We start from the raw sequence: 144,179 nt of genomic DNA, 5'->3' as shown, positions 1-144,179 counted from the left end.
GAAAGAGTCGACCGTTTAGTTTACAACTAAAGTACCATAAAAAGTAGTGCACTTCGTTTTTGGTCCGTTATTTTGAAAGAGTCGACCGTTTAGTTTACAACTAAAGTACCATAAAAAGTAGTGCACTTCGTTTTTGGTCCGTTTTTTTGAAAGAGTCGAGCGTTTAGTTTACAACTGAAGTACCATAAAAAGTAGTGCATTTCATTCACCACATTTGTACCATCACCATGTAAATTCTCTCCGTCATTTTGCACGACGACGTTTAGCTAGTTCTTATTCCTCTTTGCAAAATGGACTGAACTTTGGAACTTTATATAAGTTGAATTTTATACTTATATTTTCAATCAGAATTGTATAACCTTGTTTCTCTTGTCACTATGTGGGGAAGATCAGTCATCTAATAAACATTTAAAAGTCGTTTCAGTTTAAAAAAAATCGTAATATCCTTGCGAACAACACAAAACATTTTTATCGATTCATATTATGATTTAACAATAAAAAAAGGGGTGAGGGGGAGAAGCTTTACGGTTCTGGGTTAGGTTTTTTCGGGGTTGAAATGAAAAAGAGTGCACCCAAACAGGGAACGGGCTCCGCTAACCAGTGGACTAACACAATATTTTGTGGTAGCTTTCTTTTTTGTAAATTTACAGAAAGAAGTTGCTACTGTCAATTCATTTAGGAAAAATGTTTGAATCCTTATTTAAAAAAATCCTTTACTGTAGTGTATTAATTCACTGGTCGGTGTACCCTAGCCCGTCGTTTAGGAGGTCAAGGGGTCGGGGGTCAATTGCTCCCCTTGCTTTAGGAAATTAACGTACAGTGAAACTTCGATTAGTTGAAGTTACAGGGAAAGCGAAAGCAATTCGAGTTATCGTAAATTCGGCTCATCGAAAACGAAAACAAAACTATAGAATAAAATAAAATACTACCACTGATACTCATTAAATTTGTTAAAGGAGAAAAAAACTGATAGAATAAGGTGTCAAGAAGATTATATATCTACTTAACATAATTAACATGTAATATTATTACTGTGTTAATTCAATAGTTTTTATAGGTTGGAAAATTGTTGTTACTTACCGGGGAAAAACAATTGCAAACGAGGAGGTCAAGTAAAACCTAACTCCGAGAGAAAACCTAACTCTCCCCATAGAAAAATTCAGACTATGGATCCTGTGAAAACGCGCATTTCATCTGCTGCTCGGTATTTTCACTTACGCATGATAAAATATCTTCATCATTTGGCTACTCTGTGACTTAAATTCCGTCATCAACTGCCAAAAATTCCATAAAATCTGTGTTTAATTGAATGTTTATTTTCTTCTGTAAAAAAGTTCTAATCAATTTGTGAATTTATGTCAGAGATTTATTAGATTCACTTCGTCTAGATGCTTTTTGATGCTTTTCTTCTTATTCATACTATTTGGTGGATAAGAAAACTTTGACTGTGAACTTACGTTAGCATGGAAAATCTAAGGACAGTAGTAAAATAAAATTCGTCTTATCGAATATTTCGGCTCAAAGAAATTCGGCTTATCGAAAATAAATGACATTAATTCTCTATTTAGTTAGAGGGGATAAAGATTCACTTCGGCTTATCGAAGTTCGACTTACCGATGTTTTCCTGTATTTACCCGCAAGTAGGAGTGATTTTTGCTGTTTTTTGAAATAATTTTCATTGAGTATGTACCATTTGCCCTCTGAAAAAATTCGAAATGACGGGTTTGATAGCAGAAAAATAATAGTTTAATTTTAAGTAAATCAATTCATACCTTTATTTTTACTAAAATTTAACGTCATTTTCCCATTATTGGCAATTTTAATGTGATTCAATAGTTTACTCTAAATATCTCCAACAGTGGCCAAATTAAAACCAGATTTAAAAAGAAATTAAATTAATTTGAATTCTGACATTTTGAATTCAAATTATGTATTTCGCAATGACGAGTTGCGACAGGCCCCTACTCATTGGAGTTATTGTTTCTAGAAACGGCTCCTGTCCCCCCAAGTTTGCCCCTGCTCCTAGGCGGTTAGTGTATATAGTTGTGTGTGTGCGTAGGCGCGTGTGCATGCATGTGTAGGCTTGTGTGTGTGCGTAGACCTGTGTGTATGCACGTAGTCGTGTGTGTATATTTGAGTGTGTATGTGTGTGAGCATGTGTGTGTACAGGACATGGACGCTTCCGACCAGGAAAAGCGGATTCCGACACGCCTGCAGAGGCCAGTAGGCGGTGGTGCTGCAGAGGGCCCTGGTCCAAGCTGAAAAAGGAACCACAACACCAAGGACGGTGAAGTGAGAACAATAAGCAATCGTGATTGCTCAAAAAAAAAAAAAAAAAATCGCCAAATTTGTCTCCAAGTTGGTGACAAAACTTGGCGGCCAAAAGACTGGCGATATATCGCCAAGTGTACGCCAAATTGTAACACCACTTGAGTTCATTGAAGTTAACAATGATTTCCCCCCAAAAAGGGGCAAAAGACCCCCTTAGAAACACCCGAATGCAACCAAAAGGGGAGGTGCACAACTAGACCTCACGTACATCTGCTGGAGAGAGTCTACGTACCAAATTTCAACTTTCTAGGACATACCGTTCTTGAGTTATGCGACATACATACGCACATCCGCACATAGGTACATACAGACGTCACGAGAAAACTCGTTGTAACTAACTCGGGAATCTTCAAAATGGATATTTCGCGTGTCTATACGTTCTTAGACACTTATCCACGTGTGGTCGAATCGAAAAAAAAAACTTAACATTCATTCGGGGGTGAGCAAAATGGAAATTAAGGTCGATTTTTGAGTGAATTTTTCTTCGCGAATACAATACTTCCTTTTTCGTAAAAGGAAGTAAAAAATAGTTGGGTATACATGCTATATGTGATGCTAAAAGAATAATAGTCATTTGAAGAAGTTTTGCAATAATTCCTGAGTTAGGCTCTTTCTGGAAGAGTAACGGAGGAACCCTATTATTAATAATATTAAAAAGAAAGCGGTAGTGTGAGTTGTCAAAGCTTTTATGTCAAAAGCTGTTGTATAGTTCGAATATTACTAAATATTACTGTCATTTTCATGCATTTCCGACTCATCGTATATTTCATGAATAATTACAGACACTTTTATGATGGTAATTACTTAACCTGAAGCAACTGATAACGAAAAAAGTGTGTTTAGTATTCAGTAACTCAAAATTACCACACACCATATCATCAAAAGTGTCTTGGAAGTTTATTTTTCTTATGCATTTTTTAGAAGAACATTTCACGCACGTAATTAAAATGTAAAGACAACGTGTTTGAGCAAGCTTAAAATATTTTGATAAGTACTAATACTCAGACAGGTTGTGCTTAAAGAAAGTGGAAAAATAAAATCTTAGTTAAACTTTAAAGCAGCAGTATGTTTTAATTAGTTTATCTAGTTTAACAAAAAAAAAAAAAAATATTCAAATTGAAAGAAAACTTTTGCGAATGATCATAAATGAAAAAGAAAGATCAATGTTTGAGTCATTAATTATACTGTTTATTTTTCACTTTTAATTAAGGAATGTGAAATATATCAGAACTATTTTAAACTTTCAAAGAACATAAAAATATTTGCACAGTTTTCGCGTAATTTTATGCAATTCTCGATGTTTGGTAAACATTAGAAATCTAATGCGAAATAGCAAGTTGATTATCGATCGTATATTTATTCCTTTATTTTTAAGCCCAAGCTATTTCCTTTTTTCTTAAAATTTCTGCATTAATTATTTTGATTGAATTTTTTAAACTTTAACTATGAAAGTCTATTGATTACACAATAATACGCTTCACGAAAAATAATCCTTTTAATGCGTTTATACTTTTTTATGTAACTTGCTAAAAAAATAATGGAAAGAAATGTTATAGCCCAGGGTTAAAAGTTCTTGTCTTAATATAAGGGTCATTCTCCAGAAAATGTAACTTTTGAGCGCAAATATTTTTCAATTTCGAAACCTTTTGTTTTCTTTTTTTTATTCTTATATGAAAGTGTTACCTATTAGAAGGAACCATAAACAATGGCCAAGTTAAGTTAAAATTATTTTACTCATAAATAAGAAATGCCTTGTTCATGGGAAAAAAAAAACCTTTAATGTTTAAAAATTGAGATTAATTTAATATTAAAGCAGTCATTTTGCTAATTGTCCAAACAATGAGCTATTTTAATGATTAGTAGGAATCTAATATTAGACTCTCTTAATTAAAGTACGGAAGTACGGCTTAATTCTTAATTATCCTTTTTGTTCAAGTGTGTGTTAAAAATAGTATTTAGTAAATTTGAGAATATACTGGAAATTTATAATTTTGATAGAATGCTTAAGATTGTGGTGTTCCCCTCCATCATTTATTTTCACCTCACAAATAATGACATTCATAAGGTCTGTCACGGAGTTGAGATTCACGGAGGTGAGGAATTTTCCATTAATATACATAGGTCTATATATATATATATATATATATATATATATATATATATATATATATATATATATATATATATATATATATATATATATATATATATATAGACCTATGTATATTAATGGAAAATATATATATATATATATATATATATATAATGGATGCATTTTTCAAAGAAATAATTTTTTTCTCCATTGCTACAATCTGCACACGATAAGCATATGAAAACATGTTCACTTCTTTTTTTACATTAATTTACATCCCTGAAATTCAAGTTCACGGAGGTGAGAAGTCAGAATAACCATACTAAGTTTTTGAAGCAAAATCTATCTTTTTTGCTTTTCGACAAAAATCTCACAACTTCAACTATGGTTGAAAATAAACGAGGGGGCTCCCTTGTATCATGGAAAATGAAATTTGATGTCATTACTGCCACGTGTTGATGAGGAATGGCATTTTGTGGTTAAGGTAACGGAGGTGAGAATTTATTGTGTGACATGACTTCTTATCCTAGTAAAATGAACTAAAACACATTGTTAAAAAATTAAATATACTTAAACAATTAGTATTTGAGACACTTGCGAAAGGAATACTAAATAAATTAGTATACACTTTTAATTAAACGAGTTATTAAGCAACATAAAGTCACACCAAGTGTATGACTAGCCACGGAGGTGAGAATTCACATGTTGTGAACCAAAAATATACTGAAATAAAAATTATTATTTAAAAATTGTTGGTAAGTTTAAATAAATACATTTTTTTGATGAAATTAAAAAGCGTTGTTGAATGAATTGTTCCTTAAAATTTTTACTGTAAAAGGCGTGTGTCAGAAAAGTTACGCTTTTTAAAGAATGACACATATGTCAAAAACTGTTAAAAAAAAAAACCTTTTAACTATATTTACATATTTTTAAAAACTCAGTTGAATAGCTTTGCATCTATTCAACATTTAAGGTTTTTCTGCAAGTACTTAGATCTCAGCTTTTTTCTATTTTAATGTTTCTTCTTTCTAAGTTGGAGTTTCATCTAACTTAAAATTAAGTAAATTTATTTATTCATTATAGGCAACAGAACTTAAGCAAACAGAATTACAAATATTAAACAAATTATAAATAACAAATGATGATAAAAAGGAAAAATGCAAACAGCTATTAAGTAGGAATAGATAAAGAGTGAATCCAGAGCTCATCAGCCGTGGAGGATTCATTGATTATGATCAAAAGACCAAAATTTTAACTATGAACTAGAAGAGAATGCTTAAGTTCCAGTACATGTAATAAAGAGTAACAATGGGCAAACGCACCACTTGCTACGCTAAAAACAATAAACTAGAGCTCAAACCTAAAACTAAAAGCAGGGGGTTTCGCCTCGACTAATTAGGAAAACAAATTCCGATAATTAGCCTTCCACGGGACAGTACCTGCCTATAATAAAATTGTCTTACCTTGAAATCCACGTAACCAAAACCAAGTCCATTGTTCAACCTGATAATAAACATTCCATTTGTCAACAAAACATTAAAAACAAAAAATTATATCCAGAAATCAGTCCATAGACATACCGAGTCGCCTCTTTCGCACGTGTAAAAAAAATTCATCCACCCCTGTGATTCATAAAAAATGGTTTGTCACGGTTGTATCATACATTTACACAGTTAAACAGTTTCAAAAGAAGCGAAATGTTCATCGAAGGCTATACTTAAGCAAATGTTTTCAACTAGATTTTTAGAGAAGTTATTATTAAAAAGTAAGTTTTTGAGTACTGAAATTTCTTGCTTAAATGCAGAAATGGTATTGCAAATTCTTTTAATTCTGATAGCTTGCGAAACAATAATGCCAATAAAAACCTTTTTACTTAAGCAGGAGGAAAAATCTTGTAAGCTGTTAACTGTGAAATTGAATTCGCGTCTTTTATCATAGATTGTAGTGGAGCAATTTGAGTCAATTTGTATGTTGATATCCAGGAAATTAAAGCTATTTTGATTAGAACTGGTCTTTTTGAGCGTTAATGAACTATGATAAATAGTTTTGCTAAGTTCAGAAAAATTAGGAAATTTTATAACCAAAAGGTCATCAATGTATCTGCAACAGAGAGATGTAGAGGAAAGATTGTCAATTAAATATTTTCTCTCATAATATAAAAGAAAAAGGTTGGCTAATGTAGAGCTAAAATTAGCTCCCATTGCTATGCCATTAAATAGTAGAAAACATGAATTACCATTTTTGAAAAAAATATTGAAAACACAAAATTTAAAAAGACCAAGAAAAAACAATTCATTAAAATCAAGGGAATCCTTGACTGAATTAAAAAGTTCTGAAACAGAGGAAAAAAGTTCAATGAGTGGGATATTGGTATACTTATTTATGGCTTTACTTATTTATATTTACTTGGCTTTTTAGTTTTGCTGCGTTGCGCATCTATGGGCTCTTGGTGTGGTCTTTTCAATATTTTTCACTTTTATTATATATATATATATATATATATATATATATATATATATATATATATATATATATATATATATATATATATATATATATAATGTTTTCCTTTTGCAAAGCAGTTTATATTAAAACTTCTTTTTCCAGGTTAAAATAAGAATTGAATTCAGAACTAAACGAGCCAACTTTCAAGTATATCAACATCAATTACCAAGCATTAGTCAGCTCCGATTCAGGCTCGATTAAGGTTCCTAATTATTAATAAAAACTATGGGCTTTATCAGTGTAATTAGCTTAATGAAAACAATTCGTTTTTCCCGGAAATAGAAAATTTTACTTAAGACCAAAACGAAATCAAATTTATTCTTTGAAACAAGTTAGGTATTATGTTCCAGCGAATTTTAAGTGTTTAGGTTTTTTTAACAGGAATATTTTAAAATCAAGCACATTGTACAGTTGAGTTGGTTCTCTGATTCATGACGTTCTATTTAACGACTTTCTATATTTAATGACGACTTTTAATGGTCCCCGATGCTCCACAATAGTTTTAGAAGCATTCTATTTAAGGACGCATTCTAATATCTTTTTTGATCCCTTGAAAGACTTTAAATAGAGAATCAACATTATAAGCATACAAACAATCGATAACACTCGAGTGTTACAATATCAAGTAAAACAATCGATAGATATGAGTTACTCTTAAAATTTTACTTCATAAAAATTCTACAACTTAAATAGATAAAAGAAAAATGAAATCAAATGAGGTAAAAATAGCATTTTTACAATCTGTACAAAGGAAGGATAAGTTTCGTACGTGGCATGTCCAGGGTTTAAAACTAGGATACAAAATAAAGGCTTTAGCCTTTTTTTCTCTTAGTGGCAAAAATGGTCTCTTTAGGCGTAATTCAAAAATAATTTAACAGATGCAATTCGGCGCTGAGAAATAAGTTCTTGCCCTTATCGTAACTTAGTGGGGGTTTCTATTAGCTAGTTCAGCTAAATGCCAATTTCTTAAAATGTGTCCCGTTTTGAAAAGGTTGTGCCCGATGAAACGCCGGGAAAAGAATTTCGGGATAGATAGGCTTCACTGTTCCAAGCTTGGAAGGGGGGGGGCGGCAGAAAATAGATTAGAACGAATAGGGGAGCAGCAAATCGATTTTAAAAAGTCCAAATTATCTCAATAAAAGTAATGCTCTACATAATGTATAAAGCTAATGAAAAATGACCACTGGGTTTAAAATTACTATCGTCAAATCATTTTTTTAATGCATATTCGTCAAAAATGACGTCATGGTGCTGTGGACCAATACAAATGGTGATCATGTTTCGTATACGATCAATCCCTGTAACGTCAGTCCAGTTGTGAGAGCTTTGTGCCGCTAAAAAGCGAATGCACTATCATTCACAATAGGGTCTCCACAAGCGTGCACAATTGTCATCACTGCCCAAATTTGTTCTGGATTCATCGCTTAAGACGATTTGGATCCATTGGTTTGAAAACCAGTCTCGTCGAACTCGACACTACTCCAAGTAGAGGTAACAGTATAAGTGCTCTAACAGTGCACTTAACTTTCAGCGGCACTCCCCACCCAGAGCTGGAGTGATGGGATGGAGTGTTATGGTATGCGAAACATAGCCACCACTAATATTAGTCCACAGCGCTATGACAGCCTAGTGTTAAGTTTGTGCCATGCTTCATTATCAATAATGGTGGTGCTCCCTGTTGCCATTTTTCAACAGGACAATGGTCGGTCACACACAGGAAGGGTGTTAGAGGACTTCCTCTTCCACATTAACGTCTTCTCTGGCTTACGTGATGCCCTGATTTGTAACAGGTCGAGCATATCTGGGATCACTTGGGGCGGTAAGTTGGACAGCATATGAGTTTGATCGAATTAGTGGTACGTTTACTTTACAGTAATGGTGGTGCGAGATGACGTAAGACATCGTAAGACACAGTTATGCCTCCATGATCTCTTTTATTGCCTCAGATATTTAAGCTACAGGTGGCTAAAACCTCCATTCATTTGGGTTTTTTTCAGTAACAAATTATCATTTGCTTTCATTTTGTAACCACATTCTTATGTTGCTCTCACCACGTATGCAAAATTTCGTTTCTTTCTGACAACTCTTTCTTGATGTATATCACTGTTGAAGAGTAGAGTAATGCGGCGATTTTACAAATTAAATGTAAAGACATTTATTATATGCTTTTTAAAAATTAATTTGTCCCTGATAGTAAATTTGATTTGTGTGTCATATTTCCTTTTTGAATTTAGAAGATTTTGTATGTTTTCTAGAAAAAAAAGGGAGGATAAAGGTTAGTACAGCTGTTTTTTTTAAGGAAAAATATTGACACACATATTTTTAAATTCTGAAACTTCATCTCTCCTTATTTCTTTCTACATAGAGCAAATTTTAAGAGAAGGAAAAGATTACTTTCTTCAGCTTCACAACAAATGTTCGGCAAGAAGCACCTGCTACCAATAAATTTAAAATTCTTTTTCCAAGAGTGAATTTCTGCTTCCTCAATATTTTATGGACCGTTCAAAGCAAGTTACAGGCGCATGATTTTTTCCCAGCACATTTTTCTTGAACTCCCTTGAGTTGAAATTGTTACTTTTCCCGGAAAAGCAACTCGCTTATTTTTAGTTTGCTGTTCTTTTTTATGGCAGAACATTTTGGTTGTTTTTATGGTTTCGAAAACTTTAAAATGATTCTGATAGACATGTGATGGTGTAAACGTTGTTAAGATTGCTGTTTAAGATATTTATTTTTCAGGATAATAATGAAGCATTTTTCGAGTAAAATATAATTCGTTCCATCTTTCGTTGTTGGGAAAATAATAAATAAAACCAAACTATCTTCTCAAATATTATTCATTAAATTTTTCTTTCTAAAATCGTATGTAGAAGGTCAAATGTATTGAATGTGTACATAAAAAAAAAATAACTATTTTTCATTGGAATATTTTTTTGCTTTCTAAAGGGGCAGATGTAAAATAAAATGTACTGAATATTAGTAGTAGAAAAAACTTAACTATTACTGATTTAAATATTTTTCAGCTTTCTAAAATATATTGAATATCCTCCTCCCCCCCCCCCAAAAAAAGGAGGGTGAAAAACAACATGATTTTCATTTTCACCAGAGAATATCCTTACTCGGAAAATTGATTTAGTATTTAAAAACGGTAAACTAACTTTCAAACAAAATCTACTTCGTTCAAACACTAACAGCCGCACTTACCAGTCTAAAAGTCAGAAAAAAATATTCATGTTTTTTAAAGCAATAAATTTTTCTCGCTCTTAACTTGGTAGTAAAAAATCCTGCGTGGTAGTCGCTGCTTGAGAAATGAGGAAATAAAAGCAAAGATTTAACTCCGACTGCCTTACCTCAAACTCTGTTCGATTTCATGATTTCGACTCTGATTCAGCAACCCTGGTAGACTTGCGGACTCGGAGGGAAAATGACTTCAGCTCTGACTCTTTGAACTCTTCGGCTCCTTTTCCGCATAACCAGTTTGACTCCGACTTCTCCGTCCTGAATGAAAATAGTCATTATAATTCTGTCATTTGCAGAGTTAAGTAGCGTGAATTTTCCAGGTGTTTCCCGAAGTAATTTACAAACAAGGGGAAACCAAGTTAAAGGTTCTCACACAAAAAAAAAAAAAAAAAAAGAAAACACCTCTTTTTGAGATGTTGTACATTCAAAATTACAACATGAAATAAAATTACTATGTGAAATGAAGTGGTTGAATGACATTTTCCCTCTCAATCTCGCCGCAGGGAAAAAGAAAAAAAAAAGCATAATTATCTTTTGTTTTGCAAACAATTTTCAAAGATAAGAGGCATCAACTGAAGTTTCAAATGTTTTTTGCATAATTTTTTTCTTTGACATTTTAATTTAGAATAAAAACTCTTTATATTTTCTGTGTCAAATATCAAACAATTAAAGTAACATCTGTCAATACATATACAGGGTGTTCCGTTTTAACCTGCAAGACCTTTATTTTCGCAACCGTTAGTCCTAGATGTATACTTCCAATTGCGAAAATGTTCAAAATCAGATGCAGAGTTAAGATATTGAAAGTTTGAAGTAAGATAAAAATGAGTCAAAAATATAAAATTTAACTTTTTATACGGGCCCTAGATCACCTAACTAATATTTAGAGAAATAACCTCAATTGAAAACTATTACTGACACAAAAAACTTGACATTTGTGCGACCAAAACTCGAGATATTCCAGTATTCCAGTTCAAAGTTTAAAGGGACTATACAGAAGATGCGATTGGAACCTATCGCCTTTATAGAAGAAGCACAGATTATCAAAATAAGAAAAACAAGGTATTTATATTTTTCATTGCCATTCAAAATTAAATGCAAATGTTAGGCCGTGATACGCAAAAACACATTACAAAACCTCGAACAATTTGAAAAAACCACTCTATTCACACATATAATTTTAAACACTTGTTAACTGATATATTTTCCCCCCAAAAATGTTACTGACGGTGAGTGAAAAGTGGTGTAAGTCACAAAACGCCGCGTTTCATATCTCGGTGAATATTGGTCGTATTAATTTCAAACTTTTTGTGTCGGAATTATTTTTCAATGGAAATTATTTCCCCAAACATGTTAGGGGACTTGATAACCGTATAAAAAGTTAAATTTTGTATTTTTTGAGAAATTTTTACTTTTATTTCAAATTTTCAGTATCTTAACTCTTATCTGATTTTGAAAATTTTTGCAATTGGAGGTATACATCTGGGACAAACGTTTGAGAAACGTAAGGTCTTGCAGGTTAAAACGGAACACCCTGTACATACGGGAAATAATCTCCATTTAAAAATATTACTTACACAAAAAACTTGACACTTATGTTACCAAAACTCAAGGAGATATTCGAACTCAAAGTTTTAAGGGATCATATAAAAAATAAGAATGGAACTTATTGTCCTTTCAGAGGAATGTCAGGCTGTCGAAGTAAAAAAAAAACTAAGTATTTATATTTTTCATTGTTATTCCAAAATAAATGCAAATGGTATGTCATGATACGCAAAAACACACTACAAAACCTCGAACAATTTGTTGAATCACACCATACGCACACATATAATTTTAAACCCTTGTTAACCGCTATGTTTTTCCCCAAAAGTTGTTATGGATGGCGAGTGTAAAGTGGTGTAAGTCACAAAACGCTGCGTTTCATAGCTCGGTGATTATTGGTCGTACTAATGTCAAACTTTTTCTGTTGGAAAGATTTTTCAATGGAGAAAATTTCCCTAAGTAAGGGGACCTGGGGCCCGGATAAAAAGTTATATTTTGTATTTTTTGATTCAATTTTATTTTGGCTTCAAACTTTCAACTCTGCATCTGATTTTGAACATTTTTGTAATTGGAAATATGCATCCAGGAATAACGGTTGCGAAAATAAAGGTCTTGCAGGTTAAAACGGAACACCCTGCATATTGAAAAAAAAAGTCTCCAAAAAAACATTTGCTTCATTCATTATTTGTGTTGAGAAACTTATGCTTTATTAGTGTTGTTCAATCAAGTATTAATTTTAATCCTCTAATTAAATACACATTTTATAAATTTGACATATTACTATGTAATATTACATACAGCTGAATATTTTAGAAATTTAGCTCTTTAAGAAACAAGTTAAATTCACTTTTTATGTTTCCATAGAGCTTTAAAAGCTTTCGAAATAGGATACCACTAATTCTTCTTCCTTTTACTTAAGTCATCAATTTATTGAGTGATAACATAATGTTTCCGGAACAAAAAAAAATGCCACCTTCTTCATAAACTTTATTAAAAATATTATCTCATGTATGTCAATGTTTCAGAGCGCTTTACTTAGAGGATAATACTATTACTTTCACCGTCATCAATCATAAGCAGGTGTCTTTTGAAAATTAAAAAAAGGTTCTTTTATTTGTCTATCAGTTTTTACAAGATCTATTCCGGTGCATTGTCTTTTGAAGAACAATGAAAAATGCTCCAGGCTTCAGAAAAAGAGGAGATAATCTTTTATTTCAGAAGTTAAATAATTTACGAAGACGGTGTTGATTGAAGTGTCATGATTTTTTTCTTCTATAGATATTTAAATATGTTTTGGTAAAATATTTGTCACTGTAGTTTGATCACAATGTAATTGCTTTTTAATGATACAAAATAATACATAGATTGTTGAAAGTGTTGATAAAATTTCAAATAAATGATAGATGATATATTTGCACTTAAGTGCTTGTTTGTATCCAATAAAACTACGTGAAATTTACTTTAGCGTTCAAAATGCAATAACTACGGAAAATAAAGTGAAACCAAGCATATTTAAAAAACAAATACAGACTCCCCTCGTATAACACGGTACTACAACATCACGGTTTCGATAATACACGGTGCCAAATTTGCGATTATTATAACACGTTTTCGATATTACGCAGTACAAAACGTGAATTTAATACTCTACACGGTTTTGATATAATACGAATTTTAGAAGATGGAAAAATTATTTTGTTTCTGATGCATTGTAAGAAAATAACAAAAGGATTAAACATAAGGTAAATTTAGCAAACGATTAATATAAAATGTAGTCGAAACAAAATATAAAGTAAAATAAATAGAATTATTATATTTATGTTATTTTATATTTTGTTTTGCTGTTGTTGCTCAGACGAACTATAGAAAAGCTTAAATTTTTTTCACTGATAGAATGAGTTTCGTTCATAGTAAAGAAAGTTTTTCTTGATGTGCAAAATAGTTTTAGTTGCAGGCATGTAAAATAATTAAGTTGTATCGTTTATAAAAACACTTAATTTTAGATCGGTGGGCCGTTGTATATTCTGGTCGCTTGTTTTCGTTTGTAGGTTCTATTGAGCCAACATTCCAGCTGTTACAAAATTATAACATGGTTTCGATACAACACGGTACACATTCCCTGATTCACATTGTTTCAAAGTCTTATACAACACGGCTTCGATATAATACGAAACAAGGTTTCGATGAAATACAGTGTACATTGGCATGATTAATAATATGTACATGATTAATTAGGTTAAAAAATAAGTAAAAAACTATTTCTAAAATTGTCTCGTATAACACGGTTTCGATACTACACGGATCGAATTAACTGAGTTTACGAGGGATACCTGTAAATAAATAAATGCATGAGCAAAGAAATACATGAATAAAAAAATAAATAAATTATTAGAAGAACAGTACACTTTAGCCCTGAGTATTAGAATAAAGTAGCGAAAGGTCCGCCATCTTGGGGCTAAACCCGGCTTACTTCCTATGCCTGCTATGGTGAAGCAGCGTGTTTTGCTACTTGATTGTGGTTTCTTATTAACTCGATGCTAATGCACAACCAAGAAGCACCAGAATCAAGAAGCAAAATACTCTACTTCACCACAACAGACATAGGAAGAAAGCAGTGTTTAGCCCCAAGATGGTGGACGCGTCGCTACTTAAGCTACGATCTAGGGCTTTACAATGGGCAAGATTGATCAGGCTCGTAAAACTGGGACTGGCAGCATTCACAATGTAACTTATGGCCATCGATGGGAAACCGAGGGAAGCTTTTTGTTTTCAATTGGTAAGTGAGTCTGAGTTAGACGCAAGGCAATGTAAAATAGTTTCACTCTGATAACTATAACTAAGATATAGAAGAAGGAATAAACAATCCCGTTTCTTCAAATAGGAGTGAAGAAAGCAGGTTTGCTTTGCAAACAATGCTTATTGGTGCTGTGCCAACGTAAGAATTTCTGCTTTTTCTTCGGAAGCAAAAACATGCCCATCCAACGTAGGACTTCTTTTTAGCAGATTCATAATTTAAACAATTTATTTGTGAGAACGGTGGTTTCAGAAAAAAGAAAAGAAAAAAGACTAGAAACGTTGGATGTTTATTCAAGCGATTTTACTCTTTTGTTTCTAATTCATTTTAAGCAATTTTACCAATTAGAGAACATTTTAATATAGTATTATAAAATCAAAATTTTATCAAGTGTTAATTATACTACTGTGTACAAAATGTTGTTTAGGATGTTAGAAGTTTTTAATAGTAGGATTAAATCTCGAAGCTCAAATATGTGTGCATTGATAAATAGACTGTTTGTAATCTCGAAAATCGTGTATTTTAGTAAATCGTTCTGTATAATAAACAATGTTTTTTAAAATTTTAAATGCCTATTTCTGCCTTTAAAGATTTAGAGCAACAAAAGACGTTGGGAAACGAATGACATTGTTGCAATACCAGTTGGTCCACAGTTTCTGAGTAAGTACATACTTTTACAAATGTATCTTCAAAGAACGTCAGAAAACAAGGCGGAACGAGTTAGTTAAAAAACCCTTTTCTTTTCTTAACCCATTAAGAAATTATGACTACAAAGATATAACTTCGAACTAATGAAATAGTTTACTGAAAACAATGTAACAAAACATTTTCTTCTTCAATTTGAGAAAAAACAAGCAATAACCACAAAATGTATTTTTATTTCTTCTTCTCAAGAAAGGGAAGTAATTCGACTCGGCAAACAAACAACAGTAAACAAAGACCAGAAAACTCAATACCATTCCTTCCATTATGATCACTTCAGCTTGACGAAAGTCTTTTATTTATGATCATTTATGGTATGAAATCGGTTTTCTTCAAAGCGATTATCGTTTTTCTGAAGTATTTTCATCGTAATCATTTACCGATGCATGTGTTTGTGGAACACAAATTGTCAGAAAAATCGAAACCCGAGTTTCTACTTTCAAAACAGTCACGAATGCTGTCAGATTTTCAGAGGTAAAATGCATCTTTTGGAAGAGGATATCTGTTTTTCGTATGTCACAATAGTATATCTTCAAAAGAAACTCATTAAGTGGTTCATAGGAATGAAAGATTCAAGAAGCTATAAAAAAATTAAGAGTATGTCTTGGACAAAGTTATTTGTTACTTACAATGCGAACCAATGAAATGACATATCTATAAAAAATACACGATTGACAAGATTTTACATATAATCCGAACAATCATGTAACTTTCAATACATTATTATGCTTCATTTCTATTACAGAAATAAAATGTGGAAATGTAAACATTTTCTAGAAAGTATTTTTAGAAATAATAGTTAAGATGCAAATGTTTTCTGAGTGTTTGACAACGTAATTTCAAAATATAATGTGCCTTATTTTTTACATTAATAAACATTGAACGCATTGTGAAGCCCAGATACGATTTTCTATGGTTTGGGTAATAGTCTCAGGCAGTGGGTTTATGAATGCGAAATGTTTGCATATAAGTCTTTTTCATATGTTTGCTGATAACGTATGTTCCTTTGTTGGTCTTTACTAAATCACTTGTACATTTTTGTTTTGTATTGCCATCCTAGTTTCATTCGTAATAAAAGCTCTGGCGAGGTTCCAATTCTCAAAGTTCAAGATGTCATTAGTTAATTCAAATGTAATCCTTGGTACTTCTATATTTTTTTTGAAACAGTTTTGCTAAAGTAAGATCACACTCAGAGATAAGATCTCCTCTGCTTTTAAGTTCTTAATAGCTTAAATGATCTCTTTTGTAGTTAGTACTTAGATTAAGTTAATCTCCATAATTTTATTAGGCTTCATTCATACGAAGCAACTGAGTTGAATCAACTTTTGAACGAACGTTTATGAGGAAGTGTAACCAGGTAGAAAAAAGAAAAAGTCGCCTGTCATCCTTCAAACGACAGTAAACTGTGCCTAGTGTGCCTGGGCACATATGTTGCTACACTGTAAAAAAAATTCGGAAACGTTTCTGAGTATATCGTGCAGCTGTGGTTCATGAAAGTTTCAAAAACGTTTCTGAGTATTTCGGAATCCTCTTTCTGTAATGTCCAGAAACGTGTCTGAGTATTTCGGAATCCTCTTTCTGTAATTTTCAGAAACGTTTCTGAGTATTTTGGAATCCTCTTTCTGTAATGTTCAGAAACGTGTCTGAGTATTTCGGAATCCTCTTTCTGTAATTTTCAGAAACGTTTCTGAGCATTTCGGAAACCTCTTTCCGTAATTTCCAGAAATGTTTCTGAGCATTCTGTACTGCTGTGGTTCATGAAAGTTTCGAAAACGTTTCCGAGTATTTCGGAATTCTCCAAACAATTTTCAAAAACGTTTCCGAGAATTTCGGAATCCTTTTTCCGTGATTTTTTCTAAAATATAATTCTTTATTATAGTATTGCATACCATATCAGTTTCAATTCTTTCATATCTAAGAGCAATAATACAAACAATTTTAGAATCATTCGTGGATTTTTTTTTTTTTTGAATTTCTAATGACAAATCGCATGGTTAACAGCATAACATATGCACAGTTATAAATTTTTGAAAAATTTTGAAATAATCTAGTAGTTTCATTCCTAATCACAAAATCGTCGGGGAATTGGAGGGGGGGGGTACCTTCTGAAAAGTGGGGATTGTTTGTTAAACAATCTTAAGCTTCATTTTTTCTCTCAATATTTTCAAGACAAAACTATCAACATATTGTATTTTTAATGCAGAACTTAAAAACATATCTTGTATCAAACTTGATAGCTTTTATCTTCGGATAAAATTTGACAGGACTTACCTACCCTTCGCGTTCCGGAATTTGTTCACCTCAAGTCAATTTCTCTGACGAACAAAGTGTACCGAAAAGTACCAACAGAGAAATTGATGAATTTAAATATGACACCAAGTCCCCCTGCTGGAACCATTCGGGTTGATTCTTCTGTTCTTGCCCTTTTCCAGCTGATCACACACTGTAAAAACGATTCAGAAACGTTCCTGGGAAATAATAGGCAGCTGATGTGCCCACTTTCTGCCAGTAACGTATCTCGCAAAAACCAGGAAAGTTTTCCGCTAAAATTCAGTAACCTTCCTGAAAAATTCAGAAATCTTTCCGTTTAAAGCCTTTGTGTCTCTGGAAGTTCAAACTTATATCTGGTAGGGATAATATTACAGCTTGGCACCTTCCTGATTTATCAAGACAGTGCCAAAAGCAGTACTGCAAGCATGGCCATAGCTAAGCTAGAATTGCAAGTAAGTATCAAGCATCTCACTTGCTTGCAATTCTGACAAAGTTACGAAGTCCATACTTATTCGCTCCCTTTGGGAGTGTAATCAGCATGGACGAGCCGTAAACTACCTGAAGCCGATACACCTTATAAATACTCTCAATTAATCTTTAAACTGGGAGCTAGAAGTATTTTTTACTACAGAGAGAAGTCTGCATTCGTGCAACTTGTAGCAATTCAGGAAACTTTTTGTCCTTGATACGTGATATTTCCAGGAAGTGGATAAAAACCAGTAAAATCCCGAAAGGTTACGCGGAAATAGTCAGTAATGTTTCTGAATTTTTTTACAGCGCAAACATAAATAGTTACTCAAAATAGGTTACTGATTTTATTTTTACAGTGTGCGCAAAATGCAATATATATTTTATTTATTAAAACATTGAACTCTATTACATGATTATTCCATTTCATATATACGAGAATCCCCCTCCCACTATAAGAGTGTTGGTGCACCCATAAAATGCTATAAAGCACCACCCCTTAAAAAAGCAACCACCTGAAAATGTCAATGGCACAGTCTGCGTGGTGAACGCCCCTCGTCTTCTCCCCATATGTACATTGTATATTAATAACATAGGTACATTGCAACTAAAATGAATCGTACTAATGAAGCTCTGCTGAGATAAATAATATTTCATGTATAATATAAATTATAAATCAAAGTATCATATACATTATAAATCAAAGTATCATATAAATTATAAGTCAAATACTTTAATATGGTGTAAAAATACAAAATTATTTATTTTATTAAGTCTTTTTTTTTTTTTTTTTTTGCTTTTGGTAAAATTGAGGCTCGTAAAACGAAAAAAAGGAAGACACTTTTAAATACATATATAAATCTATTTGTTAAAGAAATTAATACACATTTAACTAATTTAAAGCGTTTCGCTAATGCAAATATTTAAAGAGATATCGTTACTTAGATAATACTGAAGCACTATGTTCCTAATTACAAGAGATGGTTTTTTTTTACTTCATACAATCTAACTACACTGTTTACAAGAGAATGAAAACATGCAACCTTAAAGACGAACTATCAAACCTGACAATTTGCATATTATAACATTTAATTTATAATGCTTGATACATAAATGTTTAGCCAAATATTAACTGATATTGACACATAAAAACAAAGTACACAATAACACTTATTTAAAGTTTTTTTATAATCTTCAATTCATAAATTTTACAGAATAAAACTAGACACACTTGCACTTTAAATATGTGTTCTATGTAATGAAAAATATTTTCAAATTGCAATAGTTCACAACGAAAAAATGACACTGAGGAAAATAGTTTTTTTTAACGAGATTTATATGAACTAAATCACTTTAAAGTAATAGAGTTGCAAAGCGACTTACCTATTCGTCGGTGGTGATCTTTTGCAGGCTTTGGTCACCAAAAAGTGATTTTTATGACAGAATAAAATTCTGCCTACAAAAATTACCCATTTGGTAGAAAGAAGAAAAGTATCCAAGAAAAAAGTAAATTACCTACACAAGTTATGCGACGCAACGAATTTACATGGCATCCTCTCGGCAGTTATTTGGTTTTTAATTTCAGTTTGTATTCCTTCCGCGAGCATGCGTCGAGAAGTTGCACTTCGTACTTAAAAATAAGTGACATACAGTGGCTCCCAAAAGTCTTCGTACACCTACGACTTTCAACGAAATGGGCCCCAATTCATTGGTTAGAATTAAGATTTCGGAATAGGTATTTAATTGTAAGATCTATGATCAATTTTTAACAAAACTACATGAAAAGTTTTTAAAAAATATTAAAACTTATTTTTTTTTAAATCAAAATCCAAAAAGTACCGGAAATTTTATCTCACAAAAGTCTTCGTACACTTTATAAAATGTCTATATATTATTGAATAATCTAACTTTTGATCAAGTTATTAATTAGTAGAATATCATACAGTATTCATAACACCTTTTAAACGTCTGGGAATAAATTTCATTCCTTTTCTTTCTTTTTTTTGCGTAATTTCTGAGTAAGTGTTCAACCACACTTCGAGTCTTTGTTTCTAGCTCTATTTTCGTTTTAAAGCCCTATTTTTGTAATCTAGCATCCAGATATCTCTAAATACGTTACATTAAGTTAAAATCTGGAGATTGAGGGGGTATTTTCTAAATTTTAGGACAATTTTCGAGGCACTAGACGCAAACGTTGAAAATCGTGTGCTTCTTATCGTTATTTTGATAAAAAACAAAGTTGTTTCCAATAACCAAATTTTTGGCTAAGAGTTCAAAATTGGTTTTTAAAATATTTAAAGGAACAGCATGATTCATTATTTCATCAAAAAATTCCAAACTACCAAGTCCTGATGCTGATATGCACCCTCACACTAGAACACTTCCACCGTCCTTATTAACTGATTCAAATAGGTTCTTAAGATTAAGTTCCTAATTTTTTCTTCTACTTACAGTTACACAACAATTTAACCAAAAATGTTGAATTAGTTTTTATCCGTAAGTAAGACGTGATTCTGAAACGTTTTCAGCTTATTTATCATTGATTTTGCGACGAAAAGCGTAAGCTTACTGTTTTTCGCACGACCAAGAAAATTTCTGGGGGAAAAAGGTCATTTAATTCAGCTAATCAGAGAACTTGGCAAACAATTTTAGGTGAAAATTAAATGTGAAATGTTTGATTTAACTCTTCAGAAACTTTTACAGCACTCAAATGTGTATTTTTCATAATTTTTTTTTCTTTAAATCTCCGATCACGTTTTGTCAACATTGCCGGTTGACTTTTTCTTACCTTGTTTTCGGTCCGATTCCTTTCTTTAAAGCTATTTATTAAGCACTTTCCCATACAAACAAATAGAGGCATTTCAAACCAATTTACCACTACTGTGGGAAAAAAATTCCAATTTTGAATGGTGTTTGCGGTTTTTTACTAATACCAGCCATTTTACAGTAATAAGCACAATATTAAGTAATAAATAAACAAAAAATTGAAGCCAAATGACTTATAAGGGTCAACACAATGCAAAAAAATTAATAAAACGGCATATGATAATTTTAATCATGAATTTATTCGAACATATTTGAGTGTACGATGACTTTTGTGGCGTGTTATTTCTCTGTCTCTTCGTTTTCTGACCCATTTCAAAAAGAAGATCCTTCAATATTTTGAAAAAAAAACCAATGGGTTGTGTTGAGACTGACATAGGAATGACGTGAAAAAATATTGGACTTCATATTTAAATTCAGGTTTCGAGTTATTTTGGTTTTACTAAAAAATTTCAAAGTGTACGAACACTTTTGGGAGCCACTGTAGCTTCAAATTCAATCTCATGACGATACATTAGCAAGAAAATATAAGACTTTAAAATTATCTTCAGTGAATTCATGCGAGGAACAAAACTTCTACTAATCCCCTTGATGAGTGTAACTTCGCACATGAGTCAGCACTTGTTTTCATTGCGTGCTTTCACGAGTTTCACTTTGGATTTGGTGCTGGACTATAAAATTACCGTATGAGCTGCGCAGGCGTCGACTCTTACTTTCTTGTTAAACGGGAAAGGTATTTGATAAGAGCAGAGAACTGCTGAGGGCGTACGGGACATTATCAAACATTCGTTCTAGACATGAGTAAACTAGTAGAGGGTCAACTCGGTTCAGTTTTCGCAGCGTTGTGGAATAGCTGCATGAATATGTTCGGCATCTCTTTATAGTAAATACAACTAAGGTTTCAAAGAAATTCTGGAAGGAAGTCTGTGGCGGGCCTGCGTCCTGGAGACCCCATAGCACCTACAGCCTTGAAATTTTGTATAAACCTGCTTCGATCCCCGGGGGTGTGCAACTGAGGTTTTATTTTTTAAAATTCGAATTATTTTTTTTTTGTGATTAATTTTTTTAAGCTGAAATTTCGCGTAAATTGCCTATTGTTGCCTATTAAAGGGGTGAAAAATTACTTGCACATATTAATATTATCTATCGTTGTAAAGGGTAGAATTTTCCGCGTTCTACGCAGTTTGTTTCAATGATCTAACTTAAATACGGCGGGAGTTATTTGCGATTTTAGCTGACACGTTTTTAAGCTTAGCTAAAATTTAGGCACTACTTTCTTCATTAAATCTATCAGTAAAAAGCGAAGGAATTATCCCACAGTTTTCTTTTTGACACCACTGAAAGAGCGGTTGTTTTTACTCCAGATCTAACTCGACCTATGGTCAAAAACTTTAGCTTCTATCTCCAAAGGAAAAAAAGTTACAAGCAGTTTTAATCAAGTTCGAAAAATCTTATTTCCATTCAAATTATTGATGTTTTATTTGGCGTTACCGTAGTTACTTTTCGATTTGTTTTTTTCTTCTTTCTTATTCACAAATTTTAAGGGTTTCGATTTTAACTGAAAATCTTAAGGTCAACTCAATTCAAGTCCCGAGCTAAAGAGCAAAATATATTACTAGAGACCACGAATATGAAAGCGACTTTTCAAACGTACACAACGGCAGTTTTGCGATGCTCAGGAGCCTCTTAGCCCTTATCGCTCTGCATGTTGGTACAAAGTAGTTTGAAACCCAGGGAATGGCTGCTTTTTGTTCCAAAGAGAGCTCATAATGTGCTTTTAATCTGTTTTTTCCAATTGACGATTAAAATCTTTTCGAATCAAATAAGATTGCGAAGCAATCTTCGGGAGTTGGTGAGCGTTAACGAGCAGGGGGCAGAGCCCCCTAGTATTAGAAAAAGAAGTTGATTCAACAAAGTAGCTTCGTGTGATGACAACAATAAACGCCAGTAAACTACTCAACAGGCAATTTTTTTCGAAAAGTTGATTCCACTGACTGCCGTGTGTGTAGGAGGGTTTAACTTAGAACAAAATGATACATATCATCAAGCTGTGAAATTCTTCAATATAGTCTCTAGTGTAGTATACAACCAGTTTCCAACAATGTGGAAGTCGTAGGACACGCATATTAGCATCTGTCCTATCGATAGCTCGCATGGCGAGGTCTAACTTCTGCAATAATATCTGTAACAGCTCGGAAACGAATGCCACAAAGTTAAATTCCTTCATCTTAAAAATTATAAGTCAAAGTCAGAAGGACTTATGTCTGAGGAGTATGGTGGATGGTACAGCACTTTCTACGCTAAAACTGGAGCGACGTTGCCAATGGATGTCAGCCACATGTTGGCGTTATTCGTTAAAATCTTTTCCAAACCTTGCCATTGTTCTCCAAGTCAATGCAGGTATCAACAAGTTCGTTGATCATCCCTGCCATCATTCTTAAGCATCTTACTAATCAGCAATTCTAACCATAATTGTTTTTGCAACGTGTTTTGATACATAAGAATAAGCAGAATGAACTGAATGGACTATTTGATCCAAATGCAAGATGTGACAGTGCTATGAATATAATTCTGTAATTTAAATTTATTGTCTCTAATAATCGTGTCAACTGGAAGACCAAATTGTATTCAGTGATGTTTCAGTGTTCTGCGTGATTGAAAATTAATTGGAAGCTATTAAGGAAAATTCTCCACAAGAAGGCTTTGGATCACAGTGAGCTAATACAGACAGATTATTTACTGAACTTCAATTCGTATATGAAAATGGCTGCAGAAAAATTAAACCCTGACATCCACTTAAATTTTGAAAAAAAAAAGAGCATTTAATCTTGACAGATAATAGTAATTTATATATATTTAGATTATATTTCACGAAACATTTTGGAAGATAAGGTTTTGTTTCTTTACCAGAAGAATAAGAAGTAAAAGAACAATTCATTAAGAATTTATAACGAATTTTGCTTTTTGTTCCTAACCATGGAAGAATTCATAATTGTTATAAAAATAAATGCCAACTCAAATTGTAAACAACTCGTTTTTTTAAAAAACGTTTCCTTTCAATTGTTGCAATGTCTTACTTCTGATTCTCTTGTCAAATTATTTTTCTCCTACATGGTTAAAAAAGGTTGTCTGGGGCCAAACTTGTTTTTCATTCCATGAGAAAATAACGTATTTTTTAGAAAAAAAATATTTCTTAATTTGAAATGAAGTTTCCCATCAGAGTTTTCTTCTGAGGTTTTTTATATTTCCGGTTTTTCCCAGAAGCATTATTAGGACGTAGTTGGGTTAACAGAAAATAAAGTTTGAAAGAAATCAATGAAACTTGTTTCAGACAGGAAACGCTTCCTTTTAATTTTTTACTTTCTGACACCTAATGAAAATATTTAAAAGAAATAAATATTATTAAAGTTATAAAAAGTTCCCTTATATCTTTTGATGGATATTGGAAAAAATTAATGCGATACGTTTTTGCGTTTTAAAATGAAGTAGCAGTAACAATGATAAGAACAATAATCTAAGAAAGAAATTAAAAAAATTAGTGTGAAATTAAATATTTTGAAAAGAGAGTTACAGAAAGGTCTAGTAGTAAAATTAATGAATGCAGGCTGATTATTATATATTTTTTATTAGTTCTACTACGTTTATTGTATACATCTATTTCTTATCATGATTAATCGTTATGATAAAGAAGTTTGAGAAAAATTCCATATTAGATTTATAGTGTTCCTGTTATAGGGCATAAAAGTTTTTTGTTTTCAGATTTTTATCTTTTAATTCATCTCTCTTTTCAGAATTTTCCACCTTTTTCCTAGAAAACTTTTTTAAGTTTATTTTTTATTTATTACTGCAAAGAGAGTTACGTTGTTCAAGATGTCTAAGTTTCTAAATTGTTCTATGTATGTTAATTGTTTAAAAAAAAATGTCACATCGAAATCTACTTTGTATGATAATTATATCAGCACAGAATAACTTTTAAGTATTAATCTTCTTTATTTTTTTTGAAAGCATATATGCTACCTTTCAACTACTTAGTGAGGCAGTACTTTTTTGCAAGTCTTTCATTGTCGATCATGTAATACTTTTTCTTTTGTTACTTTCAAAATTTATTCTGTCCTCAAAGTGCTACCATTCTTGGTATACAGTCAAGCTCGCCTATTGGAATATCGGTTAAAAGGATATCCCGCTTAATGTAATACACTTTCAATGCACCAAACCTATGACGCATATTATTTTGATCCCGGTTAATGTAATACCCCGCTTATCAGAATAATTTTTCATGGAAAATAGGCAATTCCCTTAAGCGGTCTCGACTGTATCATAAAAATAAACTCATAAGTACGAGAGATCACTGTGTTTAGATGGTATGTTTTTGGAATAGGAAAAGGGAAATGAAGCAAAGGGATGTAAGTGACAAAATTAAAAATTTGGATTTAAACAGTTCAATTGTAGGTGTACCTACCTCTCCTATGTCTTGGGGCAAGGCAGAGTGCTATTAGCTTTGGTAGGTGCTGTTATAAAGCATAATGGGGTTATTTCCTTTAGTCAAAAGTACTACTTTCAGTCACTGAAATTGATAAAATGTGTAAAAAAAATAACATGAACCCAGATAATACTTTCATTTTCCCAACAGTTATTTTTTAATTAATTTTTTAAAATGTCCGATTTTGAAAACAAGGCGTGGTTTTTATGACGTCACAAATGATGCAATTTGGCGCATCTTTCTACCACTTTTCCACGTTATAATAATCAAGAAGCGAATTAAATATTGCGCTCTACGCTTGCTATCAACCATATCATTGCCAATACACGTGACTAAAGATGCAAATTAAACATTTTGTCTGTGGATTGCAACACTGAATGGCATTTCATCATTTGTGATGTCACACGACAGAAGCGTAAACAATGAAAGTGCGCCGATTTAAGAAATTTTTTAAAAATATTAAACTTAAATAAATTATTTAAAAAATGGTCAGATCTTATGTTTTTAAGCTTGCTCTTTAGAAAAAAATACTCCTAAAATTTCGCAAACGACCCCATTTAGAAAAAATTCATTGAAAGCCTATTTAGGACGTTATCTTTAAACATGTTTTACTAAAAACTTGAAAATGTCCACTTACATCCATTTGCTTCTTACTGCTTCAAATAGCAGAAATTATTTCTTTTATTTATTTTAAACAATAATTTTTGTTATGTGTGCCGAAACTCTTTTACAGACACATTTTGTGCGATTAGGAAGGAACATCAAGGGTAATACTAATTAACAGAACTCGAAATTACATTTAAATAACTGAATGTGTTCATAGATGATCCAGTTTTTCAACTTTATTTGTCATTTCACATTTCTTTTTTTTTTTATCTTTAAAATTAATTTATGTTTTGTGTATTCACACAAAAACATTCTTTTTCTCTCTTAAAGATACATTTTGTACGATAAGGACGACACCAACAGTGATACTAATAAAAAGTAAAAATGAAACTCCGTTTAAAGGACTGAGTAACCACTGACGAGCTAGGTTTTCAACCTCATTCATCATTTAAAACTTATTATATTTCTTTTTAAAATTAATTTGTGTTATGTATTCAAAAACTCTTCATTTCTCGCTGATGCATTTGTACGATTAGTACCGATAACCAACACTAATAATAGTTAACGAACCATAAAATTCCGTTTAAAAAACTAAATGATTACTCATGATCTAGTTTTTCAACCTCATTTATCATTTTACATTTCTTTTTTTTTTTTTAAATCTTTGAAATAAATTTGTGTTTTAGGTTCAAAGATTCTTATTTTTTCTCCTTTAAACATACGTTTTGTACGATTAAGACAACACCAAGAGTGACACCAATGATAAAAAAAATCCATTAACTGAATGACCATTGATGATCTAGATTTACAACCTCATTTATCATTCTATATTTCTTTTGTTTGTTTTTAAAATTAATTTGTGTTATTTATTAAAAGATTCCTTATTTCTCTCTGATGCATTTTGTACGTTTAAGACACATAACCAACAGTAATACTAGGGTCTGGTGGGGTAAAGGGGTCATAAAATACAGGTTTTACAAATTAGGTAAATAATAAATACAGGAATTTCTTTTAAAACTTCAAATTTTTTTGTCTTTATTTTGCACTACATTGATAAAGAAAATGCTGCAATGAATTTTCGGAAGAAAAAAAACAGATTTAAATAGCATAATGGCATTTCCTTTTTCGTGTGCGTTAATGACCTGGGTTGGGGTAAAGTGATCACAGTTCAAACAATTGATCTAAAACCATCATAAATAACCGTAATAGTTCTTTTGTAGAAATTAACTTTATTAAAATGCATTTTTGATGATTAGCTATGGACCAAAGTTGGTTCACCAAGAATTTTAATCATATTTCACTCCTGGATTTCATCAGAATCATCAGCAAAGGTGTGGTAATTTGCAATGTTTCTTTTCTTTCGGGATATATTAAAGATAGCTTCTAAATAATGTCTAAACTACCTAAATTTTATAATAAGAAAATATTACACTCAAATAGAGTCCCGAAAATATATTAATTCATTAAGAAAGAAAAGGAAAAAGAAATCAAGCTTTATCTATTTATTTATTCAATGTATACGCAATACTTGTAGTTCTAAGTTTCTCCTTTTTACTGACATTCAACAGCTGATTTTTATTTGGAGGGGTGAAGGGAGGGGGGGGGGTATAAATTATTCTACTAGAATAATTTAAAAGATGTGTTGCAGAAAAAATTCCACGATTTTTTAAAAAATATAGGATTACAATCTTGCTTTAATTCAATCGATATGCTTTATCAAATTTAAATTCAGTTGTATTTAATTCAGTTTACCTTAAGAACAGTAAATTGTTAATAAACTCAATATTTAATTGATATTTGCCTTATAAGTGAAGCTTAAATGATTTTAGATGAAGGATATATGTTAAGCTTAACCAATGACCACTTTACCCCATCTTACTTAAGTTGATCCAAAATATAAAATAAATCCAGCTTAGTTGTTTATGTAAACGTGTTTCAGAGACATCCGGGAAACTGCTTGCACAATCAATCTCCTAAAAATTTTAATAAACAAAATTTTACGAAGAAGTTAAAAGAGGTGTTCAGATTTTGAAATGTTTTATGTGCACATAATACGAAACTTTTCACGAAATAAAATACTTCCAGTTTCAAAATTTTGAGTTCAGAATATCGTTCGTAATTGTTAAACTCTAAAAGAAAAAAAACCCTCATTCTTTCATTTCTTTTGAAAATGTAATTCTTTATTTGATTTATGACAACTGGTATGGTTCCTTCGGTTAATTAATAAAGGTTTCGGTAAATTAATGTATGTTACTAAGTAATATGGATAAAACTTCGGTAAAATACTTTTATTTGGTGACTAGTGGTACCCGCATGGTTAGAAAAAGTAAGATGTCTTTTGGTTCGCCTGTATATTTACAAATAATTGGCTTGTACCCATGTTACGGTTCCACGTTATGATAATTTCGTATCTCGCCAGTTGGCTTGTTCCCATGTTACGGTTCCACGCTATGATAATTTCGTAATTTACTCGTCCATCTTATGATAATTTTGTTCTTAAAATTGGAATAGAAAAAAAAAACCACATCGAATTTTTGAAAAATCGCTTCGAGGTGCACACCCCCATGCTACAAACTAACTTGGTACCAAACTTCATGAAAATCGGCCGAACGGTCTAGGGGCTATGCGCGTCACAGAGATCCTGACAGACAGAGAGAGATCCGGACAGACAGAGAGAGATCCGGACAGACAGATCCTGACAGATAGAGAGACTTTCAGCTTTATTATTAGTAAAGATAAAGATTAAAACATTATGTACAAACAATTCTCAGTGCACCAGCACACTAGCACCGTTTCTTCTGGTAACGATCCTGCCAAAACAAAATATGCGAGTCTTTAACTACTACGAGGGGGCCGCCGGCACATCACTTTTAGAGTTTAGATGCCACAACCACTTTACCCCATTGACCACTTTCTCTCCCCAGACCCTAATTAACGTAACGTAAACTCCGTTTAAATAACTTTATGACCACAGATGATCTAGTTTTTCAGCCTCATTTATCATTTTATATATATATTAGTGTGGTTCAAAACAATTTTTTTTTCAGCTTGCTGTTTTGTCTCGTTGTAGGGCTATAGTATATATAACAAACAGGCCCGTCGTTTAAAATTTTTACAGGGAGTCAAATGGTTCTACACTAGGGTGGTTCAAAAAAGCCTTTTTTCATCTAGAGTCCAGGACACCCCCTATTTTTTTTTTAAGACTTACTAATAGTATTATGATGTAAAAGTTTTAGCTTCTTACTTAAATTTTAAGAAGGTGCTCAGTGACTCCTTAATTTAATATTAGCCGTAGCATAGAAAATGCCACAAATTTAGAAACATTTATTTTCCCCAGCTGTTTTTTTGTAAATAGTTATTTTATTGCCATGTATATGCATATTACTAGTGTATATTAATAATATGTAGTATTGTTTTTTCAGTTCGATGTATTTTTCAACCCCCGTCCCCATACATATGAGGTTTGGGGGAGGAGGTTGAGCGCCCTCTTTCAGTTGAAATAATAAGCTAAAATTCCTCCAGTATATTACTATCCACAAGTCTAAAAACATTAAGGGGTGTCCTGTTATCTAGGAGAAACTTTTTTTACAGATAATTTTGAACCACCTTAATGAATATACATACATCTTTATTTTTAAAATTAATTGGATAAAAACTCTTTTTCTTTCCTTTAAAGATACATTTTTTACGATTAGGACACAACACCAACAGTAACACTAATTAACAAAACATAAAATTCCGTCCAAATAATGATGATCTAGTTTTTCTTCCTCATTTATCATTTTGTACCAATTAGCTTTCTAAAGATCTACGCGTTCCATTAGGGACTTTTTCCCGCAATTACTTTAGCTCCTCAAATGCGTCATTCAAACGAGAGCCTTTATCTTCAATTTTACTAAAGCTTTACAAAGTCCATTAAAGTATTATCTTCTCGATTCTTTTCATAATGTCGAGAGAATGCAGCAACGTGATCTAAAAGAAAGGATTTTGATTAGTTTCCATCACACGAAAAAGAAATCCACTCAATAAATTAATCTTAAACGACTTAATAAAAGAAGAGAGTAATCGCTCAATAAATTTCCTGTCATATTTGCGATAAATTAACTTGAATCGATAAAAATTGCTTTGTGCTGATAAATTCCCTTTTTAATATGTTTTTAATATGAATTCAAGATGATGGAATTTAATTTCTTTACAACTTTTGAAAATAATGCTAACATTATGGTTTTTCTTCTGTTACTTTTAAGAAATAATTGTTGTTGCTAGAAGAATATTTTGGAGTGAAAAAAAATATAAAAGCAAACCCTGCTGAAATTAATTACATTATTAATAAAAGGGAGCAAAAATATAAAAATTGAAGGAAAAAATAATTGGTTTTGCAAGTAAAAGTTGACGAAACTTTGAATCTAATACCAAAATGTTTTGTCATTTAACAAACAAAAGCGAACTTCGCGGTCAAATTGCGTAAAATTACGAACAAACAAAGGAGTATCCACCACAATTCAACAGAGTTGTAAAAAGTACTCTAGTTATTAATGCTTTGATAAATTATTTATGTATAATTGCAACATCATTTGTTGGTTATGCATTTTCATTGCTATTTTGCTGTTACGCTTTAACGTAACGCAACAGTTGTAACAGAGAAACTAAACTAAGCTCAGTGGCACCTAAGCCCATCGGAGCCAAGGCCTACTGTGCCAATTTTAGTGACCAAAGGTTCTGGGGTAAAAGACAGATGTTCCGGTTAGGTGGTCAGTCGAACGTGGAACCCGCAGGGTTTAGTTCCCAAGCACGCGTGTACTCGTTTTATGGACCCTCTGGCGGGATTAAAGATTGATTTGACCGTGCTCAGCCCGAGAATCAAACCCAAGCCTGCAAAGAAATAAAACAAGGAACATCAGAAATTTTGCAAAGCTACATTGTGAAACTTTGTAACTTGTTTAACTTAAAATTTTACCCCTTTTCGTTTTACGATAAACCGCGTAATCTGCCGTACCATATAAAACGAAGTAGAACAGAGTGCCATACCTCCTGAACAGGAGATGCACAAACACCCATATTTCGGAAGGAGAGATTGCGCTGTAATTTATTTGAAGAAGACCCCTCAAGAAGGGACTACTAGTGCTAATAATGTTCGTCTAGAGAAGCAGCTTTATGAGAAACCGTTTGAATCACACTTGTCACACTCTACTATTAATATATATTGCCATTCTACAAAATGTAGAGAAAAGGGTATGAACATTCGCGCACTTAGCTTGGGTAAACAATTCAAAGTATTGAACTACTTTATACGCAATCTCTCCGCTCGCGACATCTCTATTTGCTTTACCTCATTTCAATCTTCTACTGTCCAAAAGTGTCATTTGTATAATTTACCTATGTAATGCAAACAATTTGCAAAAATAAGGTAATAATTGCAAATCTTTATTTTATTGCGTTTTATTTTCATTCTGGTTCTCTTTATGGGTTATTTGCATCATAAACAATATATTTTCTTTATAACATTTTTCAGTTAGACAACAAATTTTAGTATAAAGTGATAGCATTTTTGATTTTATCATTGTCTGATGATATGCAACTTTGAATTTCTACATAAATTTTTCCTTCAAAATTCCTACTAATTTCTATATGCATGAACTTTTTTTATTCATAGCGAATATATTTCTGTATCTAGATAAGTTGTATTCGTGTTTTTTTTTTGTTTCGGACCTATTGAAGTGACGTAAAGTGACATGATCGTAGTATTAAGCTTACTTAGCTCTTTGTGTACCACAAAGCCACGCTTAATGGTTTTTGAGTTTTTTTGAAAAACTGATGCAATATACGTCGCAATCTTTTACTGTTTTTATTGGGTTTTTTTTTCTATTGGAAGAAACAAGAAAGGAGATTGCAAAGAAGGGGTTTCGGAAGAGGCGATTTCGGAATCTTCCTAAAAATGTCTGAATCAGCTCACCTGGAAGTTTTTCTGTTAAACTGAAGTGAAGGATTTCCAAGATTGATAAGCGATAACCAGCACTAGACAGAATATAATCCCTCCAATCCGGCCGAAAGCAGACAAAGGTGAATTCTAGCGGTAACGGAAGGACAGTTTTTACAAAAAAATTCATGCATTTCCATCTGTGAGCTTATCAAAATACATATTTCTCAAAAACTGATGCCTTTGCGACAAAAATGTCCTTCCATTACCGTTTTTAAAATTTGATTAAAAAAAAGTCACTAATAAAAAATACTTGTCTTCAGCTTTTTTAGCAACTTACCTTGATGTGTATGAAAGTCTATGAATCAGTTTTTGAAAAATATGTATTTTGACAAGCTCACAGACAGAAATGCATAATTTTTTTTTTTGTAAAAACTGTCCTTCCGTTACCGCTGGAATGCACCCAACAATTTTCCTTCAAGGGAAAAAAGGGTTGCAAATTGAAAAAACTAAACTGGGGTTACAAAAGAAAGAAATCGGTTTATGCCTTCCACTCGCACATAGTCTCTCAAATCTGCACAAAAGTTAGGGGAAAAAACAATACAATAATTTTTAAATAATTTTTTCCATTTTTAATTTATCTTTGTCCGATTGAAAAAGATTAAATTCTTGTGAATAGAACCACAAAAAAAAAATGTTAATGCGTTATTCAAAACCATCAACATCTTTTAGTCTCGCATGTGCTTTAAAATTCAACGACTTCTTTTTTATTTTTACGATAATTTTTATTGTATTAACTTGGGAGCGTATCAGTTCCAATAAAATCTTACTTGAACCGATAGGGATTTAGAAGAAATATTGTTCAAATTAGTAAATGTTTTTCTTTGCAAAACAGGTCAAAACTATCATTTTCTCATACTATCGTAACTTACTAAAGTCAAAGACCACGAAGTTTCACCCAATCACCACTACTACTGTCGCACTATGACCATTGTTCTGTTACTCCGCCTGGTGCTTGATGAGTACTCACTCGCTTTTCTAGGCATAATTGTGATGTCTGCACCTAAGAAAATAATCACTATTCAACTGTTTGATTACCTCTTTTGTGTACATCTAAATATTTTTCATTAAGCAATCATCACTTTAGTAATTAGGTGTTATCTGCAAGAGAGATACAGCATGGTGCTTAAAGTTGATAATAAAAAAAGTTACAATTTTAACAATTTCCAGTAATTTAGCTAACAAAATAATTGGTTTATATCTGAAGGCTGCGTTTTCATGTAATGCAATCGTGTATCTTATAAATGCGTTAAAAATTATAAATGGGTCAAATCTAGATTTTTATCAAGGTAGTTTTATCGTTAAATGTTTCCGTTGCAAAAAATGTTGCTGCAGGTTTTCGAAATTAATTTAGTTCAACTCCTGGTAATAGGAAGTAAATCATCATAAACATAAGCTCTTCAATTTTCGAAAACAATCTGGGTTTTGTAGGGAGCATAAACCGTTGAGAAGAGATAAAATGGAGGGAGTGAAGACCTTCATTCATGAAACCAAGACCTGAAGTCACGTGATAGATTTTAAACCAAAGCATTGGCAGAAACCAGGTTTCCTTCGCTTGTTTCACGAAAATGTACCAACCATTCGCCGTTGTTAAGTCACGTGACTTGTTTGTTTTTGGTTCAGCGTTTGCTATGCCAATGGGCTTGCCTCTTCCATTTCAATTCCTGCTGTAAGGTGGACACATGATCAAGTCTTCTCTGCTGCTCAGTCTGGCTTGAAAACCCATGTAACAGTCAAAAATTATAATTTAAATGTGTACTTATGGTTAACACGTTTGATTGCTCAGAAACATGCCACAAACATTCTAAATTTAGAAGACGCTATTAAGAACTTAGTACGCTTTTTTACCCAAGGAAAAACTAATGAAAAACGCATATAGCAAATTCTAATGATTAACAGGCTTATATCTAAATATTGAAACTATTACTAAACATTTCAATTCAACTCTCTGATAAATTTAAAAAGTAGAAATCCAAAATTATATCCTTCAAAAATTTCCACTCTTTCATTCTTTGAGGGTTGAGCATTAGTTCTTACTGATTGAATACAATATTCATTTATTCAAAGCGTATAGCTTACATTCATGTTGTATTCATAGGAAAGAATAAAACTGCTTAGCTTAACCAACATTTTAAATGCAGTTTCTTTGAGCGATAAACCCAACAGTTGATTGAATATTGCATCGCTAAAAATAAATGATGTTTCGTAAAATATTTGAAAATGTATTTAAATACGTTTTAAATTCCAATATTTTTTTGCATTCAAAATGCCAATTCGTGTATTCAAGTTTAATAAGCAACATCCACCTGCCTCTATCATCCATTGAACAACAGAAGGAACAAGAACCGCATTGAAAGGGAAATTGAAATTTAACATCGTGCAACGAAAATGCAGCCACGTGTTAAGTTATTGTTCAGTTGCTATTTGGTTCTCTCTTTTCTATTTCATATTATTTCTAAACAAAGAATAAATGGGATTGGAATAGTTTCCTTTGAGCCGAAAACTTCGTAAACAATATAGAGTTTCAGAGTTCTGAAATACAAGATAGAAATTTGTGATTTCTGTTATCATTATTTTTGATAGATACGTCTTTTAGCTGAAATGAATAAAAAGCAATTTAGAAAACTTACAGGGAAAATAAAAAGTATTTTGCTTAACTATCTTTAACTAAATTCAAAGAATTTGTAGTAAGATTTTATATAAATTGATAATTTCAATCACTTATAGATGGGAACAAAGGATTAGAAAAATAATGTAAAACAAAAAGAACCATCTTGCTTTCTAGAGAAGTCGGAAACCATTAACCCTCATAAATAGTAAAGCATCGCAATGAAGAGCTATAACAAATGAATGGAAGTACAATTGAAAATGGAGTTGATTATTTTATGTGATATATTAGTTTAAATGCATTAAAAGAAAACAAAAAGTGTCTTAAAATAATTATTTCTATTTTATCGAATTATTCCATACACCGAACTTTTCTGGTGGACTTCGTTATTTTGCTAATTAGAAGGTTGGCTGTGTGTATTATATTTATCTGTACCAGTGAAGTAAAGGGCACTAAATCACAAGCAGATGAACTGGCAGATGAGTTTTAAGCTTTTTTTTTGTGCTGATATGTATTACTGGATTGTTATTTTAGGGTTTATAACCATTTTTTAAATCAAAATCGTTGTAGTTTCTGCCTTTTAATAGAGTAGAAAAAGTTGAGTACAATGAAATTTAAATCTCTATTCTGAAACCAAAATTTGCCCTTTACCTCAACAATACAAAATTATCAAAATTTATAAGTAAAGTTTGATAGGTTTTAACAAGCAATACAGTAAAACATATTCACTGAGGAACAAAAATTGCTTTAGAACATAGTATCGCGAACAACGTTTATAGCTGAAAATTTTCAAAAAAAAAAAAAAAAATCTTAGGAAGGGTGTGACGGTGATAAAAGAAAAAGTAACTGATGATTTATTTCACACCGTGGTTACAGTAGAGATTATGTGTACAAGATAATGTACAATACGGTGACTAGGAAATGAAATGCAACCAGAATTTATTATAATAAAATTCCGTCAAATCTTTCTAGTATGCATTTAGTGTATGCCTTTCAAATTTTATAATAATTGTATGATAATTTCTTTTGTTTGTATGTACTATAAAGAGATATAATTTTAATTAGTGTTATTAGTGAACATCCGCGTGAGAGTTTTGCCACATTAAAGTTTTATTCAAGTGGTTCTTGATGTAAAATTTATTTTGTCTTTACTTGCTATACACATCCAAAAAAATTCAAAGGGTTGGCTACACAAAAAGAAAGAATTAGACTTCGTAATCTTCATTTTAATTTGATTAAAAAAATCAAAAGTCATTAACTTAATTCTTTCCAAAAAAAAGAACATAATTCCTCCGAAGATAAGTGGTTTACCAATTAAACTTTGGAAAAGAAAAAAAAGAAAACTTTCGTGATTATTGTACACCAGCGGAGTTCTAAGCGTCAGAATAAAAGGGAAAAAAAAACCTAATTTGAGTACAAAATCCAAAAAATCGCAATTTCTACCTGCCTCTTTTTATTCTTTCTGCCCGTAAGCTATAAAACATTATTTAATCTTTCTTGGAAGTTTACTTGATCTTTTCTTTGTTGAAAATATTTTCTTTAAAAACTGAGAAAGTTTTGGATTATTTCCTATTCAAAGCTCTTCAGATTTTGTAATAAAAATAAACCCTCGGGATTTTGCTTTAAATTAAAAACTATAACAATAAAGTCAATTTCAGTACCATAAGCCATTTCACTGGTGGATGTGAGTTAAAATTACACGTTTTGTGAAGCATGTGTAAAAGTGAATAATGTATTCTTTTACATGCAAGTGTGATTAGTTAGATAAGTTTGATTTTTATAAATTTAACGGATCTTTACTCCTTCAATTTCACTGAAGGAATTGTTTTAAAAAATGTAGGCGGCGTTAATTTTAGTTTTCAGTAATTGTGTTACACAACACATCCTTTTCAAAGATTAACACTTGGTGTTTCTTGAAAAATATACAATCCTCTTATTTATAATAGCCAATGATCGAGTAACGCTCCTGACGTCATCAACAATGAAACTCGTGCCACAGCATGATACTTTGATAATATGTGTTGGTAATGTTTAAAATGCAGGGAGAGGTTTTATTGTAACAAGGCTGAATTGGATCTGATCCCTTAACTGTTTTACTCGTAAGACTCATTTCAGGAGAATGAAGAAACGAAAAAGTTTTCAACAATGAACGTATCTACTGGAGCTTAGGGCCCATCCACTGCAGTTTGGGTTAAAATTTTAACGAACAATCTATCACCAAACAAGCAATTGCTACTTTAAAATGTAGAAGCAATTTTCACCCGTCATGTCTTGAAGGGCGATTTTCTAGTTTGTTTATAAAAACGTTTTCCTTAGGGGTCCGGTTTCCATTTTTTGTTCTTACTTCATATAAAGATTAAATGAATCTCAGCAGTTTGCTCCAAACTGTTTTTTGGGCGTAAAATGCGTCGTAAACTTTGGAACATTGCATTTGTAATAAATGCTACAACACATTCAATAGTCTGAACATTTTCAGGCTATTACTGTCTCAATTAAATTGCATTTAATAGTCTAACAACACCTAACCTAACAACACTTTCTTAAACCCAACAATATCTATCTTTTTCTACTATCGCAATGTAACCTATGAAGGTTCTTGCACCCCCACCCCCCCATTAAACTTAATAAAACCCACCAACTTCACTTTTACTCAGACTTTTGGTTGGTTATCGGAAATATTATTCGAAACGTTCATTTCGACATCCACACGGAATTCTAGCTAAAATTGCTGATGACAATAATATTTCAAGTAACCGCAGTTAACTTTAATAAAACACCATTTTAAAATACTCTAAATTATTTTTGCTACTCGTAATATAAAACACAGATAAACCTAACAACAAATTTTTAAAATCTTACATGCTTTAAGTTTCAATACTAAAGCACTTTTAATGAGTGTTCCGCATTAGAAGTTGGTTACAAAACATATTTATTTTACGTGGGTACTGAGTTTGCTGTGTAAAGTTTGTCAAGCATTTAGTTTAACATTTTAACACATTACTATTGCGTTTTTTAACATTCAATTTTATTTACCATAAACAGTAAGCGAAATATTTCTGAAATAGTAATATCTACCCTTTTGGGTTAATGAAGGATCAATATTAATATTGTTGCATACATCAAGGGAAAAATTTGAATTAATAAGTCAGATATACTATTTATCTTAACTATTTTAATAAAGCAGCTTGTTAATGCACTACCAAAATGTAACTGAATAAGAACATTTTCAAATTTCTGCGCGATCTTTTAATTGAGTTTTATCCTCTTTTATTAAAGTATAAAATAAAGTATTTAAAAAAAATCATATTTTTTTTCTGAATTATTCTTATTTGTTTACGATGAAATTGTGATAACACTTGCGAGGAATGGAAAGTGAATTTTTTCTCCTTTGAAGAATTTCTGATAAATTTGATATTTTTATTAGGCAATTTAATATGTCTCTCTATGGAATATGTTTCGGCGGAAAAATGCAAATTGAGAGAAATATGGAATTTTATTTGCAATGTAGGGAACTTTTTTTAATTTCAAAGATAGTACTGAAAACACTTTCATTTCCTAAAACAAATTAGAGACTGCTACTTTTGAAAACATTTTCGCATAAAAATATTTATGTATTAAATTATACTTCGTTTAAAACTATGTATAAATCAAGCAGATTTATGTTTAAAAGTTTCAAAATGCTCGATGTTTATGATTTTACAAGAAAAGTCGATGTTTTACTGAAAGGTATTTGAATTAATGAAAAAGTTAAACTGCAGCCTATTAGTACATTAACTCCATTTTTAAAGTCGAAGTGGGCTAGTATAGAAAAAGATTTGAAAGCATGAATTAATTAAGTAGTGATAACTCTGCTCTTATTTTATTTAAGCAAAAATATCTGATTAGTTGGAATGCTTTTCATAAACTTGTTAAAAATATTGTTAAAAATACATTTATTTATCTCGTTTTTTGCTTTTCCCACCATCTTAACATCGTACCAAAATGTAAACATATAATCAGTGTATATTTCGTACTATTTTAAACTAAGAATATTTAATTCATTGTACTGCATATAGAATAAGTCTAAATTTACGGAAATTAAGTAAAATACATATTCCACGCTCCCCATCTTAATAATAAGGAAACTGAAAAATGCAACTATAAAACTTCTAATTGAAAATTCAGTATGTAAAAAATAAGGGACGAAGGGAATATGATTTTACTTTAAAATGTACATATCAAAGTACATAAAAATAATTCCAGTCAACCATGGAGAGCTGACGGCATTGAAAATTACAGATGCGCATAGATTCGCTTTCGTTGTTTTATTGATGTTGCAATTAATTAGCAAAAAGCCTAATTTGTATACTGTAACTCATTATTTAAAATTTTCAAAGTGTAGTAAAGCGCCCTGAATATGACTCCCAAAAACAATTCTTAAAGCTCAAATTGAAGAATAAAATCGATATTTAAAGTCAGTTTTCCAAAACAATTTAGGATGAGAAACTAACCAAAAAATTTTTTCGTCCTTCTCTAGAAAGAAAAATTCATTCTTCTTTATTTTAGAAAATTGGCAATGCTTCAAATATTTGTTTTATTTAAAAATGTCAGTTTTGAAAACTGTCTTTTAAGTATTTGTTTTAGCTTTAGGGAAATTTACTTTACTGTCATGTAGTAAAACAGAAAAATTGCATAATCTTTAAAATGAAATCTGTTCCTCGAAGATAGTAACTGAAGTCACATTATTAATGCGTAGCATCCGCAAATATTTCATTTTTTTTCTTCATATTTTTGCTATCTATTGTCTTTTAAGCTTTATTGTTCAAGCTTGCTTATTTGGTTTCTACTGAAAATAAAGAACGATAAAAGCATCACATTCCAACATTTCCCTATGGTTTGCATGGAATACAAAACGCGTTTGCTCAAATATCTCAAAAACTCATTTCTGCCGATACTGCGCTTTACCTTCCTATGGCAGATAGGGACTTTTCAGGAGACCGTGAAAACGTTTACCTGGTACATACAAAGACTGGAACTCGCGCTCTTATAACTCTGGTAAATAATTACAATGAATTTTTAAAAAATGGAATTGCTTTGTTATGGCTCGATGCGGAATAGGAGTCTACATAAAATGCAGTAATCATCTTAAAACCGCGAATTTTGCACTCAAGTTAGCCTGGCTTTGATGTGTTCTACTTTTAGTTTTCAAATAATTATGCTTCTCGAATATTTATTATTTTCTTTTTCAAATGCAAATTTGAACTACAATTTTAAAGCATTTCAATTTGCACGTTTATTGACACATAAATCAAATAGATATTTTTTAAAGACGAAAATTTTCGAGCTTCGCATTTTCTAATGTACATTATACTCCCATCAATCACTTGAAGAAAAATGTTAAAAAACGTGTCAGGGAGGCATGATTGATAATTATTAGGAAGTGATATCGGCCCTTTTCTTTAGATTAGTTCAACTTGTAATGTGCTTCATATATCAATTGATAAACTTAGCGTTATTTAGTACTTACTTTGCGTAATGTAATTTACCACCACCTTTTGGAAAATCGTAAATTTATTGTGCTTATTGATGCATTTGCTTTACACATTTTAAATGATTATTGACACCGTTTACTGGTGTCTCTGACTAATGTTTGATATTCCCAGCTCCTTAACAAAATCTCTTGAATGGACGTATTTTTCTGTAGACGTTATACCTCCTCTATGCTGATTTATGTAGCTATCATTTTAGCTTTCAGATTGCTTTCCAAATGCCTTCCACTGGTTTATAAGTTTATTTTATTGGAATATTAGTAAACTTATAAAGTTCTCCATTAAAAAGAGCATTTGTCTACGTTTTCACGAACGCTAGCATTCAAAATAATATCAAAATATAAAATTTCAATTCAGTTAAGTAAGCAGTTGGAAATCCTTACCTTCTTTAAGCTATAAATCGTGTTGGTTCTTTTCTACGTCAATAGGTGGGTTAATACTTGCTGAAAACTTAGACAAACATAGTAATAAGAGGCCTGGAAAAAGGACTAGAGAAAACTTCTATAACTAAACTATATTACTATTTTACATTTATGTACAATTAAGAATATTAGAAAATTTCGCCAAAACATAATCTAGGAGATTCCACCGCACAGCTCACGTTTCGAAGCATAACTTGAATCTGATAAAAGCTTGGATGGAAAAGCTCTAAGTGGTCGAACTGAAGTGGATCTACGAGGGAAAAGGGGTAGAGAAGATCTAGTGTCTGCCACATAAGTAGCTTTTTTTTTCTTTATAAAGAAAGCTTTCCAGCGAAAACCAAAAAAAAAGAAAAAAAAAACCTGCAAACTCATAAAATATAGCGTGTAGGACATTCTTTATAAAATAGTTTCCTTTATTGCTGATGTATTTTAGAGTTGGTGTGAAATAAATGTAATTTATGCGGTTAGCCGCAAACGGTCAACCGCTTGATTTCACACCTTTTTAAACTATTCCCTGACTTCAAGATTGTAAGATCTCTTTCCCCAACTTAGCACGTTCGGACACTAATGAACAGGCGTCTGTGCGGGTCTTAGCACGTCGCTGCTTTAACTCCTAAATTTGAGCGTTTATGGCAAGAAATAACGTAGTAGGAAGAAACTCGCCAACTCCGCAAATAATTAAATTTTATTACTGAATATTAAAGAGTTGTGATGCGTGACGAAAATAATCGAGAGAAGTAATGCAGTAGGGTAGACTGGGGCACGTTCACGCAGTGCCCTTTTTTCAAAACGAATTATAACTGGAGAGGCAACAGTCATAACATATTGATGCTGCTCCCTAACAAAAATCTTCACAAGTTTCTGAGCATCAGTCGACCTTCAATCTAGAATGCAGAAAGAATAATCTGTTGTTTACTAAGTCAAGTAGATTTTGGGTTGAACGTTTTGAAGTTTATTGTGAATAAATAATACTTAGTTAAGAAAGAACAAATATATAAAAATTCGCAGAATTTTATCCTTTTTTGAGAATTATATTCGTTATAAACTAAAATGTTATTAAATTTTTTGCATGTTAAAAATAAATCCAAACTTGCCAACGGGGCACGTTTACGCATTTTCATCGGGGCACATTTACGCACGTTCTTACTGTATCTTACTACTCTGTCTTACTTCCAAACGGGACCAGGACGCTTTGTTCACCCTGTGCTGTTTCAAACCTTTAATATTTTCAGACTATTTAGTTTTGAAAATCGCAATTTAATTTTTAATTGAGTTACAAATTCGTATCTTATAGCTTACAATCCTTCAGTACTGTCTTCATGCCCGTTCAGCTTTTAATTTATACACTATTAAGTCTGTAATAAATTTGTTTTACTTTAGCGACGGTAAGACATTATGTTCAAAACATTAGCAGAACCACGTTAGATGTCATAATCAATATGCGTAAACGTGCCCCGTGTTCGGGGCAAATTTACGCAATCGACTTGGACTCAAAAAAAAATTTTTTTTTTTAACTGTTAAAAACACAAACTGAGCAACAACTGAATATACCATTTCTGACTTCATTATAACTGCTTCATAAAACTGCTATGTCTAAAATTTCTTAAGTTAAAATATAAAATTTAGAAAATTCATTGAAGAAAATCTGCGTAAACGTGAAACGGTCTACTCTACGCAGATAATCCGTTTTTTACTTCTTAACTGAAAAAGCATGAGAAATATCATCGGAATAAAAATAAATGATAGTTTTTCTTAAGAAGTAAGATTTATTTACCAACTTTTGCCAAGAAAACATAAATGAAAACTTCAATGATATTCCCCTATTTCTACCCAGTGGCGTGCAAAGAAATTTTGGGACGCGTCGCAAATGACTTTTACGGGCCCCCTCCATATTGTTTACCCCCACTGCCCAACATGTATTTCACCCTTCATTTTAAAATCTCAGGTCCTTTTCAGGCTCGGGCCCGGGTCAACAGGTGTTCCTTCTTCCCCCCCTGTGCACACCCCTGCTTCTACCATTAGCCCAAAAACTTTATTAGAATCGAAAAAAACAAACAACAGCTCAAAATCGTATCCGTAGAAATAACCACACACAAGAAAAACATTGAACATTCTCAGGTAGAAGACTGACTTTTGCATGTTCTGCTATCTTTTGCCATTTATCAGATCGGCAAATAAATATTCTTTCGCCTTCCGCTCGATACTGGTGTATTAAGAAACTTAAAGTTTATCAAAACAAAAAAGAATTCCCGATATACTCAATCGCTCATTAAAACGAAGAATAATTAGAGAGGCCTTTCAGATCATTCTACCTTATATTATCTTTCGAAAACAGCAGGAAAGTTTTAGATCGCTTAAATGTACCTGGATCCCTTAATTAATTCTCAAGCAAACTTGAATAATTAAAGCGACTCTTAGAACTGTTCTTCAGATAGCAGGGTGATCAATTTTGATTCTGTAGCATTTGTCAGAATTCCTCCAATATGCAGTGCTGTTGGTTAATCCTTTCGATTAATGCATAGTTTTTTGTTAAATGCAATGAGAGTTGCATTGAGAGAGTTTTTAATAATTGTAATTAGTTCTGAAACGATTTCAATTGTTGATTTGTACAAGTATTATGGAAAGAATATATTGGACGGCATTACTGTTTTCATATGAGTTGAAGGCAGTCGTTTTCTGATTTTATATAAATAAGATATCTAGAAGTGAAAATATGGGAGGGAGTCCCTTATTTTGTAAAAAATCTACAGGAAGAATGCCGGAAGACATTAGCTATGAATATGTATGACATCTTGTAACATTTTAGTCAGTAACTTTTATTTTTAGCGTACAACTTGATTCTTGTTTCCTTGTACGAAGTGACCCAAAACAGCTTGGAAGTAACATATGGAAATTATTAATGATTACTAAAACACCCAAAATCACGGAAAGTTAAATCTTGAAAATGTTAGGAACACAACTAGAAGAAGAAAGTTCCTTTTTTGAATTTATTTCACGCAATAATGAACTATGTAAGCATTATTTCACTAAATAATCTTCCTACTGTAATTATGTCGGTTCGACAAGAGTTAAGCCGTGATCTTGCTATTCAAAAATGAATGCAAATGTTATGCCATGATACGCGAAAGCACACTACAAAAACTTGTAATACATGAAAAATCAAACTCTATACACTCTAGGGTGAAGCGAAAAAAAAGAGGAAATTTTCTTTTGCAAGTTGCTATAGCGCAGAAAATTGATGAAAACTAATAAAACAAACAAAAAAAAAATATTGAAATCGGATAATATCGTTCCAATTGCCCAACGAGCCTGAAAATTCGGAAAAATGGAAAATTTTATGTTTTTTTACGGATTTTTAAAAATTAAGTTTTCAATGTTTTTTTCTATGCTCTAAGAATAAAAAGTTGCAATTGGTAAAGCCTTGAGAAATCAAAAAGCAATATTGAAGTTGAATATTATCTCCTAATTCAGAAACAAGCCTGAAAAATTGAAAAAAGTTAATAATTTTATCTTTTCATTATGGTTTTAAAAAAAAATGTAAAAAGTACTATACTACACATAAACATTAACTTTTTTTTTCTCGATTTCGAAGGTATTTTCTAACTGCTGTAGAATTCCTATTCTTGCAACAGTGAGCCATTTCCAGAAAATAGAAGATTATAAAATTTTTAGCGACATTTCTACAATCCAGTAAGCGAAGTCTTACAGTTTTAAGTGTGACTTGTTGAATCTAATTAATCAGATTTTTTTGGAAAACTCGGGCATGATTGATTTGGATTTCAATGCTGCTCTATATAGCCATCTCTTGATTTAAATCCGCAAACTTTAAGCGAAGTCACGTGTCGCCAAACTTCGGAGCAGCCAAAGACATAATGGGTAGCAATGTTCCATATCTAAATGAACAACGAAAATCACTAGACGGCTTAGACATCATAGGTTATAATGGTACTAAAATTTATACCAGGTGGAAAAGGGGTGCGATTGGTCTATTCGAAATTTTGTCGAATGACCATTACTATTTGTTTACTCCATTACATCGAGTTGCCTTATCGTCAATTTTTCAGCATTTTAATTCTTAAACAACCGGTCCAAGTTTATTTTCTGGACAAATAGGATAACGTCTCAGAGGTTGTGGAAAACTGCCGGAAATAGATTTTCAAGTAATTGACTGTACAACTATAAAATTAAACAGTAGGTACTTATGTTGTAGGTACAGTAGGTACTTTGAGTAAAGATCAAAAGTATCTTTTGGATATATCCCAAGCAATAAAGAGTTGCAACTGTCCAAATGATTTGTCAAATCCCCACTTTTACATTACAGATGGCTCACTTGTGCAAATAGAGTCCTCAAACTTTACGTAAATCCAACGACCCCATCAGATGCGTTAAAAAACTTTGTTACTTCTATTCTGAAATGTTATATGCCATTCTGGTTTGAAATAAAGAACAGAAAAAACTTCATGAACGGTCCCATTGATGTTTACAAAACAATTTAAACCTATGAACCTGAAACAAGTTGTTTACCTTGACATTGAAAGAAACTCTTTTACTGCGCATCCCGAAAACGTGTTGATGGCCATTGATGAAAGGAGGCACATGTGAGAACTAGAGTTTTTAAAATGTTTTAAAAGCCAGAAAGCCTGTTTCTAAAGGCAAAAACATCAGAAACTTTGTCATTCCATCGCTAAGTATCGAAACCACCGATTACACAGAGATTATTGCTTGGAGCACGAGTTATCTTCTCCACTTTTTCTTTGAAAAGTACTAACGAAGACTGTAAATATTTTATTAAAACAGGTACTGCACCATACTTGGATGTAAAATTATTCTCCTGCCATTACGCTAGCCGTCGAAAGATGCATAAAGCTAGTGACGGAGGCTTCGCTTAAAGTTTGCGAATTTAAATCAAGGAGGCTATAAAAGAGCAATATTGAAATAGAGATCAATTCATGCCCAAGTTTGCAAGAAAATCTGATAATAAATTAGGTTCAACAAGTAACACTTACAACAATAAGACTTGTGTACTGGATGGTGGAAACATTCTATGATCTTCTATTATCTGAAAATGGCTAATTACTGTGAAGAATGGAACTTCTGCATGGTTAGAAGATTTCTTCAAAACTGAGAAATAAATGAATGTCTATGTGTAATATGGTGCTTTTTAAAAGGGTTTCAATATATTAGTGGAAAAAACCCCGGAGGGTGTTAGACTTTTTTTTTAACACAAAAATAAAAAAGCTGAAATTCTCAATTTTTTTCTATTTTTTTTAGGAATGTTCCTGAATTAGACGGAATTATTCGATTTCAATATTTTTTAAAATTTCTCAATGCTTCACTAATTGCAATTTTTCTGACTTAGAGCATTAAAAAAACATAGACACAAAATTTTTAAAAATCGGTCAAAAACATAAAATTTTCTTTTTTTCCGTACTTTTAGGCTCGTTGTGCGACTGGGAGATTTTATCTGATTTCAACTTTTTGTTTTTGTTTTTTAAGTCTTCGCCAATCGCAACTTTTCCGCGCTATAGCAACTCAAAAAAAAAAAAAAAAAAAAAAAAACTTTTTTTTTCTCCACCTTAATACACAATACACGCATATAATTTTAAACCCTTGTTAGTCGCTCGATTTACCGCCAAAAGGTGTTATTGACGGCGATTGTAAAGTGATGTGAGTCACAAAACGCTGCGTTTCATATCTCTGTGAATACGTATTGGTCGTACAATGTGAATCAAGAATCAAATGCACGGATATTGAGAAATAAGAATATAACTATAACACGACTACAGGTTGGGTTATTAATGTGGCAAGCATGGGGAAAAGCAGCCATGCTACATCAGATCTTTAAACTTGTGGAATATTCCCACTCAATCCTAATGCTATTCCAGATCATTCCTTTGTTATATCTGATTTAATTGAAGTAGCTACTCCGGATATTCCTCTTGAAAGTGCTTCCACTGCAGCTCTGTCTCCACAATAACCATCAACTTCCAGACAAACACCCATTAGTAAAGAAACCTCAACAAAGATTCTTGAGAAGTCTTATCCAATACCAAAACTACATAGCTCGACAGTGAAGCGAGAACAAGTCGCTCGTTTTTTTAACTTCTCCAGAAAACAACTGTTAGAAGACTTCTAACGTCCATTAAAGAAACAGCTAAAAAACGCAAATTTGCTAGTGCAGACTTATTCTTCATCTTCTTTCTTAGCACCCCTCCCAATCCAAGATGATAACAATATGTGCGCGGAATGTTGGGAAAATTATTATTAAAAAAAAAAATCATATACCAAAAATGGCTGCATGAGTCATATACAATGTACACTCCACGTTGTAATAATTGTGGTTGGGAAATGTTCAGCAAAAATATTTAAAAAAAAAAGGAACAATAACATATATGGCATCTCTCCCATATGTATGGTATCTCCCCCACACATTATGAGAGAGATGGCATGCTGTCAACTTTCAATTTATATATTTTTTAAAGACCTAAAGCTAGTTAATAGTAATTTTAATCTTTACTAATAATAAAGCTGTAAGTCTGGATCTCTGTCTGTCAGGATGTCTGGATCTTTGTGACGCACATAGCGCTTAGATCTTTCGACCGATTTTCATGAAATTTGGCACAAAATCAGTTTGTAGCATGGGGGTGTGCACATCGAAACGATTTTTCGAAAATTCGATTTTGTTCTTTTTCTATTTCAATTTTAAGAACATTTTCCAGAGCAAAATTATCATAAGATGGACGAGTAAATTACCAAGTTATTATAACGTGGAACCGTAACATGGGCAAGCTAATTGGCGTGAAATTCATCATACATTATTTGTAAATATATAGGCGCCCCAAAAGACCTTTTAATTTTCTACAACGGGCAAAGCCGTGTGGGTGTCACTAGTATTTAATAATAGGGTAACTTTAAAATAAAACATAAAGGGCTGATTTATATTGCATTTAAATTTTTTTACCTTATTTCTACAAAAAGTAAGGCATATCCCCCTTTTATCCTAATACACGTTTCTATGTACATATATACACACATCAAAAATAGCCTTTGTGTTATTAATCATAATATCAATCTTTTTTCACGATATAATTTCTTTCTCAAGGGAAAAAAAAAACGTTAGTATCATTACACCTGCCGACCAGCAGACCAAAGCACAAAAAAAAAACCTTTTCTATGGCGAAAAAATGTTTTCGCAAATAGGATTTGCCTAATGAAAAGGCGAAGAAAAAACCCCAAAATCGTAATGGCGTACTTCCAGGCGTCAATAAGAGGATATTCCATTTTCCCTCTAGTGCAGCAAAGGAGATCCTTCTCCCATTGGTTACATCAGTATCCCTTTGCAACAAAAAAGTTAATCAAAAGAAGATGACGGAGTAAATAACATTTTCAGCAGTCGGTTGCCCTGACGTAATTGAAGATGCGAGGAGTTTTATTGCAGATGAGAAGAAAAAGACACTTGGGGATGGATGGATAAAAATGTCATTTGGTTAATTCCCTTGCATTAAAAAACTCGGCGTTTTCGTAGCAGTATAAAGAAAGAATCTCAGTGTAATGATGTATTTACTTTTCTACGATAATATAACAAAGATTTTGCATTAGTTTTTTGAACATTAACTATTTCTTTCATGTTCGTTCCATTGTACAATTTTTGGTTAAAGTTTTTAACTAATATAAAAATTTCATTTTTCAACATTTTCTCTATAATATTTTCTTATATAATTTAACTGAGCAACTTTTTTCCCTCTGCATAAAATGTCTATGGTATTTATTTTAGTATATTATCTAACTTCAGTGGCATTTATTATTATTTCTATATTTTTTACTTTTTTAATTAAGTTTGTCGAATTTTTCTATCTGGATAAAACTCAGTACCCATTACATTGCAGTCATTTTTTGGCATTATTTCAGTTTTCGACTTGTATATTTGTTTGGTTTTTATGATATAATTCTAAGTTAATAAAAGTATTTCAATTTAATTTTAAAGCTACATATTTCACGTGATGACCAGAAAAAAAAAAGAAATAATTTGTTGTAGAGTATAAAACGTAAAACTAGTTCAAGTTTCTTTGAATAAAAGTCTTCTTATAAGTAATAGTTTAATAAATCGTTACACCTAGTTTTAGCTACTCATAACATCCTCCGGGGGTTTAAAGCATTTTAGATTGGAGTCTCGATTTACAAGAGAGATGCATTTCAAGACCATTAGAGTAAGCCGAAATTCCTCGTCGTGGATAATTGTATGTAAACAAATTTTTTTAAACTTAAAATCAACATACCAAATTATTTTAGATATTTGTAATTACCCCTCAAACTGCTTCAAACCATTTCTTAACAACATCTTACCATTTTTCCCATAAAGAACTGAATTTTTTTACTGTATTTTAAAAAAGCTGTATTATTCAACATAAAATACTGTTGCGATGCATAATATGAATGATCAGGGTGAGAGAGACATAAAATGTAACAGTATGGTGTGTACAGATTGTAGTAATAATAAAATACTGCCCTATAATATTCTAGTTATCTGCCCTATATTAGTTCTTTAACCCAGATACATTAATTATACTTATTACTTGAAAAATGAAGATAATGACGATAAATGCTGCGAGATCAGACTGTTGTCAGCCTTCTCGTAACAGCACATGTTCATCAGACAATTCGTCAGAAGGATGAGTGATAAGTAGATGTTCTACCCTCTGCCGAAAATTTTCGTGCTGTGAGTCTGGAATTTGCCTTAGCTTTAAAATTTGCTACTCATGAAAAACTCGCGTTATGGCCATTTCGCGTAAGTCAAGTCGTGCTGTAGCACGAGTCAACTGGAATAATAATAATAATAATAATAATAATAATAATAATAATAATAATAATAAATCCAGGACAAATGCAGCAAGAACAACATTAAAAGTTCACAGAAGCAGTTTAAGTTTTATTCACATGTATTACATTTGTTCTATGAGTAAACCCTTAGTTTCACAAAATTCATGAGTACTTTTTCTATTTTCTGCTGCACTGCATGGTGCTGCTAATTGTATTGACAGTGTGTGTTATTCATTTTCGCAGTTCTTTAGAATCTCGTGGCGATGGGCGCACGAAAAGTTGATGTTGTACAATTTGATCACGGATTGTATAGAATTGTCAAACGTGCAGTTAATCTATCTGAATGAGAGGGAAAAGTAAAAAGGTGACGCTCGTGCTCCGTCAACTTCAAAGTGACTCTGCTTAATTTAAAGGCTAACATACATCTGTGAAAGCTGACATCCCAGAAAACTAATAGATGTGCCCATTTCCGCCTGTAAACAGTATGTTTCCCTTTCCGTCTAATCGGTGGTCAAAGTAACATACCCAAGAAGAAAAGGTAGGTATACAAAAACACGGCTTGTCAATAACAGTGATAATAGTACCATGTTGTGTGAAGTGTGTCAAAGATTAGAATGTGATGTATGATCTGTGACCAAGAATTCACACATAAAACAAATGTAAGTAAAAAAAATGGTTTATTTCTGTGTTCTTTTATATGTTCTTTCTTGCCGTATTTGTCTAAGTTTGTTTTAAGGTAACACATTGAAACCCGGCAGGGAATTATGGATAACCATAGATTTCCAACATACTAGAAAAAAAAAAGAAAGAATGAAAAATCCTGTCCCTGAGGTCACACATACTCTCTTCTCAGTCGCAGCTGATTTGTGATGCTTCCAAAGAAATACGAGACTGGCTAAGCTGGGAATATTTCGCACTCACACACACACACACACAAAGTTTACAGTAAGATACTATAAAAGACATTTATTGCCTAGACAATGGAAAAGTGGAAAAGAGGGATTGAGTTTCAGTAGCAAATACTGGCTCTTGATCCCTTTGTTTGTCTCATTCCACTGAAACAGAATGGACAAGGAAATTAATTATTTTGTCAACCTTTTTAGGAAATTTTCCGTTTCGTTTTTATGACACTACAACCATTTATTGTTTAAGTGAAGGAAAGGGAAGATGAAGTTTTTTCTTTTAACTTATTGCTCCAGATCACCCCGTTTGACGCATTAAGCTTGTCAATTTTCATTACCCTCATGCCTTATTGTATAACAGTTAGTTAACCTTAGGGAAACAAGGGATTGATTTTTGTTGACAGAAAATGGTAGGCGGCTGTTTCTTTTATTTTATTGTAGTTCTGAGAAGGGGAACTTTTCCCTGCACGTTCGTTGAACCGGCTATGTTTTGGGGGTATTATGGTTGAACAGACTATGTTAGTTTTGCAAATTACTACCGCAAGGACCTCTTGCCAGACGCTCATTTAGTGAGTAAGTAAACGAAGATTTTATTTGAAAAAGAGTAGTTGCTAATCCAATAAGTATCACATTGTACTGCGGTGCCCTTTCTGTGTAGTTAGGACGTCGAGATTTGTTTTGGTACATTGTCTTTGCGATTCTTTTACCTAGATTTCTTTTAGCACTATTTAATTGACTAAATAGGAATTAGCATTTGTATTATCACTGAAGATCCGTTACGCGTTATCAGTGGTGCCTAACCTACGGCCTACCTACCACAAGCGGCCTGTGACGTTGATCCATGTGGTCCGCTGTTTTGTTCATTGTTACAAATCGAAAACCGTTCTAGAAACTTCAAAAAAAAAAAAAAAAAAAAAAAAAAAAAATTCAACCTTTATTTGGCTTTAGGAATGATTATTGTTAATTTGGAGTCAAATAGTCAGAAATCGGTGCCTAAAATACAGAAGGAAACTTCATATTGCTAAAATAAGCATGTAGTAATAATAACGATCCTTGGTTTGTAGTTTTCTTAACTTTTCTTATTTCTGTATATTATCTATGCAAATAACTCAAATATATTTAAGTTTTATACATGTTCGGGCCAGTGAGATTCAATTTCACATGCGGTGTGGATCACGGATAAAGAAACGTGCCGATTAATATTGTTGCCGAAAAATTCAAATCCACTTTGTGTTAGCGAATAAAACTGTGCCTCAAATGCCATTATGGGAAAATTGGTGCGGGAACATTGTGTGAACATATTGTGTAAATAAATGAAAATATAGTTCATTAAATTAAACTCTATGAAATTAAAACTAAAATCAAAGTTTCACACTAAAACTGAAGCCAAAATTTCAAATTAAGAAAATTCAAGGTGATAATGTCTTCCTGAACAATAGGTGTAAATGCACGTAGAGGGTTTTGGAGGTACAACGGCGATGTAGGGTAGAGCAACCTGTAAATGAACACCCCTCAGTAAATGGACTGCACGTAATCTCTTGAAAAAAAAATTTAAAAATACAGTCGAGTCTGCTTATTAAAATATCGTTTGAAATAATATCCCACTTAATATCATAGATTTTCAATGTACCAAAGCAATGTAATGAGTTATTTTGATCCCGGTTAATGGAATACCCCGCTTTTTAAAATATTTTTTCGTGGAAAAATGGCTATTTCATTTAGCGGGTTCGACTGTACTGGAATAATGAAATAAAATTCGCCTCAATTTTAACAAGGAAGAATTCCTATAAGTTCTTGGGTTGAATTTTAGATGATACGCCATTTTGATGGTCTTGGGAACTGTTTTCACTATGCCAAACAATGGATGTTCAAGTTCATGAATTTACAAGTATCAACTTCAATTATGTTAAAGTGCAAGGTATTCAAGTTAAAGATTCAATTATTCAATCACTAATTTCTACGTACAGCACTAACACTTGTTCAACACTTTCTGAGCTGAAGGCAAAATTTATTAGAATTGAATAAACGGCGTGCGGTTACGGTTATACAAAATGACACAAGTGCTGAGTTAATTTGCATAAATAGTTTTAACAATGAATGTTTTGAATGTGTCGACTTCAAATTCCTTCAAGTTGCTTTTAAAGCTCGAAATTAGGAAAGAGTGGTGCAAATTTGGTAAAGTTTTTCAGAAACAATGGGTGGGAGAGCAATTGCCAACATGGATGGACATATTTGCCGTGATAGAAGATTTTGACTTTTTAGATTAACTTCAAACTCTTAAAACGAGGGTATAAACAAGGTAAGAAACATAGTAGACGTGTCTTGGTTTCGAATTTTTACGCTTTCATTTCTTTAACCTCCATTGCAGATTAGTTTTTTTCTTCATTGTGCATTGAAAAAAAATGAATCCTCCAAAATTTAGCCGCTAACCATGTATGTACACAAAAAATGTGTGAAAACTTTAGCGCTTAGAATTAATTTACAACTTGAGTATTAAACAATAATTTAAAAGCAACATGTACGCTAGTAATCCGTATAAATAATCTTTTCGCCAAATTCTATCGCCAATTACATTTTTTCATGATAATAAAAAAATTTAACTGTTAATAACCGTAAGAAACTACGGAATTCATGCAGAAATATTGTAAGATGGTTACTTTTTTTGCACAAAAGTATTAATATTTTTCTTGCAATTCCTTCTGTTAAACACTAGGTTTTCACAGGTAAAACAAATCAGTATAGTCTTACAAAAACTGGTAAGTTCTGAAAGATTCATATTGATTTATGCAAATTTTGAATATCGATCACAAACTACTTTATTTTTCCAATTCTATCAAAAGAATAATTTGTTTAAAACATAGGTCTCTGAGAAAACAAATTGTACGAGTCACTGACTGGGAAAGTTTGCATAAATAACGCTGCAGAGATTCATGAACTAAGTATTCCTTTTTCAATTTTCCTTCTTAATACTAAGAAGAGATAAGCAATTGATTTCCTTCTCCTTTCCTCTCTTGATTAAAAACTCAACATCTTGTTGCTCTGGAAGATGGATTTCTTGCTCTCTTCACTTTTGAATTATGTATTGACTGGAGAGGGTGAATATTTAATTTTCAAAAATATAGTAAGGAAATATCTTATGCATTGAGGACAATTATTTTGATCTGCTATAGGTGAAGTTTTTTGATTTTAGATTAGAGATAACAAATTAAAAATGATGGTAAAAATAATAACTTGTAGCAACTTTTCCAATAATTTTTTAAACTATGGTTTAATAGAAGTACGGCTGAGAGGTTCTTTCTTTTGAAAGTTTTCGAACTACTGTCGCTACTGAAGTATAGTTACAGTTACATGGTTTAAATGGGACAGAAGTTGAAATATATTCAAACAAATCAATCAGCCATTCTTAGCTTGAAAAAATATGGAAAACGATGAAAAAATTGTTACAAGTTTTTATTTTTTTTAACTTCTGTTAAAGAGCTAAATGAATGCACCTAGCAGCAAAAGAGTTGAAGAGAGAAATGGAAATTTGGATAAAGCTCACAGTGAACATGATATAAACACTAATCTGTTCACAACAAAAGACATTAGTGGTAACATAGATAAATGCGTGAGTTAAATGTTACAATATTAAAGTATCTATGTTTTCTGAATTTTTTTTTTCGTTAAAAATCTCCCTAATGTTGCTACAAACCGTTCTCGTTGTTTCAGTGTTATCTCCTTTTCAGATACAAAGTACTGCCACAGTTTAAATCCTTGAACTCTCTGATGTCCAATACTTTTCGTCAAAATTTTTTAATTTCAGATCCTTTAAGAAACTAAATTCGTACATTTTTCTCTTTTGGTGATCAATAACAATGTCTAGAACTATATGAAAATGAATTTTACTAAATAAAATCCTGAAGATGAAACTACATTAAATCCTTTTTAAAGAAATAATTATGTCCTCCTCCATAAGAACAGAAAGCAATCAGTGTATGGTTTATATAACAACCAAAACTTTCTTCACTTGTATCGAACGCATTTACTAAACGCCTTTTATTCCTATTCTTTAAACCTCAGATTGAATCCTTTACGAATAAAATTTCTCGTTTCGACTACTAAATTAGTTTCTACTACTAATTTCCACTGTCTTGTTCTTCTGATAATCAAATTTGAATATTCCATTTTAAGTATACAGTAAAACCTGTGAAGTTGATCACCCTTGTAAGTTGACCACCTGTCTAAGTTGACCGCTTTTTTCAGGCACGGAATTAGCCCTTAGCATATAAATCAACCTTTGTAAGTTGACCATCTGTCTAAGTTGACCACTAAAGTAGTGCACCGCAAGTGGTCAACTTACACAGGTTTCACTGTATTAGAATTTTGTTTCTTTTCATTCACTTCTAGAAGTATAATAAAGTAGAACCCCGCTAATTTAAGTTAAATAGGTCCGGTGCCTGTTCGGACTACAAAAAAGTCATATTTGAAGAACTTCTGATTAAATATAAAAAAATATGCATGTGTGTTACAGAAATGTCAATTATAAATAGTCAATACTACTACCTCTTGATTTATTTGATTGATTACATTGGGACTAGAGATGAAAACAGTCGGAAAAAAAACGGAAAATTTCCAGAAAAAACCCGTTTTTTTCCGAAGGAATAAATTTTCACTTCGGAAAAATTGAAAAAAAAAAAAAAAAAAAGAATTTTTTCAACTTTTCATGGTTTTAGTTGAAATTTTCAGAAAAAAGTGATTAGAAATTTCTCACGCTTAAATTCTGATGCAATTTCCTCCCCCCTCCCGTTTTATGTTAAAATATTGTCTAACGTTAATGCAAGTTGCTGTATGACAATATAATTTGCTTATAGATCAAAAAATGTTTAATAATACTTTTTACAACCCAATAACCTTAGTGAAGAATTTATTTTCCTTCTTCATAAAACAAACAAGCATAACTTTAATCAAAAAACTATGTTTCTGCTGACTGCAAACCAATTGTACAGGGTGCGACAAAAAAAAAAAAATCGGGGCAAGCGATTTTTCAAGAAACTTTATTAAAAATAAATAAACTAACAAAAAAAAATAATAATATGAGAAGATCTTTAGGAATCATTAAATTTAATTGGTTTCAAACTAGCACTCTTTTGCAGTAATACAGAGAGCAACTGCTTATTGAAATTTTCATTCAAGGGCAGCAAGTCCTTTTATCAATCCTATTCCCTATAAAGCAATTGGTTTAGAGAGTTCAATTTTATGTGTAGTTTAGGGTAGACCTTTGATTCTAAAATAAGCCATACAGTGTAATAAATAGGATTGAGGTCGAGCGAGTAGAGCGTTCACTCAAAAGATGATATCTTGTCAAAAACATGCGCTTTGCACCACTCTTGACTTTTTGGCCATATGAATCGGGGTGGAGTTAAAGGAAAATGTCCAGTCTACAATGCTGAAGTGCTCTTAGGCCCACAGAAGAACAATAACCTCTAAAATGTCCTTCTGGTTCACTTTTTGATTCATTTTACGGCCCTCATCCACAAAAAACTAGACATTTTTTGTCGCTTGTCCTGATTCCATCTCAGACCAAGCCTGACTTCAGATTTTGGCGATATCTAACACTTTCTAAGGTGATTGGAGTGTCGTCTACCAAGGGCGCCCATATGCAAAATTTTAAGGGGAGGGGGGGGGGGGGACTCTGATATTTTCTCCATGGAAACCGACTTTAGTACAGATTAAAGCTAATAAAATTTAACATTTTTGGTAACTAATTCATTAATGGCTGGAGAAAAAATGTTTACATTTTTACAAAGATTACAAAGAAAAAGTATTAAAAGGAAGGAAGTTCTCATTTCCAAAGGGGGGGGGGGCTTGAGCCCCCACTTCCCCCTATATGAGAGCCTATGGTGTTTACAGACCAAATGCTATGGTTCTGGGGGATATGAACCGGTTGAACGTTAAATCAGTGTAAGGTATCTCTTCCAGTGTGGACTTGCGGGCCCGTCTCAAACGTTTCTAGCATCTTTAGAGTCATACGAATGCCTGAATTTTTGGACCTTGCAAAACTTCTGTTTGAGCTGTTTTTTCCCTTAGTCGCACTTATCGGTCACAAATTCTCACAAACGACTGCTCTCGTGGAAACCCGAGGATTTCATTGAACTCACTTTTGGATGACCTGACGATTAACTGAAATGTTCACTGTTCGTTTTTGTACACTTTCCGGACATCGACTATCCTTTCCAAGCCACTTAAAACGGCATGCCGTTTCAAATACTGTTTGTCGAGGCACAACAAGCAAACGAACTGTCGTTCTACTTGGTTAAACAACTTAAAATAGCTGGTATTTCGCTAAAAATTGTAAGAAAACCGAAAAGCAATACATAAACTAGGTAATATATTGTAAATTATTTTCTAATAAAGTGAGAAACAAAAATAAATTAGGCACTCATTCAAATGAAATGACCTTTCTTCCATTCGATGATACAATTTTTGTCCGATATTTTTTGCTGCACCCTGTATACTGCCGTGCTAAGCAAAAAAGGGGACTTTGCAGTTGGGCTCAAGCTGAGATATTGTATTTTAAAGTGTGACTTTTCCATATATTTGATTCAGATGTCTTTTTTTTTAAAGAATTTTTCAAAACCATAGCTCTTGGTTAAATGACCCTAAAACATTTTATTTATTAAGTAAAATACGAAACAGAGAACAACTTGGTTATAATAACTCAAATTTGTTTGGTATGACTACTTTTACTACTGTGCTTAGCCCGGCCGTGTGAACAAACTGAAACTCCAGTTTAATTTTGGTTCAGCTTAAGAAAAACCAATTTAGTTTTGATTTAGATTTAGACTGGATTGGAAAAAATTAAAACTCAATAGCTTTCATTTTCAGACAGCAACATTGTATTATTTTTCTTCCAAAAAAAAAAAAAAAAAATCAATCATGTTTGAAAGTTGAAAATTTCAGAAGTTTCAAAGGCAATCTAAAATAGAAAATGTAATTGTTACGATTAGACACACATTACCCAATATTATTGGTTGAGTGACGACTTGACATATTTCTGGGTTTGAACCATGAAAGCCCTCTACTCAGTTATAAAACAAAAAATTTTTTTTTTCTAATTAATTTTAGTTTTATGTGTATTTCTGTCAAGCAGAAAAAGAAGATGTGTGGATAGCATATATTTTTTAATGCTTAACCCGTTATATGTTACAAGAAACACAGAGTTATTAAGAAACCCAAATTTTATTCATAAAAAAAATCAAATTTTCCACTTTTTCCAATTTTTTCCGAAAAAAACCAGTAAAAAACCGGTTTTTTTTCCACCACTTCAAAATTTCCGGAAATTTTACATCTCTAATTTGGGACACAATTTGTAAAATAATTTCTGTTGAATTTTGTTTTTGAGCTGTTTAATAGTTAATTAGGCATGCTGGTTCCAAAACAGTAGCTAGTTTTCTTCTACCACGTCAAGTGTTTTTCTCTACACTTTATGAGAATGATAACTACTCTTCGCGGAATTGAGCATGGGTCATAGGAAGAAGTATTGGACTAGCAACTGAATGGCGACTATTTATCGATAGCTGGAGGCGGAACTTGAAGTGTGTTCTTATTCACAATGAAAATTTACTTGGTTCAGTCCCTATAGACCACTCAGTTCGTTTGAGTGAAGAATATGAAGACATAAGGAGAGTCATTGATTTTTCGCAATATCAAATGCACCAATGGATCATTTGCGTTGACCTTAAAAGGGTCTGCTCTCTTCTTAGCCGGGCAACGCAGAACATAATAAGTGTCTCTGCTTTTTGTGTATGTTGAACAGCAGAGGTCGTGAGAAACATTGGGTGCAATCGAACAGGCCTCACCTGAAACCTACTGATCCAAACATTCTACGTCAGCCAATTGTAGACAGAAAGCATTATATTTCCACCTCTGCATATAAAATTGGGTCTCATAAAGCAATTAGTTAAAGCTTTGCCAATTGAAGAAGACTGTTTCAAATATCTCATTTCGGCATTTCTCAGCCTGTCATTTGAAAAGATAAAGGCCGGTGTTTTTGATGGTCCACAGATTAATAAAGCTTTTATTTTTTTTTTTGTCTTTGTAAGTCGACTACAGTAACATTTTATTTTTATTTATTTTTTTTCATATTCATTTTTTTAAATTAACATTAAAAAAAGAAAAATGAAGTGTACAGAGTTTTGGTTTTTAGTATACAAATTTATTTCTCGTGCTATTTATTTTTTGAATAAAGATGTTTGAAAATTGCTTCACTGTCAAGAATTTTCAAGCAATCGAAATTTTATCTTAAACTAAATGGCAGACGACAACGTATGAACGCACAAAATTAGCAGATTACTACCAAGTAATCTGCTGATTTTGTAATTGCTACTCAAATGATCTGCTAATTAGCTGATTACTGCTGAGTAATCTGCTAATTTCGTGCGTTGAAACGTTGCCGTTTGCTATTTACTCCTCTGCACAAAGGTATTTATTTATTTCTTACTCTTAAAATAATTGGACTCTAAAAATAAGTTTATAAATATGCTAATTTTTAAAGTGCTTTCTGATAATGGTTATTTGGAAGAGCGGCTTTAATCATTGAAACATTTCCTAAAGCTTAAACCTTTTTTTGGAATTATTCAGCGTTGCGTAAAAATATTTAAATTCATTAAAAAAACTTTAAAAACTATGCTCAGAATAAATAATTTTTAGTGTGGGATTAAAAGTCATTAAGAGGCAGACAGACGCAGAGATATGCATATAGATAAAATGAGACCGACCCTGGTCAACACACACTAATCCTTTGAAAGTGTACGTTCATATCCTTTTCAAAAATAGTTAATGAATCTCTTTGTTCTAAGCCTGACTTTTCGTTTTACTGATTTTTTTACGAAAGATTAAGTTAACTCTAAAAGCTTCAATTCCACATTTTGCTTTATTAATATACAATTTGCTCTTTTAACCGAAAGAAAAAAGTTAATTAAATAATTTGAACACAGAAACAAAAGTTAACTACAACTTTATGTTGTAGAATAAGTAACAAAAGTAACTACAACTTTATGTTTTTTTTTTCAAGTAAATTGTTCAAAAACGTGAAAAATTCTCATTATAGTTAATCTTAATAAGATTCTTTATAAGTTTCATCTTATAGCATTTAAAAATAATATTAAAAATACAATACTTAAAGTTTTAATGCTAAACTCAAAGATTTTTTAACAGTGAAAAGTAAAAATCGATAATATTAAATGTGAATAAATTTAGTTGCAAACGAAAAAAAAAAAGACTTAAAAAATTCTTTGACACTCCTTAAAGTAAACAAAAATCTTTTAAATTTAATAATAAAATCAAAATTGTAAGAATTTGAGTGGCTACAATTAAAAAGGTATAATTCCTGATAAAGTGAAGCAAAACATGAACCTGAAGCTGAATGAACCTTAGCATTTTCTTTAGAGAAATGTTTTTGGGAAATTAGATCTTACAAAAAAGTAGAATGCGTTCAAAATTTCACAAAAGGAAAAAAAGAAAAAAGTAAAATGCATTATAATAATTAAAAAAAAAATATTAAAAGACTAATTTCTAAAAGTTTTTCCTTGTAGTACTTGATCCATAAAAGTAACCTTCAACTGTTACAGAAGGCCATTTACAACGATAATTAATGACAGAAGCCACATGTGTCAGTAACAAAACATATGTCAGCTTCTAACATCACAATTTATCTTCATTACACGCTGTAGAAGGGGCAGTTTTAAAAGATGAAAGCAGAAACTTTCTCATTAATGTTTGGTTTTCCACCAAGCACTGATGCCATGAGCGAAATGGTTACCCAATAAATGCTGGAATTCTGATACAAATTGATCATAGCTCAATGCTACTTTCAAAAAAAAAAAAAAAAAAAGATAATATGATAGTAAAACAAATAAGTAATGAAACTTCAAAGCAAAAATTTGTGAATAATTAATGGAAAGACAAATAAATATTGGATAACATACAGTCAAGACAGATAAATAATGGATAGCATTATAATAAGACAAATAAATAATGAAAGTTCCAAACAAAATAAGTAAATAAATAATGGCAAGGCAAATACATTACTGATAACATAATGTCATGACAAATGGATAATACACTGCTCAAAACAATTAAAGGATATTGAGGTTTTGGGTTGATTTTGAACCTGGAGAGCTTTTTGGATGATTGATACATTATCGACAGGCGTTAGTAAACCATTTGAGACAAAAATTATATTTGTAAGGCGAGAAAAAATACTTTTATTCAACTTTTGAGTACAAAAGGGGAAAAAACGCACTTTGTGCGTATGAGAAAGTGATAAAAAATTGGGGTTTTCTTAAAAGAAAATCGTTTCTAATAGGGGGTATGGTAACCCCGGATGGTTAGGAATGTGAAACACCTCTGAGGTAAGGAATTAATGAAGCTATTAACGAGGGGCTGGTGTATTCTTCTCCACTCCTCCTGAAGCGCTCTTTCTGGTTCTTGGAGAGTTTGGGGAGGTGGTAGGCGTCCAAAAACTCGTTGCCTAGAATGTCCCAAACATGCTCTATTAGGTTCATATCTGGATAACAGGCTGGCCATTCCATTCGTATGATTCCTTCCGCCAAAAGAAAATCATTCATCCAGTAAGAACGATGTGGTCTGCAATTTTCGTCCATTAACATGAATTCACCTCCAATTGCTGCAAGGTAAGGGACTACAATAGGTGTGAGGATCTTATCCCTACTTTGACGACCGGTCAGAGTTCCATTCGGAATGACATGCAGCTCGGTGCGCCCATCAATGGAGATGCTAGTATGCACCATCACACCACCACCACCAAATCTGACACTTTCGGGCGTTAACGCTGGATTGTTTCTAGTGCCAAGCTCCCTCTAGATGAAAATACGTCATTAAATGGATAAAGACAAGAACGGGACTCGTCAGAGAAAAAAAATATTGCTCCATTCATTTCTTCTCCAATTCACATGCTCTTTTACCCATTCCCTGTATCGCGATGTTGTCTCGCAGCTAATCTGACACAGATCATTGGTCAACGAGCATACAGACTTACAGCGTGAAGGCGATTTCGGACAGATTGTGTCAAAATTGTGGTGCCAGTACCCGAGCGAAGGTGTCGTTGTAGTGGGGTGGCATTCATACTTCGGTGCCTCGGAGCCGTTAAAGCTAAATAACGGTCTTCGTTGAGCGTTGTTGACCGTCTGCGACCTTGCCCTGATCTTCGGCCAGCATTTCCAGTCTCTAAAAACCGTTTCCATCTCGTAGAAATCACTTTGTAAAACTCCAATAGCTTCTGCTGCCTTGGCTTGTGTTTGGCTTCCCTCAACCACTTTAGAAGCTTCTGATTCCGCTAAATGAGTTCGTTGAGGCACCGCATTTATCGAAACAATGCGTTTACGGAATGTCGATCATTATTTTTTGCTTTGTCTTACAATAAGTTAAGAGTGAAATCTCATTCGCCGCCACTGAAACGTCGTCTTCGACGTTAAACTCAAAATTTGCATACTGCGACGCTTGAAATTAAGAAGAACTTGCATTTGTAAATTCCTTCTTCGATTCTATGCAAAAAAGAAAAAATATTTGCTAATACCTTTTTTGTACAAAAACTTACAATATCCTTTAATTGTTTTGAGCAGTGTATAATAATAAAACAAATAAGTGATGGAATTTCAGAGAAAAAATATTAATTTAGCTAAATACTATTTTCAGACGAAAAAAAAAAAAAGACAAATCACTAAACGCATATGAAGATTTGTAAATTAAGAGTTAAACATTTACAAATTATGCTATTTGAAAAATTTTCTTAAAAATATTTTAAGTATAGTTGATGTATAAAATGTTGATTGAAATTTTTATGCAGTATTTTGGTTAAGTGACTTGAACGGCTTAATAAATGAGTAAATTAAGAAACTTCATTGCAACATTTCAGTCAATTCTTTCATTTTTTTGCAGGAATTATTCTTTATAATATGTGACTGAATGTATGTTTTTGATAGCAATTTTTTGTACACCCAACTTTTACGAATACAAAATAATTCTTCATTTTTTTCTTGAATTAGATGACTGATAAGCATCTGTTATAACGCAGCGTATTTTTTTTTAGGAACGGAATACTTATTGCTTCAGTGCGACAGTCAAGCGACACGCAACGAGATTTTGGATTTCAATAAACGTAAAACTAGAAGAAAGAATTTTAAGGAAATTGTTAGTTATTATTATATGATTTCAACAAAAGAACTGAATATCAGATTTGTTCAATGATTCAAAAGTGATACCTATGACATTGAAAGTATTATGAATATAGATCCTAGATTATCTACCGGCATTCCTTCACAGAGAGATTCTTATTTTTACAGTATCTAAATAATGACAAGAACCTCCATGGCTCTGTGGTAGAAGCTTCGTCTTCTAAACCGGAGGTTGCAGGTTTAATTCTCCCGGTACCCTTGGTGTTATTTTCTTCTCTCCTGTTGTAAATCATTCCTGTGCACGTCCGGAAGCAAGGCGCATTGTACCGAGTCAATGTATGAGAAGCCTTAGCCTTTTGTATTAAAAAATAATAATGGCTACAAGCGTATACTTATAGCTCGATTACGACACCCACATCTGCAGTTGCACTCTTAGTCGAGAGCGTAAGTCTAGAATAGCCATTAACAAGCTGGAAACAAATTCCCTCGAGTTGAAGTACCTTTCACCTGGTAACTTTAGCTGATTTACACACCATTGAGAGCCAATGAGCATGGTGCGATTCATCTCGTACAAAGAAGGCTACCAGTTGAAAGTAATCTCAACTTCAATGATAAGACAACTGCCTCCAGATTGCCTTTCCCGAGGGACTCCCATTTGGTCATCTTTGCGTAAGGTTTCACCAGAATTTTCTGTATGCTTACAGAGAATTTGCTTGAAAGATTACACACATTAGCAAAAATTAAGCTTTCATGTGACTTTCTTAAACGATTTATCAAGTTCATGCTTTTTAACAACCAATATACAACAATTATTTTAAGATACAGTATTTATTTATTTTAATATACAAACAAGACATTTTTATTGCACTAAGAGAGGAAATTACCTGGTAGTGTCCGAACGCAGATCTCAAAGACTCGCAATGCAAGAGCTTTTACCGCTCGGCTACCTAGGTCGGTTTACGTTCCGCTAATAAGAATTTCGCTAATAATAATCTCTACGCATGCGCTTTGAATTCTACTGAAACCATAGTGTATGGTTCCTCCAATAATTTGAGTTTTTAAGACAATGATGCTACAAACATCAGCGTTACACCCATTAATACTAGTAAACTTATACATTTTCTTTACAGTGCAGTAGAACTGCAATATTTGGATGTCGTTTAAAGAAACTATCGCTAAAATAATACCGTATAATTTCAACCTAGGGTCTTTCTTTGTCACAAACTGAGAAAAAGAACTCTCTCTGCTATCCTTCAATAAGCGCAATTTTTAATTAATTTCGACAGTATCCGTTAGAAAGCTGTCCCAAACACTCAGAAATATATACCATGCAGTTCGATAGTTCTCCACAAGGAACAGCACTAGTTGTTTTGTGTTACTTCTGCTAACATGCACCGTCATAATCTCTCAAACTTTTTCATGGAGAAATACTTCTACACCTTATAAGATTTTGTTAAGTATTTAATTACGAACATTACTTAATACTTTATGTGTAAGTATAGTTTGTACTTCTTACTTCCGTTAAGGTTTTCATTTGAAAATTTCAGGATAACAACCAGTTCCTAACCTATAAGTTACGACGCTTTGGCCCAGGACGAATATTTGAAAAAATCCTTTAGAGGAGTTTGAAGAGGAAAAGAAAAGCTAAAAGTAAAATAAAAAGAAAACCACACACGAGAAAAACTTGGAACTCTCATGAACTTATAAAGAGAGTATTTACAGCTTTAATTCATCAGGCCATAGTGACATCGTTTTTACTTTGGAAGATCAAGAGGAACGGAAGTTGTAGGAGAACCAGAAGAAGTCGACTCTGTTGCATCTAATTCTTACAGATCTTAGAGGGTTTTGCTGTTGTAGAGTGGAGTGGTCTCAGATTTTCAGGGATAGCTGTTGATGTGAGAGAAGAAGGAGCTGTTGTTGAGTGCTTAGAGTGCACCAGCAAGTTTTGGAAGTGGCTGACAATTAAAGCATCTGTGTTGTTCAACTTCATTAAAATTATTTAACATCCAAAACTAATGAAATTATGACTGTTCTCTGTCATCAATTTGTGAGACAATGACTGAACCTACACTTACACTTGTATTTAAAAAGAAAATTATCTTTCCTTAAACAAATATTTGTGACTCAAATTTCAATTAAAATGTGTTTTTTGTTCTATTAAACAGATTTTCATATGAATATGATTTCGTCTATTGTCTTTCTTTGGCTCAGAATAGTTTTATGATGATTTTAAACAGGGAAAACCACCTTGGGCCAAAGTAAACCAAACGAAAGGGTGACTTAAACCCAGATTAAAAAAAGAAAAAATTAAACGGGTGTTGACACTTTGAAAAAAAAAAGAAGAAATGATTAGATTAGAAATAGGAATAGCAACAAATTATGGATAAAATATAAAAAAAAAGTTCCAAAATTTGAGACAAAGTAGCCTGTATTCACGATACTCTGATTTAAGGACCCACTGCAAATTTCTACCCACATCTTTTTTCGAAACAAAATACAATTTTTACACAATTTTATGATTAGTACACAATATAATTCTGCCTTCTGCGCGTAGCCTATCAAAACGTTGATGGAAGTAGGGCAAACTCATGCCGACATTTTAGAGTTTAGGTGCATTTTTTTCAGTGTTCGTTGTATGTCTCAAAAACTACTTACTTGCGAGTAAAATCTTTTACTGTGACATTAATGAGTATAAAATTACCTGTAAAAAGTATCTTTTCTCATTTTTATTGCAGCTGCAAGAGGCGCGGAGGTATAAACTTCAAAGTTGGTGAATTTTTGAATAACTGACTGCTTCCTTCCCCGTTTATTTTTAGGAATTAATTTTTTGCCTTCAAATTTATTTTCCTTTTAGCTTGGATTCTGGTTCAAACTTTACATAGGTAAAAAAGGCGCAAGTTCCTTGTGGTCATATTTCGATAGGCAGCAACGTGGAAAAGTATTTTTCTGATCATATTCATGTATAAAAATTGCGTTTTGTTTAAAAAATCGGATGGAAGTGGAAACTTGCAGTGGGATCTTGTGCGTTTTATATAAAATAACCTACATCTAATTTATAAATTTGTCCTCCATCCTTTCATTTTACTTTTAATTGAAAAAAAAACCGTCAGGGATTTTTTTAATGAGCCGAAGGTTGCAAAAAGTATTAAAAAAGTAGGAAATAAAGCCTCATTTCCATAATCACAATTTGCTCAATTGTTTCCCCTTTAAATTCAATACGATGTTTTCCTCTGCAAATGCTTTGGAAAGAACGAAAAACTTATCTCCTTTCAGTAAGCATTCGAAAAGAAAATTTCTAAAGCTCTTCACAAGCTTTAAAGCAAAAAATATTTATCGCCTCATACTCCAAACGATCTGACAATTTCTATCACAATGCATTTTTAAGAGAATATTACTCTCTGCGAACACATTTATTAAGAAGGAATAAGAGATACAAAATAACTATTAGGAAATATGTGGTACATTTTGAAAGCAAGACTCAAGCATACATTTTTGTGATGAATCTTTTGAAACATGAGTAACGATAAAATATCTCTTTGACTTTGCGAAATAAAAATATTTATTAAAAAGATTTTTGAATTAACTGAATTCTTAAATGTAGTACTTTTACTGCCTTCTTTTCGTCCCACCATATTTGCTTGCTGTGCAAATTAATTAAGATTATTTCATTAGGCTGCTCTTATTTGATACTTACTCCCAGGAAAATGTGGCATATAAGAGCAAAAAAACAAACAAACAATAACTATAAATTTGAATGTGAATACACATTTTTAATTCTGATACGTAATGAATAAGTTATAAGAGGTTTAACAAGTTTCTTTGAAGAAAACTACTCTTTAAAATAAAAATTTATTATTTTGATCCTTTAGCTTTGGTCCGCAAGTATTGAAGTTTAATGATTCTATCTGTATTTCTTGGATATAAGTCCAGCGTGTTAAGACTTTTAGCTGTTCTCAACCTTCCACACTCTGTAGAACCCTTTGAGCTTACCGTTTTGTTTTTGTTTTTCCCTTGATCTAAGAGAAGAAGAAATGTGATATCAAAGCTTTATTCTAATTAAATTTGCAAAATTATTTTATCATATCTTTACATCTTTATTTTATCACAGCACAAACATTTTAATAAGGTAATGAATGATAAGGTAGCTAATGGAGATTTCTCGTTCGTTCTATGAAATGAGATTTTCTATGAACAATAAACAAAAGCAGCAAATAAAGTAATTAGTTATATTTATTTTTTGCAAGCAAACCACCTTTAAGAATGTAAACTTCAAATAACATTGTACAATTTTACTTAAATTTTGGGAATTTGATGAAGCAAATCGCATTTGTCGAATATCCGTCAACGTTCCAAGAAGCTCTTGCGTTTCGCAAAACACCGGTTGATGACCTCTGACATAAAGTAATGAATCCATCAAAAGTATGTTTTTTTCCATAGAAGATTTAATATAAAAGATTTAGTAGTTTGAAAATTGTACAAGATGACAGAAAAAATACAACTTTAAACAGATTGAAAGATAAAATAGTGTAAAGCAGATAAGTAGTTTTATAAAGTGATTGAAGTAAAAACCATCGTAAAATCAACTCAGTGGAGGATTCTTTTTGCTTTTATCAGCCTTACATTATTTTAACATAAGAGCCATTTGTTATAAAAGTGTGACAAGTCCAATTTTTGGAAAAAAAATCAAGGAAGATAAAAATTAGCATGATATTTTTATCTCTAAAAGATAGAGATTAAAAAAAATCGTTAATTTTAGGAGATAGAAGTTTTAGCTCGTAACAGTGAGATAAATATGCTTTATTTGAAAGCAATTCAAGTCCATCTTGGATGGAAATTATTAAACAGTAAAGCCAAGTTTAACTCCAGTTGCTGTGTGGTGAAGAAAATATGACGGTTTAACAACATGTAGCAAATGTATGAGTGAAATTCAATATGCGTATACAGTAAGTGACTAACGATGCATAAATTCATTGATATTTTTAATACAATTTAATTGTTTTTTGTTGCATCATATTTCCCACAGTAATATTCAACATCTGTTTTCTTTTTTTACTTTACTTTTTTCTCAAATGAATAAATATAGATATGTATTTGAATGGTATTTTATTTTCAATGTTAAAAAAGGATTTATGAAACTGAAATATAATGAATTAAAATTAACTATTACAATAATTCATTAATTTTGAAAGTGACGCATGTCCATTCAGTTATAATAAAACCTTTATATTTATAATCAGCACTATAAACACTGACGAGCTGCATACTAACGTTATCTAATACCATAAAATGCAAGAAATATACCTATTTAAACTAACCAATAGTAGTATTTTATTTATTGAAATACAAACTCTTCAATATTTTGTAATAAGAAAACATGAACTTGGGCCCATTTTCAAAATAAACGGCTGGTATGATACGCACTCTTCGGGAACTTCTGCATACCACATACGTATTATTCATGGTTTAAAGCGGCATAAGAACCACTGAAGGATAAGATTTAAATGACTTTCCTTTTTAATGCAAACCACATATCTACAATATTATTAAGATCGGATCTGGTGGCATTTATAATATCGAATTCCACTCATAAAACCATTACCAGGGACAGAGAAGGATTGACCAATTACGTTTGAAAACATTTTGTGAAACTTAGAAGTTTATGCAAATTATCATTGATTTCTATAACTATTTGTTGATGTGCGAGGCATCTTTCTTTAAAATATGGAATTTTTATTTTTCATACTTTTCAAACATCTCATGTTGAATCAGAATCAGTTACTCTTCTATGAGAATGAGCAGGTGACGAAATGTAATTCTATTTAAACGAAAATATTTGAAAGTAGTGAAAAGGCACTAACTATTAAGGATTTATTAAGCATTGCTTTGTGACTAATTGCTCTCATGATAAAAACAAGTAATTACTCTTAATTTCCTTGTAGACTTCCAAGTAATGTTATGCTTAGAGAACTAACCTTATCAGGACACCATCTTCAGTATAATAATGATTTTTTTAAAAAAAATAGGTAGAAATCAAAAGAACACAGTTGAAACATGTTTCTGGCACATAAGGTACCTGCCCTCGGCTCTCGTTATCAAAAATACAAAGGTCTTAAAAAACATCTGGCTAGAAATGTGCTCTTAAACAGTCAGTGTTAGCTTCGTTGAACATTCAAACATATTTGCTATATGCTTCCAGAAACTTCCATTTCTCGCTAAGATTGGCGGTTTGTCTTAAATTGTAGTCCAAATTTAAGACCTTACACTTCAATAACGGGGGAAGAGGGCCAATTATTTACTTGGTTGTTTTGATTGATTAACTTATTTCAATAATTTTCATCATCACGGTATTTGACGGTTGCTACATACTGCTTGTTCTCTTTTTGAAATTAGCTTGTGAGAAAGCTTTTGCTATTCTAATTGCCACAAATTGAAGATTTGAAAAAAAAGAAAAAAAAAACACCTGGTGTTGGTGGTTCACTTGTGCCTCTTTCTATTATTACTTCCAGAAAAAAGGAAAAGTGGATCAAGATTTTAGATTTATAATATAATATTAATAAATTGTAATATTTTATTATAAATATACTTATTATACAATATATTTGACGACAAATGTATCATTAAACATCAAATAATATATTATTTATTATATGATATTTAACTTTTAAAATTGCCAATTTTTCTGTCAAAACTCTGTTTTTCCTTTGCGTTTAGCCGTTCGAAGATCATTGAAAAATTATCCCCGAAAGACATTTATATATGAGACACTAAGTAAATATTTGCAAATCGTGAAAAAATGTTATTTTACTAATTAGTAGCTGGGTTTTGAAACTAAAATAAAAAACAACGTTTTTCCATCCAGTCAACCCATACTTTAGTAAAAATAGATACTTATAAAAATAAAGTGCCTACATTTTTCAAAAATATTTTCAGCAACTTTTATGTTTTGATTTCACTAAATTTTTTCTGTCGAAGTACTAGAATTTCTCTCCCGAGATTGAAATAAAAATTTATCTACTTCGACGAATCAAATATTTATTTATGTAAAGTAAACATTTCGTTTGGATAGTTTTCAGATAGAACTAACTCCTACATGACATCATGCAAGACATTTCCTTTGAGACAAAAATCCGGGCAAAAGGATGAACTATAAACTGTTTGTTATACATTTTAAATTCACAACACTTCGCAGCACAACTCTTTATTCATCGAAAGAAAAGAGAAGAATTTACTGCATTGCTTTTTTCTTGCATGAGCAGTAAATTTTAAATAATGTATCGATATTTCTCGTTTGTTTTCGCAGGTTTTAGGGAGGATTGCAAATTTCTACTCTACGCAGCTGATTCTCCTAAACATTTTATGGAAAATATTTTTCGAGTATAAAATATTTGGGTACTGAAATTTCCTTGAAACGTTTCGAAGGAGCGATTCAAAATCAAACTGGCATTTAAAAGTACAGGTAGTTATCAGACTAATGGAAACACCTGTGAAAAAAGTGACATTTTTAAATGTGCTTCGTAAATAATAAAAAATAAAACTTAATGTCTGTTTTTTTAAATATAAATAATAATGTACACCTTCTGGTAGCATATGGTGGCTTAATTGAAGTTCTGGAATGCATGGATTTTTTTCAAGCGCATGAAATGTTGGACCTCTCAAATTTTAAAAGAGGCTAAATTGTTGGAGCGTATCTAGCTGGAGCAAGTGTAACTGAAACATCTCAACTTTTTGACGTTTCTAGAATTACAGTATCTAAAGCCATTACAGTATACAAACAGCGTGATAAGACAAGCTCTGGCAAAGCAAAATAGTGGGCGGAAAGATAAGCTCAGTGAAAGAAACCGACGGGTATTGAAGCGGATTGTAATGACTAAAAAGTGAACAATAGCAGCAAAATTGACCAGAATCACTATCTGGATTCACCAGTGTGAGTGATTACAGTTAGAAGGCACTTTTATTAACAGAACATTTACGAGAGAGTAGCGATTCCCAGTGCCCTTGTCACAGAGTGTTTCCATTATTTTGATTAATATCTGTGTATCACATGAATTTGTTTATGCAGAAATGAAAAATCGGTGAATTTGGATCATGTGATAAAACTGAATATTTAAAGGCCATCGATTAAAGATAATTTTTCTGTCGAAGTTAGGTTACTATGAGAACTGGTTGAATATTACAGATAGTTCTTATCTGTAAAACATAAAAGAAAGATTATCGTCGCTCAATTCAGAGGCGCCATAAGTTCATGTTTTGGGAGGGCGGAAATTCTCAATTTGACGACTCCAAATATTTTCAGACTGTTTGAACACGGATATAGACGCAAGTACATCTAATCAAAAGGGACATTCAGACGTTTTGAAGTTGCATTATTGCAACTACGTCTCCAAAACTGCCGAACAGTCAGACAAAATTTCCCGAATAAGGAACTATTGGGAGGGGGAAAAGTGTAGGGTAGAGGGGGAGGGAGGGGGGCTAGTAGGGATAATTTAATATTTGCATTCCAATTTAAATGTCCTGGAATTTAATTATTCTTTGTAGTGGCATGTGAATTTCAGCTGTGAGAATTATTCTTTAATATTTCATTCAGTTTTACGCACTTTCTAAACTATTTGTTTTTACTCTGTACACTTTCATACTGCAGTTCTAAGATAATGTTTGCAAAAAAACACGTTTAATTATTGTTCATAAATGTGTTTCATCATAGTTTCTTGTGGCAGGTATGCTTAAAAAATTTATTTTGAAAATTTTTTTTCCGCCTATTAATTATCAAAATTCGGCCGATTATAAATAATCGGCAAAATTTGGTCGATTATAAATAATCGACAAATCCGATTAATTGGTTCGTTCGATTAATCGGTGCATTCCTAATACAAACGTAAAAATGACAGGTCAAATACCAAATATGTACTTAATCTTGTTTGTCAACAATGATATTTATTTTTTGTAGATAAAAATGATGGTAAGCATTTTTTAAAAATTCTGTTTGGATAAAAGACGTATAATGAGACGCCATTTAAAAAGTACTGAAAAAATTAAATGTTATTGGAATGAACTAACTTTCTTTAAGTATAGTTTTTCTAAAAGTTTTTTTAAATATCAAGTTTTGTAATGAAAGCGCTGCGTCTTTTTATTCCTGAGGCAGAGATTAGGTCTTTTTAAACTTTGAAAAAAAAAAAAAAAAAGAAAAAAAAAAGAAAAGAAAAAAAAAACTTAAACGGAATTGTTTCTACCTTTTTTTTTGGTAGATTTTAAATTAAAATGCATTGTTTAAAGCTGTATAAGTATGCAATGGAAACCAAATTGTTTCATTGACCTAAAAGAAAAAAAAAGGATTTGTCGACCTAGCTTTCAATTTAAGTACATTAGAAGTTGCCTTAGAAATAATCAATTTGAAGCTTTTCGTTTGATATGTTTTACGTTTTGAAATTAGTACTTGTTTCAAGAGATCAATTTGCTTGATCGAAATTGATTGTAACAAATATGTTCTACTAATGCAGTCACGTAAATTTTGTTGTTAAGTAAGTGCAGGAATTTGAATTTTAAACCTTTTACTTCCGTATAAAATTTAATTGCTTTTACTATTTTTTTTTACTTTATGTATATTACAATGCACTTCGTTTGAAGAGATCCTTTTCTTTGAGAAAAAAATGAAGGATATTCATATAGATCTTGTGGCAAAAACAAGGGAAAATTTAAGTTAGACGACTTTTGATACAACTTAAGATTTACGCCCATGTTGTAAATAACATAGTACAATGGGGTCGTTTCCAATATTTTAAAAGCATTTTTTTTTGAAAGAACATGCTTAAAAACATAGGATCTAACCATTTTTTAAATAATTGGTTTAAGTTTAATATTTTTGAAAAATTACTTACATCGGTGATCTTTCTTTGTTTGCATTTCTTGCCGATGACATCACAAATGATGAAATGCCATTCTGTGTTGCCATTCACAGAGCAAAATATTTAATTTGCATCTATGCTCACGCGTATTGGCAACGATATGGTTGATAGGAAGCGTAGAGCGCAATTTTAGTTCGCTTCTTGATTATCATAACGTGAAAACGCGGTACAAAGTTGCGCCAAAGAGCATCATTAGTGACGTCATCAAGACCACGCCTTGTTTGAAAAATCGAACGTTTAAAAAATAATAATTAAAAAATATCTGTTGGGAAAATGAAAGAATTTTCTGGGTCAATGTGATTTTTTTTGCTTATTCTATCAATTTCAGTGACTAAAAGTACTAAGTTTGACTGAAGGAAACAACCCCATTTTGCGTATTAGGTTTTCGTTGAAAATGAAGCAAGTTTAACATTATTTCTTAAATTTTGTTTCAAGTACTTTTACCTAGGTAAATAATACTAAGACTTGTAATCTAAATTACGTTATAATAGTATTAGAAGTGGAATTTAATAGGCATTGGAGTAATGTACTTACTTGCGAGATTATGAACCATGTGAACGAGGTACAAGCAGAAGAACAAAAATGGCAGGTTTTCCATTATTGGACTTGCAATTGTTTCTTATGTTGAATTGGTGGATCCTGTACCTCAGAGCTGGAAGAACGGAAGTCACATTATGGTAATTTTAAAGGAGAGACGAAACACTTTTTTTTTCTGGCGTATGTTTTTTTTAAACTTGGGAAAAAAATGAAAAGGATTTTTTAAAAAACAATTACGTTCACATAGCTCAATGCGGAAAATACTTCTACATACAATGCACTAATAAGCGAAAAATCTTCATTTTTGAACTTCCGTCAAACTTCCGTGGCACTGAGGTACAGAATTTAAAAACATGAAAATAAATCATTTTTTTAGTTTTCATCTCAGAAAATGTTATTTATAAAACTTAAATGCATAATAATTAGTATTTTTATCAAGCAGATTTCCTACAAAATGCAAGGCCTTAAAACTGATGGCGGTTTTTTTTTTTTTTTTGAGAGGGGAGACTTTTGTTTAACTTTATTCAAATAATATTTCATATCTTTTAACTTGACAGAAGTTTGTTATTGATCAGAAAAATTGTTGACCGATTGTTTTACTGCATATTGTCTTGCTAGGTTCGATTATTCTTGATTTTAAGAGATGTCAAAAAGAGTAAGATAATGCTACTAGGAGGTGAAGTGACGGAAAGGACCTTACTTGCTTGTAGGAAAAGTGATGTGTTGTTGAATTGGTCTGGCCTCACTTATAAATAAATCTAAAACTGTCTTTCAGACATGATGATGTCGACATTAATGCTCTGGAAAATAAAGAGTACATAAATACTGCTTCCCTTACGCAATGAAAATTATTTCGTTCATCATGCATTAGGGCTGGAAGATACTTTTTTTGGATTGACAAGCTTATGATATTCGGTGCTATGTTTTCCTAGCAGTTTAATTGGATAATTTATCTGACAGCTCTAACAATGAATTAAAAATGCGAAGTGGGAGAAAGTAAGGAAATTCTTTGATATATCAAAAACAAGTGTAGATGAAAAAAAAATGTGCAGCAAGAATGCATGAAAAATCGATTTTTACACTGTCCGAAGGCTCCGGTAGATAATAGTGCATATGAGTTTAACAGAACGTTTGATACTTTTATGTGAGAACTTCCAATGTCATTCAAGTTTAACGCCTATATGAGGTTTGTTGGGAAAGTATTATGGATTATCTATTAACAAGGCCAATACTGTCAGTGGGATTCTCAAGGACATAAGTTTGGTGTGTGAAAATAGACTTATTTCATATCAGTGAGTTTCCTTCAAAATACATAGAACATAAAAAGTCACATAAAAGTTGCCGAAAACAGTATGGAATGACTGGCATTGATGTCTTTGTCATGTAGATAAAATTGAGGAATTAGGAGCATGAAATTTCAACAGACAGTATACCAATAATGTACAAAAGAAACCCGAAGCGTAATAAGATCCCTGTAACACAATTTTACAGTTTAATTATATATTTTTCCTGACACTTCCTGAGTTGGTCTACTTTAAGAAACGAATAAGTCCTTTTAGGGATATAAATTCCTGATTTGGACTTTTGAAACATTAGTCAAAAATAATTTATGAAAAAAATGTTTTCATACTTCGAGCAAAATTGTCTACATAAGTTGGTTCTTTATAAAATTTGGTTTATGCCATCCTTTTTTTGGCCTACTTTCCCAGTAAAAGTCAGAGAAAGAAGAAAAAAGCATGAAAGAAGGGTTAATGCATTTTGAAAATATCGCGAAAAAAAAAAGTCGAACATAAAAATAATAAATAAATAAATATCGAAAAATTAAAAATTAGAAAGTAGGGTATTGAGAAGGGGAAAAATGTCTGTTGGTCTGACAGTCGGTCTGTCTGTTTGTCTCCCTCCCTAATAACTTTTGTGTAAATAGTCTGATTCGAACAAATATTTTTTTTATTCGAAAGCTCTCGGCGAGGACACCTCATTCCTATATTTCACTTTTTGATTTGAACAATTTTTCATTCACTTTTGAATTGTTCGAAAAAACTTAACATTAGCGCCTACGGGGAAACTCAAGGCAATTCCGAAATTAGAGGTGAATTTGCTTCAAACAAACATTGAAGAAAAAGCTTTTGATTAAAAACATGTGTAATTAAAATATCTTTTTGATTTGAACAATTTTAAGTACAATTTTGAAGAGTTCAAATCCCTTAACATTAGTGCCTACGGGGAAATTCAAAGTCAATGTAGATTCCGCACTTGAAATCGGATTTACTTCAAACAAAATTTGTTGGAAATAGCTCTTGATAGCCAACTTCCTACTCCGACTCCGAGAATTTTGGAGCACTTGACTTCGACTCCGACTCGTGTGCCCGAAAATTATTCGGACTCCTACTTCCCGATTTCGACTCTGACTTCATAGCTTTGGCAAACATTTATGCACGGAGGAACAATGACTGACTCCGACTCTTGGGTATTCAACTCCGACTCCGACTCCTTTATTTCAAAATAAGTTCGGCTCCGCAAGCATTGGCAGTTCTAAGGGAAATGACCGATTCCAACCAACTCCGAGTCTTTGAATTAAATACCTTCGACCCCTGAATCTGACTCTTTTATCCCAAAATGAGAATGATTCCGACTCCGACTCCGCAGCCATGGTTTTAATTGTGAAATAATTGTTTTTAATATGCCTTGTTTTTATTTTCACTCTAAGGTTTTAATTTTTGTATTCACTGTTCGGCGGATAAACCCGGAGTCCTTTATATTTCTACATAAAGATATGAACAGACGTTTTTTTTTTTTTTTTTTTTTTTTTTGACAATGAAAATTATTTCTTTAAGTTGACATTTTATTGTTTTTATTTTTTTTGGAAAGTATTAATTCTTTTAAAAAATATTTTTTGGCAACAGGAGAAAAACAAACGATTTTTTTTTTGATATGATGTATGTATTTATTTTAGTAAACTTATTAATTTAAATTATTATTTTTCTTTTTGAAGGCGGTTAAAGAATTTTTTTAATGGAAAAAAGTGTATTAGCTGCTTTATTTAAAAAGTGCTGCTATTTTATTTGTTCGTTTATTTATTTATTTATTAATTTATTTTTTACGCATTTAATTTTTTAGATAATTGAGGCATATTTTATTCCTAGAAATGAGCTTAAAATATTAAAAAATTATGTTTGAAACAATTTGCGATTTTAGCTATTTTTGACAATATTGATCAGATACTAGAAAGTAGATATGGGTACACGGGAAAGTAGGCTCGTTTAGTTCTAGGCAGAACTTCTTGTTCCCTTTTGTTCTGCTTCACATATAAAAGTAATTTTTTTTTCTTAGGTGGTTCAATATAGAGGGTGTTCCCTTTCAAAGTTCGTTAAATTAACTGGTTCGTGGAGAAGTGTATCCTATGAAATCAATTGTGATAGATTATTAAAGTTTCAGCATTTTGTTTCAAAACTACTTCAGCTACACGATATAAATAATATACTGCAAAAACGAAACAGTTATCATAACATCATTAAAGTTTAAAGCGTAGTGAAGTATTTAAGAATGAATCAGCTGAAAATAGTGTTACGTAAAACCAAATATATATATATATATATATATATATATATATATATATATATATATATATATATATATATATATATATATATATATATATATATATATATAGAGAGAGAGAGAGAGAGAGAGAGAGAGAGAGAGATAGAATTTAATGAATTTTAAAAGTATTAGTTATATATTTGTTCCTTTCCACAACTAAATTTCATATTTTATGCATTCCCTCTCAAAAAAAAAGCTACCAAAACTATTTTTTAATAAATATTTTTAAGCATCTTTGAAAGTGATATTAGAGAAAAGTAATTGTTTCTTAAACTTACAAAAATGTTTCTTCGAGCAAGAAAGAGAATTACTTTTCTCTCTGATATATATTTGCTATACTTCTTCCTTCATCAGAAAACATATTTTTCTTCAGAAACTATTGACTACTTTTAGAATCAATCGTAGTTCCCACAGATTCAGTTTCGTTCGCAAAAGAAAAAAAAGAAAAAGAAAAAGCTGCCCAAGGCAAGATTCATATTTCATTTCTGAAAAAGCGGAAATTCTTTCCGATGGAAAGTGTGTTTAATATTGAAATGTAGCTTCAACCTGGCTTTCTTTCATCAGTTTTTTCTTCATTTAGCCCATCTTGAAAATATTTGAGAGATAAGTTCGGAGTCACGAATATGTTGGCTCGTTTAACTGGCTTTTCTTGGTTAGTGAGGCAAACAATTTCGCTTGGTACGCCTTTATTGCTTCTTAGAAAGAAAGTTATAAGTTTTGCCTCGTGAGTTGAACTTATAGTGAGTTCTCATCATATTTATCTAATTTTTATACTTTAGCACTTTTGTGTTTAAAGTGACAGTATTAATTAATATAATACAACACATACTCTGAAAAAATATTTCTCAAAACTTTCGCATGCTGTGTGTAAACCTGCGGGAGTGTTTAATTCAGTTAATTACGAAGTTCTTCGGATGACATCAATCTTCTATGCACTGTAAAAAATTTGTATCATCTTACTCCGTAAATACGGTGGCAGCATTGTGCACTTTGTGTGACCTTATTCTGGCTGATTCTTGAATAGCAATTGAGTAACTTAATTGATAAAATTGGCGAAACATTATGAGCGATACGTAACGTTACACCAGTTTTATCAGTTAAGTTACTCCATTGCTATGGAAGTAGCTAGCTGCCACCGCTTTTACGGAGTAAGGTTACACTATTTTTTTATAGTGTGTATTTAATTGCAACTAAAAATTAAAAAAAAAAAAGTAATTTAAAGATTTCTATACATTTAACACAGAAGTATGCTATCTTCAGAACTTAAACTTGCAATCGTATTCAACAGACGATTCAACACTCTATTAGGGAGCCAAACCACTTGCTAAAGCGTTCTTTAACCAATAAAAATGCCTCAATCGGTTGTCTGGGTCTCTGATTGAGTGTGGATGCGAATATTGGAATTACTATTAGGATATTACTGTAAATAAAGGTGTAACTGTAACAGCAATAACGTAATTCATTTTCCCCCAATAATCGCGATAATAGATCTTTATATACATGCCTGTGTAAAAAGTGCTTATTTGTAGTAAATTACTCTAAAAAATGCCAAACTGCACCCCTTGTGAAACGTTGAAATTCAAAACAGAATGTTTCTAGAAAATTGCCCATATTAAAAAAAAAGTGATTTGTTCAAATTTGACGTGTCCTTCAAATTATTTTAGAGAAGAGAGAGCAATACATGAAAACACACATGTCCCACCGAATAAGGCTACTTAATTAAAAGCGTTCCTTTGTGAGCAATTAAATCTATTGCGTACTGTCCTCAATGAAGGTCTGTCTAAGGTCTGGCGTTTCTCAAGATCTATGATTGGTGACTACCGAATCACGTGATCTATAGCTGCCTTTGTGATTTGTAAATAGGAATGTGTTACTTTATGTGATAAGCGGTTAATGTCCTTTCCTGAGACACAGTAGAAACGGTACACGTATGAATTCTGACTGGCAAAATCGTATCTAACTTAGAAATTCTTTTTCCAATGCATTTGGAGTATTTTTCTTTCTTGTTTTCACAACGAAAAAAATATTTAGTTTCTTAAAAGATTTTTTTTACATTATAAATGCGCACATTTTTACTGAATTTAAATTAATGTATTTTTTTTAATGATTCTTTACATATAGAGGTATATCGTTTTGAGTGTTTTGATTTATGACTTCTTTTTGTGTAAAATTTAGTATGAAAGAAAATATCTAAAAGCATAGACTGAAATTTATGAGAAAAAATGTTTTTTAGAAACATTGAGAATTTCGAATCGAAAGGAGAAAAGAAAAAGAACGATTGAAAAAATAGGAAACAATGTTTCAAAATCTGGCTGCAATTCTTGATTGCAAACATTTTACTTTGTCTAAAACAAATTCAATTTAAAAAAATAAAAAATACTTGTTAAAGTTATTTTATTACTTTTTCCTCTTAAATGGCGTTTTACGGGAGATTAAATCGATTTTCAAGCTTTTTTTATTTGCGTATTTCTCTTGTTTTTTTTCTTATTATTTTTACCGGAAAAAATACCGAAGAATCCTTTTGTTGAAAAAAAAGGGTCTCATTTAAAGTGATTAAATATGTGCTCTGTTTAATCACAAAAACATCAGTAAAATTGAGTGCGAATACTTTATTCAGATATATTGATCTCATTTAAATTCTTTTAGCCTATTAATGCATGCTCCTGTTCAAGGATTTTAAGAAATAAGCCTCAATTTCTCGCTGCAAATACTTATACCTATAAATGTTACAATGTACCAGATTTTAATAAGTTAAAAAAAGGAAAAATGTCTTTACACTTAGTGAATTAATTGCTTAAAAAAATCATGGAAAAAAATTCATATTGCTCCTTCTATTTTTGGCCAAACCTAAAAAATGAGTTTCATAACTAAACAAAATTAAACTTTAACTTCACAATTTTTGTAAGAAGCATTTACGTAGCAATAGTAAACCAATTTCCAGTTTTACTACTTACATTTTGAACTATTTTATGATTGCGATGGTCTTTAAGATAATATGCAAATTGAATTTTATTTTTTGCAACAAATTTTCATTACTTGTAGGTTTCTATTTTTAAAATGGTATTGACTAGAGTCCACGGTTTCAAAGTGTTAATATAATTTAGGTCCTAGGTTAATATAATTTAGGTGTTAATATAATTTAGGTTTGCAACAAAAATCAAGTCTCCAAGTCTAATCTAGATGCTTTTACGTTAGTCTCATTTGACAACAACAAATAAAACTTAAATTAACTACGAAGAGTTTTATTAATTATAATAATTATTAACATAACTTTGAGTTTTTTAAGTGTGTTTTTAGATCTTTTCTTGTGCGTACGACCTTACATGAGAAACAGCGAATTTTTTGGCAGTATAGTTTTCGCAAAAGACATTATATTACAATCTTACTTGATTGGAATAATATTATTAGTTTTCTCTTTTATTTGCAAGAATTGTCTTGCACAATTTATGTTGCGCAAAGCAGTAACAGCATTCGTCTGAAATTAAATTCATTTATCATTGCTGCAATGATATTTTTTTTTTCTCCATTCTGAATAATGAATTTAAAGACCAGCAATTTTTTTCTTCCAAATTTTCATATTCTCAAAAAGTTTTGAATTTATTGCCTAAGATCAAAAACTTGATTAAAATCGCGGACTTAAAAATTTAAAAATGGCTCTGTCCTTTTAATAGCTGCCTTTTTTTAATATATCGCAGTTAGTATGTTGTTTTTTTCGTTCATTTAGAGATAGTACTTTATGTGACATAATATTTTACTAGGAACTTCTTAATTCAAGAGTAAATTTTGCAATCAGTTTTAAGATGAAAAATAGTATTTATTTCCTTTTCATTTCTTAACTTAATGTCAGTGCGATGAAAATTTTCCACACTGTTTTACTCAGGGCGCATGTCTACTTTTGGGGATTTTAAGAAAACGTACCATCTTTTTGGAGGATTTATTACCAGAATTACTTAATTAAGTCTCAGTTGCTGTTCGGAAAGTCATGGGGTTTCCGTACAACGGTTTTTTTAATCCTATTTCGACATTGAGCGTAACTTTTTATTTGCGCCAAGAACTAAATCTCTTGACATCGTCGATAAACTACTCTACTCACTTGATAGAGTGTACGAGTTCTGCATGAGTTTTGGTGAAGGCACTTAATTTAATTAGTAGCGATCTAAGTTTTCACATACTTAGTTTTTTTTTGTTTTCAAGTCACCCTTTTTTTATTCTCAAGAAAAAAAGCTCCATATGTGTACTTTACTATATTTTTCAATTCAATGTTACGGTTCAGGGATGTTATTGAAGCTGTAACGGTAAAATAGGATCTTTTTTGACCACTGTTTATCCAGTGAAAACAAACAAAAACAAAAGAAAAGAAAGTGGTGTTGTTCCATTTCACGCTTTAATATTTTTTATGTGAATATAATTGCTGTAAAATCCGTGAAATTTTTCCTTTATGTAAAGTTAAAATATTTTTCTCCATGTTTTTATTTCTTAATTTTGTCTGCATAACTTTTTTAATTAGTAGTGGCAACATTTAAAAATACTTCTGCTTTCATTCGCGTTCTTATTCACTGTGATTCTGTGTTATTTTCAGCATTCCACATGTGTGAAATTATTCTTGAATTTCCGTGTGTGTTTTTGGGCGAACCCTCATGAGTTCTAACTGTACACTAATAAATCGAATTTTATTTGGTAAAAATCGATTGGAGTTGTTATTGGGAAATTGTTGCCTATATTCATTCAATTCATCAGCCACAATTAACACAATCAGTTTTTCAAATTATAATATTTGAAATGTGATCCCGTAAGGTTGGTTGTAAAAATTAAGTAATAAATTAAACTGAAGATGCTAAAATCGTTCTTTATGTATAGGGATGTGAAAAAACTTGCATCAATAAAGATGGAAAAATTTTTTTCGATGTTCACATTAGGAAGTTCAGCAAAAAAAAAAAAAAAATCATTTGTGATTATACTGCTCTACCCTTTGAAAATGTCGACAGAACATTTCCCAAAATGGGAAATTTTTGTAAATGAAGCAACTCATCCATTAACTGTCGCCCTTTAGAGGGGGATCGGGAAGATTTCTCGCGGGGTTCATCGTTTTTCAGACGCTGATGATAACTTTTCTCTCACAGGTGATGTATTAAGACGACAGCGATGGAAGCCATTGTTCATTTTTCTCATTAAAAAAGGGGAAATAAATAGGCTTACCTTTTTTAAACATAAACATCGAGGTAAAAAAGGGTAAGCAATTTCTTATAATATATGAATCTAGGGTGCACCGATTTGCTTATGAATAATTTATAAAGCGATGTTTTGTTTTAACAATATCAATTCTGCATTATAAATAATAAACAACTATACAACTTGATTAAGTTATTATTTACGTATAGAATACTCAATAATTTAAAAATAAAGTGTTACTTGCTCTTTTGAAGAAGTTTCGAGATAGTATGTAGTTTTCTTTTGTTACGTTTAATGATTCTGCACAAGGTTATTCTGCTAAATTTGAAATATGGAGCTATATTCATTAGTCTGTTATAACTATGCAGTCTTTTATGCATACTGCTTTTAAACATATTTTTAACATATTTGAAATTAAATGTTTTTTATTTTTGAAAACTACATGTATTTAAAATTTAAAATGTCTTTCATTTTATTAAATGTACAGTTTATTGTTTTTAAGTTTGCTTATTAAGCTTACGGAAAGAGCTTCACTAATAAAAGAAAATCTTTCTGTGAAGTTCATTTTTTTTAACTCGGACACCACCTGTCATGTTACCTTTACATTAAATATCTTTGAAGATTGCGGATCACGCAGACATAGGTTTAATGCTATGTAGCAAATAGTTATTTCTTATATGGTTCTGCTACGACAGAAAAAAAAGTTTGTCGTTCAACTGACGAAACATTCGTATCCAAAGTTACTAAACACTTTATTATATAGAGTCAGTTGGGGTAAAGGAAAAGATAATCTCGAAGTTTCGAATTTAGATATTTCCATTTGTTTTACATGAATTGGGAGATAAAATGTTTGTGCATTGCGTTCAACACTATTATACTCTCTGAGAATAAGTATAAAAAATTTGACCTTATGACTGTTTGTTGGTAAATTAAATCGTGTTTCCTTTTATCCCAGGGAGTAGGGGATAAATGAAAAGCCATTTATCTCCCAATGAGGTCGATGTAGGTAATAAATCGTAATATACGCTATCAATTTAGAAGCTTCAAAATTTCTACAACAACAGTACTTAACCCGTGGCCCATATGTTGCAACGTAACCCGCTGAATCCTCCAAGTGTAATCTAAAATTATCATTTAACATGAAAAACCGTGTAAAAAATTAAACTATACGTTGAGTTTATTAACACACACACAATACTGTAATTTACATCAAAAATTAATTGTCCAAAAAATAGAAAAAAAAATAACAAATTTAGTTGTTTCTATTTACGCCAGGGTACAGCATTTATGGGGTAAATGGAAACCCGTAAACACATAAAAGTAGCAAGGAAAGTTAAATTCATAGCTAAATGTTTTTAGTAACCTTTCATATGATAAATAAAACCAGTTTAAACCATTAACTTTGCATTTGAAGACCTGCTATAGGGTCATTCTACCATCACCGGGTTATTCAGACGATTAAATGTCACAAACATTTTGTAATATCTCTTAGTATTTTAATTAAACAGGGGTATGCATATTTTTCAATTTTTACATTTGATACAAATATACTTCTGACGCAGTTTTATTTTTGTTTGATTATTTTATTATTTAAAAGTTAATTTATTTGGATGCGTTAAGTGCGGGGACATCCAAAGTCAACCTCTTGTAACTTGCTGTGCGAAATAGTTAGTATTTTTGTTTTACTAATATAGTAATGACGAAACAAATTGTAGGTTTTTGAAAGCAAAGGTTCCTATGCAAAAGAAACGTATTTCATTTGTTGAGAAACAATTGAAACAATTTTTTAAACCGTCGAAAAAAAAAATGTATTTTGCCATTTCTCGAAAAAGTAGTCACTTTGTCCCGCATGTGACTGTTCATATATTTCATCAAAAAATAAAAATTTTAAAAGGTTTTGAAGAGAGCTTTTGCTTAAAGAATCACACATACCTTTGTAATTTGTTAAGCAATAAATTTTGTTCATTATCCTTTTAAATTATTATTTTTACTGAAATATATGAGGCGTCACGTGCGGGACAAAATGACTATTTTCCGTAGATTGGCCTTGCAGAGGAAAATGTAAATCACTAAACTTTAAAAAACAACTTTTTTCACTGCCATATTCTAACAATGATGAGTCTCATACAACTGTTTAAAGACAATCTAAGCTCCTAGAACGTCTTTTATTTGTAAAAACTTGACCACGGAAAGATGGCGGATGTCCTTGAAGAGGAAACATCATTTGTATCATTTGTAATAGGTAGAATCAGCCAGAAAGTGCCGAGTAGAAAGAGATGCGTTCTCGCTTATCCGATCTATTATACAGAAATAAGAAACAGCCTATTACAAATGATTAAAATGAACTTTCCGCTTCAAGCTCATGAGCCATCTCTCCGTGGTCAAGCTTTACCTAGTCTTTACTCACTAACAGTTTCGTTTCATAATTACCACAAGATTGGTCATAGAATTTGTTTTCATTTAGCCCGTACTTGATATCATCCACAGTTGACCCCACCACATTCTAAACGTTTTTGTTCTCGAGAAACGTTTTCTGTGTCTGTTTATTTTCAGCATAAGATAATGTTTCATTTCTTAACGTAATCAGTATTAGGTATTTCTTACCATTTTTACCATTGTTAAGCAAATAACTAATTGCTACGTAACGGACAAATTTTCAACTCTGCACTTTGCAGTAATCCCGTTTTTCTCTTTTCAATCTGCAGTAAAAATATCAAAACAAAGAATCTGCTGATAGTTGAATTTTCTTTACCTGAAAGAAAAAAAAATAAGGAGGAGAAAAAATCTTGTTAAAACTGTGGCGCAATTGGTATCGAAAATTTTGCCATTTGCTGTCCTGTTTCGTGTTGTTTTTTCGCTTTCAGGGAACGTAGTTCTCCAAAGAGCACTGGAAAGTTAAAAAAATAAGCTTGAGAAAAAAGTAAGAGAAAAGTTTTCTTAACAAGAAAGTTTTTCTCGCGACTTGCATTTGTAAAATGTTTGAAAATAGAAGGAGAAGAAATAGTAAAATTTTCAAAGTAATAGAATGTATGAGTTCAAGAGGTTTTGTATTTTGTAGCTCAAAGCAGCAGCAGAAATCTAACGAACTATATGTAAAAAATTATCTAATGCAATACTTTTTTTCCTTTGAAGCTATGTAATCAAAGTCAAAAAACTAATTAAAAATCAATTTCGCATAGAAGATGATGTAGTTACCAGGACTGTGAATGCCTTTTAACTATGAATAAAGCTGACCAAATTTCTCTCTATGAGTAATTTAACTTTTATAAATAAAATAAAATAAATAAATAAAAAAATAACAATAATTAAAAGGAAAAAAAACACAGTAGTTCAATTGCTACACAACGTTTATCAACTTTCTGGGATCTGTGAACCATTTTTTAATCATTTGTTAAGAAAGTTTTTGCTTAATTACGGTTGATAATGTTCATTGTAAAACAAAATAAATGTTGAAGACTTGAATACATGCTGAATCAAGTAAAATTTGACTTGTTAATTCATTGTTGTTTTCCCATGTAACTATTGAATCTTGTTCAAACTTATTCAAAATAGTCAACATTCTGTACTGATAACTTTCACTATCATTTGCATGAGTCATTTTATTGCTGTTGTTGTTGTTACAGATAAAATGCTTTATTGTTGTTGTTGTTCATTGTAAAAAAAATGTTGAAGACTTGAATACTTGGTGAATCAAGTAAAATTTGACGTTAATTGATTGTTGTTTTCTCATGTAACTATTGGCTCTTGTTCAAATTGTTTCAGAATATTCAACATTCTGTGCTGATAATTTTCACTATCATTTGTATGAGTCACTTTATTGCTGTTGTTGTTGTTACAGATAAAATGCTGTCTTACTTTTTTTTATATAGAACTTTCATACGGAGAGTCTGTTAACATGCTTGTTCAATTTATTAAAAAAAAAAAAAAAAAAAAATGTAAAAAAAAAAAATGATACAATTTTAAACATAAAGTATGTTTATGGAAAATAAACATGTTCTTCGCATTTGCGTTCAATAGCAATTCTGAAAACATTTCTTCAAAAAACGATGTTTCACAATGCTTTTATCTAGTTAATGCAAGATAATGGTTTCTTTTTTGCATACACTTCACGTTTGTTTTAAAACATGTGGGATCGTTTGGAAGTCCTATCATGTTCTTCTCATAAGTTATTTTCTCCATTTTTGAGGAGCTTTTTATCCTAGCTTTGGCTATCATAGTTTTGCTTACAACTGGGAAAATATTCAAGAGATAAGTTTATGATTTGTGTGAATTTGTTGAACTGGTTGCTTGTTTTAAAAGCATAAAATCTATTAATTAATTATACTATTTGCATTAACAATCGTCTCATGTATGAAAATATTTTGAGTAGATACAGAGAAACAATTAAAAGAAATGTTGAATGTAATCGCTTTCTCCATTGGTTTAAAAGAAAGAACTGTGCTTATATCTTATTGGAAGAGACATTTGCAGCTTTCCACGGAGTTCGCAAAATCTCTTCTTTAATCCACCATCGGACTTTGGAGAAAGCTTATTGCTATTTGAGAAACATCATTGGATACTGAAAATCTGCCCTCTATTCTATTTAAAGAGCCGCAGTCTTGATTATCGGGCTTCACTACTTTTCTCTATGTCTTGCTGTATGTGTGTCCCCATGTTTCGTATTAAACGTATTTGTTTATGTTCAGCTGTCTGAATCCCTGCTTTACACAACCTTTCAACAGCAGAGCGTGGTTAGTTCTAAGTTTCACCCAGCTACTAAATCACTGCAGTAGCGGAGTAACATGGGGGACGAGATAAAATATTCCGTTGAGCCTTTTGACGGAAGGAATTTCTCTCTGTGGTGCAGGAGAATGGAAGCGGTTTTCGCAGCAAAGAATTTAGAGGTGTATTTGGAACGTGAAGCGGATTCTTCGAAAGCTAATGAACTTTTAGCGAGTAAGAAGGCCTATGCCTTGATGTTATCATTTCTTAGTGATAAAGTTTTAGTTTCGCTTTCGGAAGAAAAGACTTGTGCTGAAGTAATTGCAAAATTGAAATCGATCTATGTTCGAGAAGGAGCGGTCAGTCAGATATTGGTTAGAAAGAGACTTTCAACTTTGAAAATGAAAAAGGACTCATCCATGCAGGAGCATATTGATGAAGTGAACAGGCTCGTTACCCAACTAAAATCGTGTGGCGTGAAAGTGAGTGACATGGACAGTATTGTCTATCTTTTGATGTCTCTTCCAGCAGAGTATGACGCATCGAAATCTGCAATAGAAAATCAGCCTTCAGAGAACTTGACTTTAGAGTTTGTTTGCGGTCATCTTCTGGATGCTGAAGCGCTGATGAGAGATCGTCGAGTCTCGGAGCCCAAATCGTGGAAAACAGAGTCATCAAATGGTGCAGCCTTTTCTTCAAATCATCGGGTAGTGTGTAACAAGTGTCGCAAAACAGGGCACATTGCGAAATTTTGTAGAAGTAACATAGTTTGCTACCAGTGCGGAAGAAAAGGACATTTTAAGAGGAATTGCACAGTCCAGACAGAACAAAATACATCATCAAAGGATGGAGCAGTTGCAGTGACTTTCGTTGTTGGCGAAGTAGAATATCGGCCATTTATAGTAGATAGCGGATCTACAGCTCATATGTATGCACATCGGGAATGGTTTGAGGAGATAAAACCATCCTCAGGAACTGTGTCATGCGCTGCAAAAACCAGTAAACTGGAAGTAAAAGGAATAGGAACTATTCACGGTGTATTAGGTGACGGTGTGCAGGAGATCCTACTGAAAGGTGTGTTATATGTTCCAGAACTAAATGGAAACCTCATTTCAGTGAAACAGATACAAAAAGCTGGATACACTTTGAGCTTCAAAAATGACGAAGCAGTTATTGAAAAGGGAAGTACATACCTCGTTTTGTGCAAGCTGAATTCAAAAGGTCAATATGCAAGTGATTTTGTTCCCTTCATTTCAAACTCCTTTGTTGCAGAAAAAGATGGAGGTGAACTGTGACATCGCAGGTTAGGACACTCCGGAAACCATGTTCTGAGCAAACTAGGATTACCAATAAGCGAAAAATTCTGTGAAAACTGTGTGTTAGCGAAGCAGTCCGCGAACCCTATAGGAATAGGAAACCGAAGAAGAGAAAAAGCTCCCATGGGCCGTGGTAGCCTGATCGGTAAGGCATTGGACTCGGGGCCGGAGGGCCTCGGGTTCGATCCTTGCTGGTCGAAGACCCACCGTCGTCATTAAAGGGGACTGGGCGACGTTAAATATGCTCGTGGTCTCAATGTCCTCCAAGTGAAACGATACCTCTGGGGGTGCTAGCACCAGGTAGCTATTAGCTCTTGGACTAGTTCTAAATTCTCATTAACTGCTCGATCCGGTGATGGTGCTGCCATCTATCGGTATATAAAATAATGGAGGCAAGGCACTTAGTATGCAGCCCTCGACATAAATGCAGTTGAAGTCAGTTGTGACTCTGAATCGAATCGAATCGAAAAGCTCCCATGATGACAATCCATTCTGACCTATGCAGTCCGGTCAACTCACCAACTCAAGCGGGTGAAAGGTATGTGTTAACATTAGTTGATGATTATTCTCGTTTTTGTGAAGTTCGTCTTCTGAAAAAGAAAAGTGATGTTCCCGCGGAAATCAAAAAGTTTCTCAAATTGAATGAAAGCGTTCGAAAAATTCGTTGTGATAATGCCCAGGAATATGTTTCAGGTGAACTTAAAGTGATAGCAAATAGACTTGGAGTTACGATAGATCCCTGCCCCCCCCCCTTATACTCACGAATTGAACGGAATTTCAGAGCGGATGAACAGATCACTTTTTGATAAAGCCCGTGCACTTTTATAAGATGCAAATTTACCTAAGAACTGTTGGGGATATGCCATTCAAGTTGCAGCATCTATTCATAACAGAATCCCTAGTTCAAGCATAAATGAAATGTCACCCTTTGAACTAAAATATTCCCAGAAACCGGATTTAAATCAAATAAAATTATTTGGTTGTGATGCTTATGCCAAAATTCCTGATACTCGCAGACAAAAATTAGATCCGAAATCTAAACGAATGATCTTCATTGGATATTCTAGCATGGGATATCGATTAATGGATCCTGATACGCACAGAGTTATTGTGTCACGTAATGTTCGCTTCAATGAAAATAAAGTATATGTGCAAGATAGAAGTAATTCACCAGATGAGCTCCCGAAAAGAGAAGAAAAAGACGAGGAAAAACACGACAGAAATGTAAATAAAGAGTTAGGAGAAAATGAAACCAAAACGCCCGCAGCTGCACCCCGACGATCAGAAAGAAAAAGTAAAAAAGCCAGAACGATATGAAGCAATGTACACGTCAGAAGAGACGTTGACCTTTTATGACATCTCAAAACTACCGGAAGAACAACAAGCCCAGTGGAAAGTCGCGATGGGGGAAGAATTGCGCTCCATCCAGATAAACAAAACTTGGGAACTGGTAGATCTCCCTGATAACGCGACCCCCATAAAGTGTAAGTGGGTGTTAAGGAAGAAAAGAGACGGAACTCTCAAGGCCAGATTTTGCGGGGGCGACCAGCAGAAGGAATACGTAGAAACTTATTCGCCAGTCATTGGGATGCCTTGTTTACGATTAGTTCTTGTTTCGATTCTTCAAGAGAATTTAAATGCTTTTGTAATGGATGTGAAAGCAGCTTTTCTGAATGGTGAGTTGCAAGAAATTGTTTTTATGGAACAACCGCAAGGATTTAACGATTCATCTGGCAGAGTATGCAAATTAAATAAAAGTTTATACGGATTAAAACAAGCTCCTAGACAATGGTTCTTGAGATTTTCGCAATTTATGTTAAAAATTAATTTTAAGCAGTTAAACTCGGAACCGTGTATTTTCATCAGAATTGTGAATGGAAGAAAAATAATAATTTGTTTATATGTTGATGATATTCTTATCGCAAGATCAGATGTTTCAGAAATAATGATTGTGATTAAAGTTCTTCAAAATGAATTTCAGATGTCCAAACTCGAACCAGCTTCTGAGTTTTTAGGAATTCGTATGGAATTTACTTCTACTAAATTAGTGCTCGATCAAAAGGAGTATATTCTTAAACTATTGAAGAGATTTAACATGAGTGAGTGCAAGCCGAGTGCAACACCTTTAGAAGCAAAGTCAACTCCAGCTGACTTTGAGGAAGGAACTATCTTCAAAGGACCTTACCGTGAACTAGTTGGATCTTTATTGTATCTTGCGATGACAACACGACCCGATATACCGTTCACTGTAAACTGTCTCAGTCGATTGCAGGAGAATCCAACAGAATCGGCTTGGAACGGACTTAAAAGAATTTTACGCTATTTAAAAGGTACATCGGATTATAAAATTGTGTATAGTAAGTGTTGTGACTCTAATGTTGATTTATCTATGTATGTTGATTCAGATTGGGCATCAGTTCCGCGTGATCGCAAATCAGTTTCAGGTTACGTTATTTTTTATAAAAAGTGTCCAACTTTATGGAGCGTGAAGAAACAAAGTTCAATAGCTGTTTCTTCTACTGAAGCTGAGGTACTTGCAGTTGGTAAGTCTTTATTAGATCTAGTGTATTATAAAAGTATTGCATGTGAATTTCTTACTGTAAATAGCATTGTCATATATGAAGATAATCAGTCTGCAATCAAATGTATAACTAATGAAAATAGTTCTGGTAGATTGAAACATATTGATGTTAAGTTAAAGTTTATTAGAAATATTTTAAATGTTGAAAATATATGTATTGAATATGTTTCTACTGATAAACAAATTGCTGATATGTTTACTAAGGCTCTTCTTAAATTTAAATTGCATGAACTTATGTCATTGTGTTGTTTAGTAATAAGTGATTAAGGGCGGGTGTTGAATGTAATCGCTTTCTCCATTGGTTTAAAAGAAAGAACTGTGCTTATATCTTATTGGAAGAGACATTTGCAGCTTTCCACGGAGTTCGCAAAATCTCTTCTTTAATCCACCATCGGACTTTGGAGAAAGCTTATTGCTATTTGAGAAACATCATTGGATACTGAAAATCTGCCCTCTATTCTATTTAAAGAGCCGCAGTACTGTTTATCGGGCTTCACTGCTTTTCTCTATGTCTTGCTGTATGTGTGTCTCCATGTTTCGTATTAAACGTATTTGTTTATGTTCAGCTGTCTGAATCTCTGCTTTACACAACCTTTCAACAAGAAAGTGAACTGATCTTTGTTCAGATTTTCTGAAATCTAAATTTAAGGTCAATCTAAGCGGAAAAGATCAAGCTAAGAGAAAAAATATAGACCACATAAAAAGAAAGGAACACGGCAGAGAAAACATAAATAATCAACAAACAAAAGAAAAACACCAGACAAAAAACGAAGCAAAACAATTAGTAGTGTCATTTTTGAGCCATTTGAATAAAACATAACAAGCAAAAGGCTGTAGAAGAAATAAAATCGGACAAAACAAAATTTAAAACTAAAAAAAAAATCTTTAAACCCAAATTAGGATAATAATAATAATTAAAGAAAATAAATAAAAAAGAAAAAGAAGAAGGGAAAAAAAAGGAGAAGAAATGCAATGTATTAAAAAAAGTAAAACAATGCCCATAGATAATTAATAGATGAATGAACAAATAAAAGGAAGAAAAAAAGAAGAAATAAGGAAAAAAAAGTGCGTTAAATATTAAAGGAAAGTTTTTACTTAAAAAAGTTTGCTTCATTTTGCAGGAAGAATGCTATCGAAAACTCCGATTTTTGTGTAAATCTCCCGGTGATGAGCAAAGTGCAAATGAAGGCTTAATTTGAAGAATTTGTGCCTCGTTTCTTCATATAAGGCTTTATATGGTCTTAAAATGACTATGCATAAATGTTACTTTTGTTAGAGGAATAAAATGTGCCAAAGAACCTTGTGTGAGAAGGATAAAAGCTCTTATTTTTTGTTATAAATTAAGCCTAAAAATGTTCTAGGACTTAGTTTATGTCTTTTATATTTGTTTTTATGACGCTCAAACTTTTTACATTTTCTTACATTGGCTAAGAAATCCTTTATTTTTACAATTATATAAAACTATAGAAACATCATAACTTGACAAACATTATTCGACATGCCACTTGAATTGATATAACATTAGACCAACTTTTTTAAAAATAAAATAAAATATATATCAATGATCAGTAGTTGATGATAGTATGTGATGATAGGAGCACTTTCAACAGTGTTTTTTTATTTTTATTTTTTTAAAAGTACTATTCATTGAACTAAAGTTCTTGGCGCGTAATCAAGCCTATATGTGCTAAGAAATCGTATCTCCAAGCAACTCGTTCCTTTAGAGCTGCTTGAAAATACAATGGCCGCCGCTTATATATGAACCACGTTTGTTCTAAACACTTTTTATTCCATAAATTGACTGATTCAATAAAGCAGCTAATTCAATAAAACTGGATTATCTTCTGTTTTTGACAATTTGATTCGTTAAAGCGGCTGATTCAATGAACCCCTGATTAATAAACAGGTGTCCACTGTCTATAATAAGAAGTTTAAGTGCTGATTAACTTTTGTAAGAACAAGAGGGTCACTAATACAAATGTTAAGCAAGTTCATGTTCTTAACAAGAAGAAAAGCATTCAGTTGAAAGTTCGAGGAATATGATATAAGAGGGTTTTCATTATAAATATTGTTAGGCCGTTGTAGACAAAAATCGAAAGTGTAATAACAATGAACAAATAAATAAAGCCTAGAAGGAAAAAGTTGATAAAATAATGAACTCATTTATGAATAATGTTAGAATTATATACATTAAAATAGTGAATGTAATACGATTAATTAAGGAGATTGATAATACGTACTAACAGAAAAGTCATGTGTTCAAATCGCTTGAAAATAAACACCACATTGCGTTATTTTAGAAGAAATGCAGAAATGCAATTAATACTTTAAAGCCAAGTGAAATACAAAAATAATAATAACAATAATGGCGGGACAATGTTATAAGTTTTGAAGTAAAAACGTGTTTACATTTTTCATCTTATAGTTGCTTCAAATAACACAAAACATTGTTATAAGGATGATAAACTGAATTATGTATATTTAAGGCCATAATCAAATTTGCATTATATTTTACCTTAAAGATTACGGAATGTATACACACAAAAAAACATGTAGCTATCTTCACGCTTGCGGGATAGTTAATTATGTTTGGAAATAATCTTATTTAAGTAAATATTAACAGTTTCAAAATCTACGAGAAATAAACAGCATTTTTTTCACCAAAGAAAAACTTGCTCTACAAGAACATCAATAAACTGTTCTTCGATCAAAACATGCCAATCAAGCTGTTACTTTGCTGCGTTAGCCATCATCAAGGGAAGAAAAAAAAGCTAATGAAAAATAAATATCTTTAGCAGCGGTTACTAGTAATTGAAGATCTAAAGGAGTTTTTATTGAAGATAAGATGAAGCTGATATACACAAGGGAAATTGATGGATAAAAAGTGCTTTCCTTAAGCTCTGTGCGGTATTTGATGTGAGTGCTTAAATGGTTTTCTCTTTCTCTCGTTCGTTTTTACAAGAAAGCATTTTTGTCAGTGATGAATTTCTCATATTTTTTTATTTCCCACTAAATGGTTAAAATAAGATTACTATAGTAAAAACAGCAGTTGATGTGGTAGTATAGGGAAACATTTGGGTTAATTTAAACTAAACTACATTATTTTTTCTCAAGGCTCTTTCAGAACGTGTTTGAATGATCTTTTCTCAATGTAATTTTCAATTGTATTTAGATAGAGTAATTTTATCATTGAATACTTAGAGAAGAATTTCGCTGACAAATATTTGTGTTTCTTTTCTTGTTTGAGAATGTATATCTTTTTTTTACACAGTACTAAAAAATATATACATGTTTTATTCTAATATTCCTACCTAAAAATAAGAAAAACACTTCTGACCTACTTTCACTTAAAATGAAAGTTATAGTAAGATAATAAAAATGATGATTTATAAACCAAATGTGTACAGGCTGCAGTTTGAAGGTTAGTTTTAGAATAGAGCAATAAAATCAAAAGTTACCCAGAAACCTTTTGCATTCATGAACTGTCACTTTCAGTCTAACAGACATCCACATTTCAGACTTCTCACAAAACAACGTTTCAACTTCTAAAAAGATATCATTTAAATAGAAACTATTTCTAATATCCAAAAACGTGCTACTAACAGAATTAAAAGGAAAAAAAGAAACATTTTTCAACTAAAATTCAATTGATCAAAACTGGCTATTACTTTTAATATATACACACACACACACACACACACACACACACACACACATATATATATATATATATATATATATATATATATATATATATATATATATATATATATATATATATATATATATATATATATATATATATATATATATATATATATATATATATATATATATATATATATATATATATATATGTGTGTGTGTGTGTGTGTGTGTGTGTGTGTGTGTTAATGTAAACGTACGAGTAATGGGTCGTTTAAAGATATGTGTGTTAAAACAAAAAACTAATGCCTTTAACTGTAACTGACTTTTAACAATATGATTAACCTTTAAATATAAACTTAAACTTACACTGTAAAAAATGTGTTAGATTACGAAGTTTAATGGGTACAACGTTACACATAATCTTGAGTAATTCCATTTTTTTTAAAAACTCAAACTGTGGGAGGAACCTAGCACTATTGTCTGTGTAAAATCTCAGTTTGTGTAAAGTTCTTTATCTTTTGAATTGCTACTACTTTTTTACCATTCAACTCGATATCTCTCAAGCATTGTGTCAAATTGTCCATTTCTAGCATTTCAGATCTAAAACTGCGAACTACCAAGTAGGTTCAAATGTGTCCGCAGTCTACCCTGGTTAAAACATGGCATGAACTTGAGTACCGTTTGGATGCAGTCGAGCGACAAACAGTGCACACATTTAACTCTAGTAATAAAAGGCTTTTTTTTGCTAATTTATTAATAAGCTGTTTCGTTTTGACAGCAAAATGTTTTTTATGGATCTTTTTACTGAAATTTATTGCTTAACGGTTTTCTCTGGGAGGGAATCGTGCAATAAATTTCGACTTTGAGTTCCATTCTTCTTGTTTTGCTTTTGTTAATTGCTTATTTTGATATTTAAGCTGTCTGCTGTCCATTTTCATTGCTTTTGCTGAGTGTCTTTACATCTAGAAGCTCACGCTTTAGCATTGAAAAAGAGATTCCATGAAAACCAAAACACGTGTATTCTGGAATTTTGTTTATTTGTGCTAAACAACGTTGGATATTTCCTGTTATTCCTCGGCACAAAGGTATTTATTTATTGCTTACCTCACATTACGTTTGTTTTTCTTACTGTGTTACTGTGTACAGCGCACCTTTAAACACAATTAGGAAGTTTTTTATTTTTTCATATAATATGGATGTCATGAAAAATTAGTGATCCTGTGAAGAGAGTAGTCTTGCGCAAACCGCAGAATCATACGGCAATTTGCTGCATTTCTATGGTTTTTGAAAAATGTGTCAAGGACTTTTCAGTATTATCTTTCTTTACACCAATCAACAGTGTTACTGCTAACTGGTTTATATATTTACACCAATCAGCTACGCGATGCAGTTACTGCTAATGGGTGTATGTATTTGAACAAATCAGAAACGCCATGCAGTTACTGCTTCGTAATTGGTGTGCTTATTTACACAATATTTTGTGGGAAAAAAAAATTATTGCGTCAATTACATTTAGTCCGACAGTCATATTCATCGTCCATATGCTTTTAATATAAATTTCTTAACATTTTCGGCGCTTTCAAATTGATTTTGCGACTTCCCACTCTCGTCCATCAAGTAAAATCATTAAATGAAGATCGCGCGATTCCATTGATGATGCTGGTTACACGATCGGGTCTTTCATTATAAATCATTATAAGTAATTGGCTAGATTATGCAGAATGACACGAAGACGGGTTAATGTAGATTAATTATCCATTGGATCCAATAATCAATTGCTATTGCGCCATATGAGGGAGACTATCTGCGATTTCTGGTTAAAGTTTATACCTGGCGGAGTAATTCCGCGGCATTATTTAAGTCATGTGTTTATTTTCGGAAAGGCAGGATGGGATTACATGCAAATTGAGACTTCTTCAGAGTTTTGGACTGTTAATATTGTTGAGATAAGTTAATATTTCTATACTGTTTGTTGTGAGTACATTCGCAGTTTAAAAGCAAATAAGTAGTTTTTTCACTTTTGAAGTCATTTTTTGATAATTAAATTCGTGCAGAAATATCGAATATGCGTTTTGATGATTTTATTTAATGACAGCAAGAATTTCAAATTTTTAAATCTTACTGTGCATGAGTGGATTTTACCAAATTTTGTTCCTACAAAATTTGTAGTATAAAAAAAGCATACTTTAAATTCAATTAAATGACGCATGATGCGACAAGCTGTGCTACCATTACATAAATTTTATAGCTTACTTACCAGCGTGGACACGGTATCAGGGCGGTGCGTGGGGGGAAGGTGGGGAAAATCTATACCTGATGGCCCAGGTCCCAAACCTGAATTTGCGGGCGAGATTTTTAAAACGAGGTGTGAAATATACGTGCAGGGACGTAGGGCTAAACAAATGGAGGAAGGACCATAAAAGTCATCTGTGACAGGCTCCAAAACTTCTGTGCACGCATCTGCATGGTATTACTCTCCCGAGCCTACCAGTATTCATTACGATGTTATTTACCATTGTAAACATTGTACATTTTTTACTGTATATTTATAATGTTTATACATTTATTTAAGGAATGTTCGACACTAAAGCGCAAATGTTGTGCGCGGGTTCAACTAGACTCGACGTTAAATCCCGGTTATCACAATTTTGCCATTTCAACTGCGCTTGCGCGCGGACTTAGCTGATTTCAAAAATCTTGCTAAAATTAATTACAAACATTTTAAGTTTAGTAATAAATATGAGATAGCAACAGATAAAAATGAGAAATCACAACTTTTTCTCTGATTTAGTTTTTAATCCTCGGTAAAGATTGAATTTTGCGTCTTAATTATTAATGGATTCGGTGTCTGATTTGTATATGTCTTTTCTCAGGACCATTTTTAACCTCAGAAGAGCGTACTACAATTGTAGCATCACTTCTTATACAAAGCCGAACTCTCAACCTAAATAAAAATGTATTAAACAAAATTGTTTACACCTAAGTAAAATATCCGCAAAAGACGGATTTCTGTACTCATATTCCAATCATTTTAGAAGTACACAACGTGTTTTGCATTTATGTTAAATAAATATTTCTAAACTAATAAATATTGAAATGTCATTTTTCTCTTAAGATTATCAGTTATTCATATCCGTAGTTTCATATAATATATCACGAAATCACTGTGAAAATATTCTAATCGCATTCATTAATTTGGTGGGACTCTCGCTCAGTCTAAAAATAAACAAGCAACACGAAATCTTAAAACAGAAAGCCCAAAAAGTTAAGTCCGCGCGCAAGCGCAGTTGAAATGGCAAATTTGTGATAACCGGGATTTAACGTCTAGTTTCAACTAGTACTAAGTAATGCTTGCAATAATAACAATTATTTTTAACACAATTATTTTTAACACAACAATGTTACTAATAAGACAGTCAACGTTAAATAAAAACAACAGTTTATTTTCGTCTTATTTACCGGACTTGCGTCATTTTCTCACTCTCCGAAATGTAACCTTACGACATTTTCGTCGTATTTGACAAAATGACTTTGCAAGATACATTCCGATGACAATTTTCGTAAAATTTTGTCAAATTTTTCAGAATTTTTGTGAGAGCTGAGTATAAGTTTCTGAATCAGTCATTGATTGAATAATTGTCGTAAATCACAAAATTTGTCAAACGATTAAAGTATGCTCGAAAGTACGTGATGCAATTCTGAGAATTTTCATCAAATATGCAGAAAATTTCGTGAAAATGGAGTAAAATGTTTTAAGAGCAAGTGGAAGCATATGCGTTACAGTAAAGCCTGTGAAGTTGACCATCCTTGTAAGTTGACCACCTGTCTAAGTTGATCGCTTTTTTCAGGCACGGAATCAGCCCTTACCATGTAAATCAACCTTTGTAAGTTGACAGTTGTTGAAGTTGACCACTAAAGTAGCGCACCGCAAGTGGCCAACTTACACAGGTTTCACTGTACTCACATAATAATCATTCCAGATACGTAAATTATCCAGTAATATCTAGAGAGAGAGAGACTCTGGCGTTACGATTTTCTGCATTTTACAGCTGCATGATCTCCTCTACTTCAACTTACGATCACTTTGTTTCACCATAGAATCTGCTGAACTTAAAAAAAAAAGAATTAAAAAAGAAAAACAACTTAGAAATAACTTTACAACGAAAACTTAAGAAAACTTGGAGCTTGGACCTAGGAACAACTTGAGAAAAACTAGGCGGTACGATTGGTGACACAATTCAGCTGCATGATCCCGCGTACTTGAGAAGATGGACACATTGTTATATCGTGGAAGCTTTTGAACTTAGGAAAAGTTTTTGAGGGTACATTTCAGTAGAACAATAATCGCGTATATATTTTAACTTCGCAAATATTTTAAGCCCAAGAAAAAAAAAAAAGCTTATTTCATTGAAAGCTTTTTTTCATGGAATATGTCTTGTTGATCATGACTGGGAACTTCCAATCGGTCATAACGTTACGCAGCTCATGTGTCAAAGCGTATTGCTTAATTTTGGCATCCGACAGAAGCCATATGCGCTACTGCTTCTCAAAGGACACTCAAAACTTATTCGATTCCATGCCATGAGAGTCATCGATATGCGAACAAAATATCGATTTTCATTAAAACAGTCAGAAAGTAAAGTAAAAAAGTCCAGTACAGTAAAAACAGTCAGTAAGAAAAGCTTATTTCATTGAAAGCTATTTTTCATGGAATATATCTTGTTGATCATGACTAGGGAACTTCCAATCGGTTATTACGTTATGCAGCTCATGTGTCAAAGCGTATTGCTTAATTTTAGCATTCGATAGACGCTATATACGCTACTGCTTCCAAAAGGACACTCATAGCCTATTCGATTCCCTGCCATGAGAGCCATCGATATGCGAACAAAAGATCGATTTTCATTAAAACAGTCAGAAAGTACAGTAAAAAAGTCCAGTACAGTAAAAAAGTACAGTAAAAACAGTCAGTAATAAAAGCTTATTTCATTGAAAGCTATTTTTCATGGAATATATCTTGTTGATCATGACTAGGGAACTTCCAATCGGTTATTACGTTATGCAGCTCATGTGTCAAAGCGTATTGCTTAATTTTAGCATTCGATAGACGCTATATACGCTACTGCTTCCCAAAGGACACTCAAAACCTATTCGATTCCCTGCCATGAGAGCCATCGATATGTGAACAAAATATCGATTTTCATTAAAACAGTCAGAAAGTACAGTAAAAAAAGTCCAGTACAGTAAAAAAGTACAGTAAAAACAGTCAGTAATAAAAGCTTATTTCATTGAAAGCTATTTTTCATGGAATATATCTTGTTGATCATGACTAGGGAACTTCCAACCGGTTATTACGTTATGCAGCTCATGTGTCAAAGCGTATTGCTTAATTTTAGCATTCGATAGACGGTATATACGCTACTGCTTCCCAAAGGACACTCAAAACCTATTCGATTCCCTGCCATGAGAGCCATCGATATGCGAACAAATATCGATTTTCATTAAAACAGTTAGATAGTACAGTAAAAAAAGTCCAATACAGTAAAAATGTACAGTAAAAACCGTCAGTAATAAAAGCTTATTTTATTGAAAGCTATTTTTCATGGAATATGTCTTGTTGATCATGACTGGGGAACTTCCAATCGGTTATTACAATATGCAGCTCATGTGTCAAAGCGTATTGCTTAATTTTAGCATTCGATAGACGGTATATACGCTACTGCTTCCCAAAGGACACTCAAAACCTATTCGATTCCCTGCCATGAGAGCCATCGATATGCGAACAAATATCGATTTTCATTAAATCAGTCAGAAAGTACAGTAAAAAAAGTCCAATACAGTAAAAATGTACAGTAAAAACCGTCAGTAATAAAAGCTTATTTCATTGAAAGCTATTTTTCATGGAATATGTCTTGTTGATCATGACTGGGGAACTTCCAATCAGTTATTACGTTATGCAGCTCACGTGTCAAAGCGCATTGCTTAGTTTTGACATCCGATAGAAGCCATATGCGCTACTGCTTCCCAAACGACACTCAAAACCTATTCGATTCCCTGCCATGAGAGTCATCTATATGAGAACAAAATAATGATTTTCATTAAAACAGTCAGAAAGCAAACTTGTCAATTTATTCTTGTTTTTATGTCTGTAGTAATAACTGCTTAACAGTACTGTTATAAATAACGTGAGAAATACGTTCCGAAATTTATTTCTAATGGTTTTTTTCTTTTTGTTACAGTTTTTATAAATGGAAATAAAAATACTTATTTTTTTTCTAATTTTAAAGAAAGATATAGATTAACGGCTAAATATTTTCATTTATTACTGATACTGACACTTGCAAATAATAAAAGTTACCTAAATAATAGCATGGAAAATGCTTTTATTATTTTTCTTTAATTTATCATTTAAAAGTCACTTATTTTGCAGTTACATCTTTGGGTTAAACTTTATTTTTATTACTGGTTTCAAAATGAAAGATACTTAAGTTTTCTGAATTCTTTATCTTCTGGAAAAATTATAGAACCAACAGCATATTCTCTTGGAGATTTTTATTCCTAGTAGTTGAACTTCAAAACTGTCGTTTTTTCACCTCCAAAAAACTGAATTGCCGAAAAGAAAAAAATCGTTTAATTAATTAAAACAGCCTTTTGAATAATACTTATTTTAAACTGTGTTTTGAAGACACGCATCTTTAAATGCATCATTTTAATTGAGAAAAAAAATCCTCATTTTTACTCTCTTGTACATTTAAAACTGTCAGCCAAGTTTGAGTGGACAGAAAAACAACTCATGTGTGTAATGTAAACTAAACAGTTAAACTACTTTTAATATGGTTTGAAGGGTTTAATAGATATGATTTAAGAGGAAAGAAAAAGCAATAACGAGATTAACGAAAAATTCATAATATTTAATCTTAAAGATTATTTTTGTCTTTTTTTCCCCTCCGAGATTGTTAAATAAACGAGCTGATGTGTGCATCACATGACTTCCTTTTACTCCAATTTAATGTCATTTTCCCATTATTGCCAATTTTAATGTGAATCAATAGTTTACTCTCTAAATATCACCAACAGTGGCGAAAATGAAACTAGATTTTTTTTAAATCGCCAAATTTGTCACCAAGTTGGTGACAAAACTTGGCGACCAAAAGACTGGCGGTATATCGCCAAGTGTTCGCCAAAATACAACACCACTTGAGTTTGCATCGAAATTAACAATGATTCCCCCCCCCCCAAAGTGCAAAAGACCCCTTTAGAAACACCCGAATGCAACCAATAGCAGAGGTGCACAACTAGATCCCACTTGGAGTCTACATATTAAAATTCAACTTTCTAGGACATACCATTCTTGAGTTATGCGACATACATCCGCACATACGCACGCACATACATACGTACATACGGACGTCACAAGAAAACTCGTTGTAATTAACTCGGGCATTGTAAAAATGAATATTTCGGGGGTCTATACGTTCTTAGGAATGTATCCACGTGTAGTCGAGTCGAAAAAAAACTCAACATTCATACGGGGGTGAGCAAAATGGAAATTAAGGTCGATTTTTTAGTGAAATTCTTTTCACGAATACAATGCTTACTTTTTTGTAAAAGGAAGTAAAAATATAAGTTCATTCCATATAAAATCAACACATTTTCAGAAATTTACGCGCCGCACCATTTTTGATTTCGATGAAACTTGGTAGGTAAAATGTACCAATATTCTGTACTTCAAACTGTTATATTTTTTTCTTGGAAAGATTTTATTTCTGAGGTGTAGCTTTTTTGTTCCGCGGATGAGTAAAATTGGGTATTTTTTGTCCTTTTTCTAAAAGTTCCAGCAAATCTATTTAAATTAGCAGGAAGATCAAACAAGTGTTATTGTAAAGGTGAAAGAATGAACTTTTATTTGTGCATAAAAAGAAAAGATTCAAGCTAAGCCTAATTAGAAATTTTCCGTCGTCAAATCAAGGTTGAAAAAGTGCCGTTTTCGACATTTTGAGCCTAAAAAATTCGGTGCGGGACTTACACTAGGAAGCTAATTTTTTTTCTGTTATAGTTAGATATACGTACTAGAAGCACAAAATAAATAGGCTGATAATAACAACCCTTCATGATGAAAAACATGCTTGAACTTCAGAAAAAATTAAAAATGAGCTTTTTCACTCCCCAAAAACGGGATGTTTACTAGGTAATAAAAAATTGAAAATGCTAGGGTACAAAGCCGTTACATTGCCCTTCAAAACGAAACAAAAAGTCTTGTTTTTTTATAGCATATAAGAAATATAAATCTTTAAATCAAACTCCTATTTTGTTGAAAAATAATGTTTTTTAAACATAGTAAAAAAAATTGAAAGCTATTTGTTGTTTAAACTTACAAACCTTTACTATACAAATCCTTTGAAGTTGGTCTTTTGAACACATTATATCCAAACACACTTGTTATTCAAATGGAAATTACAAAAATGATCAATGTGCTTTTGTGAAATTTAGAAAGCTATTTCAAAAGAAAAAAAAAGAAAAGAGGGAAGAAAAAAAGTTTAGAAAATGCCCAAATTCAAGTTGTTTGAAAAACCTTTTTCAGAGAGTAGGATTATTTCTTACCATTATTCATGAATGATGGATAAACATTCAAAAGTTTCGTTTTGACCAAAATCATTACTGAAGCAGGACTATTCAAGGAATAAATTTTGACCAATAATAGAATAGAAGGTCTCTCCTGAAAAAGAAGTAAAGAAACCTTTTTTTTTTTTGAAATCAAATCTTGAAATACATATAAATGAATTCTGGCATAGGCTTTTTGGATAAGAGTAAAGTACAGACGATATTTGGAACTGTGCTTGTGTAAAATTGGCTAGACTTAAAACATAATCATAAAATCCGCAAGGTCATGCAAGTCCATTCAGTTATGTATTTCCAAAAGTGCAATGGAGGTGCATCCTAGATTATTATAACCTTTATATCTAGTTAGTTTTGACGTTGTCCATAACATATGAATATAGACTCAAACTATCCAAAAACTATGAAAAATTCCTACTTAGCGAGACGTTTGAGGCAAATGTGATTTAATGATTAAATTGCCAAATGTAAATCATCGCGAATATTTAAAAAAGTTCAATAGTAATTGAAATGCTTAATGCATTTATATTGTGAACTCATAATTTGCCTAAACCAGCATCAAAAATACGCGAAAGCTACATACTTCTTAGAAAGCTGCATAGCGCATTTAAATGAAATCACTAATCTGTCCACATTAGAATGATTTATAGAACTTAAAATCATTTTGGCACATTTTTGTGCATAAATAAAAAAAGTTTCATAATGGAGATCATACATGTTAGTAATATTTTCAAAACTATTTGATGAAAGATCTATCAATGCGCATACTAATATAAGTCTAGAAACTTAAATTTATCTCAACATTATTGACAACACAAAATTGTCACGTAATTCCGTTTTTTATTCTTTTTCTAACAGACTTTAAATAATAAGAGTTTCTCTATTGTAGTTACTCGTTCAAGTGTAAATATGTATATTAAGGTGTCGAAAAAAAAGTCGGTTTTTCAAGTCGCACATCTTATTGTATTTTTCTTTTTACGTCAAAATAATTAGCAAAGAAATTTAATATAATTTGAACAACTGCAACGCGTGCCGACTTGCGTCTGAAAGTGTGAAACAACTCTGTGTACTAGAGTCTACACCGAATCGAAAAATTTTTTTTTTTGGAAGTTCGAAATATCATGTTAATAAAACGTTCCTCCTATAGCCCCACATGTACTAGAAAAATAATTATCCCAATTACAAAAAAATATTTAGGTGTCCATAAAAAAACCTAAAATTTGTAATTTTCTTCAAAAATTTTTTTTCTTTATATTTCAAAAATAATGTAAGATAAATTTTAAGAAGTTTTCAAGCGGAAAAACATAAACAGTAAAGTAGGTAATTAGCAAAAATAGAAATATTAACTCTCTTGCAATATTTAAGTCACCCGCTTAGTACTCAAAATATGGAGTTTTCCAAGTTTAAGTTAATTTTTGCGTTTTAAATTTCAATAGCAAATGTTGATTTGAAAATGTGTTAACTAATAACTTCTGAACTTGATACTTTATTTAAATGTACAGTGTACGACCATAATCTGTCCAAATATTCCGTATTCGGCCAAATCACTAGGGAGCATGCCAAGTAAAATCATGACAAAAAGTTTGCATGTAAAGTTTTTGATTGCCAACCAAATGTAAAGTTTTTTTTTCCGGCACTGTAAATGTAACTTTTTAAAAGATAAATAGAAAAAGTCAATTTTTTTAAAGAAAATTATAAATTTTCGGCTTCTTTCTGGACCTTTAAATATTTTTAATTTGGATAAATATTTTTGTGGTACATGTGGAGCTATAGGGGCAACGCTTTATCAACATAAAATTTCGAAAACAAAATATTTTTTGATTTGACGTAGTACACAGAGCTGGTTTACACCTTCAGGCGCAAGTCGGCCCGGCTTGCAATTGTTTAAATAAAATTTTTTTTTGACAATTGTTTTGACCTAAAAGGAAAAATATAAGAGGGTGTGCGACTAATGTTCGTTTTAAGGAAAATTTCAGTTCTACACTGCTCAAAACAATTAGGGGAGCAATCACACAGAAGTGAAGAAACCGTTGTGAGATAGCCTTGAAAAGGCATAAAATGGAGTACACACGTTTATTAAGATGCAATACAGCAAAAAAGAATCAGAAAACATTTGACTGGGAACTTTACTCCTCTAGAACAACGAAACGAACATGAAATTATGAAAACCACGTGCTCCCCTATTTTTTTTTTGGAGCAGTGTAAAACGTGGTTCACTAAAATAATTTAAACGTTTTTTTCGACTAAACAAAAAGTAACTTTGTCACTAAAAGGATTTTTTTTTCGATGAAAATAAATGTATGAAACTTATTTTTAAATTGAACTGCAAAGGTCTTACATTTTCTTGGCGCTTTACATTCCAACAAATATTAATGTTTTTCACTGCGTGTCATGCTCACATGGAGCAAAGTGTGCATAAAAGCTATTATTTTCTCACAACAAGTAATAATAATAAACACACACACAACCTTGAAAAAACCCCTCGTATACGTGCAAAAAAAAAAAAAAAAAAAAAAAAAAAAAGAGAGAGAAGTAGTTATGTTTTTTGAAAGAGACTTAAAATTATTTAATTTTGGAAATTTATAGCACGAATTTCGTTATTATAAATGAGTTGAAAAACTATTTGTAAGTGTTTACTGTCAACGATAGGGAATCACATTCTTCTAAGTCACAACACGTTAAAGCATAGCATACACCTCTCTTAAGACACTTGCATTTAGTTTTTGTTTTCTGTTTTACTTCAATAAATATCCAAACACTTCTTCTGATGTTTTTACACAATAGATATCTAAGATTTTTAAATCAACAATCCACAAATGTGATCTATACAATCACAAATTTACTAAAACAATTTTAAAATTTATCTAAATACCTTTTAATAATATAAAATATTGAATAAATGAGAAGAATATATTTTGAAGGAAAAATAAAAAGAATATAGCAGTATGGTAAAATAAAGAAACAATAATTGAATATATTCCGTTACAGAGAGAAAAAAAAAGTGAATCAATGAATAAGATTGGATGAAAGACATGCCTAAGAAAATAGTGCAATTGGTTACAGCAGAAATGAAATCAAAACAGAAAACGAGGAAGCTATAAAATAATGTAGCGGAAAACATTTAAGGAAAACCAAAAAAAAAAAAAAAAACACATGTCTGCAATATGTTTTAAATCAGAAAAAGAGGAGTATTAGAACATAAACAATTTGGTACATTAAACCATGCACCAAATGTATTGTAAATACACCTGAAAACATTTTACTGTAGAAATGGATAAACAGGAAAAGAGTGCATCTCAATGGATGGAAAGGAGGAATGAGAAAGCGGAAATTAAAGTTTTCCCTATCATTCTACCTCGATAGACATTTAAAGTGATTGTATGTTTCTATTTTCGTTTCAGATTCCCCATTTTCAGAACGTCATCTTTTATCAAATGCATTACAAGTAGTAAAAATTGCCGGTTTTAAGATAAAAGAAATTAGCACTCTTGAATAGTGTTACGATAAATTAAGATATTTTATTTAAGTTCCAATTTTCATTGTTCGGTTTACTGTTCTTCTGGCATATGATATGGATCTGAAGCAACCCTCATCCTAAAAACGATATTAAGCTATGTTTTTACATGTGAACTCTGTCCAATAAATACGCGAACTATGGCCATAAAAACTTAAGCTCACAAATAAAACTATAGTACTAGAAATCAGACTTACTTATGCTATTTCCTTCTATGGCAAGCAATTCTATTATCTCAATTGAAGACACATGATTTTGGTAGCTTAACGATAATTGTGGAATAATCAAACTTAATTAGTGTGATGGCATCTGGTGTGACTTTTGCATAATAATGGTTGTAAAGAATTTAACTTTCACGAACAAAGTAAAGAAATATATGTTTAGCTTAAAGTTTTGGATAAATTGTAACTGTTCAAATTGATTGCATAGTGAATGTAGTTAATTTTAATTAAGGGCAATTCCTCGGGTAACTAACTAGTAGTTTCGAAGCAAAACAACAAGCATTTTATCACATTCCACGCAAAAGATACCGTAAACTGGAGTTACTTGAGCCTTCAAGGGTTACTTGAACCCATGAGAAAAAAGTGTTTAAAATCTGTCCTGGTCCTATAAACTCAATGTATAGACTTAACAAACCTTTTCCATGACAGGTAGCAGTATTAGGCAGAGGCTGGTGCATGAAACAAAGTTTCTGCTATTCCTGCCTTTTTCTGATTGAGGTTATGATTGCAAGTTGTTCAAACAATTGTTTTTAGTGTCTGCAAACTTTCACATGTAAGTTCATGGAAACGTCTGATATCATCAAGGTTAAGAAGTTTTATGTTCGCATTCTATTTCTTAATAAAATAACAGTGTTTTAAGGTTATAGCTCTGTAATTAACACGGTAACTAATATAAGTTAGTAGAAGTGCACTGGTTACCTTAAAATGGGGCCACTTGAACCCAGCGTTCAAGCAGCCCCGAACCACATTTCATCACTAAATTATGTTAAGTAAGGTTTGTAATTTTTAAAGTAAAGAGGTTAGTTACGATTTATACCCGTTTATTTGCAGATCTGGGAATAAAAAGGGTCCGCAAGTAAAAGAGAACCCCTGGAAGTAGGCAATATGCGGATTATTCGGAGAAAAAAATTGCAATTGTGTCTAGATTCAATTAACTCTAGAGAAATGTCTCAGAGAGTGGCCTCAGCCCATTTTGACTTAAGTATATCAACTCTAAAAAGGAAATTAAAAGATCGCTCACAAAACAAGCCTGGAAATCCTGTAGTATTTAGTAGCGAGGAAAGCAGGCATTAAATATTATAATACCAGAGAAAATAAATCCACCCAAGCTATTAAAGAGAGTAGTTTTCATTCTCTCTAATGTTTAAATAATACGCATTTTAATTAGTTTTAGCTGCAGTTTGATTATATTCCTATTTGAGAAATTATGTATGCCTAAAAATATTTTTTTTATGTATACGTTGATTTTATATTAATTTATATAAATAGTCAGCTCACTAGAATGTAGTTTTGAATTATCTTTCAAGATTATTGGTCCTTCTTGATCCCACCACCTGTTTTACAGCCTTTTTTAATGGATTTTCTGGGTTGGACCATGGATTTACTGAGTTGGGTTCAAGTAGCCCCAGCGCGGGATTACTGGAACCCAATTTTTAAAAATAGGGAAAAAATATAAAGGGTTAAAATTGTTGTTTGAAATTGGTTTAAGGTGGTAGCAGAACGTCTGAAAAACAGTAAAAACAAGGTTATCAGTGCTTATTATGTGTTTAATCAGCAAATCAGTATAAAATTCGCAAAAAATTTGAAATTTCGGGCTCAAGTAGCCCAAGTTTACGGTACATTATTTAAAAAATATTTTCCTCGGGTTCATTATTCTTTACTCAATCATTTCTAACCAAAAGATATTTCAAACGTTAATTACGACATTCAATTCAGCTTAAAAAGAACAAAACGAAAAAGATTTTAATATATATATATATATATATAAAATGCACGTGGTTTAACTTTGAAAATACCAGTCAGTTACCCGTGGAATTACCCTTAACGAATAATAATCTGAATTAAAACTTTTACTAAGATCTTTATTACACTTTTAACAATAGCACGGACAGATGATCTTAAGGAATATGAACGATATTTTGGACCCTAAACCTATGCAGTTTATTTCTTTTGAAATTAAAGTGAGATAGTGTAATAAGCATATTTATACGGCAAACAAAATTTTGAAATAAAAGACGAACAATTTAAGTTTGCAGTTTTTTTAAAGGTATTTAAAAGTTAAAATTGTGGTCGAACCCTTCGCTTGATCTTTTTTTAATTTTTGAGAGTTTTTGACAAAATGTTCTCATTTTTCAAACATTTTCCAAATTGAGACAGAAAAAAAATCTAATAGGTAGTCCGGTGCATTACGAAACTTCAGTGACTCAAGATTTTGCTTTGGTAATAGTTTAATTAAATATACGTCATACGCATTGACTGTAGCTAAAATGTCATAATGTGCCAGTCAATACTTAGGAAAATTGAGAGTTGACTCAGTGAGATGAAAATTAAATATTAACATTTCATACAAATTGTGTCCTAACGTCACTAGCAAGAAAAATGATTTCTCTGTATTCTGACAGTTTTATCAAGAATGATACGACCAATATTGGAAATATATTTGATTAAGTGATTTCTGAATTCCAGATTTTTGACTCAGTTTTAAATTAATGTTGAGAGAGAAATTTTCTTTCGTGTTTACGAAAACTTTCTTTTATACCAGTATGATGAATAAAAGTGTCAAAACTCTGGTTTTAGGTTTAAAATTCTTCATGCTCTTTGAGATTTTCAAAATTGACTTTGAAATGAAAGTGAATTTTTCAAAAAATGAATACGACTTCTTTGCATTGTATATTTGCTGTATAGAGACGAAAAATAGCTAGTGAAACGTTTAACAATAACAGTAGTAAGTGGAGAAATATTCATGGAATGTTTTCTTATAATGTTTATATATATTGGTGAAAAAAATCTTCAAGTTGTAATTGTATTAATATCATACTGATGAGTTTTATTCCTTAAATTTCATTAATTTATCAAAGCATTAGTGATGGCAAATTGTTGATCAGTTTTATTGACAATTTGATAGTTTACATAAAAAACATACAAGACATTGTCTGGTGCAGAGCAGCATAGAGATTTCTTTAGATTTATGTTTTTAGTTATGATTAAATATTTTACATTTAAAGGGATTTATGCTTGATGTTAAGTCTATGTAACTATAAAAATAGAGTCTAGCTGGTCGTTTATCAGCACTAATGAAATAAGCAGAAACAATCGAAAAGCGTAATAGTAGAACTCGTTTTAGTCTTTTCAAAGAGATGTTTGAAGATAGTCCAAATTTCAAGAAAGGGTGACACAAACTGTACAAGAAAATTCTCTGTGAAATTTTTTGAAGATTCACAAGAGAGAGAGAGTTTTGAAGTATCTAGACAAAAATGTTTTTTTTTTTTTTTTTTAATATAAACAAGAAACACATGGAAAACTGATTAAAGTAAAACCATTAAAGGTTTCAGAACGTTTACCCTTTTGCTGCGTTCTTTTTGTTCCATATTAATAAATATAGTCCCAAAAGTACGTTTGTTAGAATTGTACGCACCCTCACTAAAACTACCAATCCTTCTCTGAATAGCCTATTATCAATCTTAATGTAGCACTTCTGCTATCCTGATCTTTTTGTTACATTTAATTTTCTGTTTTTTTTTTTTTGCAATCACATTGTTTATTGTTCTCACTTGATGGTTTTGATGTTCCTATGATTTTATTCCCCCCCCCGCCTCCCTCTGCAGCACCATAATCCCGGAACTTCCCGATGCTGCTCCTGTAGCGAAAGACATCTCCAGGTTGCATCCATATCCTACACACAAACACACACACACACACACACACACACACACACACACACACGCATGCATACACACACCTACACGTACACACACCTACACATACACACACGCATACATACGCATACATACCCACGCCTTCACATACACACACTCATACATACACACACCTACACACGCATACATAAACAAACCTGCACATACACATTCATGCATGCACACAGACACAAACACACACTCATGAGACAGACACAAACACACACGCATACATACACACACCTACACAATCACCCATTCATGCCTGCACAAAGACACAAACACACACGCGTACATACACATACCTATACACACACATACCCACACACTCATGCCTGCACACAGACACACATGTCTGCACACACACACACACTCGTGATTGCGAAAAATATAACGAATTCAAGAAGTCAAAATTCAAATTAATTAATTAATTTTATTTTTAAAAAATTAAAATACTTAATTTTCTGTATTTTTTAAAAATTATGATACATACTTTATTTCTAAGTGTATACTTTGCTTTACATACGTTCTTTACTTATTTATTTACGTCTTTATTTTACTCTTTTAGTTATCATTAACAATAAAGAAAGATTTATAAAAGTAAACGTATTCCTTAAAGCCTTAAACATTTGTATGGATATTTCTTCGCCCAAGCTAGTGAGAATATTAGTAAGTTCTCTGTCAATCAATTTGTGCACATTCTTATATTGTTTTATTACAAACTTACACTCACTTAAATAAAAACCATACAGTAAAAAAAAAGAAAATAACTCGCTATGGCTACTTAAAGAAAAAAAAAACACGCCAGTACAAAAACTGCTCTCATTTTAAAGCAAAATTAGAATAACAAAAAAAGAAAAGAAAGAAAACTTAGCATATATGATAAATATGTTTCATTAAATTCTTTAACAAAACCTCTTTTTTGCTGAGAATTTTGTAACACTTTTTGCTTGTTTATTTTAAAACAAGAAAGTTGGCGCTTTAAAAATTTCTGCCATAAGTGATTCTAAAGGGATCCGTGAGAGTGAAAAGGTATCGTCATTAACTGCTAAAAGCACTTAAGACCTCTATTTATAGCAAAGTTTTCGCTGCTTTCACATGTTTTTTACAGAAAAAAAAGGTTTCTTGATACGTATTCTGTATTTTTCGATAGAAGGTACTTGTTTGCTGGTTCGTTTTTTTTTTTTTTAAATTTCCCTAAGAGAAAAAACTTACCACATATTTTTTACATAGTATCAGTTTTTTTTAAAGGCATTCTTTTAATTTTATTTAAAAAAAATATTTTCACGTGTCTTAGCTAATGGAGTTTATTCTTTAATTAAAAAATGAATAAATACATAAATAAAGTAGCAGAACCTACGTTATTTTTTTTTACTTCTAAATGTTTTTTTGTTTTTGCCCTTACTCAATTTGTTTACTGCCTTGATTTGATTAAATTTTGGCAAGTAATTTTACTATGATAATATTTTTGTGTAAAAACACATACACATGCACAAAATAAATATGTTGGAGAAATTCCGAAATTTTCTTCTGTAGCATCTTATGAATTCTTGGATTTAACGTATAACGCACATGAAATCGTTAAAACAAATTTTTGCTATCCGCTAACACAGGAAGATTTTAAGAATTGGGAAATTTGAGACATTAATTCATTGACGTTAAATTTTTGGCATCAATACCTGCACAAGGAATGTTTTTCCTTTGCATATGTAAAAAAAGAATTAGGGAAATACGTATTTGCACAGATTTACTATGAAACCACAGGGACAACCAAGACAAACTTACGCACGCAAAACTTTGACGACCGCGTCAGTGTCTAGGATCTAAGAGCAAAAATAGAAAAGCGTTATTTTTTTTATTATTTTATTTACAGTTATTTTATTTGTTAACAAATAAAAGATAGCAACAGATAAAAATTTTAATTCATTGAGATGTCTCCAATAGTTTTCAACAATTTAATCATGTGAAAGGCTTGCACGGAAGTGAAAATACTTTAATACGATGTACCTTTCACATGTTTGATTTGTTCAATCGCAAAAGATGATCAGGTCTTCTTCGCCCTTCGAGCGATTAACGCCAAAATATAACCAACGCTTGTTTCTGCGAAGGTTCACTTTTCTTCATATTTAATCTAAACCATTGCATTACTTTTTGGGATATAGCAGTTGCAATGAACAAGAAAAAACGTTCGATTGCAGCAACTCCTGCCTCTTCCTTGAAGCTATTGGTGCCAAAATTAAATCAGCACCTCTATTCTTTAAAATCTACCGGTGGGCTAATTTTTGTTTGATTTCGCATTTTACCTTTTAAGTAGCAGTCAGGAATAATAAATAAAACGCCCGATTGCTCTACCAACTTTGGATACATTGGTGGCTAAACCTAATGAGCTGATTCCGCAGTTCTTGCACTACAGCGGCAAAAAAAAAGCCATTCTCATACATGCAGACATACATTCACACAGACAGACATTTTCCAAAAATGGTCACAATGGACTCAGATCGCCTCAAAACGTGGAAGTCGGTCGAAATTCTAAATTTAAAAAATTTCACGAATCCATTATTTTCTTTCATGTATGATATAGAAGAAAGTAAAAATTGCAAAACATAGGTTAAGCAAATACAACGTTCTTTAAATATATTGCATAATGCAATCCTAAATTATAATAAGGTAAGAACAAGGTTGCTTACCTATTAGGCTCTTTTGCTGGTGTTGTTCACGGTATAATAATTAAATTCGGTGGTGTTGATCAATATGAGCGTACAGAATTACTCCTACTATGGAAGACAGCACATGTATTTTAATAATCACACAAAACTATGTACATCTTTCTACAAACATATTTACAAAACTAATATATTTTTATCACTACACTTCGCGCCCAACTCTCACAGTTCGGTTTGTTTATTTTCTCAAAGTCTCTGGTTACGAGAGTTCATTCTGGTAAGCGTTAGTTTAGCGTGCCCTCTGCCACCGTCGTAACATTCTCCCGCCTTTGAGCATGGAAGAGGATCTGGAATACTCAAATTCAAGAGACGATGGCGTACTCAAGTGTATTCACTAATCGAACTGTCCTCCCGTATTTAGTCTAAAATGGAGGAACATTTAATTCTCTGATCCGGTTATCATCAGGAATTGGAGATGCTAGACGCTGAAAGACCGAAGATTCAACATCAAGAATTCTTCAAAAGGACATAACCGTAAACAAGAACGTAATATTTCACCACTCTTGGTCCTCAACTTGACTGTGCGAACATGTCCATCTCTACCAAGAAACAACTTGAAAACTTTGGCCAATAGCCAATTCATTCGCTTTGGATTGTCATCATCCATTAAAACTATGTCACCTTCTTTCAAAAGTTGACTCTTCTCGATTCTACAAATTTTTAAGGAACCCCAGATATTCACTTCTGAAACGGTGTCTAAATACGCTTGTAATCTTCTGCCGATTGGAGAATCTTCCGTTCATGGAGACTTCATCGATATTGACACAATAAACTACAGTCTTCTTTCTCTCACAATTTGTCACATAGAAATCTCGTTCGTTTTCAGCTACAAGCCAATTGTTTTCTGGTTTGTAAATCCATTTACCCCCCTCCGCCCCACCATCGGGACTTTTCCAGACATTCATTTGACGAAAACGAATTCTTTTGCTTTTCTGGCGTGTCAAAAACGGGACGAAGTTAGTGGTCGAGTTTTCTCGCAGAACAGCTCTATGCGGCAGGTGATGACAGTCTTCGTCTTCAACATCATTTTCAACTTCAATTATACCTTCGTTTTCTCATTCTTTTAAAACATCTTCATATGCTTGAAAGGTTTCCACTGGATTTTAGTTTATTCACCGTAGAACTCTGTCCTTCCTCTGCCATTTTTCTATTTGTCGGAAGAGGTGAATGATACCTCAAACAGGGGAGCGAAACTTCGCATCGTCTCCCTGGTTCTCTTTTCATGGATGCCAAAAATTGTTCTTCAGCGGCTTCTTCTAATTCTCGTTTCGTCTGCTTCTCCGCGAGATCAGTAATGTCTAATACATCTAAGTCCCAAAGATGACTAATCTTCCTTTCAAACGAAATCAAAGTTAAAGCCGACAGTGTTCCGCACTCTGTTTCCTTATGAGCGGGCATCTTCCCCATCAAAGTTTATCTTAGACGTGTTTCTATGACTACCGCCCCACATTTTAATTGAATAACCTTCCCCGGCAAAAGTTTCCCACAGACATCTACTCTGATCAAACAATGAATTTCGTCATCATAAGGCAGTGTAGTTCTATTGGAATTTTCCAAATGTGACAACATGATTCTGTGCTGTTTTGCTTCACGAGCCCAAGCGCCTACCTTAATCTTCAGAATTTTAGAGCAAATTTGGATTTCATTATAAACATCAAAATTACACAAATAATTACGATTCAAACTGCTTAACTGTATTTTGTTGCGATTGTGACTTCTTACGCTTTCCAGTCCCCCAAACAAGCTACTACTCATCTTTTCTTCCCCATTTGCTATGTAACCCATTTTGTTAGCCATAAACTGAGTCAGGTATGAGTGTTTGCTTCCGCAGTCAAAGGCGGCACGAGTAATAATTTCCTTTCCACTAATTTTATTAATTAGTCGAACAACAAGAGTCTGCATTAAAACATTATGCTTGTACGTTCTGTTTGACAATACATGATGGTTTTCTGATATATGTTCTCTTTTAAAACTCTTTCATTATCTTCTAAATTAACCTGCATTTCCGAGCAAATTAGAGAAAAGTACCTTTTAGAACATTTGAAACATCGTATAATACTCTTGCAATTTTTTTCAGTTTGACTGCCCCTCTTTAAACATATAAAAACACGAGCCCTTCTTACGCAAAAATTCTCTTTTATCTTTCCACGGCATTTCCTTAAACAGCTTGCATTTCAAAATAAAATGAGAAGAATCCTTAGATAAAATGAATTATTTTTTCTGTTTAGTTTCATTTATGAAGCTTGCCGCAGTTGGAATATTAGCAGACGTATTGGCGGCGACGTGAGCAGGCAGGGGAGTTCGATTCAAGGTCATGACTGATTTGATACCCTTTTGCTTTTTCCCGGCTCATAACTTCAGCCTTTAATATTTCTAGAATCTTCTTAACTTGCATTTTTCCATCGGATCCGCATTTCTTAGTCATTTCAATCACGATATCCGATGGCAAACATTTCATTATAATGGGACACAATAATGAGTAATTATCATAGTTTTCACCTAAAACTTCTAAATTTCGTAATTTAGTATGACATGTGTCTAACATTTTCCTGAGGCTAAAAACATTTTTTGAGCTTTTCACCAAGCTTAAGGATTACACTTTATTCATGTGAAATGATATTACTAATGTTTTAGCGCCGTATCTGTCCTGAAGAGCCTGGATGGATTCATAATTATTGTTCGTTAAAGTAAATCCTTTAATTGTATCGGAAGCACTGAAAGATAAAAATTATTTCAAACAGCTAAATTTATCAACATTTGTCAATTGTTCATTTTTATGAATAGCCGATTCAAATTGATCCCAAAATCTGTTCCAATCACCGGGATCACCAGTGAAATTTTCAATTGTTAATTGGGGTAATTTAGTAAGGGATTCGGTTTTACTTTTTACAATAATTCTAGCCTTTATTTCAACTTCTGAACCTTTCTAAACATTCCCGTAAGTAACGGAGATCGTAGGTGTATTGAGAGGTTTACATTTTTTAATAGCTCTTTTCACTTTACCTCTAGATTTAACTAATTTATTTAGATATTCATCACATTTAATTACTTCACTTTCAAGTTCCTTAGCGTCGTCAATTTCATTCTAAACTTCAAAATCTAATTCTATGAACTGATTTTCTTTTAACGATAATTCCTCCAAAGATTCTTCTAGCAGATCTAAATCAGGGCCTTCAATTAAAAGTGTTTCGATTTTTGTAAATAGTTTCGTAAGCAAGGCTTCGTACCGTAGCACGTTTTTGTTTTGCCACTTCCATTTTAAATTAGTATTCTTATTGCGATATGTTTGTTATTTCTATAATTTTCTTAATAACAGTAATGAAAGAGTTTATCTCAATCATAAATTATCACAATTCAACTTTACAGTTCCGTTAGATTCTAATTCTAAATGTATTTCCGTTTTCTTTACCAGTATTTTTGAATTTATAGACCTTGATGCGTTATTGAACCAGTAAGTTAACTAATGCTTTGATATATGCTAAGAGGTAAAGTAAAATTGCATAGATGATACGCATAATTATTGAACCCATATTTTCAGATATTTACATAATTATAAATTGTAAAGAATTTTAAAAAGAACGCTAAAAGAATAAGAGGAACTAATTTCTTACTAAGATCAAATTTCGTCAAGTTTATCGTAAATTTCAAACCAAGTATATAACAATAAAAATCAAACGCAAACCTGTCCTGCTCAAGAGCAATTGATGTTAAATGAAAAAATGATGTTAATATTTTAAAAGTATATCATCTCTCGGAAAAAAATTACAACTAGCTATAAATCTAAAAAAAAAATATAAAAGTATGTATAATAATAGTACAAAAGAAACACACACTCAAAAAGGATTTTTCCAAAAATAACACGCAAGATACCGAATTATTTGAAGGTGAAGGACTTCTAGAGACGAGGTGTATCGCGCATTGTTAAAGTAACACCAACCTGCGTGAATTCAGAAAGAGTATTTTCTATTGTTGTAAGGTTGAGCACTAAATGAGTTTCAGGCTTAAAGACAATTAAAGAGAAGGATTATGTGTTTTACTCTTATAGTATTTTTATTCAGATATTTCGCCCTTTATTTTGTATTTGTTCACAATACGTTTTCGTAAGTAATAAAATTTTTGTTCAAAATTATGAAACGTGGCAAACAAAACAATAAGCTTTCAATCATTTTTTGAGAAATTTCAAATATCGGTTTTCCGGTATCACATTTTAAAAATACCGAATACCGGTACTGAATTTTTGGTCCGGTATTGCAATCCTTGTGTGTGCCATTAAGAGCTAGTAAAACATCAAAGTTATGTGGTATGACAGGTCTTATGCTGAACGCTCCTCTTTAGTGTTAAAGAACTTGATCACAAGTGATAAAATGAGTAAAAGAAGGAAAAACTGCATTTAATATACTTGTTCTTATATTTTTATTTTCCAGTATATTTATTTTATTCCCAGTACGAAGGAGTCACCCAGTTTAAATACTTGGGTGCACTTATTACCAGTAAGAATGAGTTTAAAATTGAAATCGGAAATCGAATTTTGATGGCAAATAGATGCTACTTTAGCTTAAAGAGCCAATTAAAATCTAAGCTCCTTTCCATTAATACAAAAATAAACCTATACAAAACCCTCATAAGACCGATCATTTTATACGGTAGTGAGACATGGGCAATTAATAAAACAGAGGAAAACAGACTTCTCATTTTTGAAAGAAAGTTCCTTCAGGCAATTTTTGGAACAGTAAAAGAAAATGACGGAGAAGTTTATATAACTTTGAAGTATACCGTAAATACCGACAACCCAACATCTTAAGAGTAATTAAAGCCAATAGAATCAGATGGCTGGGGCACGTATTTAGGCGTGCAGATCTGTATCCGGTTAAAAAGCTAACTTTTTCAAGGATTGAGGGTACAAGGAGAAGGGGAAGACCAGCAAAAAGGTGGCTGGATAGTGTTGAGAAGGACCTTAATATTTTGGGAGTGAACAGGTGGAGAAACCTGGCAACGTGTCGTACCGCCTGGAGGAAGCAGACGGAGAAAGCCTTGGCCTGCACCAGGCTGTTGTGCTGATGAAGAAGAAGTATATTTGACTTTATAAAGTCTTTAGAAAGACTTTAAATAGCTAGATCCAAACACACGTGGTTGAGTTAAACTCGTGTAACATACATAAACTGAAAAAAAAATCAGCAATTTAATCGGAGAATATCTTTTTAAAATTTACAGCATTTATATTTCTGTCAACAGTCCCACTTGGCGGAATTTAAGGATATAATGTCAAAAAGTTTAACTTTACTGATATTTTTTGACTCTGGGACCTACTGAACAATTATATTATTTGGCGGACGCAATTAAATCAACTGATGGTAATGCTGCAATGAATGTTGTCCAAAATGTCACCGATTATTCCTCTTTTTTATTAAACAAAATGATTAGAAATGAAACTTTCAATGCTTACAGTAAAAAAAAAAATAGTTTAAGAAAAAAAAAACCTTGGCATTACTTCACGTCACGTCCTATTTTCGGATTTAACCAATTTTTTTCGGAAATAATAATAATTTCTGGAAAGAGGATTTTCACAATTAGTTGAAACATTTATGAAATGTATTTTAACATTTTCATCTAAAGTTTTAAAGAAAGAATTTCTTCTATTTCAAAACTAAAATCTAAAATAATATTTTGAGAAAGACGCCGAGAAAATTACTTTTAGTGGTATCTTCACATAGAAGTGTTATCTTAAGAAAACTAAGACATTTACAAGCAGACAAAGAACAGTTAAAAAATCGATGTTTAATAATTATATCGTTCGCTGAGTTATTGTTTTAAAGATTTGATAATGATGAAAAATAAATACGGAATTTTAAAAAGATCAGAAATGTGAATAAGACTACGACCTTAAACAACTGGCAGGATGACTTACAAAATTGATGAAATATTTTAATGAAAAAAATATTTTATTAAAGTTATTACAAAACCGGTATATTTATTATATCGAGTTGAGAATCTTCTGCGTATTCGTGCTCAATACAAAATTTTACAATTCGAAGAAGCATGCATATAATGTAATTAGTTTTAGCAGCACTAACTGCAAGAATATCAATGTAATCGATCAAAGATGTAACACTATTCCTATGTGTTAAATGTTGTTTCGTTGTAAAAGTAAAACTTCCTAATTAGCAATTCAGTTTGGGCGTAACCATATTTTTATGCTAATAAAAGTAATAACAGTAAAAAATACTTGTACTGAAAACATTAGATTTCTAAACAATTTGTACCGGAGCTAGTGTCTGAAAAAATTTCAAAAGATTTCTGAGAAACTCTTTCGCGAAATTAACTGGATAAATTTCTTAGAAGAAACAGCCAAATAGGAACTGATTCTTTTAGGAATGGGCCATTTGTTTTTCTTCTTTGCTTGTAATGGGTTTCTTAACGTTTTTTTTCCCCTTTTTACTTTTTCTTTCCATGAACTGTGAAGTTTACACCCGCTCGGTTTCTTTTAAAACAAAAGAAAAATGAATCGAGTAAAAAGCTTCGGTGTCAATTACTAAGCTGAAGAAGGAGCTGTGCCTGATTTTAAACTGATGAGGTTCAAATAAAATGTGTAAGCTGTAGGAACTTTTAAAACAAGTATTTCTTTTACTTTAAACAATTGCTTAGAAATTGTTAAACGAGTTTTAATCAGTAAATACTTGAAATGTAATTTACAGTTTCCTTTCATTTAAAACTCATTAAGGCATATTGCAGGTATGTTATTTGATTTCAGTTATTTTAAGTATAGTATACAATTTACATCAAGTATTTGTTGTGTGTGACAAATGTACTGTTGTTGTTATTGCCGTTTCTAATCCTACCAAAAAATCGCCCATTAAGGTATGACAGGGGAAAATTGCTTCCACATTTAAACGAAGCATGTGCCTGTTTGATGATATTTTGATAGTTGAACTTCTAACCCTAACTCCATTGGATTAACCCTGAACTCCAATAGATATCTTTCATTGTTTGCCAATTTTTCGTTTCTTCATTCTTCTAAAATGACAGTATTACAAGTAAAACACTTTAGATACCGGATCCAGTTCAGTCTTTTTACAATAAAGCATTTCCTTGCATGTCAAACATTATCAAAAAATATTATCACATTATCATGCTGTGGCGTGAGTTTTATTGTTGGTGACGTCAGGAACGTTACTCGGCTATTATATATATGAGGCTATGGTCAAGCTCTGGTCTAGACCAGATTCATGAGCCCACAAGTCCTCAGAGTCAGTAACTAGTACAAGACATTTAAAGCGGTTCTCTTTATGAAACTCTAGACAGTCCAATACATGAATGTGGGGAATCCTGTTCAGTGTTACATTTAGTTCACATTAAATAGACTTTGTGACTAAGTTCATGTCTAAGGCATTTCAGGTGGCCTTTTATGAGTCCGAAGTTTATAGTCTGTAGAGTGCTATCTCTAGCAGAGGCAAGAGCACCACCAGGGTGGTCGCTGGGGCGGTCGTTGTGCACCTCCCCTTTTGGTTGCATTCGGGTGATTCTAAAGGGATTTTTTGCACCTTTTTGAAGGGAAATCATTGTTAATCTCGATGCAAACTCTAGTGGTGTTATAATTTGGTGAACACTTGGCGATACTTACAAAAGACTGGCAATATATCGCCAATCTTTTGGTCGCCAAGTTTTGTCGCCAACTTGACGACAAATTTGGCATTTTTTTTAAATCTGGTTTCAATTTGGCCACTGTTAGTGATACTTGAAGAGTTAACTATTAAATCACATTAAAATTGTAATAATGGAGAAATAACATTACATTGGTGTAAAAGGAAGTCATGTGATGCATACATCAGCTCGTTTAACAATAGTTTTCCAACGTCCATTTCCATCCAACGCAGAGATTTGATAGTTGACAATGAAACATTTGCTGCGGCAGAAGCTAAGAAGGAAGCTTTAAAAACCTTAAAAACTGAAAATAGTCAATTTGCATAAGCACACAGATACAAAGTTTTAATGCATGTGTTCAAAGTTAGCATATTTTGCTCACGTCAAGCTTTATGTCATAAAATATTAAGAAATGATCCATATGATGCAACGAATAAACAAGAGTATTTTAACTTTAGAATATTCTTTTACTTCTTTAAAAGCTAAAAGCGTCAGGTTGGATTTTCAAGATCACACGAAATTTTCTTAACCTATTTTAATAAGAAGCTTTAAAGTGTACAGGACATCTCTCTCTCTTCGTTTTGTGAGAAGTAATTTATATGGAAATCATTCTTTGGAAATATTTGCTGAAGTAATGAATTAAATCAAAACGCAGTGAAGTTTCTAGAGAATTTCTTATTGTTAGTATTTGAAGCATTATCAAAAGGATATGCTCTAACAGAGATAATGTCTGTTTGCTGTCATCAACTTTTAGGATAAAAATCTGTATTTTAGTGTTGAAAAGTTAAATCAAAGTCTTATTAGCATATATGTCTTAGTTCAGTAGCTTATAATTGAGAAGAATTTTCTGAGCTCTCTCACATTCTCCATTTATGACATAATTCTATGTAGGCATGCATGCGTATTATGTACCTATTTATATTTAGGAAATCATTGTTATTAACATGTAAAATAAAGAAAAAATAAACATTTCCTGAATATTGTATGGAGCTGAAGAGAATTTTTTTTGCATGGATTTATAAACAATTAAGTTATACAAAAATAAAAAATTCATCAGTTGAGTAGGTGTGTGTGTGTTCCCATTTTTAAAAAATATTTTTTTTTCTGAAAGAGCATGGTCGAAAACATGGGGTAAGTTACTTTTATTTCTTAATTTTAACTATTTTTCTCTCTTAAAAAATCTTTAACGACATCAAGCCGTTGTTTTCATTTTTGCTGTTGTCGTCACAAGTGAGAAAATCGCTAGGGTTACCAAAATAAAGTTCCAGGACATTGCCAAACTTTGCTAAATGAATATTTTATTTAACTAAAAGTATCCTTCCGTATAAATTGCTGGCGGTGAAAAAAAATCATTAAAAGGCGATATCTATTCAGAAAAGACAACCACACGTTCCGATTAACTATGGCTTTCATCACTTGTGACTTCACATGATGAAAAATTTTGGTTTAAATAGCTGACATAAAAAAAAAAAAATGTTGGGAAAATAAAAGTATTTTCTGGATCCATGTTTTTTTTTTGCTTATTCTACCAATTTCAGGAGCTAAAGTTAGTACTTTTGACTGAAGGAAACAGCCCCATTTTACGACTATGAATGAAATGAAAAAAAAAAAAAAAAATCAAAATCTGTGATAATGCCTTTTTTTTTTTTTGTTCCCACTGAACTAAATATTAAGTATTGTATCTGGATTGATATCTTCCATACAATTTACATTAACAGTTTGCAGCTGTGCTGTGTAGTTGCTTAAACAGTTGAACACATGGCAACAAGTTATATCTTCTCAAGTAAAGAATTTTATGTAATTTTATTAAAGATACTAGCCGCCTGCGGCGACCAGCTGATTCGCCTTTTTACGCCATTACCCTTTATATGCAAGCAGTCGCTTACGGCGACTTTTTGGCTCACTTGTCATTCTTTTTTTACCCCACGATTGCCGTTGCTGTTTAAATGAAATTGGCTACGGTTTAAATCAATCTATATCTTTTTTTATCAATATGAATGAAATATTTTCCATATCTATCTCCAGTTCTGTTCTGTGCCATTCACCTTTTTACGCCAAGAATGCTGCTTGCGATGTCTTCTACCTACCTACTTATATGATCTATCTCAAAATTTAGCCCCTCCCTCTCTCCCAAAAAACCTCTTTCCTACAGAAGTAGCCATTTATGTATATAAATTTATCTTCTTTACTAATAATAAAGCTAAAAAGTTTGTCTGGATATCAGGATCTCTGTCGGGATATCTCTCTGTGACGCGCATTGCGCCCAAACCGTTCGGCCGATTTTCGTGAAATTTGGTACAAAATTAGGATGAGGGTGTCAACTCGAAGCGTATTTTTCTAAAATACGATTTTGTTCTTTTTCTATTTCAATTTTAAGAACATTTGCACAAGCAAATTATCATAAAATGGACGAGTAAACTACCAAATTGTTATGACGTTTAACCGTAACATGGGCAAGCAAATGAACATAACAAATTGACGAGAAATGCAACATCCATTATTTGTAAATATATACCGGCGAACCCAATAACCTTTTAATTTTTTACTACGGGCAAAGCCGTGCGGGTACCGTTAGTTGTTCTATAAATTCGTTCAAATATTGGTGTCAGTGCTGTGGATGATGCAAAATACATAATGACTGTTTTTTAACCTACATCCCAGTAAAGTCAGAGAAAGAAGAAAAAAACATGAATGAAGGCTTAATGCATCTCAAAAATATCGCGGAAAAAAATTCAAAAATAAATAAAATAATTTAATTAATATCGGAAAATTAAAATTTGGAAAGTAGGGTATTGAGATGGAAAAAAGTCTGTTTGTCCCCCCTAATAACTTTTGAGTGAATAGTCCGATACAAACAATTTGTTTTTTGTTCGAAAGATCTCGTCGAGGGCACCTCATTCTCATATTTCACTTTTTTATTTGAACAATTTTCCCTTTAATTTTGAACAGTTCAAAAAATTTAACATTAGCGCTTACGGTGAAATTCAAGGGAAGTATAAATCTCAAATTTAGAGGCAAATTTGCTACAAACAAACTTTGTTAGAATAAGCTCTTGATGAAGAACATGGATTGAAAGTATCTTTCTGATTTGAACATCTTTCCGTTAAATTTTGAACAGTTCAAATCCCTTTACATTAGCGCCAACTGCGAAACTAAAAGTCAATATAGATCCCGAATTTAAAGGCGGATTTGCTTCAAACAAGTTTTGTTTGAAATAGCTCTTGATGACCAACTTCCTACTCCGACTCCGAGAATTTTGGGGCACTTGACTCCGGATCTGACTCATGTGCCCAAAAATTATTTGGACTCTGACTCCGATTTCAACTTTAACTTCGTAACTTTGGTAAAAAATTATACACGGAGGAAAAATGATCGACTCCGACTCTTGGAAATTTGACTCTGGCTCCGACTCCTTTATCCCGAAATAGCTTTGATTCCGACTCCGCAAACATTGTCAAAGTGGCGGCCCTCAAGGGAAAATGACCAATTCCGACTCTGAGTATTTGAATTAAAAACTTTCGACTCCTGAATTTGACACTTTAGTCCCAAAATGAGATTGACGCCGACTCCGACTGTGCAGCCATGGTTTTTACCGTGAAATAATTATTGTTAATATGATTTGTTTTTATATTTACTCTAAATTTTTAATTTATGTATTCAGTTTTTGGCGGGGAAATTCGGAGTCCTTTATGTTTCTACATAAAAATATGCACAGACGATTTTTTTCGACAATGAAAATAATTTCTTTAAGCTGACATTTTATTGTTTTTATTTATTTTTCAAAGTACATTCATTTATTTTTATTATTTTTTTGACAACAAGGGAAAAAACAATTTTTTTTAAATATGATGTATTTCATGTAATGAGTTTATTAATTTTATTTTTTTTTCTTTTTGAAAGCGGTTAAAGAATTTTTTTTTAATAAGAAAAAAATTAGCTTCCTTGTTTAAAGATGCTGCTACTTTATTTGCTCGTTTAATTTTTTTTTTCCCGCATCGTATTCTTTAGATGAGAGAGGCATATTTTTCTTTCTAGAAATCAGCTTAAATATTAAAAAAATACGTTTGAAATTTTTTGCGATCTTAGCTAATTTTGAGAATATTGATCAGATACTAGAATATCGATATGGGTATATGGGAAACTAGGCTCTTTTAGTTCTAGTTTAAGTCGTTAAAAAAAGAAAATTTTCGCTCAAGGCTTGTTTAAGAATTTTGGGGTTGCTTTCAGAATTGCTCTGAAGCATATACGCTCATAAAAAGCAGGAATAATTTTTTGATCCAAATTTAAGGCGTTGCGGCAGCACAAAAACTTTTTAAAAGAAAAAATCTCCAGAACTGAAGGAATCGACTTTCTCGTATATAATAACATAAATTTTATATCTGTAGAATAAGTTCTACCTGGAAAGGGCTTACATTTTCAACTTAAACACACACACTGAAAGTATAGAAAAATTTCTGTTGTGGAGTTTTATGCTTCCCTACATCTACACTGGTAAATACTACCATTCAATGTCAAAAAGATCAGTTTTACAAAAAGGGTATTTTTAGTAACAAGTAGTACCACAAAGTAATAAAGGTTTCTTTATTACTTTCTGGTTCAATGAAACTTTTACGCCTGAGGCCAACAAAATTTTTGACTCTTCAGGAGATGATCGTCTCGTGCTACATATGTACTTTGAATAACTTTAAATTGGATTTAACTGTGCTTGAACTACAGATTGAGATAAATATGCTTCAAGACATCTTTAGATACCTTTATCTTTGCTTAATACTAGAGCGCTGCATTACATTGGTTGTTATAACGTCGAAAAGTTTACTACTTAGTGAACAAATGTCAGAAGCCACATTACCATCAAAACAATTTTTTAAAATTTAAGTGAAATTTGTAATTTTTTCAAACCATTGAACGCAAACTTATTCAGCAATAAATAAATTATTTTTCAAGTTTAATAAAAGTAATGACTATTTTTTTTTCAAAATTAAAAGAAAATATTTTTTTTTTAATACTGTAAGCCTTTTGTGTTTTTATATTTATTTGGACAATGTTTTTTGCCTAATGATCACATCACTTGTGAAACTCTAAGCATTCATTTGCAAAAACTTTTTATAATAAATTATGTAAAGTATCATAAAAGTTTCTTAGCAAAATTTTCTTATGAAGGTATAACATGCTGTAAAGGTTTTAGTAATTTTGAAAATGCTTATCAAATGCATTTTTGTTAAATAGATTATCCTTGCTGCAGAAAGTATTACTTTAAAGCTGAATCTTTAAAAGAAAAAATCCTTAGGGATTCCAACAACGAAACAAAAAAAAAAAAAAAAAAAAAAAACATGGAGGAAAATTTTTTTTTTAAAGTTTTGCTTTTGCATTAAAACACTTTTAGCGTGCAAGACATAAAGCTACTCATAACTTTTTAAATAATGGAACTAGATCGATGAAACGTTTTCTGTGTGTTTGAAACAAATTTATAGTTTTAAACGAAGCAACAAATTTTTTTCGATCGTTTGTTTATTTTTTGGGTAATGTTACTTCTTCAAACATAAATTAAATTTTATCAGAATCTGACATTGGTTGTTGTTCCAAGGTGCAAGAATGACGCTCCTAGTAAGTTCAAATACCCATATTCCACTTTATCGACAACTCATTCATTAGTGTATAGTTGACATGCATCCATGTATTTGAAGATAAAGTCGTAAGAACGCAAGTGTTTAGGACAGTAAATGAAGGGGGGAAAAAGTAGACTTTTGATATAATGATCTCAATTCTAATGCTTCGGGTATTTCTTAATGATGCTAACTGGATAGTATTGAAATCAATAAATTTAACTTTAGGCATCCAAATGTACTACAACAAGGCATCTTCACCCAAAATGGCGCAATTAAAACACGTGACTGGCAACCTCCAATCAAAATCGAAAGCGGCACGCAGTGCAAATCTCAAAGCGTGCTTCTACTTAAACGTGGTATGCAGGGCTTTAGCTTGAAATACGAGTAACATTCATTGAAATATAAATACTTAAGGATATCTTTAAATATCTTTATCATAACTTAATAATAGAGCGCTGACTCACATTGGTTGTTGTAGTTCCTAAAAGGTTACTGCTTTGTGACCATATTTCAAACACAAATTAAATGGGATCAGGATCAGACATTTGTTGTTGTCGTTGTTCGAAGATGCAGGAATGACATTCGTATTAGATTCAAATAACCATATTACACTTTGTCGACAGCTCATTCATTAGTGTATTGTTGATATTCATCCCTGTATTTTAAGATGCAGTCTTAAAGACACAATTGCTTAAGGAAATGCAAATACCGAAGAAAAAAAAAAGTAAAGTAGAAAACGATAAAACGATCTTGTGCATCTGGCATATCTTTTGATAATGCTACATATCTTTGAATAATATCCAAAAAATGCTCTACATTTACTCTATTTTCTGGAACATTCATATTTAAAGCTGTAAGTTGCAAAGAGAAACATTTTCGGGAAATGGCTAATATCTCAGGAATATTTCCTAAGCGCATTGAATCTTTGACCTTTGAAATGCTGCATTAATGAAAACAATGCTCATCCTTCCCCGGTTATTTAGTTTCATCCTGTTTCGATTATTACGTCGTTAAAACCTATGTTAGAGAGAAAGTGAATCAATTTGTATTTGTGATCTTTAACTAAATTGCATTTTAGTGGGTGCATGGTAGTGAATCGCAGTTTCTGTAATGTACTCAAATGATTGCGCAGTTAATTTTATGATGCAATAAAGTCAAAGTTTCTATGTATGCTTTTCTTTAATGGCATGCACGATAAATTTAAATATTTTTTGGACGATGAGGATTTTTGATATTTTTATTATTATTAGTGCTACATTAGGAAAAATGATGAATAAAAATAAGAAAATTTTAAAGCGTAAATATTTAAATTCAGGATGATGGGATGTAGATAATGTTTGCAATAGTTATTGAGATTTGAAAATAGTGTAAATGAAGAGTTGTTGTGGGAAGCTAAAGCTCAGTATCTGCAAAATTTTTGATTTATTTGTTTTTTGTTTTTTTGTCATCTATTGTACTTCAGCTTTATTTTAAAAGCTTGCTTTTTTGATTTCCGCTGAAAAAAGAGCACGAGAGAAAAAAAAAACATCAAATTTCAACATTTTTCTTTGTAAGAATGGAATCCGAAACGCATTTCTTCAAATAAACCAAAAAATCATTTCTGCCGGTACTGTTCTTTACCTCCCCACAGCAGCTTTGCACTCCTGACCCGCCAATCATGACGATGGTACATTTCTTGGTGTTTTGTTTAAACCGCTGAGAATGGTAGGGTCAGGTGGGGTGGAATGGGTAGTTTATTAATCTTTCGAGTTACAGAAATCTATGAAAGATAAATATTTTTTTTAGAAATAAAAACACTAATTTTATTTAAAATAGTTTGACTTTATTTTGGTTCAGGAAAAAAATTGAATGGAAGCAGTTTAATGGTAGCCTTCTTGTAAGTTATATTGTAAAAATAAAAACTAACTGATATTGTTGAAACTTTGTTTTCATTATTTTGTTTGAATTTAGATAGCATTTTATTGCTGTTATTTTCATAAAAGTTAGTCTCCTTTGTCAACTGAAAAAATCAGAAAAGAAAAATTTCATAGATTTCAAGAAATTTGTTAAACTTTTTAAAGTGGGGTGGAATGGGTATAACATTAGGCTTAATGACTCATTAAAATTTTCTCGTTAAAATTTATTATCTGAAGTGAGTTGTTCATTTTATCAAAAAATTTATATTCTGAAATCCTTGTGTTATGGAGTTGCTTATGGTTGCACTAAATCTTGCTGGATGGAAGACACAATCTTTAAAGAATGGTTCAAACTTTTCGCAAGGCATCTGAAAAGACATGAAAGCCAGTTGACCTATGAAACTGTAAATCATGCTATTGATAATGAAATTATCATTGCCTACCGCCTAATACGAGTCATATCGTGCAACCACTAGACAATGCCAGAGCTGACTAAATAAATTGAAAATCAGTCCGATCAGTTTCCCATTCCACTAAGCTTATGTTCAAGTACAATATCTACAGGAGAATGGGTGCTAGCTGAATACACTGTAAAGAAATTAAAAAAAGTATTTTATTCCTCAAGATTTAGAATCTTTATGTACTTGTGCTTATGTTGTAAAAAATCTTAAGTCTTTGATGGGAAATTTTCCTCTTTCCCCAACAATGCGAAAATGGGGATTGAAGAAGAACAGATCATCACAAAATCAAAGTCAGCTAATCCTCAATAATCATGAACATTATACCTTTAATTGCGAATTACAGACTACATTTTTCAATAAATTTTTACCCTTACATTAATATATTTTTGAGAAAAAATAATAAATAAATTCATGTTTTCACTCTGAAATTTAATTCAAAACAATACTACCCATTTCACCCCACTCCATGGGGTGGAATGGATATAAAAACATACTTTGAAATAATAGCTTTTTCACTAAATAATGAAATTAATTCAGTAAAAAAAACTGTGGATATGTGAAATGCATTGTTGAAATGTAAAAACTCAATAAAGGTTTTTTAATTGTTGGATATCAAATTTGAATAGTTTGCTAATCATTTCAAAAATATCTGTTTTTATACTCATTCCACCCCACCTGACCCCATGTTTACATTTCAGTATTTTGTCCAAATAGCACAATAAAACTTATACATGATATCTTTTTATCTTTTTTTTTACATATATATTTTAAATATGTATCTGAAGACAAATATAACCGGTCTTTTAGGTATATTGCATGTAGGGATGTAACTTACTGCTAAATACTCAAGCTTTGAGTTCAAACTTATGAGTCGAACCGCACCATACTGCGGACACTCGCTGGTGAGATAAATTTCCCTTGTCTACCAGTTTATTGTGCTTTGCTTCAATGATATGACCTCTGTTTCCAGCTCGGTTATTCACTGTTCCAGACTGATGAGTTCTAACAAGAACGAAACTGCAGTTTCTCGATGTGATAACCTGTCTGTCTGGTATAAATCACTCTTCTTCTGTTTAAAATTTGAATGTTTGTGTGTGTTAAAACAAAACAGAAATATGTACCCGTAGAGTCAAAAAAAAAAAAAAAAAAACCATGAAACACAAGAGTCATTGTTATTACTCTTAATAAAGATGCATTAATAAATATTTTTACTGTCTAATTGTATGCACCGTTTAACGCAGTTAAGCAAAAAAAGAATATCAATTGAATAACTACATACTGACAGCACTTTGAAAAGGTATACTGGAATTTAAAAATTGTTTGCTACACTTCACTTCAGTTACTCGTTCATTTTACTTTCTCTTTTAATTTCCTTTTTGATTTTGATTTTGCTCATCATATTTTTTAATCTCATGCATTTTTTTTTTATTTTTGAAAGATTATGAGGTGTAGGCATCTTGTTTGGCTTTTCTTTAGTTAGGATTAATTTAAGAATTAAGCATTGATGAAACTCCAAGCTCACTTTTTTGCCATTATTTAATTTACTGCTTATTTACCAAATTATTTTAGTTTGAATGTGAGTGTTGGTAGAACTTCTACGAGTACAGTAGCAAATGAGCTGATGTGTGCATCACATGACTTATTTTACGCCAATTTAATGATAATAGCGCCTTGGAGTAAGCAAGGAAACACTAAACATTTTCAACCCCAGTTTCTTGCGAACCGAAGCAAAAAAAAAAAAAAAAAAGTTTTACACAGATTTATTTTCCCATTATTGGAAATTAAAATGTGATTCAGTGGTTAACACTTTAAATATCATCAACATTGACGAAATTAAAACCAGGTTTCAAGATTTAAAAAAAAAAAACCCTTAATTTTTTTGTTAAGTTGGCGACAAAACTTGGCGGATAAAAGCTTGGAGAAATATCGCCAAGTTTTTGATAAATTATAACACCACTTGAGTTAGCATTGAAATTAACAATGATTTCTCCTCAAAAAGGTGTAAAAGTCTCCCTTAGGAACATCCGAATGCAACCAAAAGGGAAGGTGCACAACTAGACCTCACTAGGAGTCTACACACGAAATTTCAACTTTCTAGGACATACCGTTTTTGAGCTATGCGAGATACATAAGCACATTCACACACACACACGTACACACATACGCACATACATACTTACATACGGACGTCACGAGAAAACCCGTTGCAAATAACTCGGGGATCGTCAAAATAGGTATTTCGGGTGTCTGTACGTTCCTAGGCATATATCCACATGTGGTCGGATCGAAAAAAAACCTCAACATTCATTCGGGGGTGAGCAGAATGGAAATTAAAGCCGATTTTTGAATGAAATTTTTTTCGCGAATACAATACTTCCTTTTTTGTAAAAGGAAGTAAAAAGGAATTAATTTTCTTATCTTGATGAAACAATTTCTGACGCTCTAAATTTATAAAAATGTTGAGCCCGCAGCATTCAAACACTGTGAAATGATCAATTTTATTATGTTCAGTAAAGTTTAGGTTAGGTTTGTGAAACCACTTGCATTATCGAAATTATTTGTTAAAGAACTTGAACGTATATTTATTGATTTCAGGAGAATAAATGTTCTGGTAACATACAAACGTATCAATGACAGCAAATTTGAAAAATTATTGAGTCATTTGGTGTCTTTATTTCGTCGTCGATAAAAGAACAGAATGTTTTTAAAGCTAAGTAATTATAGCGTCATACCGAAGTAAAAATTGATTATGAAATTACAAATGTGAAGCATTAACGGTTAGCGTCTCCATAGTTAAGGGTGTAATTTTCATTAAAAAGGTTTCCCAAATAACAGGTGGAATTAGCCTCTTTCCTGTTTTGAGCAATGTCATGGCCTGCTTTATTGATTCAAAGCTATCCGATGTGCTGCAAGATATTTAAGCAATAACGATGGAATTTACGCAATGGAAAAGTTATTATAGCTACCAATGCCATTAGCAAAATCTTATTGAACACTTTCAGTCTAGCAGATGAAAGGAAGGCTTAATGGAATTGCCGGGAAATGTAGAATATAGAGGGTTTTTTAATCTTTTGCGTTGCTGTTGAAATACTAGCAGACTCCCATGATGCAGTGCAGCATAAGTGGAATGTTTGTCAATGCGTACCAGTTGCTTCCGCACAAAATGTTCTTTGCGATTTTCAGGAAATTCAGCAGGAAATATTTAAAATTTTTGAACCTATTCCTACACACGTGACTTCACCATTTTTGTTCAGCATAGTGTACACTTACATGCATAGTAATTTTTCATGCTGTAACATGCATTTCAATTTGTTTTGCCGTGGTCGTTAACGTTTTGTCCATCAGTGAAAATATGTTCTTTCTAGGACGGCATGCCGAGTATTACGAAATACATTTGTAAGAGAATATATGCAATAAACTAATGAATCAGAAAAAAAAGTTGCTGAAAGTATGTTTCGAGATATTGTTTTTTCTTCCAAAAGTCAGCGAGGAGAAATTTGGGTTTATTTCCACAGTTTTTCTTTGGTGGCACACATTGGTTGTTTCAGAGTAGAAAAAGATTTGTGTCTGTCGCTTTTGTAACAAGAAAAATAAACGTAAAAGACTTGCATACAATTTTGAAAACGTGGCTTTTAAAGTTGAAAAAGTAACTACTTTTAAATTTTTAATTTGAAATACTGACTAAGTTCTTTTAATACTGAATTATTTTACTTTTATTCTTATTTTTGAATTTAGACATAATTTTCCGAAATTCTTATCGTTTTCAATGCTTTATTTTATCTTGTTTCGTACGTTTTGGAAATTTTTTACCGTAAAGTAGGGGCATCAACTCTACTATAAAACTAAGTTCCATTACAGAAAATGTGTTAACGAAAGCTTGACTTCATAAAAAAAGAATATTTTTGAGTCTTAATAAGTGAAATATGCTTTTAAGTCTCCCAAAATCTCGTACATTAACTTTCTTTTACTTTGTATAATTAGTCTGCTAATAGTTTCAGTTTTTCCTTCTGTTTAATAAAATTAATTCTATTAACAACTTTAACAATGTTACTGAATGGAGTTTTTTCCGAAATGTTTGCTTTCACTGGATGTCTTTTCATCAATTCATTTCCTCTGCACTGAAAAAATGGAGTGTTGTAAATAAAAACTATGCCACTGCAATCTTTATTGCAACTGGTGCATTTATACATGTTCGTTTCCTCTTATAAAAAATTACTTTGAAACACTTAGCACAAAGGTAAACGTTTTATTTTAAAAAAATGTACTGTTTATTACCATCTCCTTATCTGCCATTCGGAAATCAAAGTTATTTATTTGAATTAGAGAAGAAACAAAAAATCTGTATCCACAATAAACGTTCAATTTTGAAAAGTAATCTTAATTTGTGTTATTTTAGCATCATATATAACATTTAATTGAGATTTATTATTCAACAGATACTTTCTTTTTTTGGGATATTCATTTATTTCAGGAAAATGGATGTTGAAAATAATTTACCCTTTCGATACATAAAAAAAAAGCTTTTGCAGTCTTCAAAAATGAAGTAAGAAAATAAAAATAGATGAAGATTAAAGATCTTGTTTTGTGTAATTTTTGGGTTTTTGAATTTATATTTTATAATTAGCTGCGTAAAATGACTAACTAAATGCTATAAAATATTTTTTGATAATTCCATTGAATGTGTAAAAAGAAGTATTGATGGAGTTACAAAGAAGTTCATTTTTGAAATGTTAAAAATGCGGTAATAATGAATCCCTTGAAAGAATTTTTAAATTGTGTTTTTTAATGTAGCACACTTATAAAAGAAAATCTTTTGCTGAGACTTTCAAGAAATTCTGAATTAGAAATACATTTTTTTACAAAAGGAAATCATCAATGCACCTCTTTTATGCAACTTTGCTCCATTTGTAGCACACTATCAAAAAAAAAAAAAAAAAAAAAAAAAAAAAAAAAAAAAAAACCGAAATGATGTACAATGAAATCCCGATTTTACGTTTCTCAAAGAACTGGATTTAAAAAACGCAAATCATGGGAAAACGTAAATTACGGGAAATACGTAGAAAGACAAAATTAAATAGGAAAAAACTAAAGGCCGTTAAGATGACCTTTTTAAAAGGTATATCTGTATTTTATGTAAAGAACATTTACTATGTATACCACTTTTAGATCATTATAACTTATTCAGTTGCAAAATCTGGGTCTTCAGATTACCAACTGTCCGTAATAGTGGATTTTTTTCTAGTCATTGAGTACAAATTGAATGCAGCATCCTCTAGGATTGGAACACTTTTACCAGACGGATGACAGAAGTCGGTGGAATTCATATTTGTCTTCATAATCAGCTTTCAACAACGTGGGTAAGCATTAAGACATCACAAAATATTTTTTTCTTATTTTAGAACATTTTCTTTCTATTTTTCCTTTCCACAAAAAACGTGAAATGCGGTAAATTCCATAAATAACAAACTTACCGTTCGGGTTAAAGAAAAATCGGGCTTTCACTGCAGTTAAAATAAAACAATGAATTATATAAAAAAATGAAAAAGAACTAATTTTATTTTTAATCCGAATTGTAACCTCTACAATCACAACAATAATGTACACATGCTCACAACATCTTTATACTGAACCATTAGATTTATATATATTTTTTTTAAAGCCTATTTGTATTTTAAAATTTTCAAGCAGAATCCGGGTTTTGAAAATAACACAGGGAACAAAAAAGAGTTTTCCCATGGTGCCACGAGTTTGAGAACGGATTATGGATATGTTTGGGGCTCTGAATCGAAATATAATATTAGTTTTTTTCTAGCAGCTCTACTTTTTTCAGATAAATGCTGCTGTTTTACCCAAAATATGCAGTTTTCACTCCATTTTGTGCACTTCTAAACCAAGTATTGGCTTCTGAAATACGGATTGCTGCTTGCACATTTGCCCTATTGTCAGTCTGCAGTCCAGTTACGTTCAGGAAAATTCACTACATAGAGTAAATATCCTGCAAGTTTAGTAACAACACTTCAACGAATTAGGTCAAAATGCAAGTTCTTGCTTTGGATATATGCGCTACTCTTAATGTGTGGCGAGTTGGTCCTTCGTATTAAATATTTTCAAGGCCCGATTACTATAGTTGATGACCCTAAACAAACATTTTTCGGAGATCCTCCGTAGTCGAACCTTATAAACGTAAGCATTAATGGAAAACCAAAGATGGTGGTTTCAGGGTTGTTGCGGTGTTGAAATTCTTGTTGTTGAGAGGCAGAGTATCCCACACTTGTACATCCAAAAAAAGGTAAGTAAATAAAGGAGAGTACCTTCAGTTTCTTTCATTTTCTTCAATAATAGACAACTACAATTTCAATCTTTTTGGCACCCTTAAAAATCGGGGACCCATGGCCAACAGCCTAACTGGTCTGTTTGGTATATGAGCTCTAATTTATTTATATAATACAGCAGAAATAAAAATTCCATGTTTCGTTTTTTATACAATATATGGATGTAAATTAAACCCATGTCACATATATTTCAATGTTATATCTTAGAAATTTGAGCTACTGTGCAAAAACTGATGTCATATTTGAACTTAGCGTATCAAATTCATATGAAATTCCTTTCAAATACCTGCGCACCAAAATGACTGTTCCCCTGTGTAATTTCAAAGTTCCTTATTTCTAAAAGATTAACGATTATATTATTTGCGGAATACTTTAATGATTTTCCCAATAAAACAGCAGAAAAAGTAACACGTTATAGTATTATCTACCTCATACGTAGTTCAGATCATTACTACAGATTAGTTAGATAAAATATACATTTTGTAAACTGCAAGGATATTAAAGAGCTCTATCGAAATGAGTTCTTAATGAGGTCTTAATGCATGCACGTGGGAAAAATGTCATCAATATGCTTTGCAGAGAAAACGTATAGGAACATATTTCACACGGAAAGATTAGATAAGAGTTAAAATTTTAAAAGTAATAAAAATAAAGACTCACGACAATTGGGGTCATGTTCCTGAAACAAACGTGTGATACTTAAGCAAATGTAAAAAAAAAATTGTTGTGTTTTCATGAAATAATTGTGTGGGATACTTCTGAGAATTTCATTGATATTAGAAAATGAGCACGAAAATGTGTATTTTAGATTCAAGTTTCCAAAAAAATATATATAAATAAATAAATAAATAAACAAATAAAGAATAATAATAAATAAATAAATAAATAAATAAAGAATAATAAATAAATAAATAAATAAATATAATAAACTTAATATTTCTGTTTTAAAATTTGGCTTAACGTTTTTCCTAATTCGACGCTTATTTTTTCTTATTTTGCATCTTCAGAAATCTCTAATGTTCGTGTTAACTTTGTTCACTGATTAAATGGTTTTAAATATTTTTGAAACAGCTGCATTTGTACATAAACATTTACTTTGACTATATTAGCGATGCATTGTTTTTGGAGTATTTACGCGGAGAATTTTTGTTTAAAATTCATATTTTGTTTAGTCTGCTACTTAACATGTATTTCTGTAAGTTCTTTCTAAATTCTAGTTATGATGCATAAATTATGAATTTTAAGTAAAAGAAAATTAATTCCAAAGGTATTAGTTCATAGTTGGTCAACTTGTTTTAAGTAAAGAGGATAGTCCTATATGGAATGATTACGAAATGTTACAAGTAATTTCTCCCGCCGTGATTTTTTTTCTCCGAGACAATTAAAAAAAAGAACTAAGTAACAGCTAAATAAAGAATAAATACCATTGTGCTGAAAAATTAAAATGTCAGTAATCCAACGTTATTAAGCACAAAACTTGCAAATGATTGCAGACACGTGTTTCGGTGTTACAAGGAACACCTTTTTCAATGCAAAGAAGTGTGAGCTTTTGGATCCGAGAAAAGCCAAGCTTTTCTCGGATCCAAAAGCTCACACTTCTTTGCATTGAAAAAGGTGTTCCTTGTAACACCGAAACACGTGTCTGCAATCATTTGCAAGTTTTGTGCTTAATAACGTTGGATTACTGACATTTTAAGTAACAGCTAATCGAATCGCAAAAGTTTAGTGACAATTTTAGCTCTTTCGTAGTTAATGCTTTACAAAGAACACTGATATCGTTTTTCAATGCACTTTTTACAACGAATTAATTTTTACTTTTCTCCAGTTCTAATCTCACTCTAATCTTGGGTGACATAAAATAAGTTTGATTTCCTTTAGAAGACAATTGAAGATGCGTAGACGGCTGATAAGTAAATATTGTTCCGAAAGTAAGCTAGTTCATATTCCTGAATATAACAATTTATTCTTCTAACTATGGTTTTCATTGCACTAATACGAAGAAATAAAAACATGGTGGTGAAGACATGTTTAATGATACACGGTTAACTTTTCACAGTAGTAAATGGCAATATTAAATAATGTTATTTTCTGTGCGCCTATGTCTCTAACCCTATTTCGCCCAGATTGCCTAATGGCTATTTATACCAGGGAAATACTGCTATCATTATATGCAGGACATTTCGAGGAATCCACTCCGCCATGTCTCATCCCTCCAAACCTTAAAGAGCTGGACATGCAGGGGTAAAAATCATTAAAATCATCAATTGTCACCTGGCGCTGGCGGCATTGAGCCAACGCAGGTGGCGAAAGAGAGTGTGGCGAGCCAAGCAAACAGGGTGCTGAGCCCCTTAGTTAATAATAAACCACGTTTAAAAAAAAGGTTATTTAAGCTGTAAAGAGTTATCTGTGAACTCTGAAAAAAATATATAATCAAAGTTTTAAAAAATGTAGACTTGTTTCTACTAGTTGCTCTAAACCATAAGTAAGATATTGTCAAAAGTTATTATTGTTTATGTTTAAAACATTATTTTGGTTTCTTTTTCACATTGTATACACACTTTATGAATATTAAATAAGCAAATTTAAAATTATTTTTTTAAACACCAAATAGTAACAAAAAGGAAAACATATTTATTTTATGCAAAGTTCTTAAGTTTTATGTGTTTTCTCTACCATGCTTATATATTACAATTTCTGATATTTCAATTTTGTAAAAGGCATAATCAATCTTCGACCATTCTCTTTCGCTATAAGTGGCACTTATGAGAGAGCCCCTTTTCAAGTAAAACATTTTGAAGTGGAAATTGTGTAATAAACTGCACTTACATATCGTTAAGTTGTTAAGCAAAGAAGATTTGATATTAAGTTAAGGAGGCTATCCATCATTTTACTAGACGTTCTTTCGAGGCATAGCTATTGATTTTTAAAGCAAATATCCTTTCTAAGTTTGAGAAGCATATTAAATTTTCAAAAGGTCTTTTTTTTAAATTTAACAAAGAAAAATAATTAAGTTAGAGGAGGGTGGTAGTTTCTAAGCTTTTTTTCGTTGATGTGAAGTAGTTACAGTGTACACTATTACGGCTGTTCAATTACGACTCGATTAAAATTTTTTTACTGCAATTGGTATTGCCAATATTGCCGGATGAATTAAAAGCTTCGCAATGACGTACATACTTTATTCTGCTAGTAATACATTTTAACTTCAGAAACCGAACAACAGCTTCTGAATAAAGTTAACACCTCAGTTAAAAATGAGCTATTTCGCAGTATTTTGTCCGAATGCAGCGTCCGCAACATGACACTTTTTTTGCCATAACTGTTTAATTTACTGTTTGATTAGCACATAATTTTATTATGAGTTCGTCCTACAGGCACATAAGCTCAAAATAAAATAATGTGCTTGTTAAACAGCAAATTAAAAAAATATGGTAAAAAAAATGTCAAGCTGAATCAACATTCGGACAAAATACCGAGAAATGGCACAAATCCGATCTCTACCGGACTGCATCGACGCTGCGCGGTCTATGAGGATTGTGGCATCGTTTTGTAGCGGAAGAAAAGGTTACGTGACACGTGTTCTCCCTTGATATATAATAAGAAAATAGATAAATTTACCATCAGAATAAATATATCTGTTTCGAGATATCGTTAATATATCCCAGGAATCCTCATTAGAATAAGCATAACAGCCTCCGAAAATTCTATTACAATTATGGTAAAAATCTTCACTAGAATGAGGGAATTAGTTTTTGAAATTCCTTACGAAAAGTAGGACACGACAGTTTCAAAATGATGCCAACGATTCCGTCAAAAATACCGATCAAGATTAAGAACAACCAAAAATTACCGTTTGAGTTAAAACAATGAAACGCGAAAATCTATATGAGAAAAATAATAATAGTCCTTAAAAATCTCATTGGAGTAAGGCAATATTTTTTTTTTTTTTTGAATATTCCCGATGCAATAAGGGTAACATTTTTGAAATAACGCCAACCGCTCTTTAAAACTCTTCACTTCCTACAAACTCCATAAAAATTGGTCTAATAGTCTCAAAAAGTAAGATATTTTGTTATTAAGTTTTAACAATATGAACAATATTCCCCTACATTATCCAATACCCCCCTTCAAAATACGATTATCAATCCTACAAAAAAGCCCTACTCGATCAAAGACATCAGACACGTTAAAATTGAAAATGAAATCCTTATCAATCATCTACTGACAGCATAATAGATAAATAAATAAATATTTAGTCGCAGAAACATAAGCAAGAAAAAACTTTTTCCCTTCGGTCAGTAGAGAAGCCTCGATAGTGAAAACGACTGCGATAGTTTTATTTGTTCGCACTCAAACTAGAAGTAACAACATATAGTATTTATCAGGTAATTATTTAGTGTAATTTTCACGCCTAGAAGATAAAAACTGTCGGGTTTAAAATAAAATTTCACCTAATACAAAAAGCTTAAAACTTTTTCGAGCTTTGGAACGAAGGACATGTTTATAGTGATATATTTTCAATGGGCTTTTCCAAATTCCATACGATATTACGCGCGCGATGTGACTATTTCTTGGTTATTAAAGTGACATTTAGGTGTAATGTAATTTAGATGTAAAATGCGCTTCAATTAATGTCCGTTAATTAATATCTCACGGAGTAACCTAAATATATAAAATCACTAGACAATTTTAATTACATTTAAATTGAAAATCAATTAGAAAATGTCATTGCACTTTGTTACACCATTAACAAACTGCAAGCAAAATGGAGCAAAATTTCAAAATTATGCTGTGTTATCATGGTGATAAATTAAATAACTAAAAACAGCTTTCTGTTCCTGTTCTCTTATTTGATGCAACGGGCAAGATATATTCTTCCAATGATTATTTCTTCACTTAATCTTTCAGAATTGACGTGAGGAAATGATGCTTATTTTTAACCTTGGACGGCTAAAAGATGTAATCAGTTTCTAATGAAGTTTATCAGGCAGCACTTACGAAAATGCAGTATATAAATAACTGCAGTATTAGAGACATCATCTTTTACTTAGCAATTATATTGAGCGGAAAGGGTCTCCAATGAAACGTTAACTTTGTCAGCTGTACTACGAGGGCTGTTCAATAAAAGATAAGACTAAATTTATAAGAAATACGGAATAACTTTGATCGCCATAATTTATATGGATTTTTAAAGAGTAACTTTTGTAGGACTAAATGCATTTATCCCAACGTTCTGTCCACTTTTTAAAAACTTGTGAACGTTAAGTTTGTAAGAGCTTTTTCAAAACCGCCTCCGCAGATTTTAGAATAGTTTTGTTGCTTTCAAAATGTTTGCATCGTAATGGTTTCTAAAGTTGAGGAAACAGCCAGAAATCACTGGCGCAAAATAATCACCGCGTAAAATATTTCTCGTAACAAAGATATCGAATGCTAAATTTTTCAGACGAACAGAAACTTTAATTGCATAACTTTGTTCCAACGACGCTTCCATTTTGACAACTTGCTGCATCTCGTACGTAAACGCCCGCCAACATACTTCAATTCAATCACGTGACACTCAGGAACAAGAATCTGTACTCGCTAACTATCGGTAGCTTTTGATAATACAGGCAGCAGACATTTTTCATGCCACAGAAATTAACATTCCGATGAGTGGTTTCGTGGCAGTAAAATCAGCCTTATTACTTATTGAACAGCCTATTTTCTTTGTATTCCTCTCTGATTTTATGACTTAAGTCTTCGGTAATCTACGGATAGTAAATAACTGAAATTTGGAGAAACTAAATATACATTCCTCAGATCTCTACAGCATATTTCTGTACCTCGGAGCCAGAGGAACATAAGTCAAATTGTGATAATTTTACAGCAGAGAGGGAATACTTTTTTCTGACTCATGCAAATGATGGGACGTGCGCTCTTTTAACCCTGGTAAAAAAATTGAAAAGGATATTTTTGCAAGAAAAATACTTACATGGCTCGATACAGAGAAGGCTGCTACATGCAGGAGATCTTCGTTTTACGCGGGTGTGACGTTTAATGGAAATGTCGCGTAAATCGAAATAGCGCGAATTGAGACCTAGTACTAGTGTTAAAATAGGAGTTTGGTTCCGTAGATAACAAAATACTTCATTCTAGAGATGACTAATTCTATAATAAGTTTAATGTGTACTTATACTGAATTTATGCACAACATGTATAAAGAAAACATAAATTAATTTCGTGTTCTGTTTATAAAGATCGGCTGGCTATGATAGTCTTTTGGCAGCCATTAAGAATTTTTCTCTGTAACTCTTTGCAGAGCATTAACGCATCCATAATCACTTTCGTTATTTCCATGCTAGAATCTTCCTTCCCTAATCAATCAGGAAAATCATTTCTACTGTCTAGGAATGGCTTAAAATTTTCAATGTGAACGTTTTTGGTTGTGCGTCACCGACGTCGGTATCCTGGCTGGTTTTGGACTCCTTTGTCACTCCTAAAAGCTCTTCTTCCAATGAGTTCTGTACTGTGTGAGTTTAATAACTCAACTTCTGGAAGGAGCTCTGGAACCAATTGAATAAAATGTCCCCAGTGGTCCAAGCTCAATTATTAGCACGCCTAAATGCAGTTGATTACGCGTAATCTGCAATCTTTAGGAGTTTGGATTTTGAAAGAGGGGAAAATTTTATCTGTTTGCATTGCCGCATCAGTGTAAAACCGAAACTCATCCGCGCAAAATAAAGTAAAGGTGTCAAATCTTAAACCGCGTACAATCGAAATCGCGTAAAATAAATCCGCGTAAAACGAGGGTCTACTCTAAACGAATAAACAGAAAATCGCAATTTTCGGACTTACATTCTTCTGTTTCTATGGTACAGATTTTTAGAACTATAGCCAGATACACTTAAAACGAACTGTTATATAAAAATTTTCAACATAATTGACCATATTTTTTTAAACATCTCTTTTTGCTCAGAAAACAAAATGTTGTTTAAAAAATAATTTTTCTTATTACATTTATTTATTTTTAGAATGTAAAAACAACAAACTGAGTTACTGTTAAGCTTTCACTATTATTTATGAAACAAAAATTACAAAAAATGCTTAAATGGTTATTATGGGTTTCACAAAAGTTTTCGCTAAATTTTAAAGATTAAATCAGCTCAAAGTTTTTCTTCAAATGTTTACAAAAGTTTTGAGGCAGAAAAATCTCTGAAATATTTGTTTGACTTCAAAGTTGAGTTTCAGAGACAATGATTTAGCATTTAATGTGGTTGGAAATTTTACAAACTACTAAAACAGTAAACAAGTTTCGAACGAGGTGTCAAACTTTTCAAAATGTTTCAATCAGCTCCAAAATGAGACTCAACATGTTTACGATCGATAGCAGACATAAAAGTGTTTTCGGGCTTTTTCTTTAAATGTTAGACATAATCAGCTGTATAATTTTACTTACATTTTAAAAACATCTGAGGCACTGAAAATCTGTTCTAAATTGCAATTTATTATTTTCCAAAGTTTTAGATATAATGAGAAAATATCGACAAAAATTTTGAGAACTGGTTTTTATTAATCTAAAAAAAGTTTTAGTATTTTTTTTTAAATTTATAGATATACTAGCTGTACCCGACGCGCGTTGCTACGCCAACAAAAAAATACATCATTATACTGATTTTCATGACAATCGTTTGAAAGGGGCAGAAGTTGCTACACTGCAGTGCCACCTGGTGGCGAGTGGCTTCAATAAGCATATTATGCACCTTCTCCGTGGAAAAATACATATATATAGCAATTTTCATAATAATCGGTCCAGGTATCAAGTAAAGCCGTGACTATACTCAAATTTTGTACTCACGCAGTTTGCAAGATCAATCAATCGCTAAAAATATCAAATAGAAAAAGTTTTAAATTTCCCCGTTGCATGAAAACAATAAGCCATAAAACAATAAAGAAAGAATTTATTTGTTCAAACTCAAGAAAAATGGCCACAGCTAATTTCTTATCAATGAGATCTTTCACGCGAATAAATTTCTTCAGCCGATAATTTTATTCGTATTTATCCAATGGATTGTGACTTAAATTGGAATAAAAAAGGAACTATCGATCGGATTTTTTTCGAACTGGTCTATAAACATTCTCAGTACCAAAAGTAACAAACGGTGAAAGTTTCAGCCAAATCTGCCGGGTAGTTTTTGAGTTCATGGATGACATACAGACAAACATTCATTTTTATATATATAGATTGAACTAAATGGGGTGTTTCGCTATAGAGAGAAATGTAGTGCTAAAATTAAATTATTTTTCAAAATTATGTAGACGATGAATCAGGTACAAAAATGATTTCAAGTTTATGATTTTTTGACAGTAAAACCTGTAAATTATGTGTCTAAAACTTTTCCTAAAGTTTAAGCACTGTATAATGTACTATATGTAATTTATAGACGTATTTTCTTCTGTTCCAAAATGTTTTACACAATAAATGAACTTCAAAATCTGATATATTTCTTTCCATAAATTATAATGACAATGAATGAGCAGAAAAATATAGCCTTCTACAGAGACGAGTGTAAGTATTAATGTTTTTAGAAAATTATTCAAATTGCAAATATAAAAATATCCTTGGTCGCCGCCCATGAGTTTAACGCATCATGGATCAGCTGAAAATAATACTTTATTCTAGAAATAATGAACCAGTTAGACATTATTAGAAAATTCCGAAACGTTGTAGATTATTTCTATGCACGTTGGGCCTCTTCTAAAATTAGAGTTGCATCACAAAGACTGTAGTTGAATCTACTTTATGTGCCATAGATTATGAAAATTTTAAATCAATGTAATAAGCAGCCAACACGGTTCAATAGGTGTCTCAGAGATTGCAACCTCGAGCTCTGAATCAATGCACACTAAAATTGGTATACAATTTTAATGCAGATACAAATATAAGCAGAATTTCGATTTGAAATTTGTTACTAAAATTAATATCCCGACGCGTTCTTAACCTAATTTTTCTATCAACATCTGAACTGTACGTTATTTGCGATAAATAGAAGTATTTCGTAAATATTTTTTGTGAAAATTGTCGAAAAAGAAGTTTTTTTCTTCTCCGGGTCTGCCTGTCTAAACAAAATGAAATAATTGTCGGTAAAAATACCATAAAATTTGTATTTCATAAATCATTCAATGTCATTCCTAAAGATCGCTTTGTTCAACAAGGCGCACACTTCTAAATCGCTGCTTTGGTCTTTTCTAGGAATTGCATAGAGAATATTTATTTCCTGTGCTTTAGGAGAATTAAAAGGGATCTCGTAAAATAAGTTTTCCCCTGATTAGGTTCCATTAGTGTAAATATTATCTTCCTTCAGAATGCTATGACGAAGAAAAAATAACGTTATGTTATCACGGATAATCTTGTTAATGCAAGTAGATAAAAAAATGGAATGTAAGATAAAAACCATTATTTGTATTTAATAAATAATATTACTGCGAGTCCGGCACAACTTAAGGAATTCATTAAATAACGAATCCATTCTTATGAAAACACAGGTTATTTATTAACAAATGTACAAGAAAGTTGTTGACAACTGCTAAAATACCCAAAGCAGTTCAACAAATCATATAAAACACCTTAAATGGAACAGAAAGCACATATTTACATCCAAAAAAAGAAAAGACATTCAGATAAATTACAGCTGAAACAAGTACTGTTGCAACAGAGCTAAACACACAGGCATATGAACCCTAGACTAACTCACTTCGGAGCGGCTTCTTAC

Source organism: Uloborus diversus, chromosome 1 (genome assembly GCF_026930045.1).
Source record: "Uloborus diversus isolate 005 chromosome 1, Udiv.v.3.1, whole genome shotgun sequence".
NCBI lineage: Eukaryota > Metazoa > Arthropoda > Arachnida > Araneae > Uloboridae > Uloborus > Uloborus diversus.
The sequence above is the reverse complement of the archived record's forward strand: the minus strand, read 5'-3'. Positions refer to the sequence as shown.